Genomic DNA, 111,940 nt, shown 5'->3' with positions numbered 1-111,940 from the left:
TCATTTTTACTTCAACGAGTACCATTCCTTGCCTCAACTCCATGCTTCAAAGTTTTTTACAGAGGCCTAAAACTAAAAAAAGATATTTTACATTTAAGTTCTTACAGCGACCAACGAAAGAATTTCAGTTTGAATTACATGGAATCCTTTACTGCTCTGCTGAAGGTTCTGATCAAGAGGCAAACAGCATCGCTCACATGTTCAATACATGTCTTGCAACATATTTTTTTAAACTGACCCAAATGAGAAGAACATCACATATTTAGAAACTAGAAACGCTGAATCAAATGTCAAACCCAGTCTGATTCGCTTTAACAAGCACCACATCTCCTCCTATAATTCCAGGCAAATATGAGCTTGTTTTATCCTGACTGTTTTACGAGAAAGTAGTTTATACCCACAAAATTCGTATCGATGTTTCTGTTTAGAGGCAGGCAGATTCAACTGAGGAATTACCAAATTGTGTTTGTAACAAACTGAAAAAAATCTGTAGCACACAATACACAACTAAAAAATACAATAGAAATATAAAGATATCTGGGGGAAAAAAATAAAGCTTTCACTCTTTCTCCATCAGAACCAAGGTTCTTCATTGGAGTTAAGACTAATATAAAAGGCAAAATCACAGGTTATTGACAGCCCTCAGTTATTAAGAGACATTTTACATGACAATGTGAATCATTATAGAAATCAGCAGCAATTAATTCTATGATTATACAAAGCAAAAAAGTCAAAAAGTTCTGGACACAGATTTCACTGAAGGCCTAAAAGAAGAACCCCATCCAGATTATTTGGTGCACAGAAAGCACATGCTCCATGTGCGTTCAACATTTGTGCTTTTCTTTTGTGCACAAAATCTGATACAACTGAGGCTCTTAGGCCGGACCATAGTAAATTAAAAATTCTGAAAAAGTTTCCAAAATTAAAGCATTAATTCCTACTTGTGATCCAAAGTTGATTTTTTTTCTTTTCTAGAAGCAAGCAAATAAAAATATAGCCATATACATGTAATTGTACATGTATTTATAGTAGTTATAGGCTGAGCAAGGAGATCTAGCAGGATACAGCTAGTGTTAGATGTTCAGCTTAGCTATTGCAATATTTCTTCATTTTGTACACAAGGCCAAGGGGTTGGGCCACAGACAAGGCTGTAGATCCTATGTTCCAGCTTAGAGCATCGCTTTTGTTTTTTTAGTTTTTCCTCCAACATGGAATGTCACACAGCCTTGTTTCAGTAACTGTAGGAAAGAAAATGAAAAGGAAAAACTCATCAATACATTATTTCTAATAGTTGCAAAACTACTAGATCTACTATTTGAATTCATAGGCTGAACAGAATTTCTACTAAAATTTATATTTCAAGGATTTCTACTTTAAAGAATATGAGCCTTATTATTTGAAACTTATCCCATCAACAAAGAATAGTAGGTATAAGGACTCTTTTGAAAGTCAGAAAAAATTTAAATAGGCAAACAAGTAAACAAAGAGGAACCCAATCAGAGGCCTCTGGATTTGTACCCTGTCAGCTTTCCTTTTTAGTCTTCAATGAAAATTATGCTTCATAATACCACTTATCAATAATCTAAAAAACTGATTTAGGCTACAGGAAAGAGGCTTGCCTTATTTTAAGAAATAAACATGCTCAGACTTTCCTTGTTAAATGTGTTTAAGAGGGCCTCCTCGGTGGCGCAGCGGTTGAGCACTGGGTTGCGAAGCTGCCCGCAGCCTCTGCAGCGCCAGTTCGATCCCCAGCTGCTCCCCGGCCACCGGAGGAGGGTCCCACATGGCGTGCAGACCTCTCCTGCCGTCCGCTGCTCCCCTCAGCAGTGTACTTTGGTCCTTCTGCCTGCTCTGCTCCCAGCTCTGGCTCTGGTGAATTCTCTCACCCTCCTGCGCTTCTGACTGTACCCAGCGCTTGTATAAATAAATGAATAAATGAATAAATCTTTAAATGTGTTTAAGAGTTTTGACTAAAGGAGTTTTAAATATATCTGGACCTCATTAATTCTTTATTGAATTTCCCCAAAGATGAAAGTTACTATTTCTTTGAACCAAAATTGAGAAAGCTAGCTCTCCTGAGGTTTTATATATATATTTTTGAAAGATTTATTTATTTATTTATACAAGCACTGGGTACAGTCAGAAGCGCAGGAGGGTGAGAGAATTCACCAGAGACAGAGCGAGGAACAGGATAGGCAGACTGAAGAAGTACCCTGCTGAAGGGAGCAGTGGGCATGGCAGGAGAGGTCTATGTGCCATGTGGGACCCTCGCCAGTGGCCAGGGATTGAACCAGCGCTGCAGAGGCTACGGGCAGCTTTGCAGCCCAGCGCTCAACCACTGTGCCACCCGGGAGGCCTTCCTGAGGTTTTAATGCTAGGATCTACTTTATGTATACATCTTCTAAATTACCGTGAGGCAATATTTAACTAAAATAGTATTTACTTTAGGTAAAAACAGATGTTTACCACATGGTAGAGTCTGAATTTGGTTCAAAAGCTCAACCTGGGGGCCTCTCTGGTGGCACAGAGGTTAAGCAAAGCATTGTGAAGCTACCGCAGCCTCTGCAGTATGAGTTCGTTTCCCGGCCAGCCAGTGAGCTGACCCACATGGCGCAGCAGACCTCTCCTGCCTTGCCTGCTGCTCCCCTCAGCAGTGTATTTTGGTCAATCCACCTGTTCTGTCTCCACTCTGTCTCTGGTGAATCCTCTCACTCCCTGCACCTCTAGCCTGTACCCCAGTTCTTGTATGCGTAAATATATCTTCAAAAAAAAAAAAACTCAACCAAGTTAGTCTTTTCAGTTCTACCTTTACAATCACACACACACACACACACACACACACACACGTCCACAAACAGTTACCCCGTTACCCTGAGATAATTTTTTTCAAAGAATATTTACTGCTTCCCTAGTAAATCTACACAAAAAAAGAATGTATGTATTTGCCTGAGCATGCACAAATATACAGCCAGCCAATAAAACACTGCCACAAAACTGACAGTATAGAGGCAAATGCTTTTAATATGTTAACATGTATTTTTCAAGTGCTTAAAAAATTCTTCTCAAACATCTGAGGGCATATTCTACATACAACTCCATTACGATTTTGTTTGTTCAATACACACATTTTCTGCCCTGCTTGGCAAGGCTGGGCTTAGTGGTGAAGAAGATAGAATGCAGATACAACTGCATATTTGGACCTGGTTAGAGCAAACAGCAACTCTAGAATTTTAAGGCAGTGGAGAGAGGCATCCAGCTAAGTGAGGTAGGGGACAAGCCTGCTGCCATCATGTGGCACTGGGCTTTTTGACTTAATTGATACTGTGCAGAGACAGAATTAATGTTATGTGTCTAGATCTAGCCATAATGATTCCAAAGTATAAGATATACTAAAAATAATGCATTCATGCAGTGCATTTATGCTTGAAGAGAGAATCCTTTGAAGACAAGATTGTATTCTCAAAAAACTAACCATTCAGGTAAGACCAGAACCTGTTTTAACATTTTCAGCTAACTTTTTTCCCCAGGAAAAGCTAAATATCTGGGACATCAATGGGATAACCCTTGTGTTAGTGTCTGACACATAAAATCTAGTCTTTCAGGTTTTTCTTTTTTAAAATTAATAAATACTGTAAATAGCATCAGAAACCGGACTTAATTAAAAAGATCAGTTATTATATGGTTATGGACTATACTATTTTTATCATTTAAAAATAAAACTATATTAAACTATAGCAGAGTATTTTTTACCGATCAAATTGGAAAATTCAGTTTTATTTCACACACTGTGTGAAAGGGTACAGGCAAACAATCAAATGCATTACTGCTGAAGAGGTGACTAACGCAAACTCCACAGAATGCATTAATTACAAATCCCCTCAGAAAAGTCACATCTAGTAATCTACCCTACAGATAAACTTGCAAATACAAAATGACATATGATTATAGTTGCAACACTGTTCCAGCAAAAATTGGAAACAACTTTACTACATACCAGCTGAGAACTGGCTAGATAAGTTGTGTATATCCATACAAGATACATAGTTTATACATAAACTATAAGAAAATGAGGACTCTGTACACTGATGGAAAGACCTTCAAGATGTGCAAAAACAAGATGCAGGACAGTGTGTACAGCATGCTATCTTTTCTTCAACAACAAAAAAGTGTATGTGGAGGATTACATTTGTATTTGTTCAGATATTAAAAAAAATGGAAAAATACACAAGAAACAATTAACAGCAGTTACACACATGTGTGTGGGTAGGGGAACAGAGAGGGAGAGGGAAGGGGAGGTAAAACCTGGTGGCCAAGTAGCAGGGGATACTTTCTTCTTCTTTCTTTTCCTTTTAAAGATTTTATTTATTTATGCATAGAAGTACTGGGCTGTAGGACAGAGGTGTAGGGGGTGAGAGGGTATACCAGAGACAGAGTGGGGAGCAGAACACGTGGAATTACTGAAATACACTACTGAGGGGAGCAGCGGGCAGGAGAGGTTCTCTGCACCATATATAGGTCAGCTCCCTGGCTGGTGATCAAATTCAGGCTGCAGTGGTTTTAGCATGATAGTGCTAAGGCTGAACTCCTGTGCCACCAGGGAGGCCCCAAATTTCATCATATATATTTTCATAATTTTGATTTATGAAGTATGTTAACATAGCACTTATTTTAAAAAAAATTGAAGATTCCAACTCCATGAGTACAGATGTTTGGGGAAGCTCTGACAGTAAAAATATACAACTAATCCAGACATTACCGTGGGACTGGCTGACAAAGTCTCACATTCCTCTAACAAATATTTTTTTAAAAAGACAGCTTTATACATCTTGTATTTTGATGTAAAAGATAGGAGATGTATAATCAAGATATATTGTTAAGTAGAAAAAACGTATTAGAATATTTTTTTAAAACAGCGATCAAAAATAAATCGTCTACACACACACACACACACACACACACACACACACACACACACACACACACACTAGAAGACTACGTGGTAAGTTAACAGCCATTTCTGGAAAGGGAAAAATATAAGGGGATTTTGTACTTATGAAATTCTATACTTTTGTAGTTTTATAATGTTGAAATTTATTTTTATTCATTCATGCATACATTTATTATTATTCAAAAGGGCAGATTTATTATGAAAAAGAAGCGAAAAGTAAGGAATACTTGCACGGACACAAGGAGGCAGAAAGAACTGCCCCTGAAAGGGATAGGTTTGTTACAAGAGAGGCCTGCATAGTCACAGGCCAGCAAGACACCTGTGCCAGTTGAAACTTTTTTAAATTAAAAAGAGGTATTATCCAAAAAAAGCTACTATCTCATATAAACACATAAAGGAATGAAAAAAAAATTTTAAAAGCTATAAAAACTGTAACTGTGAACAGCATAAAACACAGAAACTACTTTTGACAATTAACTGAAAATTTAATATCTGTAGTCATACTAGTCAAATAAAGCTTACAAAAAGGGTAACACATATTTTCTAGTACCTGTCAATACTAGAACAATATAGATTTTCCTGCAGTTTTTTCTTGGACGTAAGAAGTAAAACGTTTTAGAAACTTTGGATATTCCCGCTTTGCCACTGCCCTTAACACTGAAGCCGGTGCCCATCCTCCAGGGTTTACTGTGAGATAAAGAAAATTAGAACCTGTTAAGATACAATTTTTCCAAATACACATAACACTTACTTTCTTTGCTTTTAAAAAATTCCTTACACTGGAACAATTAGCATCTCTTAAATTCTTCACCATTAACTCCTTAATACTAATCAGTAAACAGAAATAGATAGTAAATAAGAAAGCATTTATTACCTTTCTAAAATGTTATTGGTTCTAAATTATGTGCAAATATTAAGTGTAGCAACACTTTAGGTTACTTATGGAAAATTTATTCATGAAATTCTACCCAAACAGTAAATTACTTAGGCAAAATTTTTTTTTTACATACTAGCAGCTATGGTGGTCCTGCGTAGTGAAGAAAGTTTGGGTATTTGACTAAAGAGACTACAATAACTACTGCAGGTGTAGTTAAGACATCATAGTAAGTGGTAAACAGTGAATAGGCTGTCTAGCAGCAGGCCATTGTGAAATAAACAGTAAGGACTAGTGGAGTAATAATTCAGAAAATGGAAAACAAGGAAAAAATGTTTAATTTCTTTTCCCACTTGTTTATATTCCTAATTATATACAAGTAATTATATATGTAAAATTAAATATATATAAAATTAAGAAATATCTAATAAAACATTTTTTAAAGCCAAGTATATATGATAATGATCTAGAGATGAAATTTTAAATTTCGCTGATCTAGCTTCTGCTTAAATTTTACAATGGGTCTGGCGTGAAATTTAGGAATGTTTGAAAGTTTTCTGATAATTTTGCTATATATGTCTCCAAATCTGAAATTACTAATCTAAATGATAAAATCTAAAAAGGCATTTATCAAAACTGTCAGTTATCATGCAGATCATTATAAGAATATTCATATTACCAAGTAGCAAAAACAAACCAATACATACCATTAGCTACATACGTAATCTTGCACAGAATGTTGTCCCTGCTAATCTCCTGGTTTCCCTCTGGTGGGCTTACCAATGTTTGACAAATCATAGCAATGTTAATTTTGGCACGGACGCATCGATTGTTTAACTGCCAAAAAAAAATCAAAAACCACCACTGTAAAAGATACCCACTATTTTGTAATCTCTACTGGTCTAACTCTGTATCAGGTTAACCAAAACCATAACTCATCAAAATTGCCAATAAATTTTATATGAAGTACCAATAAATAACACATACCAAGCTGACATGACACCAGGAATTATTTTCTCTCTTCGTAATTAGTAAATGGAGTTAGATCAAGGTAAAAACCATCGAGATTTTGCCAGCAGTTGATCATGACTTGAGTAAAAACGTAAGTGAGGGAAGTAGCCTATATGTACTACCCATGCTCTGTCTCACCTAACTCAAGAAGAAAAGACAACAGTTCTACTGGGATGCTCACAGCCATGATCACTGCTCTCAGCTAATGCAAGGGCTATACAGTTCCATGAAGGCATTTCATTATAAAACAAAATCTAAAAAGCACTATCAAATCAAGTATGTATATATGTGTGGTATGAATTTATCACTTTTGGTCTACATTATACATTTAGCTTTAATGTACAACTGTATATGATTTATAGAGTGTACTTACAGGAGCACTGTCATGATCCACAGAAAAATTACAAACTATCCAAGTTTCAGGGTCATTTTCAGTCAAGGCTGGTATCTTTCGAATGGCAGAAAGATATAATACATCTCGCTGAGAAGCAGGCCATACCCTCTGTGGAAGTAAAAATCTTTTGAAAATTTGAACTACTGTCTATTCATAATAGAGTCCTTAACAGCGAAACAGATATACAATCAAAATTGTCTTAGTTGAAGATGAAATCTGTCATATTCTAAATGGAAAGCATCGGAGAATATACATCATTAATTACAAACACTGAATTTTGTGGAATATTCGTGGAATAATACCTTCAAAGGAATAATATGGCCTGCTATTTTTTTTTGGTGGTAATATTTCTACATAACTTTTTTAACATACAAAATGCATTTTAATAAATGTCAGTTTTTATTTTTTAAGAAATAAACCTGGGGCCTCCCCTGGTGGCGTGGCGGTTGAGAGCTGGGCTGCGAAGCTGCCTGCAGCCTCTGTAGCGCCGGTTCAATCCCCACCCGCCGGGCGAGGGTCCCACATGGCGTGCAGACCTCTCCTGCCGCCTGCTGCTCCCCTCAGCAGTGTATTTCTCAGTCTGCCTGTTCTGTTCCCCGCTCTGGCTCTAGTGAATTCTCTCACCCTCCTGCACTTCTGACTGTACACAGTGCTTGTATAAATAAATAAATAAATCTTAAAAAAAAAAAAAAAAAAAGGAAATAAACCTGGGCCTCCCCAGTGGCACAGCAGGTTGAGCGCCACGCTGTGAAGCTGTCCGTAGCCTCCGTACCGCTGGTTCGATACCCGGCCGGCCAGGGAGAAACCCACATGGCGCAGCAGACCTCTCCTGACTCGCCCACTGCTTCCCTCAGTAGTATCTTTGGTCCATCTGCTTGTTCTGTTCCCTGCTCTGTCTCTGGTAAATTCTCTCACCTTCCCGTGCCTCTGGCCTGTACCACAGTTCTTGTATAAATATATTTTTTTTTTTAAAGAAATAAACCTAATACAACCTACCCTCCATCTATTATTAATTAGAAATACATTCAGCGGATTGTTTTCCATTAAGCATGTATTCCCAGATCATAAGAGACTTCTGATTCTGTTATTGGTGTCATCTATACTCAATCCAAATCACAAGACAATTGATATTTTAACATTGACTAAATTTTAGATTTTACTTAAATTAACCCTCCCACTATATTGATGAAATAGAATCTTCAATGTTACAGGTTCCTTGAGCAGCTGTCATATAAAATGAAGTTGAGTTCAGTCATTAGATATAAGATGCCTCAAATGATAAGGCAGCACTCAAGAAATAGCCCAATCCTCAAATATTTTCATATATTCAACTCAATTTAAAAATAACTTAAAGAGAAAAATGAGGTACCCACTGATATGGAAAAATTAAGTACCTACTGAATCATTATATGTCTTTCATAATTCTAGAATTCTAAAATTTCGCATGTACACTATGGCTTTTGGTGGACCTCTCCAAAACAGTAACTATTTTTATTATTCTATATACAATATATTATCTGGCAATTTTCTGAAAGGAAACAGAGCAGAAAAAGGTAAGAGAAATATTAAATGACAAGGTTTCTGTGTCCTCTGATTTATGACCCTCTTAATAGTCATGCTCTGCAATTTCCCTTGCTTTCAGACAAACCACTTAGATCACCTTTATATCTTACAACTCTTGACATAGAATACCATATTTTCCATCCCCCTATTGCTGTCAGAGGAAACTATGATTCACTTTCATATTTGGTAGCTATTACCTATCTAATCCTACAGAGACTAGAAGCTAGCAAAATATATAAATGGATTTCATTATTTTCTTTACCTTATGTGTTTGATGAATGATAATTGCATTATCAGCTAATGTCTCCACCACATGGAAGTTCTCTATAGTTGCTGAAATGAAGAGAAAATTATTAGTAGTCAAAAAGATATACTACCTTTTCCTAGAATGCCATTAATTCACTTTTGAAAGTTATAGCAAAATGAACAAGAGCTTGTCCTATCTAGGTTAAGTGTAAATAAGAGGTAGCTAATAACTTAGCATTAAATCTTTAGACAGATAGCTGTGAGACCTGATCATTTGGAAGTTTCATTTTTTTTGGCCCAAATATCTTCCTTCCTCATCAAAAAAGAGTAATTATAATCACCACAGTATTACTCAGATACAGATTTTGAATACTATGACTATTCCCTAACATCCCTAATTTATTGAAGCTGAATAATCTGTTCTATCTTTGATGATTATATTTATGAAAAAGAGTATCAAACTATCATTGGTAAACATCCTTTGATGTTCAGGAAATACCAGTTTTTATGAAATTTGGTACATAAAGGGAGTGCATGCATACACACACACACGCACACACACACCTTAAGAATAACTCAAAACAAATCAAAGCAGGGGTAGGATTCACTGAGGATTTACCATGGAAACAAAATAATTTAGGAAAAGAGTACATAATAAAATAGAAACCTTTAATTTTATTCCTGGCTTTTCCACTAAGGTGCTATGTGTGTATTGATAAGTCCCTTGATTTACTTGAATTTTTCTTATCTACCAGGATGACTGCAGCACAGAAAACTAAGAGGCATTCTGTATCATGAAAAGCTCTATTTAAAGGTAAGATATTATGTTTCCTATGCTATTCTCCTGTTATTTTCTATAGTGACTGAAGACTATATTTTCTATACTTATGCAGAAAAACAGATTGAGTTTGATTTTAAACTTAAAATAATGGTATTAAAACAAATAACAGCAGCTTACTTTCCCAATCATTGCGAACATCAACATTCCAGAAGTAATTGCAGACCTCGTGTCCTGTAACGCCTTTAACTGCATGAGTAGCTTTCAAAGGATCCAAAACAATCCCATTTTCTTCTACCTCTCTTCTATAGACCTAAAAAAGGATATATTTTAAAACCTGTTTAAAAAATAAAAAAATCAAATTCCTAAAGTACAAATAAAAAAGTATGTTAAATTTAGCTGCTTTTTTAGAATTTCACTTACGAAAATCTATCAGACATAAATATTCTGCTGAAAGAAAAATTAAAATGTCACTATTAACATAAACAACTCATAAAACATACTTAAAACTACAAAACAGGTAATTTCAACCATGAAGAACATGCATATATGATGAATGATTACTGTGAGTTGCTAAAAAATTAATCAATTTAAAGTAGGCATAATTTGGGCCTCCCCGGCGGCGCAAGTGGTAAAGCACTGCACTATGAAGCAATCCGCAGCCTCTGCAGCACGAGTTTGATCCCCAGCTGGCCAGGGAGAAACCTGCAAGGCGAGGCAGACCTCTCCTGTCTCACCCGCTGCTGCCCTCAGAAGTGTATTTCAGTCAATCTGCCTGTTCTGTTCCCCACTCTGTCTCTGGTGGATCCTCTCAACCCCTGCATCTCTGGCCTGTGCCCCAGCTCCTGTGTGCATAAATAAATAAAATCTTTAAAAAAAAATTAGGCATAGTTTACTGAACATTCTCAAATGCTGTTCAACATGTCTAAGTAGGCCAAATAAACTGGTTAGAATGTAATCTCCTGAAAGATTAAAGGCAGCTTTGTTTAATGCTGTATCTCTAGCATCTAGGACAGTAAATGAATCACAGCTGACAATTATTTGTTGAATCTAAAGCTAAAATGACATAAAAAACTATACTGTTTTGCATTAATAACTGAAGTTGTATATACTTAAAATGCTGAGTAAAATCATTTCAAAATTTGTTACTTTAGAGAGTGCTACAATGAATTCTTTTTTTTTTTTTTAAAGATTTATTTATTTTATACAAGAACCAGGGTACAGGCCAGATGCGCGGAAGGGTGAGAGGATTCACCAGAGACAAAGCGGGGAACAGAACAGGCAGACTGATGAAATCCACTGCTGAGGGGAGCAGCGGGTGCAACAGGAGAGGTCTGTCGTGCCATGTGGGACCCTCACCGGCTGGCCGGGGCCAGGATTGAACCAGTGCTGCAGAGACTGTGGACAGCTTCACAGCGTGGCGCTCAACCGCCTGCGCCACCAGGGGAGGCCCAATAAATTCTTTTTAAAAAAGATTTATTTGATTTATTTATGCATACAAAGGCTGGGGTGTAGGCCAGAGGTGGGAGTGGGGGGCTGTAGGGGGTGGGAGGTTAAGAGGATTCATCAGGGCCTCCCCGGTGGCGCAGCGGTAGAGCGCTGGGTTGTGAAGCTGCCCGTGGCCTCTGCGGCGCCGGTTCAATCCCCGGCTGCTCCCCGGCCACTGGAGGAGGGTCCCACATGGCGCGCAGACCTCTCCTGCCGCCCGCTGCTCCCCTCAGCAGTGTACTTCATCAGTCTGCCTGTTCTGCTCCCCACTCTGGCTCTGGTGAGTTCTCTCACCCTCCCGCGCTTCTGACCGTGCCCAGTGCATGTATAAACAAAACAAACAAATAAGCAAACAAATAAAGAAAAACATGCCTCTATTAAAAAAAAAAAAAAATCTTAAAAAAAAAAAAAAAGAGGATTCATCAGATATGGAGTGGGGAGCTGAACAGGCAGTGAAATTATACTACTGAGGGGAACAGCAGGCGAGACAGAAGAGATCTGGCTGCACCATGTGGGTTAGCTCCCTGGCCTGGGATCGAAGAACTTGTACTGCAGTAGCAGCTGATAGCTTTACAGTGTTGAGAATTAATCCCTTGCACCACCAGGGAGGCCCTACAATAAATTCTTTTGAAAAATGAATAAACATGTTATCATAGGGAGAACCAACTCTCCATTTATAGGGCCAGACACCATTGGCATTTTACATATAGTTTCTCTTTTGACTATCTCTCTCTTGCCAACTACTCTCTCCAACATGCATATTTATTCATACTATTGCCTGCATATTATTGGACTCCTATTTTCCCAATCACCCAAACTGGAAACTCATTTGATTCCTTCCCTCACACTTTACATAATAGCAATTAAGCTTACCACTAATCTTCAAATGACATTCAACACTTTAATTTTTTTTTTTAACTACTGGTTACTTCTTTTAGGCAGGCTATCAATACAACTGACTCTCTTAAGTGGTCTTCAGCTTCTTCCAAATTATAGTTGATCCCTCCATTTTACAACAAAAAAATCCCTTCTCTAAACTATAAATTAGGAGCAAGAGGAATTAAACTCTAACACCCTTTCTTCCCTCTACCCCCTTGCTCATGATTAACTGCTAAATAGCTCCACCCACATTCCTGGGAACTTGGAAAATTGTGTTACATCCCTAATAAAACTCTCTGTGTCCCACTGAGGTTGACAGTGATATCAGGAACAAATACCTGCTGACTGCTGAGAAAACATCCTGCTAGTAAAGTCAAACACCTTGACTTATGTCACCTAGACTGCCAAACACCTCCTTGGATCTGGAAATGTGAAGCCCTGCACTTCCTTCACATTCCTTTGCACCATATACAATTCCAGTACATCTGCCATTCAGGAAGCTGGCTGTTTTGGAGTACCTAGCCCACCTACTCCCTTGATGGCAATCTTGAATAAACTCCACTGTGTGAAGATGTTTTTCCTGACTCAGAGTTTGGTTTTCTGGGTGCGAGAGAAAAAGAGAAAGACCAGGTATGGTCATTTACACTATCAGCATCTTCCTACAATGTTATTTTGCACACAGTGATTAATGTACTGCTATGGCACACAGACCATTTTCTTTAATGGGCTATTTTATACATTTCACAGTCCACTCCCAATTTCTGTCTCTCACTTATTCTCTTATTTCATGTCAAGGGACTTCAGACAGACTATCACTCTTGGTTTCTCTTCACCCCTTCACTACCTCTTTCGTAGGAGGGTAATAGTAACTTATCAAATAGTGAGTACAGAAGACAACTAGGCAGACTGGCAACCCCTTCTGCAGACAGCATGTTTCATGGTCTGCTTTTGGGCCTCCTTTTTATGGGGAAGTGAGATCATCCAGCTATGACAAAGGTATTATGTTTACTTCTGGGGTAACGTATCAGTAAGATCTTACAGCAGCTGATCTAAAGCCATGTTGTCCAAACAGCTTATGAGAATTATAACTAACATTTTGGTATCTCATTTGCCTATATTCTCTATCATATTTGTTCCCTATTTAGGAGAGAAAATTCTAACATCCAATATTGTATCACACTTGCTAAAATAATTCTGGTCAACACAGTGTATAAACACCTAAATAAGAAATTTGCTTTCATAATTTTGCTCACATTGTATTTCTTGTCTAAACTGTCTTTACCTCACATTTGGTACAACCTATTTCCATTTCACACATAGTTTAAATGCTTCTACTCAGTGTGAAATAATCTCATTGATTCAAATCACAGATCTTCTTTTCTAATCTCTACTGCTCATATGTAGCCTTAATTCAATACATTTTCGGATGGATCCAAGTAATACTATCTTTTAGAAGTCAGTATCCTCTCTCCCCAATTAAAGTTTCAGCTAGGAGTCAGTTTTATTAAACATCTTAACATAGTGCCTTGGGCATGAGGTAATCTAAAATTCAGTGCTGCTGCTGCTTTTCAATCCATCTCTGATTATTTCACTCTTTTTTTTTTTTTAAAGATTTATTTATTTATTTATACAAGCACTGGGTACAGTCAGAAGCACGGGAGGGTGAGAGAATTCACCAGAGCCAGAGTGGAGAGCAGAACAGGCAGAATGACGAAATACACTGCTGAGGGGAGCAGTGGGCGGCAGGAGAGGTCTGCGTGCCATGTGGGACCCTCGCCCCCCCGGCGCTGCAGAGGCTGCGGGCAGCTTCGCAACCCAGCGCTCAACCACTGTGCCACTGGGGAGGCCCAATATTTCACTTTTTGCTCCTATTTTCTGTCTCTTGAATTTAGGCGTGTGAGCAAGATTAATTACTGTCCAAATATCAAAAAAAGGGACAGTGAGAGAAAAGACAAGAAGTGAGGTATAGATCAAAGAGGGAAACAAAGTGACATCTTGGAATAACATTTAGTATATTAAAATAAAAAGAGAAAAATATCCAAACAGAGTACCAACAGTTAACTCTGATCTGTTCATATCTAACCCTCAAATTTTAATTTTTTTCCATGGTTTAGGCAAAATAGGTAGCTTGTTGCATATATTTATACTATGATCACAAATTATGTAAGAGCTACTAAATCAGGGAAGCAAAAGGACATTTTATTTCTCAGTACTTGGTACTTCTTTGATCATAATGTAATAACTTTTGTTAGAGTAACTTTTAAATGCTCTCCTTATACGTACAATAGTAATGATGGTATGACTGTAACAGAGGTAAAATTAGCAACCTATAACATTTCATTGAGAATTACCTTCATTTCTCCTTCTTCTACAACCAACTGCCAGTTGGCATCTCCACCTACATCCTGTAATGAATAAGTCATGTGGTTTTGCACCATCTCTTCAACCTTGAAAAAAAAAATAAAATCATAAGAAACCACATCCAATTAATGGCTATGGCATAACCTCTAAAACAGAATGATATTCAGCTTATTTCAGTTCAGAAATGATGTTCTTAGAAAGTTGAGCAGCCAAATGCACAAAAGTTAGTAGGTTTTATGTAAGCGTTGAAGAGTTTAGTCCACATTCCAGATAGAATAATATACAGGTTAATGACAGAAGGGACAAATGTGGGGAAGTATAATACATCACTGGCCTAAGGTGTATCAAATGACCAAAAAAAACATACTCTGGAAAAAAATAAGGTGACTTCTTTACCATCTACACATAGACACTTTTTCTAAGTTTCATTTTCTATCCTTTTTTTTGCATAATTTATGTTACATTAGAGAGGGCAGCCAAGAGTTAGAAAATATGAAATTATACTTCAATTAACCCTTTGCACTCCGAACCATTTTACGATATTTTGATTTAATTTCTTGTGCCATTTCAAGATAAAACTTCAGGGAAACATGCATGTCTCAAAAAGTTGTGTTGAAATAACCTCAATTCCCCGTAATCACTAATAAATTGCAATGTCCCCTGAGAGGGGACATCTGAGTGATATGCTAGAATTCCGATGTCCCCTGAGAGGGGACAGCGGAGTGCAAAGGGTTAAAAAATTTTATCCCTAAGCTTAACTACTTAGTTTACATAAAGTCTACTGTTCACTAGGAATAGAGAATAAGAACCGAGTTTATACATATTTTGAAAAAAAAAAATTAAATGAATACTTGAATAGTTTGGGGGTAGAAACTTAAAACTACTAGCCCTGGGAAAATAAGTATTCTACAAAAAGGAGATTATCAGTGTTATAGTGAGAAGTATTTCTGCTATATTCAGTTTTCTAGATATTAGAATGCATTTTTTGTTACCAAAAGTAGCTATGGCTATGTTTTCTTAGTTGGCAATAACCACAAAAAGAGTTTTTGATAAAAATATATATGCTGAGATTCCACAACCTATTTTTGTACTTAAATAAATATGAACGTGACATTTTATTCCTTTATTTATAACCCCCAAGACAATGTGAATGGTTTTGGGTTAAAGGAGGGAGATATTTAAAAATATGATTGAAAGGATATTCTACAGTTTTGTAGCACCTTAATTTAATTAGAAAACACAATCTCAGGGACTGACTGCCTGGAGAAACTGATGTATTTCTATAATTATGAAGTTTAGGTAAGGAGGCTTAGGATGACTAATACAGGAATTCAGTCAAAAATAAATACAAAATAGATCTGATTTCTAAAACAGGATAAAATAAGTTCCAGTTAGTATACATAAATAAAACAACCAGAGTAGCATTGGCTAGATTCACTGTTCTGTGTTGCATTGTGATTGGGAGAAAGTTTACCTCTTTTAGATCCCAAGATTCAAAAATCTTGAGATTTGAATATGCACTTTTTATTTTTTTTTAACTTTTAATTTTTTTTCTTTTTATTTATTTATACAAGCACTGAGTACAGTCAGAAGCGCGGGAGGGTGAGAGAATTCACCAGAGCCAGAGCGGTGAGCAGAGCAGGCAGAAGGACCAAAGTACACTGCTGAGGGGAGCAGCGGGCGGCAGGAGAGGTCTGCGCGCCATGTGGGACCCTCCTCCGGTGGCCGGGGAGCAGCCGGGGATCGAACTGGCGCTGCAGAGGCTGCGGGCAGCTTCGCAACCCAGCACTCAACCGCTGCGCCACCAGGGAGGCCCTGAATATGCACTTTTTAGGTGGGACACACAGGGAGTTAAGAATACTATAATTATTATGAGATTAGAAGCAGAAAGAAATGCTTTCCAGAAATAAGTTCTCTTAATGGATCACTTAGGAAAGAATGTGATAAATTTTATTTCATTAAAAAAAAGTTGTTAGAAAAAATTTGAATGCCAATTAACTCTTGTCAAAAAGTATGGAAGTAATTGTGTTTTAATTTGAGAGATTATTCCAGAATTTGTTATTTCAAATGTCTGAAAAACAAGAATCTGTTTTTGATTTGTGATTTGGCCCAAAAGAAACCAAATTCTCTATATATAAACTGGTAGGATGTAAAGTAAATGAAAACAACATACAGTAAGCTGGATTTAACATTCTTTCTGGATAGTTGTGTTCCTTTCAATAGTTAATCACAACATGTATAAAAATGTTTTCAGTCTTTTTTCAAATTTACTCCCCTTGACTAAAAGGGCTTGAAAAATATATAATGAGAAAATAAACAAGATGTACTGAAGGTTGTACTCCTATGAAGTTAAAGAAAGGAACGAAGTATTCAATTGCTGTAGCAACCATCTCTGCAAAACCTTCAACATGGAATCTCTACTCACTTTATTCCTTGAGGTATTAAAATTAAGGTTAAGAAGAGAGATGATTACAGGCAAAATCTCACTTCTATGAATTTTATGTTCACTGCAATTATATAAAGTAGCCAATACTACTGTAGGGGAAGTGACTTGGGCATTTGTGATCACACTGACATTTCAGATCTAAACTAATGATCTGCTCCATTTACTGCTTTCACTTAGGACTTTGTGTATCAAAACTAAGCAGGAAACAAGAGATCAGGATCATTAAGTTAGATAACAAAGATAAACACAACCCAAACTTAACATTTTATTATGCTCAAATTTGATATACCTTGAAATGTTAGTAGTAACATCTGCTATCACTAAAAAAGATTGGATCAAAATCCTGGAAGCAGGGTCACTCATTTAATGTATCCTAAAGTTTTAACTAGATGAAGCATAATCTTAGGTATCATGTCCCTCATTTTTTTTGACCTAGAGGTAAAAATGAGCTAACACATACAGCATCTTCACACCAAATAAACTATGAAAAAAATGGAGATGGACCTCTCTGGTGGCGCAAGGGGTTAAGATGCAACCTATGAAGCAATCTGCAGCCACTGCAGCACGAGTTCGATCCCAGCTGGCCAGGAAGCTACCCACATGGTGCAGCAGATCTCTCCTGACTCGCCCCGCTGCTCCCCTCAGCAGTGTACTTTGGTCAATCTGCCTGTTCTGTTCCCCACTCTGTCGCTGGTGAATCCTCTCACCCCCCCACACTTCTGGCCTGTACCCCAGCTCTTGTATGCATAAATAAATAAATCTTTTAAAAAAAAGAAAAAAATGGAGATAAACACTTTTGAAATAAGAGATGACAGCACTCTAAATCTAACCTTTCCTTCTACCTTACATTTGAACCACTCATTATGCCATTTTAGAGGTTAACTTATTAGATTTTTCTAACATTATTAATGCAGAAATATCAAGTTTGTTACAGATATGTAAATGGGTTTATCTACTTTGGCAGAAAAAAATTATAAGGCATATATATTTATCAGTATATGCTTGATATTGTATAAAAGATATTAAAATACTCTCATAGGAAAAAAATAGATGTAGCTAATTTTGATTAGTTCATAGACATATTATGAGTAAAAGTTCATACCTAATGAGCACTTAATACATGCCACACTAGCTAGCTCCCAGTCCTAGCTAGATTACAGAAGTGAAGTACAGAAGAATCAGAAAACTTATCCCAAATCATATTGCTAACTGGAATTTAAACTGTCATTTCAATTAGAGTACCCAGATTCTTAAAATAACATAATGCAATCTAATAAAATGCAATCACTGTAAAGATACAAAGAAGTGAAGTTAAAAAAAAAATCATTTTAAACTAACACTGATACTAAAAAATATGACAGGGGCTTCCCTGGTGGCGCAAGGGTTAAATCTCAGCACTGTGAAGCTATCTGTAGCCACTGTAGCACTTCAATCACCAGTCAGGGAGCTAACCCACATGGTACAGCAGACCTCTCTCCTGTTTCACCCGCTGCTCCCCTCAGCAGTATATTTCAGTCAATCTGCCTGTTCTGTTTCCCACTCTGTCTCTGGTGAATCCTTTTGTCCCTGTACCCCTGGCCTGTACCCCAGTTCTTCTATGCATAAATAAATATTAAAAAATAAATAAATAAAAATAAAAAACATGAGTTTGATTTTATTTTAAGGGAAAAGATTACAGGCATACAGCTTCCTATCTTAAATTCCCAACACCTTACTGATGCTAAATAATCTAAAACCAATTTCCATAGATTTAGCACATGAACGGGAACATATATTTATAATATCGAAGAGTAGTTTACAAAAGGAAAACACCCCTGTTTAAAGGAGCTTAGAATCATAATGGCAATGAGAGAAATACTATTTTCCAGTTGAATATAATTTATGACATATTAAAATTAGATTAGAAGTGAGACAATTAAAACCTATTTATGTTTGACATATCCTGTAGACCAAGTCCCTAAAAGTTGCTGAAACCTACTGAAACAGGTATTATATGATATTTAAAAATCAGCAACCTTCTACTTGTTTTAATACAATTTGAAATCTTTTGGGAGTACCTCCTATATGAACAAATTCCAAGTTATTTGTAATAGAAGACACAAAGGGCACATGCAAGTCTGACAGAGGAACTATTTAGTATATAAGAAAGGCCATTTAAATGTTTATTGTTATTATTTATAAATCCCAAAACCAAAGCAAATGACCAAACCAAAAGATTTCTAGGAACTGGGAAAACAAGCTGAAATATAGCAGAAAGACTCAAAATCCATTCTATATATTCATACAGTACCTGGGAGCTGAATCTGTGAACATCATCAGAGGCACTGACTAGATCAATGGAAGACATGGAGGAAGAGCGACTATAGGGCTACCAGAGACAGACAAAGAAAAAACCAAGTAATCAGAACAAAGGCACAACAGAGCAATCAGTACCAACTTCCAAACACAAGATAGAGAAAAAGAGAACAAAGCACTATATGAAACAAGCTTAGCAGCAAGTACTGATTTTGTGCACCTATTATTTGTTACGCTCCTCCTAAATCTGTACTGTTTGCAATAATACAAATAATATCTCCTTAACACAAAGAAAAACGAGACTACAAGCATACAGCTTCCTATCTTAAATTCCTAACTAGACTATAACTTAATCGCTTGCGATTAACTATTTTGAACTAGCCATTCTCTGAACACCCCAATCACACCTCTCTCCCTTAATAAAAAAAATAAAGAAACTATGTTCAGGTGATTTCTAACTATTTTGAAGGGTGTATTTGAAAGAAAATATATAATGCCAAAAATCTTATTACTTAAATTCAAGAAAAGGGAGAAAAGTTATACTATAATATAGTTCTTCCAGCAACAGCAAGGAAATATACAACATATAACTTCAGTAAATGCTGACATCAGCTTACCTTTTGGACAAATCTATGCGTCACCACAGAAGAAAAGGTATCTCCAGAAGGCATAGTTGTAGGCCAATGCAACCTGACCTTCTCACTCTGTGACTAAGAAAAAATAAAATTGTTAAAATGGGAAGATTTTAGAATACATTTCCCAGTTTAAGAATGGATTATATAACTGGAATTACCAACATTTAATTGCTAACACTATAGTATCTATAAATACTTGAATTAATGAAACTATAGATATTAACTTTGCCAAATACTGACACTTCATATATTCCAAATCAAACTTTTTTTCTGATTGACTAGATACTGCCTTCTTAGACCAGCGATTACTTCTTTGGTTTTGCTCTTAGTCAGGCCTTCAAAACCTGCATGACATCAAATTACTATTGTCTGGTTGTCTCCCCCAACAGTGTCAAACAGGCTTTTCTCAATGGTGTTCGGAGTAAGCCTTCAAGAAGTGTCACCTTGATATGAACTAAATGGTCAATGGAGACCCTGTGAGCCTGGGGAAGTCTATTATCATTACTTAAAGTATGCAGATTATTTTAAAAGCAGTGAAAGCCTTAGGTGCATTTTAGTCCTTTGCCCTTTTTCCTGAAAGGAAAAGAAAGTAGGTAAACAGTCACTTTATTGGAGAGGCTTAGCAGTGAAAAAATCCTATCGAAAAATCTCATCTTGACTTTCAGAGTATCAATAGAATGAGGTTACTTTCTTATTGTATGTCATGTTACATATCCCTGCCATGTTCCTTGATTTTTCAGGACCCTAAATGCAGCATATCCCCAGTCTGTTCCACTATGTAAAAACTTCAACTATGTAAATCCTCTATATGTATGTTATTAAATTGTGGCCTTTTCTCCTGCTAATTTAATGCTTGTTTGTCTGTTCTGCCTTAGATGAACCCAGGTGGGTGGGAGATTGCTTTACTCAGAGTATATATATATATATATGCTTGATATTAACAGAACAATAATAAAGTTGGATTCTTCTAGGAGAAAAGACAATATTTCCATCTAGTTTCATATTAATTATGCATAATTACTTTAAACAATCATTGGCCTTCTTTCTATTGCTTGGAAATTGATAAATGAGGGAAATGACATAAAAATTCTACATTTGTAACTTATATAGACAGTTCATTTTGTATGTTATTATGAGGGTTAATGATTTTCAAGTTCTATTTATATGAAATAATACATATTAAGGAATGTCTACAGTGCTAAAATTAAGTTCAACTAAGAAATTTTAATGATATACCTGTTCTTCTATTTTATCTTGTCTGTCAAGAGCAGCTTCAACAGCATCAAAGAATTCTTCTTCATTAATCAGACTATTTGGGCCTTCCTATTCAAACACACAGGGGAAAAAAGCATTTATTTAATAGAAAATACTGATGCCCTTGCCATTGACTCTAGGGGACAGTTGAAAAGTGATTCAACAAACATTTATAATTTAATCAGTACAATAGGTAATATTATTGCAAACATGAGTAACATTTAGAATCATGAGTATTACAATGAAATTCACTCACTTAGTACATACATACTTAGTATAGGTTGACCAATACTGTGTTAGGGTAACAGTCTAGAGAATGGTTCGTGAGTCACAAACCCAGAAGCTAGATCCAGTCCACTGCCTACTTCTGTTAAGGCTTTGAGCCAAGAAATTTATTTTAAAATGGCTGGGAGAAAAAAAAGAGTAATGATATTTCATGATATGTAAGGATGATATGAAAAAGTTCCCAGACTAGCATATGTAAATATAACTTTATAGTAGGTCTTGAATGTAGCTAGGATTATGCATGTTTAAGTCCTCCAAGTGATTCTCATGCAAGTGGAACCTCAGTTGTGTCAGATGATGAAAGTATAAAGAGCAATAGTAAAATAGAAAAAAAGCATGCTATGTCCTTGTGATGAAACAAATAAGTGGACTAATAAGTGGAACAATAACTTCATATCTCAGTATAAGTACAGAATGGAAAGGTATACTTGGGTTCAAGGTTTCCTAATGTCTAGATAAACAAAATAAGATATATGAATGATGGCTGGTCTACCAGGAAGCTTCCCAGTTAGATGGATAACCTCAACTTTCACTACTCCATTAAAAAACATCTAGCAACATCATCCCACACCTGCCACAACCTGGAGCCACAGAGGAAGGGTAAGAGGAATTATGATATAATGATCCTGGTCATTTGGCATAGCATATGAGAAATTTTCATTTAATGCAACAGTGCTTTCTCACAACCTATTTCAAATTAAAAAACAAACCCAAGTATTATGCAACTACAACACACAGAACAGAGCACACCTTGATGAATTATCATTAAGTAAATATAACCATCTAAATGACCAGCTGGATCATGGAAAAGAAGAGTAACAACACTCCATTCAAAACATTTCAAAAGTATTCAAATAACATTTCTGTCTCTGATGACGTAAGGAAAATAAAAAATATCCAAAATCAACTTTGAACTTCCAACATATATTCTAAAGATTTTTAAAACTCTACTGTTCCTCAAAGGGTCAGGAAAAAGACAAAACTTGCAAACTGACCATAGATATGAGACATAAAGCAGAAGAGGGGGAGACAGAGAGGCAAAACAGGGGAGGGAAGAGCACAGGGTATGGTGGAGATGAACAACAGGTACTATGGTGGTGGGAGAACTTCGGGGACTATACCTGAGGGGAGAAATAAAATGCTGTCCAAAATTAACAGTAAGAAAATAAATTTTTAAAAATTAATGTCAAAAAGCTATCGTTAATATTTATTTAATCTATGCAATCACATCAGAGTGTCAGTATTTTATTAACTGGAAATTAAAGCATTGAAAATTTTTACTGTGACAAGTTAGAGACAAATGAAGAAGACTGATACAGTTTTCCTTTGATGGCAAATCTGTGGGGAAATTAAAGTAATTGGAATAAATTTTTCTTTATTAAAAAACAACAAAAAAACCCTTAAAAATCCTTTTTAGTTTCTGTTTACCAAGGAAAAGAGCTATTTATTATTAAAGTTTAGGGCACTCCATAGTGTTTATCTTGCTAGTCTAATTTAGTAGCATTTCTTATGTTAATGACACTCTCAGAAGAGATTCCTAACCAAGGGATCCCTCTCTACTATGCACTTTTTGGGTTCCAGTGCAGGTTTTTCCTTCTGTGCATATCCTTTAAATTTGGTTGTTCCTCGGGGTTTCGCACTTGCTCTTTCCACAGTATCCTTACTCATTCCTAAAGCTCCATCATCATCTGTTGATTCAGCTTGTCCATCTTTCCTAAGTGTTAGATATTTACATCTAAAAATATGAAAGATTTCCTCAGGTGTATGTCTCCACTCATTTGCCACATGTCTAAAACTTGTTTCCCAGTTTCCATACAAACCTGGTTAAGACAGAAACCTGGGTCTGTTCTTAAATTCCTCCCTTTCCCCCTCAATTAAGCACCACACCCTTCAGTTCAACTTTCCAAATACATACTTTGTCAGGTCTATTTCTACTGCTCTGTCCGAATTTAAGCTCTCTTCAATTCTCACCTGTAATACTGACATGTTTTCCAAAGCTCTCAGTCCCAATTGTCAAGTTTAATCCATTTTCCTTACTGTAGGAAGCAAGAATTTTTCTAAACTCTAAATCTGAAAACTTCCAATTGTTTGAAACCTCAGGATCTGATAGATACTTATGAACCTTTCTTATCACTCCCTCCTTTCAACTCACTCCACCCTCTACGATAAGTGCTTTCAGTTTCCCTGTGGCAAAAGCTCTCTTCTGCTTCTGGCCTCCAAATGTAATCTTTTTTCTCAAGCCCCAGAGCAACCATTCTTTCTAGGCTCTTCAGATGATGACATCTACTCAGCATCCTCCTTTTTCAAGGTTTCAATTAAAAAGTTGTTTCCTATGGGAAGCCATCCAGGACTCAATATCCACTCAGGGTTAAAAGTCCTTCATAACATACATTACTTTAATTGCTAATTAGTCTGCTATTATGTGACTTAAAGGTACAACCTCCGTCTGCCTGATTTCTAGCAATATCCCCCATGCCTAGCAGGCTTGCTTTATAGTATATCTTTTTTTTTTTTAATTCTTTTTTATTTATTTATACAAGCACTGGGCATAGTCAGAAGCGCAGAGGGTGAGAGAATTCACCAGAGCCAGAGCGGGGAGCAGAGAAGGCAGAAGGACTGAAGTACACTGCTGAGGGGAGCAGCGGGCGGCAGGAGAGGTCTGCGCGCCATGTGGGACCCTCCTCCAGTGGCCGGGGAGCAACCGGGGATCGAACTGGCGCTGCAGAGGCTGCGGGCAGCCTCGCAACCCAGCGCTCAACTGCTGCGCCACCGGGGAGGCCCGCTTTATAGTATATCTTAAGGAACGGATTTACGATTTACAAAAAGTAATTTCTGAGGCCACAGATGACAGAAACATTGAAACTTTATTCAATAATTAGAATATCATGAATGTTTGATAAGAATCAAAATAAAGTCTTACTTTCAAATAGTGTCTAAAATCCATGCAATGTAGTACTGATGCAACAGAGTAATCCCCAGGGAAAGAGGACGTTCCAGGTTCCCTGCCCACACTAAGAAAGGTGGAGCTGGGCAGGGAAGAGAAACTATCTACAGAAAAGACTGAGAGAAGGACTGAGGGAGGAAAGAAGACCTGGCTGAGAAGAAGCAGAGAGAAATTAAGAAGGAAGAAGACTGGAGGAGGCACATGGCGCAGAGAGACATGTAAAGAGGCTGTTTGCTTTTTGGCCTTGGATTTCTATCAGAGAGCTGGGGGACACGGAAAGAGACACTTGAAACAGTGTGGGTGAAAGACCAGTGGGAAGGTTGACAATGGTAGGCTTTATCTTTTTTTTTAAAAAAGATTTATTTTTGGGCCTCCCCCGTGGCGCAGCGGTTGAGCACTGGGTTGCGAAGCTGGCCGCAGCCTCTGCAGCTCCGGTTCGATCCCCAGCTGCTCCCCGGCCACTGGAGGAGGGTCCCGCATGGCGCGCAGACCTCTCCTGCCGCCCGCTGCTCCCCTCAGCAGTGTGCTTCGGTCCTTCTGCCTGCTCTGCTCCCTGCTCTGGCACTGGTGAAGTCTCTCACCCTCCCGCGCTTCTGACTGTACCCCCAGTGCTTGTATAAATAAATAAACAATTAAAAAAAAAAGATTTATTTTTTATTTACTTATGCATACAAGAGCTGGGGTATATGTCAGAGATGGGGGCGGAGAGGGTGAGAGAATTCACCAGTGACAGAATAGAAGCAGAACAGGTGGATCTACTGAAATAAACTGCTGAGGGGAGCAGTGGGCAAGATAGGAGAGGTCTGCTGCATCATGTGGGTCAGCTCCCTGGCTGGGGATCCAACTCTGCTGCAGTGGCTGTGGACCAGCTTCATCGTGCTGAGATTTAACCCCTTCTGCCACCAGAGAGACCAGCCTCTATTATTTTGACATGGATTTTGATTTTGCTCTTTTCCTCCCAGACTTGGCTGGCTCCTTCTGCCCCTTTTCTATGGGTTCCCACCAGAAGATGGTGGCCTTAGACTTGTGGCAAGCTTTTGTGCCTCGGCAGTCCTGCTTTGGCCCAACCCTGTTTGGCTGGGCATTTACCTATGAGGTAACTTTGGGTGCTTGATTTGGAAACAACATTCTTTCTCTTCTATTACACACTAATTGTATTAAAGTTCCTTTCCATTGAAAGCCTTATGCACTGATGTATGTTTTGCCTTGATGCAGTGGATGGCAGAACCCATTTAGAGTAGGCAGGATTGGGGGTCCTGTGGTACCCCTCACCCTGCCCTATAGCACTGACAGAAGAAAACATAGATGGTGAAAAAACTCCAAAAGGAAGGGAAAAATCGATAAAAACAGGTCCTAGTTTATATAACAAATGTATATTGAACCTGATACAACAGTAAAAATTGGGTAAGGGAAAAAGTACATTTAACCCATTTTGCTTAGAGGGAAGTGCATTTCAAGGGAGTGAGGAGTGGTTTACTTAACATATGACATCAGAATACATATTCCTGGGGCCTCCCCGGTGGCGCAGCGGTTGAGCGATGGGTTGCGAAGCTGCCCGCAGCCTCTGCGGCAGCGCCGGTTCGATCCCCGGCTGCTCCCCGGCCACCGGAGGAGGGTCCCACATGGCGCGCAGACCTCTCCTGCCGCCCGCTGCTCCCCTCAGCAGTGTACTTCAGTCCTTCTGCCTGCTCTGCTCCCTGCTCTGGCTCTGGTGAATTCTCTCACCCTCCCGCGCTTCTGACTGTACCCAGTGCATGTATGAACAAACAAACAAACAAACAAACAAATAAATAAAACATGCCTCTATTAAAAAAAAAAAAGAATACAGATTCCTACACGTAACCATAATTTAAAAAGTCTAGATGTATTAACATATTTAGAAAAGACTATTAAAATATTTAAAAGCCAGGAGATTATGTATTAAAAACTTACGCTTTTTAAAGTATGATACCAAATGTGGAGATGAGTATATCAAAAGACTGAAGGTTAGTTACATAAAACATTCATTTGGCAAAACTAACAATGAGAAGACTTTAAAAAAAACCTACAAAAGAGGGCCTCCCTGGTGGTGCAAGGGGTTAAGCACAGCGCTGTGAAGCTATCCGCAGCCTCTGCAGCAGGAGTTCGATCTCCAGCTGGCCAGGGAGCTACCCACATGGAGCAGCAGACCTCTCCTGTCTCACCCGCTGCTCCCCTCAGCAGTGTATTTCAGTCAGTCTATTCTGTTCCCTACTCTGTCTCTGGTGAATCCTCTCACCCCCAACATTTCTGGCTTGTGCCCCAGTTCTTATATGCATAAATAAATAAATCTTTAAAAAAAAACTACAAAAGAAAATAATTGAAAAACGAGAGGCTAATCATAAATATATTCTAAATCATGGGGGGAAACACCACCAAAATCTAGTAAGAAAATATTTTGGATTTGAAACCAGTAAACACATAAACTTAAGTACAAGGCCCCTTCCTCCCTCCACTGTGTTCTTCCCTGAAAAAAACCTGTTGACAGGACGGAAGATAAATAATACAATTATACTCATATATTGCTAGTAGGAATAAAGTGTACTATATATTGTTAAATTAAAAACATGGGCTTTTTTTCATATTTTCTGTCATCTTACTATAGGGAATATATTTATAACACACAAAAAAAGACAAAAAAGCCCAATAGTTTCCCCCCAAATAAATTTAAATAGCAAATTTAAATTTAAATTTAAATAGCAAAACAATGTATTTAGCTTCAAAATAAAAATTAAAATTGTAACAGCTTATATTTTGGTATTCTAGATTTTTAAAACTCCAGAGGATAGCTGATTGCGTAGTTTTTATACATTTTAGAAGGAATGAATTGACAGGTTAATAATTTTAAAATGTTACAACTCAAATCTCATGCTAGAAGTAGAAATCTTTTTTACCATAAAATATTTGGCCAATAGTAGCTCTATTTCCCCCTTTGTAGAATAAGAATATCAGAAAATTTTTCCTCTGTTGTTGTTACAGATGCATCTCTGTGATAGGAGGCAAAACACTGCAGTACAGCTAATGGAGTCATATTTTTTTTACTGCCCCCGCCCGGCCCCACTTACATCAGTTGTCTTGGACTACATTCCCAGCATACCATGAAAGACTTTCTGAATGGGAGGCAGGTGGGAAGATACAAAGTGGAATGGAGACATGTGGGTGAGAGGCATGTGGAGAGGTTGCTCCTGGGATTTTAGCATTTTGGCAGAGACAATGGCAGTCATTATATGACCTCATGGTAGATTTACATGGTACATTTTGAATTTGGGGTCTCTCCTGTCCCAGCTGTCTGGGACCTGCCTAACCTGGTTTGTGTGGTACCTTGTTAGAAGGTGCTTAGACTTGTGCCAAGTTTTCAGTCCTCAGCTGCCCTGTGTTGGGCTGGGCAGCAAACTCTATGGCTGGGCTTCTGCCCATGAGGGGATGGAAAATTTAGGGAGTTTTATTAGAAATCTGTTATTTAAATTCTCTCTCTCATTGCATACCGATGAAAGCTCTTTCACACCGAGTCTGCTTGCTGTGTTCTTGTGTGTGTGGATATTGTGTGTGTTGGATGGTTGAATCCTTTTAGAATGCGGATCCTGTAACAATTTGGGATTCCTGGGTACCTCTCAGTCATCTGGTTACATTTTCTTAAATATATTCTATTTTATCATTCTACTTTTACCTTAATAATATTCCTTGCCACTCTATTTTTTAAATGTTCATTTCAGGAACATCAACAGCGTTAATAACAAACACAGATAGACTTCTTATACTTTTTTCTCTCCAAATAAATATCATAGAAAAATAGCTTATAAAATTTTAATGTACTGAGTGTATGGAGAGGGAGATTTTTAAATTGCTTAACAAATGAGGGGAAAGAAGCTTGTTTTAGACATTTTCAAATACAACACAAAGGCAATTAGAAAAATTCATGTTCTGCTATGGATAAGACCTCACAATTTATGTAGGCCAGTTTAAAACTGTTTGCCTATAAAATACTTAAATTTTCCTCAATAGGTTTCTTTCATTAAAAAGAGAGAGCACGTGTGCGTTAAAAAAATTCTCATCCTTTGGGGGGAGATAAAGACTTGTCCTATAAATTGGACAGATCTAAAAATGAGCCTTGTAAAGCCTACTAATCTTTTATAAGCAAAAGAAAAAAAAGTCAAAATATAAAATTATACCTCATAATCTGGTCCTCCAAAGTGGGATTTTTTCTTAAGTTCTATCATGGCATTTTTGTATGCTTCCTCTGTCCTCCTCCTCTTCTCATTTTCCTATTAAAAAAAAGCAAGTAAAAAAATTCATCATTTGAAGTGGGAATACCCTCTGTATCTTACTGAAATTTTATAATTTAAAACCAACTCTATTCCTGTAAAATGTAAGAGTATTATTCTGCCCAAGAAAACACTTATACACAAGCTACCATTTAATCACTACTAAAATCACCTTATAAGTAAATTACATCTTTAAATGGATTGTCAAAGTGACTATACTTTCTTAAGGAAAAAGATGAATTAGCAACAGAGAAATACCTACAATATATTCACGTCTCCCTTCCACCCCCACAAGAACATTATTTCGTTATAAGGAAAAAAAGCAAGTAATGATGCCAGAAAGAAATAACTCAGTTAACAGTGAAAACAATAAATGCTATAAAGACATTCTTAGAATGGCCAATTTCTCATACTTTGTGGTACGTGCTGGTTAAAACCATTTTAGAGCTGAAAAACAATTTAGGTTTATATTTTAATCCTTTTGCTTTATAGATAGGATCTAGAACTCTAAGGTTAAAAATCTACACTAAACTCAAATAAAACTATTTTTAAATACCCCATCTAAACTAAAGTTTGATTTGCACTAGACCTAATGATCAACTGATTTTTGTGTACTGAAGAAAAAATAGAACTACAGACTCACTAGAACGGCAAAAATCAAAACAAAACATTTACAAAATACTGGCACTACTAAGCATTGTCAAGGGTAAAGAGCAACTGGAATTACCATCTATTGCTAGTGGGAGTATAATATATCCACTTTGGAAATTTACAGCTAATGTTCATTAAAGCTAAGCATATACCCCATGAATCAACAATTCTATTCTTAGATGTTATGTCCAAGAGAAGTACATATGTTCACCAAAAGATATGTCCAAGAACACTCACAGCAGCTTTATTCACAACAGTCAAAAAATAAAAAAACAACCTAAATATCCATTGACAGAAAGAAAAATGGATAAACTTAAGTGATAATAACAAATTCATCACACAATAGTATACAATAATGACAAAGAATAAACTGTCTCTAAATATAGCAACATGAATGAATCTCAGAGTCAATACTGGAGGTGGGGGGGGCACCAACACAAGAGTATATACTGTATGATTTATAAGATATTTAAGAACAGGCAAAATTAATCTATGATATGTTAGAACTATGGTCACTTCTTGAGGTAGTGGTATGGCATGGGACATGAAAGAACTTTCGGAGGTTTTAGAAAAGTTCTGTATCTAGTTCTGAGTGTAATTACCGGGTGTATTAATATGTATAAATATCAAAAAGCAGTGTATTTAAGATTGGTGTACTGCACTGTGTGCATGTTAGACCTTAATTTTAAAAAGTGAACAAAACAACACACACCACAATATAACTAAGAAGCTTAAGAGAAAATGAAAAGCATGTGAAATTATATGCATGAGTCTATTAATATGAACAAACATTGGGCCTCCCCGGTGGTGCAGTGGTTGAGCGCTGGGCTGCAAAGCTGCCTGCAGCCTCTGCAGCGCCGGTTCGATCCCTGGCCACCGGCAAGGGTCCCACATGGTGCGCAGACCTCTCCTGCCGTACCCGCTGCTCCCCTCAGCAGTGTACTTCGTCAGTGGTGCAATGGGTTAAGACGCATCCTATGAAGCTATTCCCAGCCACTGTAGCATGAGTTTGATCCCCGGCCAGGGAGCTACCCACACAGCACAGCAGACCTCTCCTGTCTTGCCCACTGCTCCCCTCAGCAGTGTATTTCAGTCAGTCCTCCTGTTTTGTTCCCCACTCTGTCTCTGGTGAATCCTCTCACATCCCCCACAACCTCTGGCCTACCCTAGTTCTTATATGCATAAATAAATAAATCTTTAAAAAAAAATGAGCAAACATTTTCAATGAACAGATTTTTTTTAACCAACATTGTTAATTGAAATTGTTTAATCTTAGAAATTTGGGCCTTCCTGAACATGACTGGCAAATAAAAATTAGTACACTTCTATAGTAGAAGGGACTATTATTTTAGGTAATTAAGAAAAATCATCACCACTAAAGAACATTTTCAATTGCTAAGCTAAAAGTACATGGAACTGACACAGCAAATCTATTTAAAAGAATGATGGAGGCCTCTCTGGTGATACAGGGGTTAAATCTCAGCTCTGCCAGCCACTGCAGCATGAGTTCGATCCCTGGCCAGGGAGCTAACCCACATGGCACAGCAGACCACTCCTGTCTCGTCCACTGCTCCCCTCAGCAGTATATTTCAGTAGATCTGCCTGTTATGCTTCCCTCTCTGTCTCTGGTGAATCCTCTCATGTCCCACACCCTTGCCCTACACCCCAGTTTCTTGTATGTAAAAATAAATTTTAAAAATTCTTTCAATGGGCCTCCCTGGTGGCGCAGTGGGTTGAGCTTTGCACTGTGAAGCTGTCCACAGCCTCTGCAGTGCGGGTTCGATTCCCTGCCGGCCAGGGAGATACCCACAAGGCGCGGCAGACCTCTCCTGCCTGGCCCGCTGCTCCCCTCAGAGCAGTGTACTTCAGTCAATCTACCTGTTCTGTTCCCCACTGTTTCTGCTTAATCCTCTCACCTCCTCCCTCTCCCTCCCCGTATCTCCAGCCTGTACCCCAGCTCTTGTATGCATAAATCTTTAAAAAAAAATTAAAAAAAATAAAACTTTATCAGGAATGCATCTGTATAGAAACTGAATCAGTAAGTGGTGAATCTCATTAGGAACATGGCTTTAAGTTGCCCATAAAGTTTCAAAGGTGTAGTTCCACCCAACAGTCAACCCGGCAGATTTTGCCCTAAGAAGTTAGTTTGGTTTACATGTCCAATCAGCAAAAATTTGATAATTTTTAAAAAGGAAGAAAAAGTAGTCTTACCTTATCCAGTCTTTTTTGCCAGCTTTCTTCACGTTTCACCATTAGTTCAATACAATGGGAAAGTGTAGCAAGGATTCCAGCAGTAGTTGCTTTAAAAGTTATTGCCTCTCCTTTAAAGTCTATACCATTAATTCCTTTTGGTGTTACATGTGGAAATACTGGAGGGGGGAAAAAGTTATTCAATGAAAAATTTTCTAATGAAATAATTATTCTCCAAACTTAAAGTTAGAAAATGTGAGAAAACTAGCAAGTCAGAGCAGGTTTTTGGATTATAATTTCTCTCATGGGCGAACATTTAAAACTTTTCATAAATGTTCTGTGAGTAAAGAAGTGTATGCCAGCATATGTACTTTCAAGTCTTTTTTTCTGGATTCTATATCTTGAAGTCTATTTGTTGTGCTGCATCTAGTAAATAATGTAGTAGGAGGAGTTTTAAGATACATTAAAAAGAAACCATATCTTATTTTCTTTTCTTTTTTTAAAAGGATTTATTTATTTATTTGTACAAGCACTGGGTACAGTCAGAAGTGTGGGAGGGTGAGAGAATTCACGAGAGCCAGAGCGGGGAACAGAACAGGCAGCTTGACAAAGTACACTGCTGAGGGGAGCAGTGGGCGGCAGGAGAGGTCTGCGCGCCATGTGGGACCCTCGCCAGCGGCCGGGGATAGAATCAGCGCTGCAGAGGCTGCGCCCAGCTTCACAGCCCAGCGCTCAACCACTGAGCCACCAGGGGAGGCCCCATATCTTATTTTAAGTAACATTAAAAATATTTTAATTATAGCAAGAATTACCTAACATTTTGAGAAACCTGGAAATTTTAAAATAACTTAAGAAAATACTGAAATGAATAAGTACAAATTTAAGTGTGGGGTCAATATATAAACTAAATGGTTTTCATGTTTATATTTTGCAATTTTAGTTCACAGACAGCCTTTGAATTAAATAAAAAACTTAAATCTCAAGAGAGTACAATATCTTATTCTATAGCTAGTAAGAATTCCAGTAGAATTCACAAATGAAATACTTCTGACTTTAAAAACTCCTATGTAGGGCCTCCCCGGTGGCGCAGCGGTTGAGCGCTGAGTTGCGAAGCTGCCCGCAGCCTCTGCAGTGCCGGTTCGATTCCCGGCTCCTCCCCGGCCACCAGAGGAGGGTCCCACATGGCGCGCAGACCTCTCCTGCCGCCCGCTGCTCCCTCAGCAGTGTGCTTCGGTCCTTCTGCCTGCTCTGCTCCACGCTCTGGCTCTGGTGAATTCTCTCACCCTCCCGCGCTTCTGACTGTACCCAGTGCATGTATAAACAAAACAAACAAACAAATAAATAAATAAATAAAAACATGCCTCTATTAAAAAAAAAAACAACAAAAAAAAACTCCTATGTAGACATGAGAGCAAAGGTACAATCCATAAAAGAACTGATAAACTGTACTTTGACAAAATTTTGAATTTGTTTTAAAGTCACTGTTAAAATAAGTTGCAGTTAAATGGGATGAACAGGTCTACAGATCTAAGGCACAGTATAGTGACTATCGTTAATACTATATTGAATGTTGGAAGTTTTCTAAGAGATTTAAGAAATTCTTGTCACAAAAAACAGTAACTATGTGATGCAATGACAAGTTAACTAGCTTGACTGCAAAAATTTCATTAAGTATATCAGCATTGTATACCTCACAAATATCACTTTTATTTAAAATAAAGAATGAAAATGTTGGGAGCCTGCTGCCTTAAAGGGAGCTGGAGTTTATGGAGAGTACCTGTTTACTCTGCATACGGAGTTCTAAGATGTTAGAAGTTCTGCAAACAGAACTTCTTCCCAGAATTGACTCCTGTTCTCTGAGGATGTGCTGACTTGTGTGCATGTTCCCTACTAACCAGAAATGCTTGTTTTCAGCAGTAACTTACAAATCTGCATAAGCAAAAACACAATTGTTTGCTATTTTCTTATTCCTTTGTTTATATCTTTAATAAAATTTTGGGCTGGGAGAGTGAAAGGCAGAGCTGCTCTTGATGGCACTCTCCCCTCCCTCCCCCTACTGCAAATTCATTTAGATTCCAAGTCTTCATTACTAGCACAGAATTTTATCCGCTATCCTGACTACAGCATGAAAAGACAAGCCACAGGCTGGAAGAAAGTCTTTGTACAGCATATCTTATGAAAGACTTGTATCTCAAAACTCAACAGTAAGAAAATAACCCAATAAAGGAAATCAACAAGATTCATACACATACTTGACTAAAGAAGAGATATGGATGACATTAACAATACATGATGATGTATTAGAAAATATATACTGGTTTGTGGGTATTTTGGAAACAGGGTAAGAGAAGGGAATCTAGAATTACATCTTTTAATATGTAGACTTTTACTCTGTCCCTAGCTACCAAAGTCCCTGGAGACAAACAGAAAAAATATGGCTATTAGATTTTAATAATCAGAATATAAATTTCCATGTAATCATTTTATTGATTGGCCAACACACATATCTTTCATTGTGCCAGATATCTAGCTCTCCAATTCTATTTCTACAGAAAATGCCTTCCATTCTCTTTTGGGGAATACTGGTGGAGTAAACTGAGTGTATATAGGATGGAGGATGGACCAAGGAGTTTTAATTCTTTCAATAATTTTTCTAATATCCAAATAACATTTTTTCTCCCCAAAATCTTTTTTTCTATTAAAGCAGATTATTCATCATGAAATTACATTCCCAAAATAACCTTCCAATTCCATACAGATAAATTAAACTGTATGGTTCAATGTAATTCAACATTTCAGTCCCAGGTTATAAGGACAATGGTATAATATGAAGCTAGGATTCAAGAGTACTTCCTTTTATAAGAAAGAAGACTGATAATGAAAATAATAAAAGGAAAATGCGGGGGAGATGCCTTAGATTTTAGTATCAATAATGGAATCCTTCAATATTATCTATGAAACAGAAAATTATTTCTATGCATACAAGTTTAAAAAATTATTCTTTCATAACTTCAGCAAAAAATAAACACAGATTAACTCCCTCCCTCATGAAGATTTTGTAATTTAAAATATTAGGAATCCATTCTAGCTTTTCCTTAGGCTATCATATCAAAACAGGAACTCTAGCAATGAGTCAAAGGTTTTTGTTTTTATTTTTTAAAGATTACACATGTAAGTGATACATGAAGTATTTGCTATGGCTCATTTCACATAGGTGATACTCTCCAAGTTCATGCATGCTGTTACAAATCATAGGTTTCCAGTGAGCAATTTAGAATTCCATATAATGAGTTAGCCATTATAAATAAAGCAACAATTAATAAGGGGATATATGAAATAAATAACCACGCTCCTAGTCTGTGCATAACTGTGCTGTGAAATCAGCAATTTCAATAATTCTCCTTTAATAAATCAAATATATACTTTTCAACACCAGTTTATCAAGTGGAGAGAGAAAATAACATTAAACGGAGAGAAATATACTTTTAAATACATATTCAAATTCCATCATTACAATGTTTCATAAGAAATAAACCTTTTCAGTACTAGAAATTGATACCATCAAATAATGCTGAAGTAAGTGGGATAATGTCTGGAATTTTTTTTTTTTTAATCTTTTTTTTTTTTTATAGAGGCATGTTTTTATTTATTTATTTATTTATTTGCTTGCTTGTTTTGTTTATACATGCACTGGGTACAGTCAGAAGCGCGGGAGAGTGAGAGAATTCACCAGAGCCAGAGCGGGGAGAAGAACAGGCAGAAGGACCGAAGTACACTGCTGAGGGGAGCAGCGGGCGGCAGGAGAGGTCTGCGCGCCATGCGGGACCCTCCTCCGGTGGCCGGGGAGCAGCCCGGGATCGAACCGGCGCCGCCGAGGCCGCGGGCAGCTTCGCAACCCAGCGCTCAACCGCTGCGCCACCGGGGAGGCCCAATGTCTGGAATTTTGAATGAGTCTTTGTTAGTGAGCAGCCATTACTATTTAATGTCAGAATATACATATTATCTATATGTCTCTCCCTAGAAAAAACTTTTACTTGAATCCCAGCAGTTCTACTGCTTTTAAAAAATCATTCTAGGGCCTCCCTGGGCCACACTGTGAAGCTGTTCGCAGCTCCTGAAGTGTGGGTTAGATCCCGGATGGCTGGTGAGAATCCCACATGGTGCAGCAGACCTCTTCTGTCTTGCCTGCTGCTTCCCTCAGCAGTGTGTTTTGTCAGTCTGCCTGTTCTGTTCCTCACTCTGTCTCTGGTGAATCCTCTCACCCTCCCGCATATATGGCCTGTACCCCAGCACTTGTATAAATAAAAAATAAATCTTTAAAAATAAATCATTCCAGGGCCTCCCCAGGTGGCACAGCGGTTGAGCGCTGGGCTGCGAAGCTGCCTGCAGCCTCTGCAGCACCGGTTCGATCCCCAGCCACCGGCAAGGGTCTCACATGGTGCGACAGACCTCTCCTACTACGCCTGCTGCTCCCCTCAGCAGTGTATTTCGTCGGTCTGCCTGTTCTGTTCCCCACTCTGGCTCTGGTGAATTCTCTCACCCTCCCATGCTTCTGATTGTACCCAGTGCTTGTATAAATAAATGAATAAAATCTTTAAAAAAAAATCATTCTATTAGATGATAGTTGTTGTTAAATAGTTATTATGTAACTTTAGAAAATGTATTTTATCCAGCTGAGGGGGAAACCATATTACTTACACTTTTCTTTATTGCCATTGGTATTATGTAAGAAGTCTCCATCAGAACGTGTTGTAGGAAAGTCATCTTCATCATCTTCTACCACTAGATAAAACATATTAAAGAATATTAGGATGAAACAAAACAGAAACTAACCAGTTTATTCTTATCTTTGAGTCAATACGCTGGATTCTGTTAGTATAAGATCTCTTCATTTTTAATGGTTGACAAAGGTATTCTCAATAGATATGCAGCAGAATGTCTTTAAATACACTATGTTATGTTAAAACCTGTACCCATCCCTTTTTGTTAAGGTATGGTTCATATCTTGAGAGACAAACTATTTTGTCCTTTATCATTCCTGTATCTTCCTGACTACCTTGGGCCATGTCACACATAATTCTACACCGTCTACAAAGGGTTGAACAGGACTGTAACACAGTAACTAACATGCAGAGGATACCTTAACTTGCCTTTGGGAGTTCTTAAATGTATCATTACTTACAGTATGTTAAGTAATTCACACACTGAGTCATCAAGCTAACAGTAAACAGAAGAGCAAGATTAGAACCTTTAGTTTCAATGTGTTATGTAATTCTTGTTTTAAAACCAAACAGTATGTATTTGGTCAAACATGTCTTCTGTAATCTCAAGAGTATCTAGACCTAAAGAATTAATTAAATCTTACTGAAGAGAATCTGAGTGGTGAGGGGATTGGGTTAAGACCTTTACTAGCAATTTTGGCAAAAACATTGTATACGAAAACACAGAACACCTAAAATGAAATGTTTGGTGTTATCTTTTCAATGACACATTTAATCAAGAACACTAGTCTTAAAATTTAAGTCACAGAAACAGTTTGATAATTTAATGACAGTTCATCTATAAAGAAACCCTAGACAGCAATTCTGATATATACTGAAAGTAGAAAACTATGGTCCAGGTCCATAGTTCACTTTTTAAAACACCAGTATTTTTTTTTTAAAGATTTACTTATTTATGCATTTAGGAGCTGGGGTGTAGGTCAGAGGTGTAGAGGATGAGAGAATTCACCAGAGAAAGTGAGGATGAGAGAATTCACCAGAGAAAGAGTGGGGAACAGAACAGGCAGACTGACTGAAATACACTGCTGAGGGGAGCAGTGGGTGAGACAGGAGAGGTCTGCTACACCATGTGGGTTAGCTCCCTAGCTGGGGATTGAACTTGTGCTGCAGTGGCTGCCGATAGCTTCATAGTGCTGGGACTTAAACCTCTTGCGCCACCAGGGAGGTCCAAAACACCAGTATTTCTTAAGAAAACATTTATAGGGGCAAAAAACCCCTCTTATTGTCTCTGCTATGTCTCCCTCTGTTCTTCTACCCTCCCCACTTTCCCCGCAAATATTTATGTTGAAATTCTAACATCCAGTATCTCAGAATGTGACACCAGTTGGAAACCTGGTCTTTAAAGAGGTAATTAGAATACAGTTAGGCTATCAGGATGGGCCTTCCTCCAATATGACCTGTGTCCTTACAAGAGAAAGTGTGGACATACATATACATACATATAGAACGAAGCTGATGTGAAGACATGGGGAGAAGATGGTTGTCTACAAGCCAAGAATAAAGACCTAGAACAAATCCTTCCCTCATGGCCAACACCTTGGTCTCAACTTTCTACCCTTCAGAAGTGTGAGAAAAGTAATTTCTGTTGTTTAAATGACAGTCTGTGGTATTTCATGATGGTAACCCTAATAAACTAATACATTAGTCTACCACTGATGTAATTTACTCAACTATGTAACAAGCAACTTTAAAGAATATATTTAAAATTATTTTTCAAATCTTCTACTCAATCTGGTTATCATTGCATCCCAACTTCTACTCTTATCACCATCACTTTTGTCCTTCAAATGCTATACATTATTGATCTGGATCATTTATAAGTAAGACAGGAATCCAATCTTGTATATACCCTATTTTTGCTTAAAGGGCTATCTGTAAGCTAAAGAAAGTGATATGTAATATTTTGTTTGATAATTACAAATATTAAAGAACTAAAAACTTTAAAGTGTATCATATGCAAAGAACTTTACGGCTACTTAATTTAGAGAAAATTATGCACTTAAGAGGAATCTGGACTTCTGCTTCTGACTAATATGATAGATTAGAAGGATTGAATTTACCCTCTAGTATGTACATGGAAAACTAGACAAGATACCTGAGACAATAGTTTTTCAAGACACTGGATATCAGTCAACAAAGGACAGTGATCCTTGAGAGTGAGAGGATAGATGATGTGAGCCTCACGACTACTTCAGCTATCTTCGCAGACCAGAGTAACATGGAACCCAGGAAGAGCTGGGTAGACTCTGTGAGGTGAAAAAATGGAGCTGAAAGTCCAGAGAGAAAAGGAAAGTATAATTCACAAGACAGGATACTGGAGAGAAGAGAACAAAATAGAAATCTCCGGAGATTGACATAAGGCCCCTTGAATATTCAAGAGAGTACTAACAGCACATATGAGGGAAGGAACCACAAAGGTCTGGGAAAGAACCACCTGAAGGAATTTCAGGGAACAGTATCCAAAGTCTCAATGGGCAGGGCAAGTAACTGTTTCTACAAAAACCCTTGTAATTCAGGAATTGGTTAGAGAATACTGAGTTTTGCTTCAGAAGTGGGGAGAAATCAAAACACATAAGTGCAAGATTCTTACATAAGAAATTGAAAGATATTACTGTATCATACTATGTGATAAATTAAATGTGTATGCAATAGCAACCACCAAAATAAGAAAATTATAGCTAAAAAGTCAACAAAAAAATTTAAAAAATTGAATCATAAAAAAATACTGTATTCCAAGAGAAGGTAGGAAAAGGGAACAAAGAGAAGTAAAGACAAAAAAGTTTGAACTCAGATCAAACACCAAGATCAAGAAAGGAAACTATGTCAAGAAACCTAGTTGTACTGGGTATGTATTTAGAGCTATTTAGTAATAGTGTTAGGAACAATTTTTACCTTCAGAGCAAATTAAAGAAAAAAAGCACTAAAAATTAATTTTAAATGTATATGTAGCTCCATTATTTATTTCTTCTATGAGAAAACAGTCAGGGAGATAGAAAAGAAAAAGAATAGTAAAGAGAGAAAAAGAGGTAGAGGAAGAAGAGACTAATTATTCCAGATTAAGAGGATTTGGCATAAACATATACTTGTATCTAAGACATATCAGGGATACATGTATTAGACATAATCATGTGAAATGTCTCATATTACCAAGATAAGAGATATTACACTCTTTAATGCAAAAATTTTTTGAAGATACCTGATATCGGCCAATCAGATTAATTAGGATGCATTATAAACTATACAGTTATATGAACACTGAAAACTGTTACAATGGGGGTTTGCTGCAAAAGTGACTATAATTACCTTTATCACTTAAAGACATTACCCTTTAAGATCAAGAGGCTTTAAATCCATTCATTCTCCAAGTAAAAATAGTGGTAATAGCCTAATTAACCTTTATCCCTTTGAAGTTCATCCTTGGAGACAGCATCTGCACAGGCATCAAAGAACTTCTGTAGCGTATCAACTTGTCTACATAGGATATCTCTAAAGGTTTCCATTTCAGCCAGTTTCTCACGTAAACTGTGACCTTTCTGTAAAACACAAAAAGGGTGGGATGCAATCCAAGTAAAAAAAACTAGAATTACTCAGTCCTGTGGTATGTCATCACCTTCTATGGTCTGTATCTTATCACAGAGAGAGCATGGGGTAGGGAGAACTATCAAATTCAATATAATACTCCCAGTAATAGAGTTGAAATTGAATAATCAGTAGACTGATGATGCTAAGCCTGAAAAAGATTGCATGAAGCCCAACAATTTTCTAATATAACAATATTTTCACATTAGACATTATGAGGGAAAATTATGAAAGAATTTGAAAGGGGCAAAAATATTACTTAGTGTTCTTTTAAGGGAATAGTGAGTATCAGCTATGGAATCCTGAGGAAAAGGTGCAGCCTGGTTATTTACAAGTCTTTAGTTTCATTACATTTGTGCTAATTTACAACTCTTTAAATAGTAGAAAATTAAGAGTAATATAAATGATCTTTTCCACAGAATGAATTTTGTTGAAGGGAGATACACTGGTTATTAAGCTGTGGTTATTGATCAATTTTATATATATTAGCAAAATTACTTCAGCATTCTTAGCTCATTAATTACTGAACAAAATATGATCTCTGACATGTGTTCATTTTATATTTATGGGCCAGATTTTATTGCTTAGAAATTATTCTATTAACAACTTCAAATAAATTAAAATTATAGAAAAATTCTTGTAAAAAACTATAAAGTAAGTTCTGCTTATGACATTCAGTATTAAACTCTCAATCTATGTTGTCTTAACTGAAAACATTCATAAGCACAAACCTTGAATGAAGAGGTGGATGTTGCAGAATAGCCACTTGCTCCAGACACTAGTGACACCATTGAGCCATGTCGACGCAAACTAGATTCAGACCCATATCCAGATTCAGTCTAAAAAAGAAAGCAAACTACATGAATAAAAATCATTAAAAAAAAGTAAGTGAAATCAAAAGTTTCCCTACAAATTAGTATGGTTAATATAACAATAATTTTTTTTAAATATTTATTTATTTGTTTATACAAGCACTGGGTACAGTCAGAAGCATGGGAGGGCGTGAGAATTCACCAGAGCCAGAGAGGGAAATAGAACAGGCAGAGTGATGAAATACACTGCTGAGGGGAGCAGCGGGCATGGCAGGAGAGGTCTGTCATGCCATGTGGGACCCTCGCCGGTGGCCGGGGATCGAACCGGTGTTGCAGAGCCTGCGGCAGTTCGCAGCCCAGCACTCAACCGCTGTGCCACCAGGGGAGGCCCTAATATAACAATAATTTATAGTTTCAATTCACTCAGAAATACAGGCAATCCACTGGCACAAACAATTCCTTTCAATTTCTATTTGCCCTTCGATTGTGAAATTTAATGAACTCCAAGGGGGAGACGGGAGGGACTGGAATGTGGAAATAGCATTGATCTGTTTCAGCTGTTGAAGATGAAAAAGTTCTGGAGATGGACACTGTTGACAGTTGAACAAGAACGTACTTAGTGCCACAGAACTGTATACTTAAAATGGTTAAATTGATGAATTTTACATTAAGCATATTTTACCACAAGAACAAAAAAAATAAGAGGCAAACTTCTGATCTATTTCTTCATAAATTATTCATTATGACACAGTTCAACTATCACTGTCTCAATGAACCCTTTTCTATTATACCAAGCAGATTTTCTCTGTATTCTTAACCATTCTTAACATATCACAGTTAAGGAATTTACCAATGAATTATAGTATTTACATTTTGTAATTATTACTGGACTGGATCATCTGAAAGATGATCTATATTTTTTTCATTTTCATAGCTAGTCACTTTATAACACAAAAAAAGTTCTCAGTTTTGCCAATCTGTTAAGTAAACACACCATGAAAGGTAACCGAAGTGGATATTAAGGTACACTTAAATGCAGTTCTGCAACAATAGTTTCAACTAATTTTCACTGAACAGGCACTCTTACATAGCTTTTGGTTTACCCACAACATTATTCTAATTGGAATGTTCCTTTAGGTATAAGAACATTAAGTTTTTACACTGACTTAATTTAAATTTTGTTATTTTATGTGAACGATATTAACACTGGTTAAAAACACTTATCACTTATCTCAGACACCTATATGTCATTCATTTCTGAACAGAAATTAATCTAAATTGCCCATTTAAATACATAATCACCCCACAATTTACCATCAAAATTTTATAATATTAAAAAGATTTTGGATATTTACTTGAAGAACATTCAAAACCAATTTTAAATTTAAATCCAAATGAATATACTTGCTCAGTTTAGTTTCTTAAAACAAAATAAAAACACTACAAAGATTTACTGAAGATTCTTCACTATAAAACAAAAATATTATATCTCTTTTTAGGTTCTACTATTTAAAACAAGTAAACAAATTGAGTTCTTTACAACAAAATATTAAATGAGTTATGAGTTCTTTATAACAAAGAACTCATAGAGCTCATAGGACAAATGATTACAGAAATAATTGATATTGCTATTTTAAGTAATGGACAGTAAATGAACGTGGAAGATGAGAATTTGGTGTAAGTATATTTCTATCGCTAACAAGGTTTCATTAAAATAAATTCTGGGGTGTGGTATGGTAACATGTATCTGAGAAGTGTGAACCTAAATCTTACAGCATAAAGCCAGTATAATCTCAATAATAAATACAATTAAAAACAAATTCCACTCTAAGTTACAGAAATTAGTCCAAGAAAAAAGAAAATAGTGTACTTATGAATACCAATCCTATCATTATTCAATTTAAATAGTGGATGTCTATAACTCTATTTCAGCCAGTAACTGCACTGGGAGAAATTAAATAATTTCAGTGTTTAACAAATGTAAACATACACAAACTGATTCCTCAATGTTTAAAAATTTGTCTTTCTGAAAATGTCTATAATTGTGCAAATGATACTGCCAATATGTAAAAAATTCTTGATGGTTTTAATGTAACATGGAGTAATTTCATGACATAGAGACAAAATGGAGCTACCTCAAAACATTTTGGGTGTTACAGACTAGAAATCAATAATTAAAATTATTAAAGAAAGAGCTTCAAATGGTATAATTGCCTTTCTTATCCACATATGACTTTGATTTAGTTTTAAATTTCTCTCAAAAATCTATCATCAAAGATACTTTATAAAAGAAAAACAACTTTTGATAGGAGCTAGAAATAATTCCAAAGAAGTTACAAAACCATTCTAAAAAGTGGCAATTTGTTGACACATCTACTTTAGCTTCCCAAGATGCCCACTTTGAAAGCAACAAATAATACTCCATTCTGAATTTGTAAGGTCTGCTTTTTGAAGGTAGGTTAGAATGAGGGGAATAAGGATAGAAAGGTATAGAATACTTTATGGTCACAAATGATATACTATTAAATGTTCTTAGAAACTGTAATATGCGGGCCTCCCTGGTGGCGCATGGGGTTAAGACACAGCCTCTGAAGCTATCCGCAGTCACTGCAGCACAAGTTCGATCCCCAGTCAGGGAGATACCCACATGGTGCAGCAGACCTCTCCTGACTCGCCTGCTGCTCCCCTCAGCAGTGTACTTCAGTCAATCCACCTGTTCTGTTCCCCACTCTGTCTCTGGTGAATCCTCTCACTCCCCACACCTCTGGCTGTACCCCTGATCTTGTATGCATAAATAAATCTTTTTTAAAAAACAAACTGTAATATGCTTGGAGAGTGAGCCTACTGGTCTATGGTAAAGGACTATGGGTGCTCTATTTCTCTAAATCATACATATTTTTAAAACCAATGTTACTTAAAAAATTTTTAACATGCTTTCAAAATCTCAGTGGTATGATTTGGGAGATAATACTTTAAAGGTGCATTACCTGTTTCTGAATTCCACTCATTTGTCCACAAAAAAAGTTCAGTTTACTCACAATCTCTAAACACCAATATAGCAATTAACACCAAATTGTATCTAAAATTAATGCAGAATTCAAATAGTCACTTCAAGTATATTTTTTCCTTTCAACATACCTGCTTTGTCAAAACAAAAACCTAAAAAACAGAAACCACTTCTTTTCCAATTTTATAAGATTTGGAAATTCATATTCAAATTCATATTCCTGAACATGGTTTTGCAGACACAAAATGGCATTTTGATTCAATGGATCAGTTACTGAACACATCCTATAGAGAACAAATTTACTTTTATATACCTCAGTAATGAGCCCACATCTTTGTTCTAACACTTGTTTTACCAATAAAAAAAGTACAGTGTTTGAGCCACTAGAGGGGGATATTAGCATTTTCCAAGTAGCAGTATACCTGGAAAGCAGATACACACAAAGGTTACTGTTGGTTAAAGCACAACAGTAACCTTTGGACTAATTCCTTTACCTGTACATTTACTGTTTTGTATCTTAATATTTAGAGCACATTTTAAAAATGTGGTAAATTAAACCATACAGTTCAAAGTCAGAAATGCCTAAGATGTGATATGGAAAGAAATGTCCCCTAAAGTTACAGCTAAATTTTAGTTTGGTTTAATCATGGGGGAAATTAAACTTATATATTATCATTTTGTAGTCTTTCATCATTTCATTTCCATATGTCAAAAGTAGTGGTATAAAATAGCAAAAATTCTGTTTTAACAGAACCTAACTTTTGAAAATCTATTATTGAGCCAGTCATGTCCTTGACTGTCATTAGACAGACTCTTTAGATAGTCATTGCCTATTTTTCAATCCAGTTTTTATGCCTTGTTGTTGGACTGTACTACTTTATATATTTTGAATATTAACCTCTTATCTGACATGGTTTGCAAGTATCTTCTCCAATTCAGTTGGCTGCCTTTTTGTTTTAATGATGGTTTCTTTCACTGAGCATTAAGTTTTTCAGTTTGGTATAGTTCAAATTGTTTATATTCTCTTCTCTTTCTCTTGCTGTTGAAAACGAATCCACAAAAACATCACTAAGGTCAATGTCAAAAAGCTTATCACCCAAGATTTCTCCTAAAGGGAGATTTTTTTTGTTTGTTTGGCTTTGAGAGGAGCGTCGATGAAAGATATGAATATTTTATATTTATATATTAATTCCAGGAAGCCATATTGGATAAATTATAACATAATAAAAGCTAACACCTAAGACACCCACTTTGTCCTAGGTAAGAGGCTAGTGATTTCAGTGCATTAATTCATTTAATCCTTTTCTAATAGCCTGTGTGAAATAGGTCTTATCACACTCATTTGTAGTGTTGTCAGAGTCACATAGCTCTAAAGAAGACAATTTCAAATTTCAGTGTCCATGATGTTAACTATATTGCAATGCTGCCTCAACACCCAGAGACTTGCTTCTATAACTTTTAAATCTGTCCTTTTTCCCACCATCGTTTTCTAGGTCTAGTCAGGTAGTATCTCATTTGGATAAATCCTTCAGCTTTTTAAATGATTTTTCTTTCTTGTTCCTCTTGAATTTTTTTTTAAGGAGTTCTTGTTGCTTTAGTGTCTGATGAACTGCTACTAAGTTCTCATTAGATGTTCTTTAGATATTATACCAAGCTTTCCTGGTCTTCTGTATTCATACACACACACACACAGTTAAATGTTTACCAAATGTAAACTATTTACTAAATATTTGCCACCAAATATTGTTAAATACATATATTGCTTTCAAGGTAAAATGTCAGAAACGAACAATATTTACAATTCTTTTCAGGAATGTTGCATAATGACACATTAAGGTATAAATTCTTTTGACTTATGATTCTTAAAGGAGTAACAGCAAAAGTGATGCAAAATCTTCAGGTTATGATTAAGCCACATTTTACAACAATTGTGTAAAATAGCAATAGTTCCATTCAACATCCTGGATTAGATTCACCTGAGGAAGGACTGACAATTCATAGAAACTTTAAAATTTACAGGTCAATGAAGGCATCAAACTATAAATAAACCATAAAAAGAAGGCAAGGAACTTTCCTACCTCGAGGAGCTTGAAACCCACACTACTAGAAGACCACTGGACTAATGAGGAGATCAAAGAAGAAATTAAAAAATTCTTTGAATTGAATGACAAGGAGGAAACCAATTTCCTAAATGTATGGGATGCAGCAAAAGCAGTAATAAGAGGAAAATATATAGCAATAGAGGCTCACATCAACAAACAAGAAAGAACTCAAAGAAACAACCAAATCTCGAAGCTCAAAGAAATAGAAAAAGAACAACAACAAAAAAACACCCAAAACCAGTAGAAGAAAAGAAATAATAAAAACCAAATCAGAAATAAATGAAATCAAAACTAAAAAAACAATCCAAAAGATCAATGAAACCAAGAGCTGGTTCTTCAAAAAAAAAAAATAAAATAGACAAACCGCTAGCCAGGCTCACAAAGGAAAAAAAGGAGAAAGCACAAATAAACAGGATCACAAATGAAAGAGGAGAAATCACAACGGACACAGCAGAAATCAAAAGAATAATCAGAAACTACTATGAACAGTCATATGGAAACAAGTTCAACAATCTAGAGGAGATGGACAAATTCCTACAACTCTACAATCACCCAAAGCTAGATAAAGAAGAAATAGAACACATAAACAGACCAATTACAAGCAGTGAAATTGAAATGGTAATCAAAAACCTTCCCAAAAACAAAAGCCCAGGACCTGATGGATTTACAAATGAATTCTACCAAACATTCAGAGACGAATTAGTGCCTACCCTTCATAAACTCTTCCAAAAAATTGAGAAGGAAGGGGTAATACCAAATACGTTCTATGAAGCCAACATTACACTAATACCAAAACCGAACAAGGACAACACAAAAAAAGAAAACTACAGGCCAAGCTTGCTAATGAACACTAATGCAAAAATCCTCAATAAAATTTTAGCTACCAGAATCCAACACTGTATCCATAAGATAATTCACCACGACCAAGTAGGATTCATTCCAGGGACACAAGGATGGTTCAACATCCAAAAATCAATCAACGTTATCTAACACATCAACAAAAAGAAATACAAACATCATATGATAATATCAATAGATGCCGAGAAAGCTTTCAACAAAGTGCAACACCCATTCATGATAAAAGCCCTTGAAATTCTTGGGATACAAGGAACATACCTCAACATCATAAAGGCCATATATGACAAGCCAACAGCCAGTATCATTCTCAATGGTGAAAAGCTGAAAGCATTTCCATTAAGATCTGGAACAAGACAAGGATGTCCACTCTCACCACTGCTTTTCAATATAATACTGGAAGTCCTAGCCAGAGCAATAAGATAAGAAAAAGACATACAAGGAATCCAAAAAAGGAAAAGAAATCGAACTATCACTATTTGCAGATGGTATAATATATATAGAGAACCCCAAAAACTCCACAGAAAAACTAATTCAACTTATCAATCAGTTCAGTAAAGTGGCAGGATACAAAATCAACACACAAAAGTCAGTAGCTTTCCTATACACAAACAATAAATCTGAAGAAGAAATAAAAAAAACCATCCCTTTTATTATCGAAACAAAAAAAAAATGAAATACTTGGGAATAAATCTAACAAAAGAGGTAAAGGATCTATACAAAGAAAACTATAAAACACTGTTAAAAGAAATAGAAGAAGACACAAAGAAATGGAAAGACATCCCCTGCTCATGGATTGGAAGAATAAACATTATTAAAATGGCCATCCTTCCAAAAGCAATATACAGATTCAATGCTATTCCAATCAAAATTTCAATGTCATTCTTCAAAGAAATAGAACAATTATTGATGAAATTCATATGGAATCACCAAAAACCCCAAACAGCCAAAGCTCTCCTGAAAAATAAAGAAGGGAATGGAGGCATCACACTCCCAGACTTCAAACTATACTACAAAGCCATAATCATCAAAACTGCATGGTATTGGAACAAGAACAGACACACAGACCAATGGAATCGAATAGAAAATGCAGAAATAAACCCACAGATTTATGGTCACCTAATCTTTGACAAAGGAGCAAAGAATATGCATTGGAGCACAGAAAGTTTGTTCAAAAAATGGTGCTGGGAAAACTGGGTCACTACATGCAAAAGAATGAAGCTTGACTACTACCTAATACCGCGCACAAAAACCAAATCAAAATGGATTAAAGAACTAGACATAAGACCTGAAACCATAAAATACATAGAAGGAAATATAGGCGAAACACTACATGATATGCACATCAAAGACATCTTTACAGACACATCACCCAAAGCAGTGATAGTGAAGGCAAACATAAACAGCTGGGACTACATCAAATTAAAGCGCTTCTGCACAGCAAAAGAGACAATAACAAAAACAAAGAGAAACCCCACCAACTGGGAGAACATTTTTGCACACAACACTAATGATAAAACACTGATCACAAAAATCTACAAAGAGCTGATGAGACTCAACAATAACAAAGAAAATAATCCAGTCAAAAAATGGGCAGAACAGCTAAAAAGAAACTTCTCTGAAGAGGAAATGCAAATGGCCAACAGGCATATGAAAAAATGTTCAACATCACTTGTCATCAGGGAAATGCAAACCAAAACTACAATGAGGGGCCTCCCCAGTGGCGCAGCGGTTGAGCGCTGGGTTGCGAAGCTGCCCGCAGCCTCCACAGTGCCGGTTCCATCCCCGGCCACTAGCGAGGGTCCCACATGGCGCGCAGGCCTCTCCTGCCGCCCACTGCTCCCCTCAGCAGTGTACTTTGGTCCTTCTGCCTATTCTGCTCCCTGCTCTGGCTCTGGTGAATTCTCTCACCTTCCCGTGCTTCTGACTGTACCCAGTGCTTGTATAAATAAATAATTCTTTAAAAATAAATAAGTAAATCTTTAAAAAAAAAAAAAACACTACAATGAGATACCATCTTACACCAGTGAGAATGGCACATACTAAAAAAACTAGCAACAAATGTTGGCGAGGTTGTGGAGAAAAAGGAACTTTCCTGCACTGTTGGTGGGAGTGCAAACTGGTCCAACCACTATGGAGAGCTGTGTGAAGATTTCTGGACCTTCTAAACACAGAGCTTCCATATGATCCAGCAATTCCACTCCTAGGTATTTACCCAAAGGACACAGAAACATCAATTCCAAAGAGCACCTGCACCCCTATGTTTATAGCAGCACTATTTACAATAGCTAAGCTTTGGAAACAGCCCAAATGCCCAAAAATAGATGACTGGATCAAGAAGATGTGGTACATATACACCATGGAATATTACTCAGCATTCAAAAAAGATAAACACATGCAATTTGCAGCAACATGGATGGCGCTGGAAGGGATCATGCTCTGCAAAATAAGCCAGAAAGAAAAAGAAAAATACCGGATGGTCTCTCTCATAGTAAGTATCTAGAAAACTTAAATAAGGGACCAGGAAAAAGAATAACTATAAGAAAGAAAATATCAAAATCAACAAACAACTATGAACCAGAGACACTCTTTGGGGGTAGGGGGGCGGGGAAAGGAGGAACTGGGGTCAAAATAAGGGGGTTGTAATTGTATGGGGAATATAAAAATATTTAAATAAAAAAATAAAGTAAAATTTACAGGTCAAAGCCAGTGAGAAGTACATCTCTTAACATGTGCAACTTTCAGTTTTGAAGGTCTGAAGGATCAAACTGGTTCAGAGTATCACTGAAACTTTTGGAGTATTTTAAAAATTCTTTCTTTTGGTATTTCAATGCCCTATGGTTTTCGTACTGATATTTCTTGAGGACATTATTCACTGTATCAAGAAGTTCTTTTATTACACTACCTATATCCTTGATTGTCTGCAGAAATCAATGACTTTGTTGTTGATCTCACCTGGGATCTTACTGAGAATTTAAGTGCTTGTGCCACTTCATTTAGATCCTGGAATTATGGCTTTGGTCATTCAATCATACACTCTTCTACATCATTAGCTGTCATTTGAAGAAGAGATTCTGTGAGATTAACTTCTACACTTTTTTCTCCCCTCTAAAATTCTCATAACGATATCTTGTGTGAGTCCTGGATTTTCTTCCTCAGCCTTAAAAAAGCTACTCTCACTGTCTGAGTTGCAGACAGACTTACTCATTCTAGCTCATAAAACACAGGATACATGACTTCAGAGAGGGGCATAAAAACCATGAAACTGTCTCAGCTTCATTCTTCATCTTTTCCACTGTCATTCTCATTCAAAGGCCAGAGACAACTGAGGCACTGACTTCACTATTCACCTTTGGAGGACTCTTCAAATCCCCTTGAATCTTTTTGAGTGTAGTCACAGTGGACCTCTAAAAATAGACATCTGATTCTTTACATCCTGTTTAGAATTCTATTTGGGGCCCTAGGACCAAGTCTATATATTGTTTATATAAGGTCCTACTACAGGAAAAGATACAATTACACTAAACTACTATCAACCTCCGTATTCATTAACTATTTGAAAGTTAAAGCATGCTGCATTGGTATAGCTGTAAGAGAGTTTTTTGTTCTAGCATATACTTGTTTTGAAACAGTAAACTTGAAGAAATACAGAAGAATATGAAAATGTGCTTTACGGTAAAGAAATCTTTAATACTAACTTTGCAATATGTATATTACATATTACGTGCTTAATATTATTTCCTCTGAATTCACCCACAAAGACATGATATTCCTTGATTATCTGTACTCCAGGAATACTTATATAGGGGAATATAAATAAAAAAGAAGCCAGCAGCAGATATAACAAAATATCAGCAATTTCCTTATTTTATAATTTCCTTATTTTATGGTTTGTCCTAGAATAAAGGGCAAATGCATGTTTTCTTTTAGAAGACATTTCATAGGTATGGAATAAAAGATCATAATTCCATTCTTTTTTATCTAACTGCAAAGGAATTAATTCTTTTTGAAGCTGCCTTAAATATCCCAGTAAGAGTAAAATTAGGTTTAGTATGTTTAAGTAGTATTCACAAGATTGTTAGATTGTTAAGATGATATTTGGTCAGGGTACCTATACCATTAACTTTTCTCCGCAAGGATCCTAAGAGAAACACATACATATAAAACAATGGCTGGCAAATGAACATTCTTTAATACTCTGGGGTTTTGCCTCCAAACCTAAATTTTCTACATTCTTACGGGGCAGGAGAGATATTGATATCTATATCAAACATAAAAGATATCCATAACTTATTGTTGAGTGGAAGAAAAGCTACAAAACAGTATGTGAACTGTAAGAACTGTGGTATAAAAAAAATCAAAAGAAATCTTTATCAAGGATAAACATTTGTGATTTCTATGTGTACTTAATTTTCATTTTTGTAGTTTTCAGTTTGTTGCTGTTTGATTTATAAACAATATCACTTCTATAAAAACAGAAACAAAAATTAGGAGAACACAGTTTTATTCTATAATTAGAAAGGGTTAATAACTAAATAATTGTAAAATTTCAGTGAAATGAAAATCTACACATTCTACACATGGAATGTACATTAGTACAATCTTTTGGAAAGTAACGTGGCCATATACATATATAAAAGTGCTTATATGCTTAAATCTAGCAAATCTACCTCTGAGACTCTTGTAATTGAACTGCAAAAATATATTTTATGTAGGAAGACAGTATATACTAAATGCAAAAAAATTTTAATGCTCTATAGGTCTAGTAATAAGCAAATGAACACCAAAGTTACAGTACAATAAAATATTAACACTGTGTTAAGGAAGAAAGGTTGTAAATGGGAAAAAAAAAAAAAGCCAGGATATAAACTCTGTACTCTATAACTTCTTTTGGGAAAAACGTCAGAGAAACTGTCTAGGCTATAAGGATGAGGATAGTTTTTTATTTATTTTCTTTAAAGAGCAAATACTATTTTTTAAAAAATCACCTGAGGTGATTTTTACCTGAGGTAAAAATGAGAATTTTTATATCTAACTTTATAAGGAAGTTTTCTTTTAAGAGGGTTGACTGATGATTTATTTATTATTCAATATGCATTCGTGAGAAAAAGTTGAAATTAACTAGAAATAGGAATTGAAAAAAATTGAGGTTATTCTTAGAATTACGTTACCACTCAATGATCGGTGTTCTTATAATCCATTCAATTTCTTTTTATGCAAAATAGAAATAACATCTACACTGAAAGGCTTCCAGGATGGTCAAATGATAACACTGCCTAATTATTTTTCTACCCCTCTCTGGATCAAACTGAAAAGAAAAAGGGGCTAGGAAATGAACAGTGATAAAAGCATAAACTATCAACAATCACATCTTGCTGTCAAGTAGATGGACTTACTATGCGACTGAAAAATGAAAAGAATTGTCTACAGTTAGGATAACTTTTAAACCTATAGGACCATTTGTTTACTCTGCTACCTATTATTATTCCTAATCCATGATCATCTGTCATTAATTTCTTAATATCAAACAAAGCCAGAATATTTACCAAAGAGTAAAGATAACATAAGCAAAATCTTTTTAGACTATTATTGGAAAAGAGTTGTTTGATGAAAAAGAGCCGCTTTATGTTATTTGATTTTCTTTTTTAAAGATTTACTTATTTATTTATACAAGCACTGGGTACAGTCAGAAGCGCGGGAGGGTAAGAGAATTCACCAGAGCAAGAGTGGAAAACAGAACAGGCAGACTGATGAAATACGCTGCTGAGGGGAGCAGTGGTCACGGCAGGAGAGGTCTGTTGTGCCATGTGGGACCCTTGCCCGGCGGCCAGGGATCAAATTGGCACTGCAGAGGCTGCGGGAAGCTTCCCAGCACAGCGCTCAACTGCTGTACCACCAGGGGAGGCCCTGTTCTTTGATTTTTTTTAAAGAAACATTTTCTCTCAAGTAATGTCCAATATACTCAGCAAGTTAAAAATTAGAAAAGAGTTTCCACTGTTGTCAATATGCATAAGCTATGCCACCCACTATTACTTTTCCACATTAAATATAGAAAAAGCAGAATTTCATCTGTTCCAATGACTGTAAGAAATCTTTCCTCCTGATTAAATAAAAACTCAAATATAATTTTGAAACATTGTAAAAAATGACTTTTACTATTTAACTTCATATTCTTTGATATTCTTATAGCAACAATATGGAATAGTAACAACTCCGGATATCTGTTTTTCTTATTTAAGGAAACATTTTACAAGCAAATTACAGACTAATAAAGAACAGTGAAGCAAATTAAAATTTAGTAATATTTATCTAAATTGTTAGTAGCAATTAAGTGGTAGCATTATATAAATTTGCAAATCTGGTAAACTCTATACAAAATTATCAAATATGTTACAGAATTTTCAGAACATGTGTATTTGTGTAATTTGCCAATCTTACTCTATTCTTTAAGTACAAGTAAATATACAATTATTTTAAATGGAATGAGGGTGGCCAATTCATATTAACCTAGAGTGAAAAGGCATTCAAATTTTCTTAAAACCATCACTTTGGGAAATGCCAAGAGATTAAGGTAGTTAGCAGTACGCGCTGAAGATAAAGAGAGGCCAAAAAAAAAAAAAAATACGGAAAGGCCATGATAAACCAAAGAAAAAGAAAGTAAGAGTAGGATGGTGCGCAAGAGTTATTAATAAATAGTAATTATAACGGAGAGCAAAGAAAAAAAATGAAACTAAGTTATATTAATTATAGTTAGAACAGGTGATAGGAAAGTAACTGAATTTTGTAGCACTAAGAACAGTTAGAGCTCATTCCTGGCTTATTTTGCCCAGGAAGGGCATTCGAACTTTTCTTGGTTCCTGGCAATATTCCCTTTCCTCAGGGCAACATGGGTTGGCCTCTACTCCCTATAACTTAAAATGCTTAATTACAATGAATGGACATACATATGAAATCAATACTTACGACAACTCAAAATTTCCTTCTTTATCTGATCTGAGCAGACAATTTTGTTCATATTTAACAGGCTTTGTAAAACTGTTTTCCAAAGTGTTTGCTCCCATTTATACCTGATGCTCCACATCTCCGTCAAAACTTGGTATAGTATTTTTATTTTTTAAATTTAAGCCACTCTGAGAGATGTATGCTGGAATCTCCCTGTGGTTTATTTTATTTTTATTTTTAAAAAAGATTTATTTATTTATGCATACAAGAACTGGGGTATAGGCCAGAGGTGCTGGGGGCGGTAGTGGCAAGAGTATTCACCACAGACAGAATGGAGAACAGAACATGTGGATCTACTGAAATACACTGCTGAGGGGTGCAGTGAGCAAGATAGGAGTGATCTGCTGCACCATGCGGGTTAGTTAGCTCCCAGGCCCGGGTTGAAATTCATGACACAGTGGCTGGCAATAGCTTATTACACTGAGACTTTAACCCCTGGGCCATCAGGGAAGGCCCTCCCTGTGGTTTAAATTTGCATTTCCACATGGTTAATGGTATAAAGACCGCTTCCTATGCTTATTATCCATTTGGATACCTTCTTTTAAAAAGTACCAGTTCAAGTCTTCTGGCTTCAAAAAAGAAAGAAAAGAAACTATGTAAATTTCTCTTATTCATTTCTGGACTGTCTTTTTGGGTAAAATGTCAAGTTTTATCTGTTCAAAGGGCTACATGGTTAATAATGATCAGCTACCGAAATATCTTCTTCCTTCACGGTTTCATGAAAATCCTCTGATTTCTTCTACCATCTCAGTAAAAGATAAACATTTATTACTATTATTTTTTTAATTTTATATATTTTTTACATCATTTTTCATTTTTGCACAATGTTCGCATCTTCACCCTGGTCATAGTCCCCACACAATACCCACCCCGACTTGTTTTGATCCCACTCCCTCCTCCCCGCTCGGTTGTGTGTCTCTGGCCCATAGTTGCTTGTTGATTTTGATTTTGATTTTATTATAATTAGTCTTTTTCCTGGTCCCTTATTTAGCTTTTCTAAATTCCTTCTATGAGTGAGACCATCCAGTATTTTTCTTTTTCTTTCTGGCTTATTTTGCTGAGCATGATCCCTTCCAGTGCCATCCACGTTGCTGCAAATGGCATGAGTTTATGTTTTTTGATTGCTGAGTAATATTCCATTGTGTATATGTACCACATCTTCTTGATCCTGTCATCTATTTTTGGGCATTTGGGTTGTTTCCATAGCTTAGCTATTATAAATAGTGCTGCTATAACATAGGGGTGCAGGTGCCCTTTTGAATTAATGATTCTGTGTCCTTTGGGTAAATACTAAGGAGTGGAATTGCTGGATCATATGGAAGCTCCATCTTTAGTAGGTTAAGGAATCTCCACACAGCTCTCTATAGTGGTTGGACCAGTTTGCACTCCCACTGGCAGTGCAGGAGAGTTCCTTTTTCTCCACATCCTTGCCAACATTTGTTGTTGCTAGATTTTTTTTTTTTAAAGATTTATTTTATTTATTTATACAAGCACTGGGTACAGTCAGAAGTGCGGGAGGGTGAGAGAATTCACCAGAGCCAGAGCAGAGAGCAGAACAGGCAGACGGACAAAGTACTCTGCTGAGGGGAGCAGAAGGCATGGCAGGAGAGGTCTGCATGCCATGTGGGACCCTCTCCTGGTGGCTGGTGATCGAACTGGTGCTACAGAGGCTGTGGGCAGCTTTGCAACCCAGCACTCAACCGCTGCGCCACTGGGGAGGCCTTGTAGCTAGATTTTTTAATATGTGCCATTCTCACTGGTGTAAGATGGTATCTCATTGTAGTTTTGATTTGTAACTGGCTGAAAACTATAAATTATTGGTCTTTATTCCCTCTTTTCAAGAAGTTATACTTTTTTTTTAAAGAGGAATGTATTATTTATTTATTTGTTTGTTTGTTTGTTTATACATGCACTGGGTACAGTCAGAAGCGTGGGAGGGGAGAGAATTCACCAGAGCCAGAGCAGGGAGCAGAGCAGGTAGAAGGATCAAAGTACACTGCTGAAGGGAGCAGTGGGCAGCAGGAGAGGTCTGCGCGCCATGTGGGATCCTCCTCCGGTGGGCGGGGAGCAGCCGGGGATCGAACCGGCGCCACAGAGGCTGCGGGCAGCTTTGCAACCCAGCGCTCAACTGCTGCACCACCGGGGAGGCCCTCAAGAAGTTATACTTTATTAAGAATTTAGGGGGCCTCCTTGGTGGCGCAGCGGTTGAGCGCTGGGCTGTGAAGCTGCCCACAGCTTCTGCAGTGCCTGTTGGATCCCTGGCCACCGGCGAGGGTTCCACATGGCACGCAGACCTCTCCTGCTGTGCCCACTGCTCCCCTCAGCAGTGTACTTCGGTCCTGCTGCCTGTTTTGCTCCCTGCTCTGGCTCTGGTGAATTCTCTCACCCTCCTGTGCTTCTGACTGTACCCAGTGCTTGTATAAATCAATCAATCAATCAATCAATCTTTAAAAAAAAGAATTTAGACAATGTAAGGAAGTGCAAAGTGCAGCTGTTGGCTCAGGTGAATGCAGTAAAAATTAACAAATAGAAAATTTTAAGAGCCCTTGACAGTAGAATTATTTTTATTAGAGAACACTAAGAAAATAAAGAGGGTCAGTACTTCGTTTTTCCTGTTTAACTTGACTAAATTCCAAAGTGCTGGTAGTACAACACTAAAGTCAGATAGTTTTTTTTTTTTTTTTAACTGACATGTATGGCTTATCATAAATAATTTAGCAATTGACTCCCACTATTAAATGAAAAAAATCAAATTCCTGATCTTAATAAGAGAAATATCCAGAGACAAAATTATTTTTGGGAATTAATAGAGTTCCGTTGTATTATTTAAAAAAAAAAATTAAAAAAAAAAAGAGTTCCGTTGTGATTCTAAGCACTTAGATTTATCTACAACTTATCTGAGAAAATGGCAGAGCCCTGACTACTCTTACAGCTTCCCTCAAAAATTAAAATTCTTAAATGTGAAGGAGAAATAAAATTTGATTCCATCTTCTTCCATGCTGTCATATGATGTAATTAGACAAATGGAGAACTGGTTCTAATCTCCTAATTTTATGAAATTGCTTTACAGAGTATACACTAAAAACAACATTTTCAAGAGTTATATTTGCCAATTAAAACATAAGGCTAAGTTTATATGATAATCACTTATAAGGCAGATAATTAAAGATTATCTGTTAAGATTTTCCAACATTGTAGCTGGACCAGATAATATGACCTTATATGACCTTGACATGTACAAAGTCCTAAGTAGTAACAGGAACATTCTGCCACATAGCTGTTAAAAATAGTTTCTAGTAAGTTTATACTCAATTTAAGGCAAAAGAAAGTAAAAATAAGCAGAAATTGCTAATAATAGAAAAAAAAAAAAACCCCAATCAAACTGACACTGAGATACCAAGGGGTAGATGGGAGTAGGGAGGGTGGAGCAGGGGTTAGAATGCATATGGCAACACAATTTTTAAATGATCTTCAAAGTGAATGTGGGCATCATTAAGGTGACCAAACAACAAGAATCTTTGGTAAGACACTTTACACCCCACTAAATTTCAAGTAAAAGATCCTTTCAAAAACTGTTTTCCACATAATTTTTCTCAGATAGAAATATCTAATCTTCTCAGGTTGAGAATAAATTTTCTGAAAGCATTCATGGTGCTTCAAATATGAATTAACGGGCCTTCATAAGGAGAAAGAACAAAACTGCAAACATTAAATTGCAAAATAAAGGCCGGCAGATCCCCACTGTATCTGTAAAATAAACATCTTTAAAAGTTACCATTTGGAGTCTTCCTCCCTAATGTGTACTTTCTTATGACTCTTCAAGGCTTAGATAGCTTACAAAATGTGGGCAAAGTCTGTGTGGCCCATCACCACCAAAATTTCAGGATCTACTAAGGTTGCTTCCTTATGGAAATAAAAAATGTTATGATTACCACAAACTGTCCGAGTCCAAACTTTCCAACATAATTGCTTATTTGCTAGTGCCAAAGGAGCCTTCCTGCTATGGTTTTTGTGTGTTTTTGAGGGGTAGAATGGTGGGCTGGCAGAGAGCATTTCTTTCTTTGCAAACAGAAATTATATCTAGTAAGAGCACATGTATTGTAATTGTGTAAGATTTTAGATATAAAACTATGATTTAAAAAAACAAACAAGCATCAACAGATGGTTTATCACACTCTTTAAACTATAATTACACAGAAAATGCCCAGAGGTCCTCTGATAATACATCACAGCATCTTTATTATAAAAATAATAGTTAAAAATTCAAATAAAAAGACAATGATTTTCACTTTACATGAACACAGCTTTGACTTTCAAATAATTTTCACAAACATCATCATATTTAACCTCAAGACAATATAGGAGATGGTTAGGATATTAAAAAAACCAAAACTGTCTTTAAAAATAATTCATTTTGTACTGTCTGAAATCCTATGCAGTGAACTCCAGACAATAAAGTCAGCATACTATCTCAAAATCAATCTATTTCAATACTATTCTGGAATACATGTGCCCTTCCTATATTTTACGTTGAAAGAGAATTTTTGTATTTAAGAATGACTTCTGAAATATTTTTCTTCCCCAAGGACGACTGTCTCATGTCATACTGAATTATGCAGTGAGAAACTGAGAAAATTTTAATCATATAATCATCTTTCTAAAACTTTGTTTATAGTGAGCAAATTATTCTAGAATGAACAACAAAGAGGATAAAAACAACAGAGCTGTAATTATAAAGCCTACTAAATTTCTGTCAGTAATCTTTCTAACACCAGCCATGAAGATTAAAGGAAATAAATCCAAATATCACAAATTTTCATTGATAAAAAAATCTGTTCTATGATACTGTATATTATTTCCATTGAAAAAATTTATGTGTTCAATGTTTTTGCTGATTACTACAAATTTGTATCATCTGAACCTTTAAGGAGTTTCTGTTTTAAAATAAGCACTAGCGATATGAAGAAAATAAAAAAATGAGAATATTTTGATTCAAGAAGCTTATGATTCAACTCAACAAAAAACATTTCACAGAAATACATACTTAAAGGATGGCAGAAGTGCTTGCTGGCCAAAAGTTCTGGTTCGTAGGTCAGAAAGACCTGGGTCTGAGTGCTGGCTCACTTTACCAACTAACTAGCAGCTTGACCTTGGAAAAGTTACTTAATTTGTGTCTGTTTTCTATTCTGTAAAAACAGGTTAATAATGTTAACCTCTTAAGACTGTGAGAGTGAAAATGAGATAAATATGTGTTTATCACCATATTGGCCATCAATCCTCAAAATACGTTAGCTAATCATTACCACCACAATGACCTTATTATTATTATTGAAGAGGTTCTCTTAGATATAACTCCTAGTGTGTGTGTTTGCGAAACAAATTAATACACAGAAGTTATTAAAATGAGGATACAGACTTCTGGGAAGGAAAGAAGAAAAACCTCCAATTCCTTCTAGAGCTTGTCTTAACAAAGGCAAAAGGCAATGAAAGCCCAATCGATGGTATCAGAAGTTAAAAAGACAGGTAAATTGTTTCAAATATCCTGTCCAATTATCCTAAAAACAGGTGGTACAACAATGAAGTAACTATGAACTGAATAGATGGAATGATGGGAACCCAGGATATCTCTGAAGCACAATACTCTTAGTTTATCATATCTCTAGGTTATTTTGCTTGCCTGCTTGTTTTTGTTTTGGTAGCAGTGTTAGAGGTGGGTGCTGGGATGGAGAAGTACACATACTACATACTGCCTGCCATCTTTCTTCCTTTAAATAACTTATCAAAGTCACACAGTTAGTAAGAGTAGAGGACTGAATCCATTATTTGTCAGATTCCTCAGTCCAGTACTCAAACACTAACCAATATAATATAATGCTCTTTTTGGCAATCCATGGACAGAAAGTCAAGCAGTACACCTCAGATGATACACTCTAATCTGCAGGGGATAGCTTACTTAAATATTTTTAAACATTCAAGAGTCTACCAATAATAACTGACAGAAAGCAGAATCTACATAAAATTGAATCCTAAGAAACAGTGAGATAAAAAGTAGCATAGTGTACGCAAGTTACTTAAGTTTAAGCTAAACTTCAGTTTCTTTTTCTGTAAAATATGCTTCTTTCACCTCTCAGAGTAACAGGGAGAAAATAAAGCTCTCAAAGTATACAATAATTAGTACTTGGTGATCCTCAATAAACAGTACCCCCTATCATCCCCACTACGATTTGCTATTAATTCTGAATATCAATACGGCAATGCATGTTTAAATAGTAAAATTACTAAATCTAGGTTCCAGTTCAGTATTCTTCAATGCTACTGAAGAATGAATCAGGAAACATTTCCTCACTATCTCCCTATTCCCAGAATAAGAAAGAAAAAACACTTTGCTGATTATGATTGGTGATAGCATCTAACTTTTCTTCTTCCTATATGTTTGGTTAATAATTCTAACAATTTATTTTTAAGATTCAATTTAAAATGTCACTGATATATTTATTTGGCATAGATCACATACTTTGCTTTGCACATTAAAATAAAGTATTATAAGAATAATACAATGATTTCTTCCTTGTCTAAGAATAAATTATCTTTAAAAATCAAAAGGGAAAATTCTATACAAGGTATCTAGAAACCTACTTAAATCTCTCCGAATCTGTTATCTCAGCTTATGTGCACTGCTCTATGACCCAAAGATTGTATCTCCCTACCTTTTTTCAAAGATTGATTTTTATTTATTTATGCATACAAGAACTGGGGTACAGGCCAGAGGTGCGAGGGTGAGAGGATTCACCAGAGACAGAGCGGGGAGCAGAACAGGAGGATTGATGGAAATACATTGCTGAGGGGAGCCGTGGGTGAAACAGGAGAGGTCTGCTGCACCATGTTGGTAAGCTCCCTGACCTGGGATTAAACTCGTGCTGTGGTGCCTGGTGATAGCTTGATAGCGCTGAGACTTTAACCCCTGGGCCATCAGGGAGGCCTGCTGTATCTACCTATTTTTCAAAGATGCAAAGAAACCAATAATATGAAAGAAATACAGGCTTCCTGCATTCCTTTTTACCAAGGAGAAAACACAAAATGAGAACTTGTCAAGGAATTCTGGTTTGGCTTTACTAAAAAAAAAAAAAATCAGCAAAATAAAATATGTTTAATTAAGGGTAAAGAAATCAAAATATACAAACCTCCAGTTGTAAAATAAATCAATCCTGGGGATGTAATATATAGCATGGTTATTAACTACAGTTAATAATACTGTACTGTATATTTTAAAGTTATTAGGTAGATCATAAAATGTCTCATCACAAGAAAAAAATTTTGTGATCGTTAAGGTGACAGATGTTAGATTACTGTGATTACTTCATAATATATACAAATATCTAATCATGTTGTATATCCAAAACTAATGTTGTATGTCAATTATATCTCAAATGAAAAAAAAATACTGTACTATTTGAAAGTTGCTAAGAAAGAAAATATTACAAGTTATGAAAAAGAAAAAAGTTTGTAACTATGTGGGGTGATGGATACTGAACTTGCTACAATAATCATTTTGCAATATATACATTATCACATCATTATATTGTACAACACCTTAAACTAATGCAATGTTATATATAGTCAATAATATCTCAAAATATCTGGAAAAAAGATTAAAGAGTGCTTATTAAAACAGGAAATAGGGCCTCTCCTGGTGGCACAGGCGGTTGAGCTCAGCGCTGTGAAGCTGTCCGCAGCCTCTGCAGGGCTGGTTCGATCCCGGCCAGCTGGCGAGGGTCCCACATGGCGAGCAGACCTCTCCTGTCGCGCCCAGTGCTCCCCTGAGTGTATTTCCTTAGTCTGCCTGTTCTGTTCCCCGCTCTATCTCTGGTGAATCCTCTCACCCTCCCACGCATCTGGCCTGTACCCCAGTGCTTGCATAAAATAAAAAAAAAAAATCTTAAAAAAAAAAAAAAAAGGAAAAATAACAACCCCGAAATTGAAATCAACTGGGTAATAAGCCTTTAAAGATCATCTCAGTTAAAAACACAGAAATCAGTCTTACCTAGTAACATTTTTAATGAGCAAGATGGCTGCCCTGACTAAATACACAGATCAGATCACTGTCCTTGTACATTTAGTCACTCTCAGGGAATGTAGAACTATTTATCTAGAAACCACCTGGTATAGGTTAGTAACTTTGTGATTCCAAAGCACTTGCTTTTTCCACTATATATAACAAATGGAAAAATGTATCAGTCACTCTAGTAACTTTTTTAATGTTATTTATTTCTTGTAGGCACTAAGAAGAGGTAGATGTTCATGTTCAAGGTCACATGTCATACATGGCAGAGGTTGTAGTGTTTGGATCCATGCCAGTCTGGCTCAAAAGCACTGGGGTTCAGAAATTCGAGGCAATCTCTCTCAAGTAACAGAAAAGTTTCTGGTTTTCCCATTTTTAGGTCCTTTTCTGAATAATACCAAGACAATTAAGATTCACAACAATTTTAAACCAATCTAATACAAAAGTTAAAATGGGGGAAAAAGAAAGGCATCATAGCCAGTTTTCTATGGTTGGGAAAAACTCATAATCATAATCAATAATAAAGAAATAAAAGCTCCTACAAGATCAATATCAAGAATAATATGCCTGTGTTAGCCCAAGCCAGACAGGTTTTTCTTGCTTATGTGTATATGTATATGTGTATGTAGGTGGTTTTTGCCTATTCAATAACTAAAACAGGTGTTTCTACTACAACTCTGCGAAACCCAAATAAACAAGTAGAGACAAGTATGTGAATAAGTACAAGGTTCTTTTAAGTCACACTCAGGAAAAACAGGGTGAATTTATAACTTTCCTTATTTCTTGTTTTACCTTGAATCACTGATTTAGTTAATGCAGTTTACTCCATAGCAGAAATCAAAGAGTAGCTTTAATTATAAGAATGTAGCTTAAAAATTTATATGAAATTTTCTAAAGGCTTATTATAAGATAGCTCCATACTTACAAAAATTAAATAGACTTGTTTTAATTAATGATTAAAAATACATATCATAGCAAATTCCCTTAGTGGAAGTCAAATGTTAAAAACAGAATCGTGGTGAATATATATATGTGTATTAAAAATATAGAATGCGGGCCTCCCCGGTGGCGCAGCGGTTGAGCGCTGGGTTGCGAAACTGCGCGCGGCCTCTGCGGCGCCGGTTCGATCCCCGGCTGCTCCCCGGCCACCAGAGGAGGGTCCCACATGGCGTGCAGACCTCTCCTGCCGCCCGCTGCTCCCCTCAGCAGTGTACTTCGGTCCTTCTGCCTGCTCTGCTCCCCGCTCTGGCTCTGGTGAATTCTCTCACCCTCCCGTGCTTCTGACTGTACCCAGTGCATGTATGAACAAAACAAACAAACAAACCAGCAAACAAATAAATAAAGCATGCCTCTATAAAAAAAAAAAAAAAAAAAAAAAAGAGAAAAAAAGGAAAAAAAAAAATATAGAATGCTCATTATCAAAACAGATTAACTCATGCCATTTGCAGCAACATGGATGGAGCTGTAAGGGATTATGGTAAGCAAAATAAGCCAGAAGGAGAAAGATATCAGATGGTGTCACTTATATGTGAAATAGATACCAAACAAAGGGCCAAAGGTAAAAATTAAAATCAACCCTTGGAAGCTGACCATAGACCTGAGGTATCCAGGGAAGGAACAGAAGGAAGCAGGGGGTGGGGAAAATGAGCACAATGGACTATAGCAGAGAACTACAGGTGCTTTGGTGGTTAAGAGAGCTATGGTGACCACACCTGAGGACAAATCCTATACTGTCAAATAACTAACAAGGATGTAAAACAACAGTACTTCATCATTACTACTACTACTACTACTAACGTAATAATGGACTTAAAATAAATATGAATCTAATAGTTTCCAAAAAATAAAATCATTTCAAATATTTGTTAGCTATATTATTTAATTGTTATCATCCAAATAATGTTTAACTCTTTAATAACACAAGTTACATCTCAAGATTTTCTTTCTTTTTTTAGAAATATGACCTGGAGAAGGTATTTAATAATCCCCCCCTTAACAGAAGTAACATTGTATTACAATGTTACATAAGTTTCAGATGTGTATCTCTTAGACTTAACATATGTATAAACATCCCATTCTATCCTTCATCATACCACTGTCCCCTCTGTCCTGATTAACTCACTCCAATTTCCCCTCTCTTTCCTTTTAGTAACCACTAACTGATCTTACAGTTGAAAAATTCATTTTTGTTTTATTTAGTTCATCTGTTTTTTTCTATATGCCAATCAAGATTTTTTTTAAGGGATCCCACCAGTCTCTTGTTTAGTCTCTATGGACAAGTAAACAATGGAGATCCTACCTTGTGTTGTTCAATGGCATCTATCCATTGTTGTCTGTGATCTGGATCTTGAGCACGAAGATACCAAACACTATCATTTACACTAATATCAAATCGACATTCATCAAAATCATGAGGCTGTTGAGAAAAAAAGTAGAAAAAGAAAAAAAAAAACTAATTATATTCTTATAAATGTTATACCCTACAACAAAAACATGAAAATAGCCATTCTGGTTGGTGAGAGACTATTTTTCTATTCAACCTTTTTGAAGATGTACATCTCAGATAGAAGAGCACAACATGGGCATAATTACCAAAAACTAAGTTTCATTTACCATTTCAACAAATGACTTGACATATAAACTACAAACATATTTTAAGAAACAGTTAATATTTTTCATCAAATGCTTTTGAGTTAAACTAGTTGAAACACCACCAAAGGAACAATTTAAAAGGGGCCAAAATAAATTTTAGGAAAGACATTTACTACTTTTATTCTACCTCTAGTATTTGAATAAAATTTTCAACATGAGTAACTTTATTTCATTAAGTTTGATAGACAAGGTATGTAATATTTTATCACAAAATAATGGTAACATTTCCTCCCAAGTATTTCAAATTAACTTCTAGGATTTTACATGTCTGTGACAGGCAGGAGAGCTTGAAGGAAAAGCAAAAACAATAAAAGCATTACATCAAACCTAGATTAGATAGAAAAAGGAAACTGCCTGCATCAAAATGTAAACATTTAGTGAAAATGTAAACTTTTGGTTCCATGCTTCCCATTCTTCTTAAGAATACATTAAGCGAATATTTTGTATCTTTGTTCCCCCAAATAAATGAACTCAAATATAACAGGATCATATCACATATACCACTTCTTCCACTGGACAGAATACAGTAAGTCAATTTCCTCTCCCGTGAACAATCTTAGCTTTAGAGGAGAAAGAATCCTCTCTGGTCAATGTAATAAATTTATTAAGTAAACAGTGCCTCTATTCTATTTTCAGGATTTATTATTTATTCTTTCTCCCCTTTAACAGCATCAATCCTTTATCTCTTTATCAGTTTATTTAGAAAAAGAATGTAAGGTAATGCTACAATGTTATTTAGCTTTGAAACAAATCACTTTTAAGATTAAGACAGCAAATCATGACTCTGACTTGCTAAATAATACAAGTTACACATTTCTGGAATCACTATGTGCATCACAGTTCGGACTGTGGTGGGAGGTAGAATGTGCTAGAAAGAAGCAAAAGGGAAAAAAATAAGAATGCATATCTTGCATATAACTTGCAGAAATACATAAAATTTACCATTCATAAATGCAATCAATAATGCCTATACATTTAACTGAATGTCAAATATTCACAAAATTTTTAATTGAGTACAGTTACTGAGAACAGTTTTTTGAAGGGAAAAAAGCACCTACACTATCTGAAGAACCAAATAATTTAACTGAGCAGCCAACTGTGTTAAGTAGTCCAAAAACTTAAACATCATTCAATCTCATTATACAGCTAGTTACTATTCTTGAAAATGCCTCACAATTTGTACTGTTTGGTACCCTTATTAAAGTTTTTAAAAAAATAAAGGGAGGTAATACATCTACTTCAAATTTACTAATTGTGCCAGCTAGTAAACATTTTTCCAGCTTTGACATCTTCAGAATTTCCTCATGATCTTCCAATAAACCCCCATTGGAAAATTTAAAACATTCCTGAAAATGAAGAACCTGCCAGGAAGCATTCTCTGGGTGAGTGACTTAATAAAACTTGAAATCAACATACATAAAGATTTCCAAGTTACTAAATCTGCCAAGTATATAAATTATGAGTCTCCTCCCTGTTTCAAGGTTTGGAAATGTGTAAAAAATAAGTTTTTAATAGAGTTATAAACAGGAATGAAATAAAATCATTAGTTAGTTGCAACTAAAGAATCTGAAAATGTCACTGAATGTCACATATTGAAATGAGATGTAATATCTCAATATAAATGCTGAAGAGTATTTTTAAAAGTGAAAACTAGGAAGAAATCAACAAAATGTTAAAAGTAGTTGTCCCTTAGTGTTGGAATTTCAAGTGATTTTCTTCTTTAGACTTTTCTATATTTTCTACATTTTATAATGGACAGAGCTAGCTTTTATTTTTTTAAGTTTTTTTCCTTATTTTTTTAAAATTATTTTTTTTTAATTTTTTACATCATTGTTCATTTTTAAACAATATTTGTTTTCCCCACCCCCTCAGGTGTAGTCCCCATAGAGTCCTTGACCAATGCACCTGCGCACCACCACCTCAGTTCCCTGTACTACTCCCTCCCTCTGATCCCTCTCCCTCCTCCTCCCCTGCAGGATGTCTCTGATTTATAATTGTCCATTTTTGCTTTGTTGTGATTTGTACTGTTATTTTTTTACACTGATGTCTTATTTGGTTCCCCTATATTCCTGGGATAAGTGAAACCACCCGGTATTTGTCTTTTTCCTTCTGGCTTATTTCACTGAGCATAATTCCTTCTAGTTCCATCCACGTTGCTGCAAATGGCATGAATTTATCTTTTTTGATTGCTGAATAATATTCCATTGTGTGTATATGCCGCATCTTCTTGATCCAGTCATCTATTTTTGGGCATTTGGGTTGTTTCCAGGTTTTGCCTATTGTAAATAGTGCTGCAATAAACAGGGGTACAGGTGTTCTTTTGAATCAATGTTTTTGTGTCCTTTGGGTAGATCCCTAGGAGAGGAATTGCCGGGTCATATGGTAGCTCCATTTTTAGTAGCCTGAGGAACCTCGAGACAGCTTTCCACAGTGGTTGGACAAGTTTGCACTCCTACCAGCAATGTAGGAGAGTTCCTTTTCCACCAAATCCTCACCAACATTTGTTGTTGCTTGTTTTTTGATATGTGCCATTCTTACTGGTATAAAGTGGTATCTCAATGTGGTTTTAATTTGCATTTCCCTGATTATAAGGGATGTTGAACATTTTTTTCATATGCCTGTTGACCATTAGCATTTCCTCTTTGGAGAAATGTCTTTTAAGTTCTTCTGCCCATTTTTTGACTGGATTGTTTATTTTGTTTTTGTTGAGTCTTGAGAGTTCTTTGTATATCTTTGTAATCAGTCCCTTATCAGTTGACTGGAATGCAAAGATTTTTTCCCAATCAGTGGGGTGTCTCTCTGTTTTGGTTAATGTCGCTTTTGCTGTGCAGAAGCTTTTCAGTTTGATGTGATCCCAGGTGTTTATCTTTTCCTTGACTATCTTTGCTTTCGGTGATGAGTCTTTAAAGATGGTATTGCGATGTATATCTTGTAGTGTTTTACCTATATTTTCTTCTATATATGCTATGGTTTCAGGTCTTATATCCAGTTCTTTTATCCATTTTGAGTTTATTTTTGTGTGCACGGTGAAAGGTAGTGGTCTAGTTTCTTTTTTTTTGCATGTGGTGGTCCAGTTTTCCCAGCATCATTTATTGAACAAACTGTCCATGTTCCATTGCATATTCTTTGCTCCTGTGTCAAAGATCAGTTGTCCATATGAGTGTGGTTTTATTTCTGGGCTCTCTATTCGGTTCCATTGGTCTGTGTGTTTGTTTTTGTTCCAATACCAAACTGTTTTAATTATTATGGTTTTGAAGTATAGCTTGAAGTTTGGAGTGTGATACCTCCTTTCTCCTTTTTTTTTCCCCCATCAGTAGGACATTGGCTATTCGTGGTTTTCTGTGGTTCCATATGAATTTCATCAGTACTTGTTCTATTTCTTTGAAGAATGTCATGGGGATTTTTATTGGAATAGCACTGAATCTATATATTGCTTTTGGTAGGATGGGCATTTTAATAATGTTACTTCTCCCAATACATGAGCATGGCATGTCTTTCCATTTCTTTGTGACTTCTTCTATTTCTTTTAACAGTGTTTTATAATTTTTTTTGTATAGGTCTTGTACCTCTTTTGTTAGATTTATTTTCAAGTATTTGATTTTTTTGGTATCAATTATAAAAGGGATGGTTTTCTTGATCTCTTCTTCTTCAGATTGATTGTGTATAGGAAGGCTACTGATTTTTGTGTGTTGATTTTGTATCCTGCTACTTTACTGAACTGGTTGACTATTTTGAGTAGTTTTTTCTGTGGAGTTTTTAGGGTTCTCTATGTATATTATCGTATTGTCTGCAAATAGTGATCGTTTTACTTCTTCTTTCCCCATCTAGATTCCTTGTATGTCTTTCTCTTGTCTTATTGCCCTGGCTAGAATCTCCAGTTTTATATTGAAGAGCAGTGGTGAGAGAGAACATCCTGTCTTGTTCCTGATCTTAAAGGAAAGGACTTCAGCTTTTCGCCATTGAGAATATTATTTGTCATATATGGCTTTTATCACATTAAGGTATTTTCCTTCTATCCCGAGAATTTCAAGGGCTTTCACCATAAATGGATGTTGGGCTTTGTTGAATGCTTTCTCAGCATCTATTGATATGATCATATGGTTTTTATTTTTCTTTTTGTTCATGTGTTAGGATTATACTGATGGATTTTTCTATGTTGAACCATCCTTGTGCCCCTGCGATGAATCCCACTTGATCATGGTGTATTATCCCTTTGATGCATTGTTGGATTCTTTTGCCAAGGATTTTGTTGAGGATTTTTGCATCAGTGTTCATTAGGGAGACTGGCCTATAATTTTCTTTTTTTGTGGTGTCTTTGTTGGGTTTTGGTATTAGTGTAATGTTGGCTTCGTAGAACGTATTTGGTAGTATTCCTTCTTTTTCAATTTCTTTTAAAGAGTTTGTGTAGGATAGGCACTAATTCACTGCTGAACGTTTGGTAGAATTCATTAGTGAAGCCATCTGGACCTGGGCTTTTATTTTTGGGGAGTGCTTTGATTACTGCCTCAATTTCGCTGCTTGTAATTGGTCTGTTTAGGTGTTCTATTTCTTCTTTGTCCAGCTTTGGATGACTGTATCATTCCAGGAATTTGTCCATCCAATTTGTTGTTGATTTTGTTTGCATGTAAGTGTTCATAGTAATCTGTGATGATTCTTTTGATTTCTACTGAGTCTGTTGTGATTTCTCCTCGTTCATTTATTATCCTATTTATATGTGTTTTCTCCCGTTTTTTTCTTTGTGAGCCTGGCTAGAGGTTTGTCTATTTTGTTTATTTTTTCAAAGAACCAACTTTTGGTTTCATTATCTTTTGGATTGTTTTTTAAATTTCTGTTTTGTTTATTTGTGCTTTGATTTTTATTATTCCCTTTCTTCTACTGCCTTTATGGTTTTTTTTTTTTGTTGTCCTTTTTCTAGTTCTTTGAGATGTGATATTCGGTTGTTTCTTTGAATTCTTTCTTGTTTCTTGACATGAGCCTGTATTGCTATATATTTTCCTCTTATTACTGCTTTTGCTGCATCCCATACATTCTGGAAAGTGGCGTCCTGCTTGCTGTTCAACTCAAAGTATTTTTTAATTTCTTCTTTGATCTCCTCATTAGTCCAGCGGTCCTCCAGTACTGTGGATTTCAATCTCCATGAAGTGGGAGGGTTCCTTGTTTTCTTTTCATGATTTATTTATAGCTTGATGCCTATTTAAGGCCAAAGAGCCACAGAGTAAGAGAATGAGAATCAGTAACTTGAAGCTCGGGGTCCTGAGGCTACAGTCAGAAAGACTGATAAAAAATAAGAAACAATCAGTACAACTACATACCATCTGTAAAAATAGCCAAATTATCCCTCCAAAAGACTAGAGGACGTCTATTTGGATTATGCTGAACTAAAGAGATCCCTAAACTAAGAGCTATCAAGCATAAATGAAAGAAAAGGGTGCAACATTTAAACAGGAAGATTGAGACAAAATCTGAATAGCAGGAGTACTATCCCCAATCCAGTATACCATTTCCTACCCAAGGCAACCAAGGTGCTCAGAGAAATGTCTGGTTCTAGGACTGTGGCAGGTACGGTATATAATAAACATGGAAAACCTCAATCCTAAAAGGAAGGAAGTATGCTTTGGGTGGGGAGAATGGTTCATGGGACTGTGTCAAAAGCACCAAGGAACCAAGGTGAAGGACTTCCACTAATCATTAGGACAACTTGATCATCAAAATGCTGTAGTAATATTATAATCCACTGAATAAATCAGGAATATGAGCCCATTCTATTAACCATAGATCAAAAAAGAGAAGGCTTTTTTCCCCCCTTAAAACAGTAGAATGCTGACTGATAAAGGTGGAAGGAGTTTGAAGAGCTGGAAAATCACAATTTGGCAACCATTAGAGAAAATATTGGGTGGGTAGACATCATAAATGGTTGCTAAATCAAAAAGGGCAATGTTTTAAGAACAGGAAATTCTGAAGAAACAGTTAACGATGAGAGGAACAAAAGATCAATTTATACAGACACACACACAGACCCCATGTGATACATGTGCAAGAATGCACAATTCATATATAGCTCCAACCAGGTGCCTCTTCTATATCTTCTCTTGAATGTCTAAGAGACATCTCAACATATTCAAAACTGACCATCTGTTTTGCCTCCCTAAACTTCTCTTGCAGGCTTCCACATTTCTGTAAATGTTAACCACCAGTTGCTGAGACCTGAAATCATCTGACTCCCATTTTTCTTGCACTCCATAAGGATTCCATCAGCAAATATGCTAATATTGTCAGCCTTACCATCAAAATAAATCTGGCGGCCAACCATTTCACATAATCTCTACCACTACTCTGCTACACTACTACTCTGGACCAAGTCAACATCATTTGTTGTCCAGGTAACTTATAATAGCCTTTTTTTAAAAAAGATTTATTTATTTATGCATACAAGAACTGGAGTATAAGTGGGAGGTGGCAGGGGGAGAGAAGATTCATCAGAGAGAGTGGGGAGCTGGAGAGATCTACTGAAATACATTGCTGAGGGGAGCAGCAGGTGAGATAGGAGAGGTCTAGCTCCCTGGCCAGAGGGGATCGAACTTGTGCTGTAATGGCTGGCAGTAGCTTGATAGCGCAGTTTTTAACCCCTATGCCACCAGGGAGGCCCATTTATAGTAGCCCTCTAAGCTGCCTTATTATACCCTACTTCCACCCCTGTCTCCTGCAATCTATTCTTAATACAGCAGCCAAAAGTCATCCTGTTACAATGGATCAAAGCACTCCTCTGGCTCAAGCCTACAGTAACTTCCTATATCTCCCTCAGCATAAAAGTCAAAGTCCTTAAAAGTACTGGCAAGGTTCTACAGCATTAGGCACCACACCCCCATGCCTTCTTTTCCCTTACTTTCTGCCTTGTCTATTCCACCCCAAAGACAGAGATTATCAAGAAGCTCTAGAGGGCTTTTTAAAACTTTTGTTCCTGTTACCCAGTCAACTCTTCCCTGTTATTTTTTTCTCCTTGAACTTTCTACTACCATTATAAGAACTTTACCCTTCCCATTTTTACATCTCTGAAATAAGGATGTACCTTACAATTGATATCAATTAGAATTTGCAATGTGGTGTACACAATAACGGTGTGTCTTATATTTGGTGGCCTCAAGCTCATTAAAATATATTATGTTCAGAGAAACTTTCCCTCTACAAAAAAATACACAAAAATAACAAAAGCTGAGTAAAATTGTGTTTACTGTTTAAGAGATCAGAACCTGAGAAGAGATTCTAAAAGTCAGTCTAAACTTTATGACCCCCAATTGCACAGTATCTTCCTCCAAGACTTTGTTTTCCTTTATTTGTAAACCCAACTTCCAAATCTTAAAGAAAAATATACAGGAAAACAAATTTTACAGACTCACTATTCATTTAAACTTTTTTCACTTAACATATTGAGACTCGATGTATTCTCTGAGTAGTCTGTTTCTTATTTTTACCTCCATTGGGGGAATTTCTGAACAAATTTGTGCTCTCAATTTTTAACCTTAAATAAAGGCTGTGTCATGATCCAGCCAGTTTCCAACTTCTTAATTTTCAATATGTTTGAACATTTTAACCTATGCTGTCCAACATGCAGTCATTAGCCATAGCTAGTTTAAATTGAGATACACATTGGGCCTCCCCGGTGGCGCAGCGGTTGAGCGCTGGGTTGCGAAGCTGCCCTCAGCCTCTGCAGCGCCGGTTCAATCCCCGGCTGCTCCCCGGCCACCAGAGGAGGGTCCCGCATGGCGCGCAGACCTCTCCTGCCGCCCGCTGCTCCCCTCAGCAGTGTACTTCAGTCCTTCTGCCTGCTCTGCTCCCCGCTCTGGCTTTGGTGAATTCTCTCACCCTCCCGTGCTTCTGACTGTACCCAGGGCTTGTATAAACAAACAAACAAATAAATAAATCTTAAAAAAAAAAAAAGTTGAGATACACTGTAAGTATAAAATACACAATGGATTTTGAAAACTTGGTACAAAATAAAGAATGTACAACACCCCAGTAATAGTTTTTATGACTTAATATAAGAACGCCTGAGGTATATTAAATAAACTATAACAAAATAGCTTCAATTTTTTTTTTTAATGTGGCTACCAGAAAATTTTTAATTACATATATGGCTTGCACTTGTGATTCATTTTGTATTGGACAAGCATGATCTAAATCCTTCGATCATTTATCTATCTATTCATTTATACAATCAATGGGATATTTATGAGTATCTATAATTTACCAAACAAAACTCAAAGCACCAAGGATACAATGGAGATGAATAGACATGGGTCCTTAACTTTGCAGAGTTCTCATTAACCAATTCATCACACAAGAAATGTAAAACTTCTACTGTGACAAACCATAGGAAGTAAACCATGTTCAGAAGTGCTATAATAAAAGGAAGTGGACTCCTCTGGGAGGCTAAGGGAGTCTGCTAAGGAAGTACTTACTGAGCCAGGAGAGGAAGGATGAAACAGAATGAACAATGGAAGTACATTCCAAGAAATGCAGTAAGAAAGGCACATCCAACAAGAAAGGCACATGTAAAGATTCATGGCAGGAAAGAGCAAACCTAGATAAGATACTGAATAAAGTATACAGCATGAGTGGTGATAGCATGTGAGAGTCTGGTAAGAGATGAGGTTTAAGAAGGCAAATCATGCAAAACCTTATAACCCAGGAGTGTTTTAAGTCCTGAAGAGGATAGTAAATGCATTCTTTCTTTTCTTCACTAGGCCTGAAAATACTTTATTTCATTTTAGTAATTCAGATAGTAATTCCGTCATCTTAAATTACATCACATCAATAATAAACTCAAATAAAACAAAATTCTAATGTTATAAAAAGGTTTTGTATACAACCCTATGCAATGTAAGGTTCATGTACCCCTTTTTAAATCTGATGAAACCCTTAAAATGAACAGTGTTTTCAGAAGTTATAAAACAAAACATTTAAGATTATGAAGAAAACCAACATAACTGAATGCATAATCAAAAAATTTAATTAAAGCATGTGGTAATGTATGCATTAGTTTATATTAACAAATTAATTTCTAGAGGTAAGTAGTGATTTTTTAAAAAGATTTTATTTATTTATACGAGAGCTGGGGTACAGGCCAGAGGCATGGGAGGGTGAGAGGATTCACCAGAGACAAAGCAGAGAGCAGAACAGGCAGATGGACAGAAAGCACTGCTGAGGGCAGCAGCGGGCAAGACAGGAAAGGTCTACTGCACCATGTGGGTATTTCCTTGGCTGGCTGGGAATCGAACCCATGCTGCAGAGGCTGTGGACAGCTTCACAGCGCTGCGCTCAACCCACTGCACCACCCGGAAGGCCCTGTAGTGATATTTTGAGATAACTGCAACATATATAGTGCCATGTGGTAATGTTTGCATTTTCTGTTGGTGAAAAAGATTACAGATACTGACAATATATTACTGTGATTCTTAGCTATATTAACAAAGAAGATGATACATTTCAGTTAAAATCTAATGAGAATAAAGTTGTAACGTTTTCCCATGATGTCTGTAAACTCCTTGTGGACTGATTGTGGCCTACAATTAAAGAGGATCACCTACCTGTCCCAAGAATCATAAAATGCAAACTTCTGAATCTAAGCACATTTCCTTATGATAAAACTATACTATTTCAGACTAAATGAGGTTTTAGTAAGTAAATATAAACATCTTTTTAGATGTTGTATTCTACCTAAAATGTATTTTGACCAAAAAATAACTTAGCTTTAATCATCTTCAATCATTATGAATAATACCTGATTCTTTTTTTTTTAAATAATAAATTTTATTTTTATATTCCCCATACAATTGCTACCCCCCCATTCTGACCCCAATCCCTCCCCTCCCGCCCCCCACCCGCCAAAAAGTGTCTCTGGTTCATAGTTTTCTGTTGATTTTGATTTTCACTTTCTTATAGTTATTCATTTTCCTGGTCCCTTATTTAAGTTTTCTAGATTCCTGCTATGAGTGAGACCATCCGGTATTTTTCTTTTTCTTTCTGGCTTATTTCGCTGAGCATGATCCCTTCCAGCGCCATCCATGTTGCTGCAAATTGCATGTGTTTATCTTTTTTGAATGCTGAGTAATATTCCATGGTATATATGTACCACATCTTCTTGATCCAGTCATCTATTTTTGGGCATTTGGGCTGTTTCCAAAGCTTAGCTATTGTAAATAGAGCTGCTATAAACATAGGGGTGCAGGTGTTCTTTGGAATTGATGTTTCTGTGTCCTTTGGGTAAATACCTAGGAGTGGAATTGCTGGATCATATGGAAGCTCTATCTTTAGTAGGTCCAGAAATCTCCACACAGCTCTCCATTGTGGTTGGACCAGTTTGCACTCCCACCAACAGTGCAGAAGAGTTCCTTTTTCTCCACACCCTCGCCAACATTTGTTGTTGCTAGTTTTTTTAATATGTGCCATTCTCACTGGTGTGAGATGGTATCTCATGGTAGTTTTGATTTGCATTTCCCTGATGACAAGTGATGTTGAACATTTTTTCATATGCCTGTTGGCCATTTGCATTTCCTCTTCAGAGAAGTTTCTTTTTAGCTCTTCTGCCCATTTTTTGACTGGATTATTTTCTTTATTGTTACTGAGTCTCATCAGCTCTTTGCAGATTTTTGTGATCAGTCCTTTATCATTAGTGTTGTGTGCAAAAATAATACCTGATTATTTCTAAAAATCAAATCCACACCAGAAATATAAAGATTTACATTATTCAACTGACAGGCTTTTATGAAGGCATTGTGGTAAGATATTGGTAATGCAGAATAATCCAATAAAGAAAGTTTCATTCAAAATAATGTGATGGCAGTGTCAAAAAACCATTTGTATAATGATGCTACTACTGGAATGTTACCAAACTTTGTTAGAACTTAGTAGATTATAATATTATCAAAGCATATTTTAATGACCTTAATTTAGCTTCTAAAACTATTTCCAAGTCTTCAAAATAGTAAAAACAGTAACTGAAAAAAATGTCTCTTCCAAAAAAGACTTACTTTTTTATAGAACTTACAAAATAGTAGAAATTTGTTTTACAAACTTTCCAGATGATTCTACATGCACATTTAAGTTTGGGAACCATTGGATTAATGGAAATCTTTCCACCTGAAATAGCGGTGGGTAACTGCTATTTCTCTTGTAATTAGAATCAAAGGCACAAAAATCTAAAAAGTTTTAATACACAGTATAAGGTAATATGTAGTTAGGTGATAAGATTACTGCGACAACTAAAGGCGGTAACTTATATAAAATACCTAGCAGTCCATATTTTTTTAAATTTATAGTTAAAAATACGAGGAGAGATTTTTGAAAAGATGTGGTTCAAGTTAGACCCAAAGGAAAGATAGGCTTTTGTTAGCAGAGAACGGGAAAGACATTCCAGATAATGCAGAATTCAATGGGCAACATTAGCAGAAAATAATAAGGTGCCAGTTAGACAAGCAGCTAGGTTGGTATATAGGAAATGTTCACCTGTTTTCCTCTTATTTACCTCTTTCTGCTTGTAGAAAAACTTCAGAATTTGAAAAACTATTAAGTATAGTGATTGTCTCAAAGTCTGAGCTTTTCTTACATCCATTGTCTATTCAGACTGCTAATATCAATAACACAGCTAATAGCAATTTGTCTTAATGTATAATGACTTCATTGATTTAAATATCAGATCAACTATCAAAGTCCAGAGAGCAAGAAGCTAACAGTGTAAGATGGAATAAACTACCAGACATGTCCATTCTTTTCTTGAGCACAGACAGCTGTTTTTCTTGCTTTAGGGGAATGGTTCTCAAGCTTTAAGCCTGCCATCAGAATCACTTGAAAGATTTGTTAAGACAGACTGCTGAACCTCATACTCAGTAGTTCCTGATTCCTTAGGTTGAGTGTGGGAACTGAGAATTTGCATTTCTAACAAGTTCAACTGCTGATGTCTCAGCCATGGTTTTCTACCTTGAATAAAGCAAAAAAGTCAAATGCATATAGCACTCACTCCAAGGAAGAAAATCTACAGTAATACTAGCTTCCCTGGGCCTCCCTGGTGGTGCAAGGGGTTAAGACACAACCTATGGGGCCTCCCTGGTGGCGCAGCGGTTGAGAGCTGGGTTGCGAAGCTGCCCGCAGCCTCCGCAGCGCTGGTTCGATCCCCGGCTGCTCCCCGGCCACCAGAGGAGGGTCCCGCATGGTGCGCAGACCTCTCCCGCCACCCGCTGCTCCCCTCAGCAGTGCACCTCAGTCCCTCTGCCTGCTCTGCTCCCTGCTCTGGCTCTGGTGAATTCTCTCACCCTCCCGTGCTTCTGACTGTACCCAGTGCTTGTATAAATAAATAAATAAATCTTTAAAAAAAAAAAAAAAAAGACACAACCTATGAAGCTATCTGCAGCCACGGCAGCAGGAGTTCAATTCCCAGCCAGGAAGCTCCCCACATGGCGCAGCAGACCTCTCCTGACTCACCTGCTGCTCCCCTCAGCAGTGTATTTCAGTCAGTCTGCCTGTTCTGTTCCCCACTCTGTCTCTAGTGAATCCTCTCATCACCCACACCACTGGCCTGTACCCCTGTTCTTGTATGCATAAATAAATAAATCTTAAAAAAAAAAATACTAGCTTCCCTGGTGAATTTCCTACATGATGAGTTGTCAGTGGGTAATTTTAAATCTAAAGTTTTATTGCTTTAATTAAATGATAGTGTGCCACTGCTGAATTTAAAAAAAACTTTAAAAAAACTTTAAAAAAAATTAAAATTGTGAGATATACTGCCTCTGTAGAAATAATCTAGGAAAAAAATTAATAATGGTGCCAGTATCCTTGCAAGCCATACTGGAAAATAAATAGCCTTCAAAGGCTCCAAAGAATCCACAGCAAAATATATATTCAAAATATACATTCAAATATGTTCAAATGTAATTAATTTTCTGATAGTGATACAAGTCAGTGTTAGGTTGGAAGAAAATACATGTCTGATAAAAGTTGTGGAATCTGAGCCTCCCTGGTGGTGGTGTAAGGGGTTAAGTCTCTTCAGTATGAAGCTATCAGCAAATACAACAGTAGGAGGGGAGCTAGCACACATGGCTCAGCAGACCTGTCCTGCCTTGCCCGCTGCTCCTCTCAGCAGTGTATTTCAGTAGATCCACCTGTTCTGCTCCCACTCTGTCTCTGGTGAATCCTCTCAGCTCCCCCACACCTCTGGCCTATCCCCCAACTCTTGTATGCATAAATAAATAAATAAATGAATGAATGAATGAATAAATAAATAAATAAAATGAGTTGTGGAATCTGGAATATATAAAGAACTTTATTCTTTATATAACTCATTATTAAGACAAACAGAAGCAAGAGATTTGAACAGACACATCATCAAAGAGATACAAATAACAAACAGATGAAAAGATGTGCAATATTATTAGTCATAAGGAAAACACAAATTGAAACCACAATGCAGTATCACTATACACCTACTAAAATGGTAAAGATAAAAAAAAATAAAACAAGTCCTGACAAAAATGTTGAGTAACTGGAAAGATCATACATATTCAGTAGGAATATAAAACGGTACTACCACTTTGGGAAAGTTTGGTAGAGTGTCTTGTAAAGTTAAACATATGATGCAGCATTCCTACTTGTAGGTATGTATTCAAGCATAGGAAAACATGTTTACACATACCAAAAAAAACTGTATGTGAATTTTATAGCAGTTTTATTTATGGTAATTCAAAACTAGAAAGAAATTTAACTGGTAAATGCACAAACTATGACAACATTTGCACAGTGTAATACTATTTAGTAATATAAAGGAACAAGTTAGGGATACATGCAACAACATGGATGACTCTCAAAATTATTATGCTAAATGAAAAGTCAGACACCAAATGCTGCATACTCTACCATCTCATTTGTCAGACTGGGTGCAGGCCAATCACCCAACTGCCCAGAGTTGGGGGAGAGGCCAGGAGGCAGGAGAACATTTTCTAGGGTGATTTGAAACTTTCTATGTCATGATTGTGCTGGTGATTACTCATCTATATATACGGGTGAAAACTATAATGCACACTTAAACAGGGAAAATTTTACTGGATGTAAATTGCACTTCAATAAATCTGAGTTTTAAAAAGGCACAACAGGCCTTTAAAATAATAAAAATGGAACAAAGAAAAAAAACAGTGTCTCATGAATATGCAGAAAGCATATGAGTTAACTATTTTAAAATATGTTTTTTTTTAAAGTTATAAAACAGAACCATGAGGTGAAAGGTAATTTCTTACAGGAAATGTGAAAATCTGTTAAAATATGACCTGTCACATATCCTAGTTCTAATAAGTCACCTTCATCTTTATCCCCCCCTTAAAAAAGGCTTTATCAGCTTCTACTATCCTTTCAATTTCTTTTAACTAGAAGTTTTATTCCCAAACATTTCACCAAATTCAAATTTTGCACCTACCATGTGCTAAGAATAATACAAGTACTTTTATATGTTATTTCTTTTAATACACATAATCATCTTAGATCATATCCCCTCCCTGTCCTACCACATTCCAACCTTTAACCCATTAGGGAAGGTGAAGCTCAGAGAAATTTATCAATCTGCTCAAAGGTACCTTTGGTCATAAGAAGAGAGGCTTTACTTGGAAGTCTTATTTTAAGCACTTGGAATTTAAGATAAAATTCTAAATAAAAATATTAAACAAAGACTGCTATTGTGAAACGTGAAAGACCTTCAGTTAAACTATGAAAACAGATAGGCATATCTAGAAAAGAATGTGCCTTAAACTACGAAAACAGATTGGCATATCTAGAAAGGTATGTGTATTTCTCATTTAGAAAAAACTTGAATGCTAAAATACAGACCATACATTACAGTAACTGTGAGTCAGTAAATTTCTGGGTTTTGAGGGAAAGTCATGCAAGGGCACAAAGGTAGCACTGGTTGGCCCATTCTCCCCAACCAGTTGCCTGTTGGGAAGAGAGGCCCCCCCTAAGGTGCGGACTTCAGAAATTTCTGTTGTCTAAACTACTGAATTTGTGATACTCTGTATGCAACCCTAGCAAACTAATGTATTTTGTAGTTATATAACTTGGAGTAATTGATTTCAACATTTTGGGTCCTACATTTCAACAGATAGCTGTTTTTATTTTCTCCTTCCAAAATCCCTTACCAAATGTTTTAAACATTTACTACTATATTTGAATTATTAGTTATATGCACAGTATCTAAAGATAGGAGATAATATTTCCAAATAAACTGATAAACACCAGTTTTTCCAGGCATAAATCTCAATAGAACAAGGTTCTGATTTCTTTAGAAATTCACTGGCCAATGATCTTTAAATGAGAATTAACAATTAATATTTTATTTAGTGCTTCTAAGTTTTGCATATACCTTGTTCTCTTTCTTCAATTTTCACTAATAGAGTTCAATAGAACAAAATTTCACATTTGTTAAAAGGCCAACTTCTTGCATTTCTCACTAAGTAGAGTTCCTTACATGATTATAAAATGGCACTAGCAACTACTCATGTTTGATGATATTTGATTACTGAACACTGTTCTATATCATTATTTTTTACTTTATAATTCCACATTCAAAAATTTTTTAGATCGAACTACTCTATACTTGGTACTTAAATATTCTTTATTTTTATGATGCTCTTCCATTTTAAATGCTTCCTTCCCTGCTTTTATACCTTTATTGGCTGCTTTAATTTTGCCAGGATCCTTCAACTTCTCTTTCAGAACCTTTACTTACCTCAGAGCTCTATGGCTCTAATTTTTTAAAATATCCATCAATAAACATTTTTACTACCTTTCAGTTTTTCTTCTAAAAATATCACAACATGAAACTAGTAAATAAATTTCCCTATAATCAACCGATAACAAGAATTCCACTCTATAATAAAGAAGTTCTGTAAGATAGTACTAAATACACAGTCAGATACCTAAGGTGAGACTTGAAACTAGAGTACATAGGCAAACCAATTCAAAGACATTACTATTTTCATCATATCAAAAATCTCTACCTATCTAATTCCCAAAATATCTTCTAATTTCAGTAATTGCAAACAAACCACTGACTTTCACAAGGGATTATTAGCAGCACAAGGAATTGATTGATGAAATATTTGCAATTTTAAACATGGCGAAAAAGGAACAGATGAATCACTTAAATGTAAGAGTCCAGAAACAATCTCAAACACATGAGACTATATAATAAAGGTGAGATTTCAAACTAGTGGCGGGGGTGGGGGGGCACTTCTTAGTGGTGCAGGGGTTAAGTATCAGAACTATCAAGTTATTGCCAGCCACTATGGCATGAGTTAAATTCCCAGCTAGGGGGAGCTGATCTCACCTGTCTTGTCCACTGTTCCCCCTACCCAATACTCCACTCAGCAGTGTATTTCAGTGGATCTGCCTGTTCTGCTCCCACTCTGTCTCTGGTGAATCCTCTCATCGCCCCCAGCAACTCTGACCTACACTCCAGTTCTTCTATCTACAAAAAAAATCTTTTTTAAAAAAAGGTGAATTATTCACTTAACAGTATTAGAATAAATGGTTAGTCATTTGAAAAAGATGCTGAGTTCCCACACTACTCCTTATATTAAAACAACTTCCTCAGGAATCAAAAATTCAAATATAAATTGTAGACGAAAATAGTTATATTACACAGAGTTATAATCTTAAGGGGGAAATACCTAACAATATGTAAAAATTTAAAATTTTTGTAAGGCATAAGTGTGATAAATAGCCATTGATCGTTATAGAAATAATTCCTACAAAACAATAAGTGAAAAAAAAAAGAGATAAACAAGCAACTGAAGAAGACAAAGAAATATAAATGATTATATACATGGAGTTTATCAATTTCATAAAAAAAGCAATTTAAAAAAATTAAGTTATAATTTTCAAGTATCAGTACTTCAGGATATGGGGAAATAGTGATACTTATACACTGCCGTTAAGGAGTAAAAAGTAATATTCTTTTGAAAGGGCATTTAACAATAAATATAAACAAATTTTAAAATACATGTTTGTTCCAATGATGTCTGTAACTAAAATTAAACATGACTTGATTATTTGTAAATAATTAAGGGCAAATAATTAAGATATAGTTTATCCATGCAATTCAAGAGTATGCAGTAGACATCCAAGACAAATTAAAAGGTAAAGAACAGATCTAGTATGATACTATTTGTGCAAATGAAAATGAAGGATAAGGCAGCTTTCCTGCCCATCTGTGTCTAGCAAGCATCTCTTTCTTAAGCCTACCACTTTCAAAAATGTAGCTCTTTCTGTCCACTTGCAAGTGTCCTTTTCTTTCCTTTTTAATATAATAAGCCTGACCCTTTGGATATTAAAAAGAAAGAAAATTAAGGATATAACAAATTGTATAAAAATATCAAGTATACAAATATCTGAAAGAAAAGACAGAAGAGATAGAAAACAGACAGTAAAACTTTAGTTATTTCTGAACCCTCTTACACTGCTTGTGGGAATGCAAACTGGTCCAACCACAATGGAAAACTGTGCAAAGGTTCCTCAAATTGAATCTACCATATTACCCAGTGATTCCACTCCTAGGAATCTACCCAAAGGACACAAAAACACATTTTTTAAAGGAAACCTGCACTCCTATGTTTATTCCAACATTATTCACAATAGCTAAGATATGGAAACAACCCACGTGCCCAAAAACAGATAAATGAAAAATCTGAGGTATATATACACGATGGAATACTATTCAGCAATCAAAAAAAGATAAACTCTTGCTATTTCTCAGCAACATGGATGGATCTAGAAGAGATAATGCTCAGTGAAATAAGTCAGAAGGAAAAAGATACTGCATGGTTTCACTCACAGGAGAAATATAGGGAAACCAAACAAAGGGTTAAAAAAAAAGACAAGATTGCAGGCAATCTATAGATCTAAGGCATACAGGAGGGGAGGGGAAGGGGAAAGGTTAAAATAGGGGAAGGAAGAGCACAAGGGGACTGTGGTATGTTTCACAAGTGATGAAGTGGTAGGAGATTTATGGGGATTTATTCATTTATTGCACAAAAATGAGTAACAATGTAAAAAAATAAATTAAAAAAATTGATTACTTCCTGAGTATAGGACTAAGAGAAGCATTAACTTTTTTCCCCTATATCCCCCCCCATAGGCATTTAACTTTTAAATCTTTTCATGCTATGAATTAAATATTTACCATAGGTAATATATTTAAAAGTAGAATTTTAAAAACAAAGATAATCTTAAATACTCCACCACCATAGCTCTTAAATGAAAAAAATGTGATTAAAATATTGAACATCTACTAGTATTATAGGAAGGACTGGATCTTAAGCAAGTAATTATTAAACTACCAATATAATAACTGAACTATTCAACTTTCTAAAAGTATTTATTCTACATACAGATAGTTCAATTTTCACAAAATGAAGTACTTTTTTCTTTTAACTCACTCCCAATCCCTTCACAGTAAAAATTACTTGCAGGCAACAAATGAATATTTCCAGAAAACACTTCATTCTTGAAAGTACTTCACCCAATTTATTATCAGATACCTAAAGAATATGATTTGAAGAAATTAAGAATGATATAATTGTTAAGACTAAAATAAGAGTAAATTTAACAATAAACTAGATTCTGATAGAAAAGGTGGGCTCAGACTCTAGGTTCACCAGGATATAATAGATGTTAGTGAAAGTCACAATTCATCAAGTCTAGGTTTCTTCATATAGTAATAATACCAATTTCATAAGGGTGTCATGTGAGCAAATGCAACATTTTGTCTTTAGAGATGAAGTTATATATTGATATAATAACTCACACTGCAATGTAAATACCAATTTTTTTCCTTTTCCCTCAAATAAGTACTATTACATTAGCCCATAATTCAGGCAGGATAACCATATTTAACTTCACAGAAACTAGGATGCTACTCAAGGAATAGTACTACTTAGTAAACAAGAAAGATACAATTTTATGCTTCCCTATTTTCACATCAACCATTAATAAATTATTTTCAAAATCAAGCATTGTGTAAGTGATAAGCATCTGACAATACGGAAAACAAAAAAAGGAGGGAGGAGGAAAAAAGGAAAGCTATTTGAAGATTATAAAGTACATTCTATCCATTATTTCATCCTCTAGCATGAATGACTGCAAGAGAAATAAAACCCAAAATACCAGATAAAATTCCAAAATATACTATAATGTGGTACATACCAGTCAAAAAAAACTGTTCAAAAAATGTCTTTAAAACCCCCCCTATGCGATCATGCTCAGCGAAATAAGCCAGAAAGAAAAAGAAAAATACCGGATGGTCTCACTCATAGCAGGAATCTAGAGAACTTAAATAAGGGACCAGGAAAATGAATAACTATAAGAAAGTGAAAATCAAAATCAACAAAAAACTATGAACCAGAGACAGTTTTTGGGGAGTGGGGGGCGGGAGGGGAGGGATTGGGGACAGAATGGGGGGGGGTTGCAAATGTATGGGGAATATAAAAATAAAATTTATTATTTAAAAAAAAAAAGGTAAATAAATAAATAAATAAATAAATAAAACTCCCTCTATGAATGGAGAGTAGTAATTTCATTAACACTTCTAAACAACTCCATTTTTCCAACTCAATATTCAAATTAAGCTTGTTTTCAAACTATGAATATACTAAGGGGCAGAATATATAAAAATGATGGGAAAATACTATAAGATTTTACTTAAGATGTGTAAATCAGATTCAAATCTCAACATTGATCCAAGGTATACCTTTTACTTTTATAAGCAATACAAATTCTATCATAAAATGAATTCTTTGTCAGTAAAATCCATAATTAAGTTTTAACATATCCATTTTTAGACTTTCAATTACAATAGCTCCCTTAACTGACATCCACCTTTCTGCATTCTCTAAGGCAGAAATAACCTGTCTTAGTCAACACCTTTTTAAAATCTTTTTTGCCCTTATTAAATATGAACGACAGGGTGACCATTCTCAACTAGTACCTATTTTTAGTGCATATTCAGGCACTTCTGATCTTACCAGCTGAATTACATGTTTAACAAGTCAGTTGTTTGTTCCCAAGCCTTTTTATGGCAGTATATTTGTTACAGTCTTTACATAAGAACATTAAGTACATAGAATATAAGCACAAAAAAATTGTTTCTATGTAAACTAAGTTTAATGTAAACTAAAAAAGACTCAATAAGCAGGATTCATTCTTTTAAAAGACACCTAATTAATAAAGGTGAGATATCTGCAAAATATTAGGGAAAATCATAAAAAGTTAAAAGAAACTATGTAACTATACATAGGGTTTTTCAAAAGTATCTTAAAGCTTTTATTCCATTTCAGATACATCAAACTGGAAACTGCAGAGTCATGCCTTTCAGAGATATGTTACCAAGAGCAACATTTTTCAGTATCACATTGAAAGAGGTAGTGATAACTATACATCAAAAAGTTGGCAAATGAATATATAGTTTTTACGTTAAAATTTATACACATTGGGGCCTCCCTGGTGCCACAGGGGTTAAGTCTCAGCACTATCAAGCTATCACCTGCCACTATGGCATGAGTTCGATTCCCAGCCAGGGGACTAACAACGCACATGGTGCAGCAGACCTCATCTGTCTCACCCGCTGCTCCCATCAGCAGTGTACTTCAGTAGATCTGCTTGTTCTGCTCCCCACTCTGTCTCTGGTGAATCTTTTCACCCCCTGTACCTCTGGCCTACACTCCAGTTCTTGCATAAATAAATAAAGATAATAAATAAATAGAAATAAATCTTAAAATTTTTTTAAATGTTAAGATAAGCATTTTTTGTTTTTTTTCATTTTTCTGCTTTAACTTTTTAATAACCTACCAGCTAACTGTCTCAATCTCCTGAGAAATGAAGCCTTTTCATTTTTTCTGAGGACCTTGTTTAAGGGTATGTTATACCAACTAGATAAATACTACATGTCTTTGTAACATAGTATATAGTAATAAGCACTCCAACTTTATGGAAAAAAGCATTAGACTATACTCCACAAGATCAAGGATCTTTATTTTGTTCACAGATGTATCCCAAAAACATCTGAAAGGAATAGGTGACGCTTAATAAGTATTTGTTCAATGAAGGAGTAAAAGTACTTACTGTGATGACAGCCTTGCTAAGACAGATGGAGCCTCTGCAGCCATATTCTGTCTCATCTTCAGATTTGTAGTAACTCAGAGTATTTTTTTTTAAAACTACCCAACGATCCTGCCATCCATGAATGTAGTTTGTCCACTGAGGGTGAGGAGAGAGGGAAGGAAGATGAAAACAAACAAAAAAAAACCAAAAAACCGTCAGTACTTTAGAAATCTGTACTTTCTAAAACAGCAATCATATTTTAATTAGATTAGGTATGAAAAGTTCTAACTTAATTATAATTATTAAACATGATTATAAAATGGAAAAAGCTCTTTCTAGATTGTATAGACTATCTAGCCGATACAATCCGTACTAATTTTCAATAGTATTTACAAAATTATAAATAGATAAAAAATATCATAGAGCCTCCCTAGTGGCGCAGGGGGTTGAGTGCAGCACTGTGAAGCTGTCCACAGCCTCCACAGGGTGGGTTTGATTTCCAGCCGGCCAGGGAGATACCCACATGGTGCAGCAGACCTCTCCTGTCTCTCCTACTGTCCCCTCAGCAGTGCTTTCGGTCCGTCTGCCTGTTCTGCCCCCTACTCTGTCTCTGGTGAATCCTCTCATCCTCCCTCACCTCTAGCCTATACCCCAGCACTTTTAAATAAATCTTTAAAAATAAATAAACATTGGAGGAATAAAACTGAAGCAAATTTCAGTTTAAAACTCTGGTTTTGTTTCTTTGTGTGCTTTCATTAATTCTCCCTTATCATCTTCATGACACTTAAATTGTTTTCATACCTGTGATAATTAACATATTCAACAAAAAAGTAAGTTTGGTTATATACTCTCTCATTCTCCTTTACCAAGTACTCCATGAAGCAATCATGGCCCATACGCAACTTTTTCGGTTAAGTTATTCCTATATAACAATTTGTGAAACTCATAGTTACGTCAAAGTAAAAATACTAGATCACTAATATTTAGTGTTGTACAGCTTTGTTTTTTCCTTCACAGAACTCAACATTACATATTTAAAATAGTTAAATCATTTTGCAAATTTCTCTTAAGATGTATTTTCCCAAACATAAGTGAGAATACAAATATAAACTTTAAAATATTTGCATTATGTTTCCAGTGTCCAGGAGTGGTTTCTTAGTTGTTAAAGGCTTGTCACACACTGAAGATCACAATCAATAAACTTGCAGACAGAAATGTAATCTCTATGGGAATTCTTGATTTCACATATTTTTATGCTCTGGAGGTTTTAAGTATAGGCAATTCTAAAAACTATCTGCCAAAAACAAAATCTAATGGATTGCTAAAAATATACAGCATTGGCTCAGGCTCTTTACTCATTGAGAAATCTTTACTTTTCTATTCCCTAACTCAGCATTTTTCAGATGGTTCTGCTCTTAAATCTAAGCCCCATCGCTGAGAGCTCATATATAGTTGCAATTTAACTCATTTTTTCCTTAAGGAGTCCCTAATTGCCATTTCCTTATTTCTAACTCCCTGGAACTAACAACCACTTAGACACAGACTTGAAATTATGATAGTTACATCTCAAACTGATTCACCTCCTCTCTATCTCCACCTACCTACTTTCTTCGCTGTACACTACTGCTGTAGTCATTTAGACTCAACCCTGGCTGAGAGTCAGCATATTGTATGGACGGAGTTGTGGATGCAAGATCAAAGAGACTCAACTACTTAACTATTGGGTTGTTGGAAAAGTCATGATGCACTTTTCCTACAATCCAATAGTTTTATCAAGGTTACTTCACTTTTCTGAGTTTCAGTTTCTTTGCCTGTTATTTGAGTGGCTGAATAAAATCATGGATATGTCTACCGCAGGCATAGGAGATATTTAATAACTGCTCCTCAATCTCTACAGCCAGTAATCAACTCCTACTCACCTTTCTTTCATACTAAAACCTTAAATTTGGCTTGTCTCTATTTTCAATTAATCCAATTCAATTATTAGGCTCCTGAATTCCTGAGAGGACTTAATATTACCTCTAGTACATTCTGCCTTTTATTTCATAACTTACATAATCCTATTTACTTAAGTATATCTGCTTACTTATCTTACATACTAAACCTCCAACTCCAAAACATAAATGGGACAACACACTGCCTATAATACAAATTATTTAGACTGGCATGACTTAATCCTACCTTGCTTCCAATTACTGCCCTTCAAAGGGCTAGTAACTGTGTGACTGTGGTCAAGTTACTTATCCTCTCTGTGTTTGTTTCCTTGTCAAACTCTATCTCCTAGAGTAGTTAAGATTAAACAAGAATAGACTTACAACACTGCCAGGCACACAGTATTTTCTCAGTTGAAGGCAAAGTTATGCATGGCTAATGAAGCTTTAACCTTCAGCACAGTTCACTAGGATAGATCCCTTCCAAAGTTATAGAAAGGACCACAGCATAATTTCATATTACTTTTTCATGAAAGGCACACCAATTAAGAAACTTCTGGACACTTAGTAAATGTTGGCTGCTAATATCACACCTGGAAGGCAGGTTTTTGTCTTTACCCTGGTAACATTTCCTCCCTCTCCCAATTTAACAGAGACAAGTCAATATGCTAGACACTGCAAGAGAAGCAAAGGTTCTGCATTCCAAGTCCAGCAAACATAAATTCAAGAGGAAAGAAAACACATTTAAAATAACAGAAACCAAGTTTACAAGTAAAATACTATGAGAATTGAAAGAAAGGAAATCTGGGAAGATTAACAAAGAAAAGCTTCACAGAAAGAATAGTATTTGTGATGGACTCTTAAAAATGGCTAGGATTTCAGTCAACAGGTGCTTTGAGAAATAGAGAATAAGGTAAATCATGAAGGATAGTGGCAAATTCAGATGAGGCTGAATGATTTTTTTTTTTTAAATCCAGGTTTAGTTGCCCCTAAGTTCTACTAAGGCATGAATTTTTTTCTATCCATGACTCATTGTGATATTTGTTATAACAATCCAGGACTGTCCCATTCAGTATTTTGGGACCTACATGCATGAGAAATAACTCTGTAGAAAAAACACTTTTCACAGGTTTCAGTATTTTAGATTACTATATAGGAAAATAAATCTTTGGACTAGTATATTTCTAACATAACTTTACCCTCTTCCTATTTCAAACTCATTCCATTTTAGAGGGAAAGAAATAAAAACAAATTAGCACTGGCACTTATCTGTATTACTCTACAGAAGAAAAAGAACAGATTCTGAGTTCTTTTGTTGAAATCACCAAGTGAACACAAAGATCTCAAAACCATATATGCATTTTAAGTGTAGAAACATTTATCATACTCACTATATACTTAACAAAATATTCTCAATTACAAAGTTTCCAGAAAACATTAATAATAGCCATAAATGGCTAAATTTCAGGGAAACTCCCTCATGGCTATTACCAAAAACACCAAAGCCTACATTCCGGTTGATTCTACATATGCAGCAGCGTTGAAGTAATTTACATGTATTTACCTACATTTCTTCGTATTTAAATATCAAGGAGATAGGCCTCTATTTGTTGTCATATAGTATACCTACTATACTGTTCTGTATACGGTTATTACTCGAGAGCATGGGTGACCCCATCAGTAACTTCAATTCTCCTGTCCTGCCCTCACTTCCCCAAAAAGCCAAGAACAGTATGTCAAAAAGTAGTTTGTTTTGTAAGATACTTAACACTACAATACAAATTTGGAAGTCTGCTTCCCATCTAATGAGAAAAGTGATGAAACTATCAGACTCATTGAGAAACCAAGTAGCCATTTCATAAAAATCCATCTGAAAATGTATACCTATTGTTCAATACAGATTCCTAAATTACAAGATACTTTTGACTTTAAGAACCTCTAGGGAGCATCATTTTACTGAAAAACCTCTCACTGAAATTCCAAGAACAATCGTAATACCAACACACCATAATTTTTCTGCTATGCAAATAAAAGTTAATACTTGAAGGTCCTGGTTCTGACATACTCATTCTTTCCTAGGTTCTTTCTTACCAGTCTTTTAAAGACAATTATAAAGCCTAATGCAACACAATTCTACTAATGATGTTCAAAGATTTAACCAATGTATACTGAAAGCAGGGTGATTTCTTAATAGCCAGTGGCTGCACATGATCTAGTATCTCATGACCAGCTTGTTGAGGGATGGCCCCAGTTCCCTGCCTCCACCCCCTCCAAATTAACTGCTAGCTCCAGTCATTTGTAAAAGTTAAAAAAAAAGGAAGTAAAAAAGGCAATTTGGATCTTCTCCTAGCGAAAGTTAAAAAATACACAACAAAACCACTAAGACCTCCCCTGCCAAAACCACGTACTATCAAAAGACCACCCACCGTCTTTCTTTAAAGGGTCCATTTTTAACTAGTCTTAAAACCCTACAAATGACTACTACCTTGGCTAAAATTGCAAAAACGTAAAAAACAAAATATTTTAATCAACAATGTTGTTCTTTCTGGACTAAAGGTTGGCCTCCATTCTGACATGTTTCAAGTTACCATGAAAATTTCTTGTACCAATCACACGCTGATTCAATAGCTCTTCTCTGAACTGGGGGTAAAAGATGAGGGGGAAGTACAAAAGTCATCCTCATTCAGATCTTACTACATCTCATCTGGCATAGTTTACCACCTCAGATTTCAGCACCAAACCGAACTGCTCCAGCTTGGGTGTAAATAGCCGCGTCCGCAGATCCCCTCACTCACTCAGCTCGAGATCTCCAGACTAACCTCGTTTGAGAGGTCCCACTGGCATCGCTCCTATACTTAGTCGTTCGGACGCTGCTAGAAGCCCAACCCGGATTCCTATACCCGGGACAGCTGCTGCCCTGGGTCCCAAGTCACGGTGCTCATCCCACTCTGAAGCAGGATCCCTGGGGTTGGGACACATCTTCCCCGGTCCTTGGCTGCCGCTGAGATCCACGGCAGGAGAAGAGGATAGTCCCCTTCTCCCCGGCCCCCTAGCCCGGGCCAGGGCACTCCTGCGGCAGTATTCAGCCCCGCACCCCGATACATCCCCCAGCCCCCGCCCCGGGACGGTCAGTGCCCACTACCCTGCCATACCCAGCGCACTCAGAGACTCGCCTCGCGGCAGGTGAGTTCGGGCCGGGGGCGCTTGGCCCGCGGCTGGCTCACCTTGCTGAGGACCCCGCAGCGCTCCACAGGCGGCCCGGACTCTGTCTCCGGATCCTCCTCCGAGCCCGACGAGTTCCAGCTCTGGTTATCCGACATGGAGGCGCGACAGCCGAGCAGGAGACCGGCCCCCGCTCCCTGAACTGCGCCGGAGGAGGCGCCCAGTCCCCGGGGTGAAGGGTCGGGGGCTAGCGAGGGGAAGAGTGCCCGCTCCGGCGCTGTGAGGAGCTGGAGGAGGGACGAAGTCCGCCCGCCGCGCCGCGCCTGACACTGAGCGGACCGGGGAAGGAGGACGCGAGGCGAAGTAAGCCTGCCCTTCCAGCCGTCAGCCGCCGCCCCCACAGTCCCCGTGACCCCTGTGCTGCGCCCGGCTCCGCTACCCGAAACCAGCCCCCCGGATGCCAATCTCAAACACAGACGGCAAAGGGAAGGAAGAAGAGGGGAGAAAAATGCAGCTGCAGAGATCCCCTCACACCTCCGCTACGGCCGCCATCTTCCTGCCTGGCCCACTATTTACCCTACCCTCCCCTCTCCCCTCCCCTTCGTCCTCCCCTTCTCCCCCTACTCCCCGCCCCGTCCCCCTCCCAACGTCTGACGCGACACGCCGAGGGCTCGGGGTTCCCCCCCGCCCCCCACCTCCGGCCTTCCCGGGTGACGCCGGGTAGGAAAGGAGGAGGAGCGAGGCAAGGAGAGGGATGGGATGGGGACGTCACTGTGGTGCATTCTGGGAAGGACGCTGCTCCGTCAGCCGCGCTGCCTCCTGGGAGTTGTAGTCGCGATCTTGAAGCAACTGGTGAGTGGCGGGTGCCGGGGAAAACTGCTCTCCTGGGTACGGGTCAGTCGGTGGGTGGGCTTGGTCCCCTCAGCTTCTGTTCTATCTCTGCCTAGCGTGTTTATGACGAAGCTGCTGGACTCGAGGGCCCGGACGTGAGCCAGCTCTCCGCTGAGGATGCTCGGCCTGCTTTCGGCTGCAGCTGCCCGAAAGCCCGGGAACATCTTTCCGCCCGTTTGAGCAAGCGGGAGCTTACCGGGCGCTTCCGCCTTAGTCCCGGGCCAGGGGCCTCTGACCTCCCCTTTGACACAAGGTTTCTTGCCGCCAAGCCACCTCTGTACATTTCAAAGGTCTTTCCATCTCGCTCTTTAGAAGTTGGACTTAACGTTTGATATTTCTCTCTTTGTATATTGTTAGATTTCCAGAGTCTTTGTTTTGTGAAAAGCAATTTTGAGAATGCCAAACGTTGGAACAGTGTTTAAAATAAGAATGTGAGATGATAGGGCTTGGAATTTTCTTGGTTGTAAATGAATATCTTCCTCAGAGTCAGGTGAATCCATCTCAGCCGACCTCCCTGTGAAAGATAAAGTTGGAATAGAAGTTTTATTGAATAAGAAAAAGTGCAATAGTCTTATTGAATAATTAGGGGTCAGCTTGACTTTAAGAATTGAATTAGTGAAACTCTCACACCTTGTCTAGTCTTTTTGTATCCATTGCAAGATAAATTTTATTGAGATCTTTAACTTTGTAACTTCGGTTTTCTCTCCTTTGCTTTTACATCTTGTCAATTTCCTAATAATTGCCAACATAATATTTCTTATTAAACCTTAGAAAGAATGTCTGCTTACTGCCAGGATAAGAAGATAGGAGTGAATTTTTGAGTCTAGGGGAAAAGACATAGTGGCCAGAAATCACTCTAGTAGCGATTTAGAGATGCCAAGTTAACTAGAATTTTCAGTAAAAGGCGGAATGATGGGAAATATCTGAGAACTACCTGTAATATCATCATTCTCCTAGATTGACTCTTATGATGCCGAATCTATAAATAAGTTACAAATAGTTTTTACATTGTGAAATCGATTGACAATGCATAATTGGAAGCCTCTCAGATGAATAAAACCTTGAAAAGAGTAACACCTTTTATTGAATTATTATGTTTAGAATGTTGAACACTGTAACAATTAAGTTTTGTTTTGCCTTCCAATTACCTAGTATAGTCTCCCTATTTGATTTTTTTAAAACTCTAGATTTTAAAATATCATTAATCAAATCAATGATTGAATTCTTGAGAAATCCACTTCATAATGCATTTTACATTCATGAGAGCAAAGTAAATATTTTTAACCTGAATTTTTATGTGTGTCTAGGTTGTATGTAGTTGTAACCCCAAGCACTTAGATCATCAAGGACCCCACTTACTCAGTAGACGATTGCTTCAATTTATTTAGTATTAACATGAAATTTACTTTTTTAAAAAATGTTTTCGGTACATTTTTTTCTACATTTTTAAGGCTATGTAAATTTTTTTTTAGTACAGAAGCATTTTTGTATACTAATTAGAAAACCACATTAGAGGTTTGGATTCACTTGATTTCTGTTGATGGGAAGAAATTGCAATACAAACAAAATTATGAGCTTTCTCTTTATTCACTGGTGAGAATGATACTTTCTGATTTTTCTCTCTTACTAGAACTTTCCCCAACCCTCTTATAAATGTTTGTTTTCTATGTATTCTTTTGTCTCTCTGTATTAGTCCACCTGGGATTTATTTTTGTATATGGAATGAGGTAGGATTTTTTTTTAAGGACAGCCACTTGGCCCAACACTTTATTGAATAGTTTTTTCCATGCTGTTATATCTGTATGATATGCAAAATCCTCATACACCTAAGTCTAGTTCTGGACTTTGTTCTTTTTCATTGATCTATTGTGCATACCTTTATTAATGCCATATTGACTTACTTCCTTAATTTTGTACTAGTTTGACATGCAGTAGCAAAATTCTTTTGATATTCTTTTTCGTTAGAATATTTTTGTTTATCATCCCTTTCAGATGAATTCTAGAATAGCTTATCAAATTGCATTAAAAAATTCTGTGGGGATTTTGTGAAAAAAATGGTATCTTTACAAAATGCATTCCTGATCTGACTTGTTCCTTACAAACCATGTAAGGTAAGCAAAGGTGGTACCATTTTAAGGATCATGAAACTGAAGAGCAGGGAAGCTAAGTAACTTATGTAACACTAAGTTACTAAGTGGAGTGTTAGGATTTGATTTCAAAAATCATACCTTTTGCTTTAGGATACCTCAAGAAGTAGAAGGACTTGTGTAAATAAATAATAAATCCTGTAGATAAATATATTAGAGCAATTATGTTCTTATTTCAGCTAATGATTTTGCACATCTTTCGTTCTTCAGCCCTTATATCTGTGCTCTCTTATTTAACTCCAGTGTAGAATTTGTGATTTCTATTATTATTTCAGATGATGAAACTGAACAACCAAGAAGTTATATGATTTTCCACAAGTCGTATAGCTGATAATGAGCGTAGTTTCAGTTTGAACCTAAATATCTTGATCCTAGAGTTCATTACCATCCCACTAGAGTTCATCAATTCTTCTGTCTTTCACCACACCTGATTCTACCAAATTTTATCTCTACTAGACATCAATCCCAAAGTCTTCATCCCCCACTCTGCTCCCACTGCCAAGACACAGAAGTGAAAAAATACGGAGGTGCTGGACCTCCGGATGTTGAGGATGATATTACTGATCAACAGGTAGAGGAATGAGGAGGAAAATATTTTCTTGATGCTAGGACGAAGAGAGGATGTTTAAGTTGAAATGAAAACAACTTATTTTTTTAAATGATGCTATAAAGGTCTTTCATTAGCTTGGACTACCATAACAAAGGATTAGTTAATCTGTTCAACATTCAGAGTCTTCTAAGTTAATTTTCAACTTAGAGCTGTTGATGTCCCTGTTTTTCCAATTTCCTCTTGCCATCAAGAGAAATGATTGTGACCCTTTTTTAAGAATGCCCCATGATTGCCATCAGGATTTCCCCCCAACCTGCTAACATCTAATTCATGTTTTGATGTAAAAGTAATGACAGTTATGTTACAAATGCTGCCTCACTGACAAGGATTATATGACGCATCCCAATTTTGAAGATACTAAATTATGAAAAATTGCTTCATTGAAGCAATGAAATTAGTACTTGCTTTTCTTGTTCAGTCATGTCCCCTCATTTTTTCTCTGAAACTTTCTCATAAACTTTCAATGTATATGACTTTCAGAATATAAGCATATATATATATAGCATTTTAAAATTTATCTATATGTTGTGAACATCTATTTCATGGTATTCTTTCTGATTGACAAACTTCCTCTTTTGCTGGGCTTCAAATTTTCTAATTTTTCCTATTACAAACATGCTATAAGGAACATCAGTTTAACTTAATTTTTATGCATTTGTCTAGCTTACTTTGGTTGGGGGTGGAGGGCATGGAGGAGGGTAAATTCCCAGTAGTAGAGTCCTGAAAGAGAACATATATATTACATATACACACACACACATATAATGATATGATGCTATCAAATTGTCTTTCAAAAAGGATGTATTAGTTTATACTTCTGTAAAGTGTGCTCCATAGAAAAGGATGGTAGTAGGATGGGAACTGAGGAAGTTACCGGAAGGAGATTGTGGCAGAAAGTTACAGTTTCAGAATGCACCACATTAGGAATAGTAATCAGTTTATTATGGTTGACTAGTGGATATTTTACTGTTACTGATCATATCAAGGCTCTTTTGAATGCAGGGGTAGATATGCATTTAAGGTATCTCAAATATGAGAGGACTATTGTAGAGCTGTCTGAATCCTCAGCCAGGTCTCATACATGTTGGGACTTCGTGTTTTTCTTTCCCATTTCTGGGGCCTCATGATATATTTCTTCTCTTTGTTCTCGAAATGCTTTGCCTATCTCTTTCACCTCTTCATTTAGCATGTAGTTCAACTTGGTTTAACGACCTCTCAGTTTCAGGGCTCTCTCAGTGTCTCTTGGTTCAGATTCTTAATAGTGCTCTAATCAGCTTTTCCCAAAAGTGTAGAATCTAAGGCTACCCCTTCCTCCAAGAGGGAGGCCAACTAGAAATAATATGTATATTTAATATTTCATTTTCATTATAGTGTATTTCTGTCCATAAAGATGGGTACAAGGATGTTCTAAGTTAACATACAAGAAAATTCCATTTACCAAGCACCATGTAGATATTGATTCATCAAGGACAAAGCACATGATAAATGTTTTTTTTCTTCCACTGGAATGTGAGTTTCATGGGGACAAGCATTTTTTTTTTCATACTTTTTTCTCTACTTAATCCTTAGAATAGTTTTCGGCAATTGTATATATGTTATATCTTATTCTTCGGTTAATAATTTAATTCGACAACACATAATATGTACGATATGCTAATTACTATGAGTGATTTTAAGATAGTGAAAGATAAAAGGGGAGGATAATGTAGTGGGGATTCCTGCCTTGAAGGAGATTGTAACAGAAAACAGGGTAAGAAGGGACACACCTAACTGTAATAGGTGAACTAGTGTGTGGTTTTTTTTAGTTGGAAGAAGATAACCTTTACTTCTACTGCCTGAAAGTGGTAAAACACTGTTCTCTAATCCTGTTATCTTATCCTACTAGATCTCTGTAAGCCACTTACTCCAGTAGTTTTACTTAAAACAATGACCATTTGGAATACAAAAAAATAAGTGTCCTTGTTTGCTGCTCTCTTTCCATCAAGTTATCATGTAAACCAATGTCACATTCCAAGTATTGTAAGTTGGTAGATCACTCTGTATTAACTATGTGTGTGACATTCAGCCCATCTTCTAAATGAAGTTCAGAAATTTTAAAGATTTACAAGCTCCTTTGCAAATCTCTCTGCCTTTTCCAATTTAGTCTGTACTACTTGCCTCTGTGAATGAACTTTTTCCTCCTAATCTATTCTGTTAACCTCTTCCAAGGTTCCTGTAACGCCTATTAAAGAATCCTATAGTTTCCGCTTCTGTGGTGATTCTCGCTGAGTTCAGGCAGTCTCTGGGTATAAACCCTCTGTGGCTTTATCTTTAATAACTCTATGACTTTGGATGTGTATTTTATAAATGCTACCTTAATAAATGGCATTATTAATGCAACCAGTATCTTTTAATTACTTTGTCTATCCCAACTGTTGTGCTGTTGTGCATTTGTAAACATATTTGCATAAGCATATCAGAGTGGACATTCATTTGTATGTAATGTGCTGAAGGCATCTATGTTCTTATCTGTAAATGTAAAAATGAGTATCAGAAATATAAGGGGCTCTAAGAAATTTACATGTCTTCCTCTTTTGTGACATTACACAAAACTATTGCAAAATATCTTTGCAAGTATACTCACAAAAGGGCATACAAACATATATAAAAAATAGTTTAAAAAGGTAGAGATCATATTTTACCATTATTGGCATCTTCTAAATAATTTTCAGTTAGACTTAGATCTTAACAGGTATACACATATCCAGTGTAAGTGTGTAGAACACACAGTTGCTGAGAAAAATGCCAAAAGCTAGTCATAAAATCTAGTTGAATTAAAGCAACTTTGTAAATAATATTTGACCCATTTTTGTGCATTTTTTACATATAAATGGTCTCAGCCACTCAGCTACAGAATTTCTCTTTCCTGCATTAGCTGGAATGATTTTCTTTCTCCTCATTTATAAGTGTATATATATTATTGATATGTGTTGCGTATTTCTATTGTCTGTTAATATTTTCTCTCTACTATTCCACCTCTAACAGTCACAACAGGAGTGATGAGAAAAGCAGAAAGGAGTAGATAAGACATAGTGAAAAGCTGGGAGAAAACTAAGCTATAGGGAAACTTTCATAGCATACCTTCAGTCCTGCTTTAATTGACTCATAAAACTAGAGAGGAGAGAAGCTTATGGTAAGACCTAGTCTTAATTCTTTGTTTGTCCCGTTTCCCACCACAGCAGGTCAATTTCCATTTTTCCAGAGCCATGGTGAGTCTTATTAGTCTTACTCTAATATCCTGGTCTTAAATCTAAGTTTGAAGTCCTTTTTCTACATCCTATTCTCATTTCTATTTTTCTTCATGGGCAATAACCTGAATGGTTAGTAGTATTGAGTTTGGTTATCCCTGTTATGGAGCCGGATATTTAAGTAGACATTGCCAATATTTACCTTGCCATCTTTCTTTCTTCTACCTCCCCACACTCCATTTAGATTGAAGAACTTTTATTATCATCAATTATTTGTATTCCATTATGCTCCTGTTGCCAGGTCTTACTCTGTTACTCTGATCCTTAAGGTGACTTTGAATTCTCTTATTTGTTGATTGTTACAGTCTAACTTTTTGAGGACAAGTGTGTGTGTGGGGGCGGGGGGAGCAGTGCTCATTGCAATACAGCTACTTAAAAATATGTCATATCCCATAGAAATTCTAACATTCAGCAAAAAGTGATTTCAGAAACAAAATTTGAAAGGACATGTAGGTTACCTTTTTGTTAGCCAAGTCAAGCATGTTCCAAGAAATATTTTTTTCTTACTGCTAAATAAAACTGAAAATGTATTCCATTATATTTTATTTACGTTTGGTTTTGTCAGGTAAAAACTTGCATTTCTTGTGAATAAAATTACTTGTGAGTAAAAGCTAGTGGTATTTCATAGGTTTCACTAATAGTAAAAAATCATTTAATATAAAAATTAATCTATAATAGAGTAACAGTATTACTCTCCACTTTCTGAGATGTACTTTTTAAATTTTTTTCCAAGCTTTTGAGCCCTTAATATCTCTTTTCCTGTTACGTTGAGAAATTGCTTTGTTAATATGTTAAAACTCATACTATATACAGTTATTAGTCATTTTAAGTATTGGTAGAAATCCTCAAGATAGTTATATTATAAATGTGTTTTACTTCCTGTTTTTTCTCCCCAGCCATTTCATTGTTTCACTTTTACTATAATTTCGGATCCTCTTCTTCTTAGGCAAGTAAGCTGAAAACTATTGTTATAGAACATATACATTATGGTGATACCGACAGTTTGTAATGTAAATACACAGTTTGACTTCTTCCTCATTAAAGGTATTTATTAAGACCTACTCCGTGATGATCCTGATTGGGGTGCTATAAAAATAAGAGACATAAAAATAAGATATATACCACGTCTTCTGTAGATTTTTTTTTCCTAGCACTTTATTCTCCCAAAACACAGACAATAATTAGATATGTGAAAATATTCTTATTTTTTTAACAGTTACATTATTGTTAGAGAGCAAGTAAAGGTTTAGACTTACCTGTCACATGTAAGCGTTCTGAAAATATTTATTGCTGAATGGGATAAGTTTAGTTGGTTGATGATGATTGAAGGGACGCTATAGGAAGTGCAACTACTAAGGCACAGAAGAAAAATCACCAGTATGGTTATAATTAATCAGGGACTGAAGAGCCAGACTTAAACTTTTTGGAGGAAGAAGTATCCTTTGTTAAGGATCTAGTCAATGTCAGATATTGTTTTAGAGTTATGACATTTAGTATTTACTCTTAATAAAATTCTTTCAAGAAAGACATTATCCTTACTTTACATGAAAAGAAATGAAAGTTCAAAGACGTTAAATTACTCTTCCAAAGTCATAGCTAGTAAGTAGTCTAGCCCAGACTTGGGACTTCAGAAGCCTATAGTATGTACTTTTAATGCATAAAAATTTTATGTTAGATTAAAACAAAAACAATTATTATTCTACAGTGATTAAACATTTGTTGAGAATCTGTTAGAGGCAGATTACATTCTAGATATGTTGCAGTTTTTCTTTAGTTTGACAATTTTCCTACAAGAAAATTCATCTGCATACATTTTTATGTAGCAAAGCCATATTCACTTTGTTTAAAATTTTTTTCTATGACTGATAACTAAAGGAGTATGTGTGCTTACAAGTCTATGTTCTAATTAGCTATAAATAATTTAGGTGATCCTTGGATCTTGTTGCAATTATCCTTTTGTCTAATGTTGATAAAGTAGTTACCCATTGAGGGGCCTCCCTGGTGGCACAGGGGGTTAAGACATAGCACTATGAAGCTGTCCGCAGCCACTGCAGCATGAATTTGATCCCGGCCAGGGAAGTGACTCACATGGTGCAGCAGACCTCTCCTGACTCGCCCGCTGCTCTCCTCAGCAGTGTATCTCAGTAAATCTGCCTGTTCTGCTCCTCGCTCTGTCTCTGGTGAATCCTTTCACCCACCACGTCTCTGGCCTGCACGCCAGCTCTTGTATGCGTAAATAAATAAATCTTAAAAAAAAAAAAAAGGAGTTATGCATTGATTTAGTGTATATCAGGAAAAATAGTTACTGGCATCTGTCATTTAAAAAATATTTTTCAGTAATTTTTGAGTAATACGAAGGTGAGATTAAAGAAACAAACAACAAATTTATTAAACATTTAATAAAAATCAAACTTAGAATCATATTTCTAAATGAAATGAGTAGTATACTTTGAAAATAACTTTTTGCATGATCCTGGAGCTATCCATCCTATAAATAAAGGTTCCAGATTTCATGTGCATATTTAATAGATTGAGCTTACTACTTCTGATTCTTTATCTTATTCTCACATTGTCAAAATGCAAAAACATTAAAAACTTTGTTACAGAAAAGACAATCATTTTAAAGCATAACTACAAAATTTCATTTTTATACTCAAACATCAGTTAGAATTACAAGTCCAATAAAGTTTTCATTTCTACATTATTTATTTCCTCCCTATCCTCTTTGTGTACACATTTGTCTTAAGCATTTTGTTCAAGTACAGAGTGGATTAAGTAACTTTTAGTGCTCAAACACCATACAGGATGAAAGAACAGTCATTACGTGTGTTAGCAAAATGGGATGTTCCAAGTTCTTGTTGCAAAATACTCTGATGAAGGCCTTCCTGTTGAATGACTAACTGGGTGAGCATGCCATATTTGCTTTTTGGTCTTAAAAGTGCATTGTTCACACACTGATTCTAGAATTTGAGGAAATGTATATATTTGAATCATCTAAAAACTCATAGCCTGAGATCTTACTTATAAGATCTTACTTGTAAGATCAGTTTCACCATGATTACGATCTAGAATGCTACTTGTCTCCTTGCATTCATCTTCTGGTTTGTCTGATCATTGTGAAACTCTTCTGTCAATTTTCTCTCCTTTGCCAGTGTAGGCAGAAAATGAAAAATTCAGAACTCTCAACTGTTAAATGAAAACTCCTCAAACAAACTCCCTACAAAAAGGTATCTCCATACTTTTCTTATGCTTTATTTCAAGAATCTATTACTGTGAGTAACACAATAAGAAAACTGAAGGATAACATTTACTCCACTACTCTGCATCTTTCTAGGTGATTCCATAATTTCATTTTCTTATTTTTACCATTACTGTTAAACAATAATTATTTAGTAATACCTAAGTAATTCTTAAGGTGATGAAATAGCAAAATACTCAAGGCAAAGCAAAAACAGCATCGAAGACACTCTAGTGTATCCTCAATTTATGAAGCGGTGACCATAACATGTCTTTATTTTATAAAGGGGTCTTACATATCCATATAGAATTGCAGGTAGATGAATATTATTCTCTTAAAAAGTTAATTTGTTTTCTTTGGAAAATTTCTAGGAAAAAATATATCAGTGCTTACAAGTTGCTTAAAGAAGAAACTCAAAAATTAAAATTGCATTTAATAGATCCTTGTAGTTTACCAAGGTTTAATATAACTACGTTCTTTAATTTCATTTCATAACCAAACTGAAACTAGTTTGTATTTCTTTCTCTTCTCCAAGATGAAAGTAGCCCTTGTAATTCATTCCAAAATAATACCTAGATCAAATAGGTGCTCATTTTAAGATCAAAGCACATCTAATACACCACTGCTCATTTATATTTGCTCAATCCAATGAAATTTCTTCATTAAATAAAAACATGTATGAAGTACAAAAACATGCATAAAAATTATGTATAAAGTATATGTATAATATTTTCCCATTGGGACGTCTGAATAGGCCATTTTCATTAGTTAGAAATAAAGTATCAGCAGATTGTTTAGTTTTTTACATAAGAAAAGCATCACTATAGTGTAGATACCACTGTAGCTGCAAGCATTTCACTGCAGAACCATACTTTATAAATCACAGTCTGAGACAATTGTCAAAAACCAAAGTGAAGTTAAGGGGATCAGTAACCAATATGTAGTATTATTTTTAACCCTTAGAAAGTAAAGAAATAATGGTAACCTCCAGACAGATCTCCTCCAAAAATGCCTTTGCCTCTTTCTAGGTTTATTACTAGTTTGTTTTTTGTTGTTTTTTTTTAATGGGCCGAGAACCCCGACTTTTTTGTTACTGAGATTAGTCTAGCACTAGAGTGATATTGCAGATAGAGATTAAACAGGCACATAATTCAAAACAAAGATTTGGTAGGTCACATTTTCAAAACAGCATTGGGAATTTTTGAAGCCTCAGAACGCCTTCCTTCTCTTCCTCATTGTGGGTGTTTTGGAAAAATAGAAGTTTAAATATATGTACCATGAGGGCAGGAGGGGATGAGGAAGGCATTTTAGAGACAGAGAAAACCTTCGGATCTTTAAACGGGAAGATGAAGAGGAAGCAAGAATAGGGAAGAAGGGTTCAGGGAGAATGCAAGAACATGATCTAACTCTGTCCCTTGAAGGAAGGTATATACCTAGGCACATCATGGCCAGACAGTTGAAAACCAAATATGTGAAAACCAATATGTGAGCTTTCAAATATGAAAGCTGTCAGAAGAAAAGACACATCATATACGTGGAACAATATACGAAAGATGGTTTTGAAAGATGATGATTTTAACAGAAATGACAAAGCTAGAAAACTGGAGTAATATAAATATAGAAAGAAAATTGCCAATTCTCTATCTGTTGAAATTATTTCTTAAGAATAGAAGTAAAACTGTTGGCATCTTAGCCAGTGGTTGTATTTTAAGTGTACTGAATAAGAACGTGAACTCTGGGGACAATTGAATTTTGGCTGATACACCATCTGTGATCATGTGTAAATTACATAAATTTCTGAGGCTCTATTTCTGTATATATTTTGCTAGTATATGTTTTATTGAGAATATCTAAATGAGTGAGTAATCATGAGGAATAAATTAGGGAATGCTTCTTAAGCACTTGGTACCTGCTTGGCATATAGTAACTTGTTAGAAAATAATAATTTCATATTATAAAAGGAAATGAAAACATCAAAAGTTATCATTTATTCATACATATTTTTAGTAAACCTTTATGGAATTTCTATTTTCATTTGTTTCATTTTTCACTTTAGAGAGGGTGGCGGTATCTTAAAAAAGACACTACTGACACTTGTAAAAAGAGAAATCACTTGCAACTTTGGTTTGTACAAAGCAAAATTGAGGAAGCTGTCATTTTTCAGATAAAAATCTTTTTATGAATAATGTTTTCCCTTTCTGTCTTGTAGGCAGAAGTATAGGGCCTTTTTCTGATAATTGATTTTTATTTTTTAGGTAAGACAATGCTTGGTAAAAATGAACTTAATTTTTAGATGCCCTGATTATTGAAGAAATTGTACCATTTAATCACTAGCAAGATCTGCAGTTAATTCCCAAATATATTTTTCTTAGTATATACAATAGTTCCCACATTTCAGGATATGCAAAACCATTTACATTTCCTTAAATAAGTTTATGGTTTTTAGAAAATTCTGAATGTATGTTGTGTTTTCATATTTTTTTAGTTTCCTTATTGTTTCACCTTCATTTGAAATTGATTTTCAAAATCATGATGTCTTTTAAAAATAAATTTAGATCCTAAATTATACTTCCCATTACAGTATATTGCCATTGATAATACTATGATTTTTACTTCCATTATCAATCTACAAAACAACCGTTTTCCTTCTTTTTTATTTAAGATTTAACTTATTTTCTGTTCCTCCTTCCTTATTTTTGTAGTGTAGTGATTAAGTGTGAGGGTTTTGAAGCCAGCTGAAATACAGTTCCAGTCTGTCATTTATCAACTATATGACCTTATGTGAGATACCTGCTAAATCTGTGCCTTTGTTTCCTTACATCTTATGAAGATTAAATCGAAAAATGCATATAAAACACTCTAAGAACCCAATGTTAACGTTTATAATTATTGCATTTATAAAACTTAACTGAAATGTTACCATTAATTTTATTGCTTTCCGTATATGGTAATCTATCCATTATTCATTCATTCAACATATATTTACTAAATATTAGGTTCAGTGGCCTAGTGCAGTACTGTTTACCCTCTTGAAATTTGTATTTTAGTTGTGCTAAATACTATAAAAATATTGCCTAATTTTTCTTGCACAGATTCTAGAAGAAAAGTTATTTGACATGAAAGTTGTTCAGCTGATCTGTTTATTAGTATGTTTTATATGTTTTAAATTTTCGTTTTTATTCAAATGAAAACAATAATCTTTAGCATACACATGTTTATAGCAGTGCTACTCAAAATGGTCTGTGGACCAGTGCTGGTCCATAATGAGATAATTACAGAATTTAAGAGTAAGCTATAGATTTATTCCCTTATAGTTTCTTTAGATAAGGATCTAGCAGGGCTTAACTGGATACCCCTGCCTCTTGAGGTTGTATTTAAGCTGTTGTCTAGGGCTGCACTCTTACCTGAAGACACACCTGGAGGAAGATCCACTTCCAAGCTTACTCACATGGGCCTCTTCTCAAGGCTGCCTCATGTAGCTGGCTATCCCAGAGTGAGTAATCCAAGTGAGAGTGAAAGCAATCAGGATGGAAGTCACATTCTTCCATAACCCATTTTTTGTCTGACATCCATCTCTTCTGCTTCTGCTATGTTATAAAGTGAGTCAATTATACATTATGCTATTTATTTCTTACACTTTTTTCTTGATTGTCCTAGCATTTGTAAAGTCTTATTAAAGGTAATTATTTTAGTAGGAATTCCATATTTCATTTGTAGATCAGATTTTGTTTCTTAGTGTACTTTTAGTGTACTTTTTCAGATTTTGTTTCTTAGTGTTCTTTTCTTGGTACTATAGAAATGAATGTTCATATGTTGTAAGCTACTGTCAACATTTGACCAACTTTCATAATGCTATATACTATGTACAAAGCTAATAAAAGGGTTTTTACTGGTTGGGCAAGTAGTTTTTGGCAAAAATATTAGCAGTAGCTTTTGCAAATATGCTAATGTCATTATGGTTTAAGGTTCTGAAATCTGATGATTTTCAATTCTTTAATAAATATGAATATCTTAACCTTTCAGAATTTATAGTCACATAGCAAGAAGCCAGATTTTATGACAGAAAACTAGGTTGCTATTATTCTTAGCTCTAGCCTTAGACTAAAGGAGGTAACAAGCTATATATATATACATAGATATGTATGTATATGGTTCTAACTTCTGCTGAATGAATGGATGTTTTCAAAGTCTACTTATTGTGTAACAGGGTAATTTAATCATTCTAGTTCACTATTTTGTAACATTTTAAAAACCAATGATCCCTTTCACAAACCTTTCTTTAATGTTATTTTAAGCTTGAAACTAAAGTCACTAAAAGCAAATCGTTATTAGCCCTCCTCCTGGGGAGAGAGGAGAGATCATCTCATCAAGTGAGAACAATTTTTTTTCTAAAATAATATAAATTCCCAATGCTGTTGTTTATTGGGATCTTCTACATCACATGCTTAAATGTACTTTAATAGTATTGTTAAGGTTAGATTGCAAATGAATTATTAACCTTTTAAAGCCAAAGTCGTTTTTAACAGAGTACTATCTTTAAAAACTCAAGTTTTTATTGAGTTTTTTATTTATTCAGGCAGAGAGAAGGTGTGTGTGTTTTAAATCATTTTGACTTAGTCAAAGGTCACCACTTATTTATGTCCCCCCATGTTTTGCAAATCTTAAAATATTATTTTCTGGATGGTTAGCTTTTTGTTTCTGGTTAATAGGCATACATAAGATCAGGAAGAACATAGTAATAAAGATTTTCAGCTTATGGAAAACACCTTTAAAAGTTCATCAATAGTGGCCTCCCTGGTGGCACAGGGGTTAAGTGTCTGTGATATCAAACAATGGGCAGCCATTGCAGCATGAGTTCAATCCCCTGCCAGGGAGCTGACTCACAGGCACAGCAGACCTCTCCTGTCCTGCCTTCTGTTCCTCTCAGCAGTGTATCTCAGTAGATCTGCCTGTTCTGCTCCCTACTCTGTCTCTGGTGAATCCTCTAATCCCCGCATCTCTGTCCTACACCCCAGTTCTTTTATGCATAAATAAATTAAATCTTCAAAGAAAATAAAAAGAAGTTCATCAAAAGTAAATAATCTGAAAACACTTAGTGGACTCTCTGCAAGGCTACAGTTTCGGTATGTATCAGTGTTTGCACAAGTATTTCTAAGCAATTAGGAGGATCAAAGAATTGACAGTTACTACTAACTTTCCCTTTTGCTTAGGCTACCAGTTTATCATTTTACAATGTGATCGATCAATATAGATGATGAAATTATAGACTGGATGGAATTGGTAGAACAAAGACATAAGGAAAAGTTTTGAAGTTTTACTTTAGATTTCGTTTGAAGATTTCTGTTGCTAAAGTGTTTAAACTCTTCCTATATACTATTAGAGCTATGAGAAACCTATAGAAATTAGCATCAGTGGATCAAGAAATAATATCAAGGTTAGAACTCAGAATAAACTAGAGGAATTTGGCAGACAAATAATGAAAGGATCATTTTTCCAGGATAGGAAAATAAATTACAACTCTTTATGATAAATCAAATATTTTCCTTCCAATAAAGCAGGATATAGTATAGTGATAAATAGTATAATAGCTCAATTTTTGGATAGTTGTGTAACCCTACCTTATTATCCTGGCTTTTTATGTAATTTTATATCAAAACAATCAAATTCTAGACTGGGAATTTTTTTTTTTTTTTTTAATAGAGGCATGTTTTATTTATTTATTTGTTTGTTTGTTTGTTTTGTTTATACATGCACCGGGTACAGTCAGAAGCGCGGGAGGGTGAGAGAATTCACCAGAGCCAGAGCGGGGAGCAGAGCAGGCAGAAGGACCGAAGTACACTGCTGAGGGGAGCAGCGGGCGGCAGGAGAGGTCTGCGCGCCATGTGGGACCCTCCTCCGGTGGCCGAGGAGCAGCCGGGGATCAAACCGGCGCCGCAGAGGCTGCGGGCAGCTTCGCAACCCAGCGCCCAACCGCTGCGCCACCGGGGAGGCCCTAGACTGGGAATTTAATGTTTGTAGTACCAAAAAAGGCAATACAGGAGAATCTTTTTTCTTTTCTGAAAACATAGGTATTCCACTATTCTATGATTTGTACACTTAACTAAATACCTCAATGAAATAAAATTTGTCTGTTGGGTGTTACTTATATATAAATAGATATTTTTGCTGACTTGCTCTAGTATCTAAAGAAGAACCTCTGAGCCTGCCTCTTCATATTAATAAGTCAACAGTCCCAGAAACATTCAATTTCTGTAAGATTCAGTTTTTCAGTATTCTTAAATGTCCTTACTGTGTTTATGTCTGAGTGTAAACAAATGTTTTGTTCTTGATGAAACTAGGCAACTTTTTACAAAATATACACCTGGTCAGCAAAATAAGAACTTGTAAACTAAGCTTGGGAATTGACACTTTAATGTATTTTATATCTGGATATTTTTCATTCTATACTAAGGAATCAGATAGTTCCAAATTATTGTTCTGTAAGAATGAGTTTTATATATCAGGATTGGGTAAAATAGATTTTTTTTTTGACTGCCTCTTGCCCCTTCTTCACTGGAACAAGTAAAATGAAAACTTAGAAAGGAATAAGGCAATCAAAGAGAATATATATTCTCTCTTAAAGAGTAAACCTTAGGTTCAATGATGAAAACCTGAATATTCTTTTCACATACAATCCCTTGGTTGAGAGTCTGTGGTATTACATTATTTCTGTTACTTCTCTTGGTAATACATAACAATTTAAAAATATTTCAAACAATTCAATCTAAAATTAATTTTGAAATTTTTGTATATCTTATTTTGCAAAGATATTAAAAGCTAATGCTAAAAATGTGAAGTTACAGCTATGCTTTCCTATCATATAAAATTGTGGGCATGGGTTTGAGTATATGTGTTTTCATATGTGTGTGTACAGTAATTAGGGAGGAATCTGGGAAAATAATAGAATAACCCCCCTCTTATCTACAGTCTTGCTCTCCACAGTTTCAGTTACCCATGATCAACAGTGGTCCAGAATGTATAAAATAAGATGTTCTGAGAGAGAAGAAGAGCAATCACATTCACATAACTTTTTTTACTGTATATTACTACAAATTTTCTACTATTATTGTTAATCTCTTAATGTGCTTAATTTCTAAATTAAACTTTATCATAATATGTACATATTAGTAAAAATTATATTATGTATAAGGTTCTATACTATTTATGGTTTTAGGATTCCACTTGGGGTCTTGGAATTGATTTCCTTTGGATAGGGGGACTACTGTGATCTGTTAAAATCTTAGGGTTTTGTGTTTTATATTTTTGAGTTTAAAAGTATTTTTACAATAAATAAAATTGCAAAAGGAAAATTTTTTTCAGGCAGTAGTTGAAAATTATGACTTTAAATTTAGAGTGATAGTCTTTAATTTTTTATTCTTTATTAAATCAGATAGTAAAAGTAACATTTAATTGTGTAGTGTGCTGGGCACCTAATCTGTTCGACCATATTAAAAATTTTAATATTTGGGAAACTGAAGAAAGATAATTGTTCTTGAGACTTAAAGGTTTTGTGAGGAGATGATTAGGTTTACTTTTAGTATATAATTATAGAAACAGGAAGCAAACTCCCTCTAGGAACTACTTGTCTAGTTTTTTCCTCCTTCTCGTCGTCTTCTCTATTCTCCCTGTTTGTTTCCTCTTTCTATCTCTTATTACTCTTAATGTTTTGCATATCTTCTTATAGGTTAATTCCAGGTTACTTTGGTTAATATGCTAAATACTTATGATATTGTATACATAGTTTTGTGGTGTTTTTTTTTTTTTTATAGGTAGGAGGAACCCAACTTCACTAAAACTTCTTCCTTAGAATTTCTTCTGAAAAATTCTATTTTTCATTCTTACAACCATGAAAAACAGAGGTTGGCCTTATATTTTTCAAGTGGTAACCTGAATAGTCAGTGGTAAAATCAGACTGGGAAGAATTTGAATATTTTCAGAGAAAATGTGTTTTTAAACCAATATGCTAAACCACAAGAACCCAGAGTTCTTTCCTTTAAGTTATGCAGTAATGTTTGTGCTTCTGAGTTGAAGTGAAACAGACAATTCTGTAATATGAAGTTATAAAAATATATGTCAGTTTTCTTTTCCAAGAAAACTTGTTTATAAGGTCATGGTTATATCCATTCATAGGCTTTATGACTTTGTATATGATAATGTATAATAATCATAGATCAAATACTTCTTTGGTAGCAAACAAAATTCACATAATGATCCCTGAACTTGGGCTTTTTCTTGAGGATGCTTACAGTGTGCCCTGTACCCTTTTATTCTCTTACCTTAAGGAGAGAAAAGTAAGACTGATGATTTGGCTTAAACAATAATAATTACTATTATTGATTGAGAATTTATCATGTGCCAGACACATCTAGGTACTTACATTATATGTTGCTCTCACAAAACCATTTGAAGCAGTATTACATCTCACTTCCCAGAAAAAATGGAAAGTCATCATACTTTGTGATAGTATGTGATCATCTCTGCTAGGAATTCACCCTTTTCTATTTATGGATTTCTAGATAGAGAAGTTCAGTAAGAACTAATGGGAAGAACAGATTACCAGACAAGAAATCTTAGAAATTTGAAATATTAACCAATAAAAACAAAAGCAGTCACCATAGTTACATAGACAATAGAACTGAAAGGAACTCATAGGGGCCTATGTGTACTAAAACTTAGTATGTTGTTAATTACAGCAATATTTTTTCTTAGCCTTAGATATAATTGGAAAGTATTTGATCAAAAAAATTAAATTTAAAAAAGCAACTAAATTACCCCAGAGAATAAATATAACGCAGAATCTTTTGAATATTAATGGCACTTAGTAAAAATTATAATATGGTAAATTAGAAATATTTTATATTCTAATGTAAGTACCAACAGTTTTAATTAAACCAACTTAACCAATAAATGTCTTGGGGAAAGTAAGGTTACAAAGTCAGAGATGGTTTAGTTCATATCCTTGTCTTTATAGATTTAATGTTGAAATAAGATAAAAATCTCAAGTATCTTTACATTATTTTCAGAAAATTTTTTTTATTCTAATGTTTTAATAATATTATGTGACCATGCTATATGAATAAAAGAATGAGAAAACAATGTAAGCTGAGTTTGTTTAGTCACTCAGCAAATGTTTACAGAGCACCTACTCTGTGGCAAGCACTGTTTGAGGCATTCAGGATATATCAGTGGGTAAAATATGTTCTCTGTCTTCACAGAGCTTACATTTTCATAGAGGAAAAAGACAATAAGCATAATAAGTGATATGTTGGGAAAAGATAAGGGGTATAAAAACAATGGGACATTGGAAAAAGGGGTAGGAGGGGTAATCAATCAGACTGCAGTTTGAAATAGGGAGTTCAGGGTAGGCTTCTTAGGGGAAGTGACCTTTAAAGAAAGACTTCAAAGGGAGAAGGGAGTTTAGTCAAGAGGATAGCTGGCTGAAGAACCCTCAGGAGAAAGGAACAGCCAGTGCGAAAAGCCTCAAGATTAGAGTGTGCCTACCAGTGACCAGTGTGACTGGAGGGAAGTAAGTAGGGGATAGAGTATTAGACAGGTATGAGAGTGGACACATAATAGATCCTGGAAAGGGCTTTGGGACTTATTCTTGAATAAATGGTGTAGGGGCAGGAATGGACACAGAGCAGGTTTTCTGATCCAGCAGACTAGGTAAAGGAGGAGTCAGAGTCCTCAGTGGCTTTTGCAGGTCTTTCATTTAGATTTACCAGGCATATGGCAGGCAGGGGTGCTGGGGGGCCAGGAGGCTGGCAGTCCTCCCAGCCCCTAGCAAATCCTCACTCTATCTGGGCTCTCTGGCATTCTCTCTGCTTCTCTTCTTCTTCTCTTGGCTTCCGTTCGTTCTTGGCTTCTGCTGGTGTCCCCATGACGCTGCCCTTATAAAGTCAGTCTCTCAGCCCAGGTGTACCCACTCCAGGTGCCCGCCATCAGGCATGCATTCAGAACCACAGGGTTCCCTCATCTATCCTAATGGTGGGAGGGCATAAAAGCCTGATACATTTTCCTTACCCTACAAATGGTTACCATTGTATAGTATGCAGCAGAGTAGTGATATAACCTAATCGTGATTTAAAAGAATCAGTTGGACTCCTGTGTTAATAATTTATCAAAGGAAGGTAAGGGCAGAAATAGAAACTTGACGAGTGTATTAGAGTAATCCAGGCAAGATTAATGGAGGGTCAGACTAGAATGAAATCAGTAAAGATAGGGAGAAGAGGTTGAATTAAGGGTATCGTTTGAAAGCAGAGCTCAGTGGATTTCCTGAGAGTTTGGATGTGGGCTATTACAAGATTATTTGCATGAGTAATTGAAAGGGATTAGAATTGCCATCAACTGAGATGAGGAAAGTTACAAGTGGAGCTGGTTTGTGGGTGGAGGCAGATGAGATCAATTTTGGATGTGTTTAATTTGGGATGTCAGGCATTTGGAATGGAACTGTAAACTTGGAAGTTACTGGTGTGTTCATAGTAAACATAATCCCATGAAAGATGCCTATAAATTGCCTGGTAATTGGACATCAAAAAATAACTGGAAATTAACTTCATCTGTCTTTTATCTTTGCTTCCCAGTGTTGCTGATAGCACAGTTCTAGCCCACTTAAAGAACCAAACCATTTCTCAGAGTTTTGGGGCTAAGACTATACCATATGTGAAGTAGTAGGCATTAAATAAATGTTTATTTATTTATTTTTTGCTTCTATACATTTCATCATTTAAAGGAAAAGGCAACTTAAATAAATGTAGGACGTCTGCCTTTAGCCTCTGCACTCTTCAGTAGTTGATACATGGAAATTCACCTGGGGTACTAGACCACGACAATTGAATTACTAAAGCTTAAGTCACAATCTAGGGTACTAATAGGTTTAATGTGATAACTGAAGAGAAATTCAAATGAGAAAAACTATATTCCCTTGGGCACTGAGAAACAACATCCCCATTGGCTCCTGTACTTTCGGGCACATTGGAATTATCAGGACATCTCTAAAAAATACTATCTGGCTGCTTCTCTCTGACCTGATTTATTTGGTATGAGATACAATCTGGGTGGGTTTCAAGAATTTAAAACATCTCTCCAGATGGGCCTAATGTGCAGTGAAGTTTTAGAACTACTGTGATGTATGC

General features: G+C 36.0%; 1 protein-coding gene and 1 pseudogene across 2 annotated transcripts; both read right to left on the bottom strand.

The window, feature by feature from the left end:
* Nucleotides 1–5,507: 5,507 nt before the first annotated feature.
* CERT1 (ceramide transporter 1) lies at nucleotides 5,508–91,375 on the bottom strand (the record flags this gene model as incomplete). The annotated part of the gene is given in 19 exon segments (XM_084233717.1): nucleotides 5,508–5,635; nucleotides 6,530–6,659; nucleotides 7,207–7,335; nucleotides 9,053–9,123; nucleotides 9,995–10,127; nucleotides 14,533–14,628; nucleotides 19,279–19,356; nucleotides 19,901–19,993; nucleotides 21,155–21,241; nucleotides 28,589–28,681; nucleotides 31,544–31,701; nucleotides 36,221–36,304; nucleotides 39,698–39,836; nucleotides 40,614–40,721; nucleotides 64,019–64,135; nucleotides 85,522–85,656; nucleotides 90,656–91,058; nucleotides 91,289–91,347; nucleotides 91,349–91,375. Coding segments are annotated over 19 exon segments (2,268 nt in total).
* Nucleotides 49,400–49,966, bottom strand: LOC311171198 (programmed cell death protein 10-like; annotated as a pseudogene). The gene has a single exon. The product of its transcript is annotated as a programmed cell death protein 10-like (transcript).
* Nucleotides 91,376–111,940: the final 20,565 nt, after the last annotated feature.

Source organism: Talpa europaea, assembly GCF_964194135.1.
Source record: "Talpa europaea genome assembly, chromosome: 5".
Classification (NCBI taxonomy): domain Eukaryota; kingdom Metazoa; phylum Chordata; class Mammalia; order Eulipotyphla; family Talpidae; genus Talpa; species Talpa europaea.
Note: the sequence above shows the minus strand (reverse complement) of the source record. Positions and strands in the feature narration are given on the sequence as shown.